This window comes from Eucalyptus grandis, chromosome 9, assembly GCF_016545825.1.
Source record: "Eucalyptus grandis isolate ANBG69807.140 chromosome 9, ASM1654582v1, whole genome shotgun sequence".
In the NCBI taxonomy this organism is placed as follows: Eukaryota; Viridiplantae; Streptophyta; class Magnoliopsida; order Myrtales; family Myrtaceae; genus Eucalyptus; species Eucalyptus grandis.
In genome coordinates this window covers 11251270-11395448 of record NC_052620.1, presented here as the reverse complement: position 1 = coordinate 11395448, position 144179 = coordinate 11251270, and the positions used below count along the sequence as shown (strand labels likewise).

General features: G+C 38.2%; 3 protein-coding genes, 2 long non-coding RNA genes and 1 pseudogene across 17 annotated transcripts; 2 read left to right on the top strand and 4 right to left on the bottom strand.

Moving 5' to 3' along the window:
- The first annotated feature begins 34104 nt into the window (after window positions 1–34104).
- LOC120288389 (probable LRR receptor-like serine/threonine-protein kinase At3g47570) lies at window positions 34105–124637 on the top strand. Its single transcript, XM_039302340.1, has 2 exons — window positions 34105–36793; window positions 123828–124637. Exons 1-2 carry the CDS (start codon window positions 34105–34107, stop codon window positions 124241–124243), a joined length of 3105 nt encoding a protein of 1034 aa, XP_039158274.1. The 3' UTR covers window positions 124244–124637.
- On the top strand, window positions 37398–41676 carry LOC104418287. Its single transcript, XR_720628.3, has 5 exons — window positions 37398–37766; window positions 39014–39113; window positions 39922–40092; window positions 40259–40380; window positions 41158–41676. It is a non-coding gene; the product is annotated as an uncharacterized LOC104418287 (long non-coding RNA).
- LOC120288206 (kinesin-like protein KIN-14B) lies at window positions 43127–48602 on the bottom strand. Of its 8 annotated transcripts, none has more exons than XM_039301725.1 (7): window positions 48525–48602; window positions 47443–47514; window positions 45687–45731; window positions 45379–45607; window positions 44432–44623; window positions 44197–44353; window positions 43127–43595 (listed from the first exon to the last, which is right to left on the bottom strand). In XM_039301725.1, the coding sequence occupies exons 3-6, from the start codon at window positions 45695–45697 to the stop codon at window positions 44201–44203; spliced, it is 585 nt and encodes a 194-aa protein (XP_039157659.1). In that variant the 5' UTR covers window positions 45698–45731; window positions 47443–47514; window positions 48525–48602; the 3' UTR covers window positions 43127–43595; window positions 44197–44200. The 8 variants fall into 8 exon arrangements, 7 of the variants coding, with proteins under 7 accessions (XP_039157659.1, XP_039157664.1, XP_039157660.1 ...); XR_005546520.1 differs by lacking the exon at window positions 43127–43595 and adding an exon at window positions 46285–46435 and having other exon boundaries at window positions 43921–44353; window positions 45379–45598; window positions 48525–48596; XM_039301726.1 differs by lacking the exon at window positions 43127–43595 and adding an exon at window positions 45807–46693 and having other exon boundaries at window positions 43921–44353.
- LOC104418289 (GPI ethanolamine phosphate transferase 2) lies at window positions 50397–54277 on the bottom strand. Of its 5 annotated transcripts, XM_039301720.1 has the most exons (10): window positions 54063–54276; window positions 53825–53918; window positions 53678–53722; window positions 53380–53547; window positions 53216–53300; window positions 52758–52864; window positions 52567–52647; window positions 51765–51817; window positions 51575–51677; window positions 50397–50531 (listed from the first exon to the last, which is right to left on the bottom strand). In XM_039301720.1, the coding sequence occupies exons 1-9, from the start codon at window positions 54191–54193 to the stop codon at window positions 51620–51622; spliced, it is 822 nt and encodes a 273-aa protein (XP_039157654.1). In that variant the 5' UTR covers window positions 54194–54276; the 3' UTR covers window positions 50397–50531; window positions 51575–51619. The 5 variants fall into 5 exon arrangements, with proteins under 5 accessions (XP_039157654.1, XP_039157653.1, XP_039157655.1 ...); XM_039301719.1 differs by lacking the exon at window positions 50397–50531 and having other exon boundaries at window positions 51407–51677; XM_039301721.1 differs by lacking the exon at window positions 50397–50531 and having other exon boundaries at window positions 51407–51677; window positions 52773–52864.
- Window positions 80869–86894, bottom strand: LOC120288207. 2 transcript variants are annotated; one of them, XR_005546523.1, is made up of 4 exons: window positions 86855–86894; window positions 82185–82322; window positions 81529–81578; window positions 80869–81435 (listed from the first exon to the last, which is right to left on the bottom strand). It is a non-coding gene; the product is annotated as an uncharacterized LOC120288207 (long non-coding RNA). The 2 variants fall into 2 exon arrangements; XR_005546522.1 differs by having other exon boundaries at window positions 80869–81578.
- Window positions 124638–125903: 1266 nt separating the features above from the next.
- On the bottom strand, window positions 125904–135176 carry LOC104420265 (annotated as a pseudogene).
- Window positions 135177–144179: the final 9003 nt, after the last annotated feature.

The following is a 144179-nucleotide window of genomic DNA, read 5'->3' as shown; positions in this document are numbered from 1 at the left end:
GAAACTCTAAAATATTTTAGAAAATAAAAAGTGTGATTTCTATGCATCAACGGTTGAGAAAGAATTCAGGTGGTTGTGTCATGTGGTGTGACACATGTCTATGTTGCCATAAAACATATAATCATTAGTGAAATTTCATTTGGCTCAATGCATAAAGATCATCGCAAAACATATGTCATGGAAGACTTAATATTTGCACAATGACTTGGCTGTAATTTGGAGCGTAATTTTTACTTCTCATTTGGGAGTATCAAAGTCGCGACCATTTGACACTCCACTTTATTTTATGGAATATCAAAGTAGTGGCATGGACAAAGCACTAATTGACTTAGAAATCAACGCCCTGACAACCAGGCTTCTCACAAATTTCCGCCCCAAATTAAGGGACATGCTTATGCTGATCATGGCCCACGATGAATCATGCACAATCATAGCCATTGATCATGGAAAAATATATCTCATGCAACAGTTAATTTTCGCACATGGCTTGACTACAATTCGGAGTGTAACTTTTACTTGTCATTTGGAAGTATCAAAGTCGTGACCATTTGAGACTCCATCGATGGTTGGTAGTTTCTCGTTCATTGAATGAATGATACCTATTGTTGTGACTGGTCTGCCAAAAAAAAAAAGGAATGGAAGAAAAGCCCTTCAAGAAATCGTCTAAAAATCGGAACTTTCTTAATAAGTTTCTTCACAGTTTGCAAAGCTAATATTCAAGTCCCCTTTCAATCCTTACTTTCCATTCATAATCATGTCTACCCACTTCTGCTTGGGGCCTTGGACCTTGCAAGCGGTAGTTTTGCTGACTAAATATTATATGTACATGCAGTCTCTTCCTTACACGTTTTGAAAAAGATTTGCAATATATATAAATTCTCTCACTTATCTATGTCATACATAAAGAGGTCATTATATATTAATTATACATATTAAATAATAAGTCCTTACATAATTTTTATCTTAATTAATAATAGAAACTCTAAAATATTTTAGAAAATAAAAAGTGTGATTTCTATGCATCAACGGTTGAGAAAGAATTCAGGTGGTTGTGTCATGTGGTGTCACACATGTCTATGTTGCCTTAAAACATATAATCATTAGTGAAATTTCATTTGGCTCAATGCATAAAGATCATCGCAAAACATATCTCATGGAAGACTTAATATTTGCACAATGACTTGGCTGTAATTTGGAGCGTAATTTTTACTTGTCATTTTGGAGTATCAAAGTCGCGACCATTTGACACTCCACTTTATTTTATGAAATATCAAAGTAGTGGCATGGACAAAGCACTAATTGACTTAGAAATCAACGCCCTGACAACCAGGCTTCTCACAAATTTCCGCCCCAAATTAAGGGACATGCTTATGCTGATCATGGCCCACGATGAATCATGCACAATCATAGCCATTGATCATGGAAAAATATCTCTCATGCAAGAGTTAGTTTTCGCACATGGCTTGACTGCACGGAGTGTAATTTTTACTTGTCATTTGGAAGTATCAAAGTCTTGACCATTTGAGACTCCATCGATGGTTGATGGTTTCTCGTTCATGGAATGAATGATACCTATTGTTGTGACTGGTCTGCCAAAAAAAAAAGGAATGGAAGAAAACCCCTTCAAGAAATCGTCTAAAAAATCGGAACTTTCTTAATAAGTTTCTTCACAGTTCGCAAAGCTAATATTCAAGTCCCCTTTCAATCCTTACTTTCCATTCATAATCATGTCTACCCACTTCTGTTTGGGGCCTTGGACCTTGCAAGCGGTAGTTTTGCTGACAAAATATTATATGTAGATGCAGTCTCTTCTGTGACATCCCGAATTTCGGCCCCGTCCGGAATATATGAAATGGGCATTATTAGAGGAATTTTGGGTCACCAAATTTAAGTAAATGGTGAGGAGATGGTGCAAATTCGTAGGGATGATGGACTACCGCAGTTCGGTCCTCAAATTGACTTCATTTGGGTGGAATTGTGGAGAAATTGGCCCCTTTGAGTGACCCATTGGAAATGTTGGCTGAAAATGGGCATAATTATCTTCAACAAAATGATTTAATTTGGGGTGAAATTGGAGCAAATTCTCCATTGGTTGGGCTAAAGACTTTTATGGTTTGTTAATCATGAATGAGATATTTTGTTTTGACTTGACTCCCTCTCATTCGGCTTCTCCAGCAAGTCTCGCCGACTTCATCTCCACGGCACTTCTCTCGTTCTTATCTCTTCTATTTCTACTTTCCTCTATTCTCTTTCCTTTCCATCGATCCAGACCGAAACAGCTCCGTCCTCTCTCCTCTATCCCTCTACCACCTCGCTGTTTCTTTTACTCGCACTCAACACCACCGAATTCCCCATTCAGCCGACCCACCGAGTTCTCCTCTGCGCACCAACCTGCTCCACTATGCTTGGTTTCCCACAGTCAATCTTCAGTAGAAGTCTTCAAGCGACACCACTTGGTTGACCCGGCAAAGCCACCGAGCGAAGCCCTCACTGATTCGCTCAGCCCACATCCCACGAAGCAGCCGCGCCACTCGTCCGTTCCTCCTCATCTCCAGTCAACGTTCAGCGAAGAGGAAGACCGTGTGCTAGCTGCCGTGCGTCTGTCGCAACTCAGACGAAGCTGCTTCCATCTTCAACGCTCGAAGTCCTCCTCCGAAGCCCAGCTCTCCATCTTGTTGACCGCAGCTCCTTCGCGCGTAGTCCAGCTCTGAAGATCAAAGAAGACCGCTGCAGCTGCCACGTTGAAGCCATCAGCCACCGAAAGAAGCTCCTTCGGTCAACAACCCATGCACGAAGCCCCCATCGTCGACCCACTCAGCTTCTCCGCGCGTCCAGCAGCAAATTCGTGTTCACGTCTTCAGTCCAGCGAATCAACCGAAGAAATCCAGTCCGTTTGCTACCGCTTGATAGCGCCAGCCCACTTCTCGGTCTTCCCCATCTCACGCCAGCAAAGGTGCTTCCCGTTCGTTGATTCCATCTCCGTGCTCAGCTTCTGCGGGACGTCTGCACGCCGGTCAACAAACGAGCCAGCAGAAGCTCCTCTGTTGACTCCGCATCTCCATCCCACGAGCCACCAGCAAGCCCACGCCTCTGCCAGGCATCCCCTCTTCCTGCGTACAGCGCCGAACGAAGCAGCTCCGTTCTTCACCGCGTCTTCTTCAATTCGTGTGAGCAGCCCAGTCACAAGTCCACCGAAACAACTTCGGCCCAGCAGCTGCTTCTCCAGTTCGTGGGCCAGCCGTAGCAGCCCAGCCCACGCGTGACACCAGCTCCAACAGTCTTCGGTCTTCTCCAGCGGCGTGCCCTTAGCCCAACACTTTCAATCATTTGGGCCCAGTAAAGTTCAGTCCAGCTGAGGGCCATTTCAAGCCCAGTCGAATTACTTCAGCTGCAGCCCAGCCCAGTCCACGTGAATTAATTGGCCAAGCCCAATTTCCAGCAAAGCAATTGAAGTCCAGCCCATATCTCGAAGCCTAGTTCAGTTTTGTTTCAAGCCCATCTCAGCCCGAGTGTCGAGTCCAACATCATTTGTATTTCAGCGAGGCCCAGCAAGTTCAGCCCGTCTTGGGCCCGTGAAGCAAGTCAGCCCAAGGCCAGCTTTTGTTGTGGGCTTGCGAGGCTTGTAGGCCCGGCTCGAGTGTCTATCGTCGCCGCCGAAATTTTGGAATTCGGCCGCCGTCGCGGTTTTCGATCTTCGCTTTACCAAGTGAGTTTTACTCACTAATGCTTTATTAGTTTGCTAATTATGTCTTAAGGTTGGTTAGATTTAATTACATGCACTTAGGTGGTTAGATTAGGTTAGAACAATTAAATTAGTGACTTGAGGATGCATGTTAGGTGGTTAGACCTAGCTATTAGCAAGTAGAAATGTTTGGTTATTTATTGAATGTATCTCGGGATTTTTCCCGACCCGTTTCGGCTCCAATCAGGCAATATGGGCCTAAATTGGATTTTTTATGTTTATTTATTTATTTTCGAAATTTATTTATTTAATTAATTATTTTTCCGGAAATTCAACCGGGATGGCCGGTGACCGGAATTTCGTGCCGATTGTCGTGGTGCAGACCGTTTATTTATTTGAGCTCTACGTTGTGTGGAATTGAATTTATTGTGGAATTTTAGGAATTGTCCTAAATTGTTTGTTATTGAATATTTGATTGATGGATGGCTGAGTATGGATATATAGCGCCAGTACGTTGATGGGCTATATAGTAGGGAGAATGGTGAGAGCTAACTGAGAACATTATTGGTTGAGACCAATCAGGTACGATATGATTGGACATACGTGGTTCGGTGATGGGAAGTATCACTGGCGAAAACGGCGCCTTAAAGAACGCACGTGAATGACTTATAGACAAACGTGGTTCGGTGATTATGGGAATATCACTGGTGAAAACGGCGCCTTAAAGAACGCACGATGTTGTCTATAGCCGATGTCACCTTGCGAAACGACGCCCTTGAAAGGACACGTGGTTCGGTGATCAAGGTTATCACCTGGTGAAAACGGCGCCTTAAAGAATGCACGGTGTCGGTGATCGGTATGTCATTGGCGAAAACGACGCCCGAGAAACACATGTGATTTGGTGAATGAGTACACCACTGAGAAAGCGTGGTATGAGTGGGAATGACCTAGAAAGGGTCTGGCTGACATGTAATCGACTTAGTCGATTGATCAATGCTTGATCGGATGTCGTGAATTGTTTGAATATCTCGTGTTTAACCTTGAATTGCAGGTTGGAACCGAGGCTAAGGTAAGTCCTCGACTCGTGTGGTGCTTAGGCAACCGTATGGCGTATTAGTTTATTAATCGAGTCTTAGTGGGTAGGACTCGCTGAGACGTGGTCTCATTGGTTATTGAATAACCATTTCAGGACCCTGAGGAGAAGCTAAGGAAGGGGAACCTGAAGGGGAGAAAGACTTTTGAAGAAGAAGAAGATCCAGAGAGAGATCTTGAATATAACCTGGATGTAGATTGAGATCCCATCCCTTTTGTGAACCCTGTCTTAGTATAGATAGGTGTGAGACAAGTATGTTGTGATTAGTATTGTAAATATACTATGAGTTGTGCTGTTAATGAAAGTGTGGTTGTGAATTTCAATATGAAAATTATGGCCTGCTTTCCTATCCCATTGTTTTATTGTCCGGGATTTATAATCGCTTCCGCATGTGCTTAATAAAAGAAAGGGTCGGCGATACATAGTCCTGGGATATCGCATTATAAAATCGACCAAGTAGAAGGATGTGCGCGCGTCCGAGGATCGGGGCGTGACATCCCCTTTTTGTGGTATCAGAGCGAAGTTGAAGATTGGAGTGATAAGGAGCGATGACCATGGGATAGTTAGTAGGAAAGGCCTTTAAATTCATGCTGGTGCATGTTTGTGTTAGCTGAGTGCTAAAATTGTTTATTGTGTGGGGATCGCTCATCTTCTAATCCAGTGTGGATTTGGAAGATGGGTTGCAGTGTAAAGACTGAACCATGAGCGAGTAGGAGTTGAGAACTCCTAGTGAGAGGACAATGTCCTCTGTGACTCGGGATAATGCACTGACAAAGGTCAGTACCCGAGGTGGTTGTGGTAGAGTGTTGACTCTGGCCAGCTCGAGTGTAAGAGTACCACCGCAAGTTGGTACTAGTGTAGCAGCGTCGAATGATCCTAAGTTCGGTAGGATCGTTCTGATGCTAGTGTTCCTTGGGGACTAGATGAGCCAGTAAGCTCAGGATCAAGCCATTGTTGTTGTTGTCGCTATCGCAACCGTTGTTGTCGCCTTGCCTGCTGAGATCCAGAGTGGAGATGTGATCCGGGAGCGAGTCATTGCATTCGAGCCAAGGTATAGATCCAGTTCAAGCAGAAATGTGAATCGATCAGAGAAAAGACCGAGGTCGAGAGAAAAGGTATTCTATTTCACTCTCGAGGAAGGGTGGGATAGTCAAGTCAGCACTGAGCATAATAGATCAGGTTGTTTTCAGACGTGATGATGGAGATCGGTATTATGTCCTTCATAGGACGCGAAATTGTTTAGAGTATAGCCAACGGGGATATCTGGTTGGGAGTGATCCTAGCAGACTGATGAGGCAACCAGAAAGAGTGCATGCTTTCGCCTAATAGAAGATAGAAGATGCACCAGAAAGGTGTCAGAATTGTAGAAAGAAGTATGGATAAATCCAGTGTCTGAGTATGACGAGAACCTGTTGTGTTGATGACCAACATGGCCATCAGGTGACGGACTGTCAGTGGAAGTCTAAGGTAGCATAGACATTGCTACTGTGGCAAGGAAGGAATGGGAGTAGAATGGACCTTGCATCGATCAGAGAAAGAATGTGTTGGAAGTGATTTTATCAGAGTAGCGTAGCAAAGTTTTGTGCTGAGTTGGTAGAACTTAAATTGTTGACGTAAAAGTGAAAGAGAGGGAATCACTAGCAATAGTCGTGCTTGACTAGTTGCTGAAGTGTGAGTTTGATGCCACATGAATAGTGTGGGCTCATGGAGCATCTAGTGATAATGAATCACGATCATGGAGTAAGCTAGTTTAGTCCATTAGCATGTGAAAGTGTCAAGGTTATTGGGAGTCGAAAAGAATCTTCGATTTCATTAATCTTGCTGGCTGAAGGTAACTTGTTTGTTAGACGGAGGTTACCAAGGTTGCTTGCGCGAGTGTCTTAGGTAAGACTGATTGGAGAACTAGAGATGGAGGGCATCTCAGTGGTCTACAAAATTCTAGATGTGTTGTCACTAGAACTGTCAGACCGTTGCCAGAAAAAGAGATAGAAATTATGATTGAGTTAGCACCAGCATAAAGGCACTCTCGAAGGCTTCTTACCAGGTATTGTTGTTTGAATTGATAGAATCGAAAGTACGGATGTGAAGATTGATGAATGAGGAATTCATACATATTAGTGCATCGCTTTAAGGAACATTAGTTTTGTGGAAAGAGAAATGAAAATGGTTCATTGCAATCATACATCAACCATTGTCAACTTAATTGGGTGACTTGTTATAAAGAATGTTGATGTCTTCAAGGATCGACTTGAGGACAGGTTATCTTCAGTTGAGAACCAGGAAGGAGGTTATACTGAAGACAACACTTCGCACTTGATTTAGCCTTGTTAGAATAATGTAAAGCCATTTGATTCGACGAATGCTTCAGCCGTTGTCATAAATTTGACAAACCGAGTGTTCAAAGAATACCTAAATCAATGGGGATCGTGTGATGTAGCGACGTTCTAGAGTGTTCATTAAGTGATGAGGATCACGAGAGCCCCTAAGAATGGTCATGTGATTACCGGGTAAGGGATCTTCATGGACCCAGCCAAGATCGAATCAGTTGTTTATGGACGGAGATCGACATCAATGTCAGAGATCAAAAGCTGTGGGGATTGGACAGATTACTACAGAAGGTTTGTGAAAGAATTTTCAGCATCAGCATCATCGTGAGGTTGATCTCTTAAGAAAGAGGAGAAATTCATCAGCATAGACAAGTACGAGGATAGTTTCCAAAGCTTAAATAAGAACTGACTATCGTACTTGTGCTAAACTTTTCATTTGGCTCTGGAAAGCATGGAATCTTCAGTGATGTGTCTTGTAGAGGACGGGGTATGCATTGATACAACATGAGAAGATTGTTGTATCACCGTTCCGCTAGTTGAGACCCAATAAGTGGAATACGAAGCGGTGTCGTGAACCAGAATTTTGGTAGAACTATAATAGTGATATTGGATATCACCTTGGAGGAACGAAATGAGTCATTAATGTGTTGAGCCGAGAGTCTTCAATTGTGCATAGACTAGCTGAAGTGTAGACTTTACTTGAAAAGACTTCGAAGCTTGGGTTTTCAAAATTGAGGCAGGCTACCTTTTGAATTTTATAGCCACCCTTAAGATTGAACCAAGTGTTCAAGTTAAAATCGACGCCTAGTTGGCAGTCAAAGATGTTCAGAAGATCTGATAAGAGGATACTGGCAATAAAGAATCTGACTTTAAGATTTATGAGAATGGAAAGTTCAGGTTCCATGAGTGATTGAATACACTTGACAGTGTAACACTCAGGGAAAAGATCTTGTCGGAAGTTCATTATAGTATTGCGTTTTGACTAGATGGTGCAAGTAAATTAGAATCGGCATCGGCTAGATTAGTAAGGCGATATGAAGATAGATATTGCCGAGCGGGTTGCAAGTGTCGAAGTGTCAGTAAGTGGAAGCTCGGTAATGTGAATCGGGAGAGTTTTTTTACCATCACTCGAGAGTCCTAAGTGGGAATTGAAATATATCACAATGGAACATTGTGATGGGCTTACTAAGGATTCAGAAGATTACTGATACCATTTGAGAATAGTGGTTGATCGATAGATGGAGTTGGTCTACTTTGGTACAGTACGAATAGATCTTGTTTTGAGTGTGTGACATCCAGATTTCGGACTCTGATTTCGATTAGATAAATTGGGCATTTCATCGACGCAATTACAGTGTTTTTCTCTGAGTTGGCCACTTATGAGATAACTAGACTAGCTGGGTGAGTTGTTACGGACCTTAAGGCAAATAGACCTGAGAATTCGACCATGGATTGACTTCTCGACCGTGCTCATCTTTAGAGATCATTGCGGCACAGTATAAAATTGATTTGAAATCAGAGATAGGTCAGTTCGACTGAGATGATTGACCGATCGTGGGTGACTCCACTAAATTGGAAAATTCTCATCGACCGACACTAATTTGATGTTTCTATCATTTTGGCGCCCTGTGTCCGTATTTGAATCTTTGAGGTTTTCACGACAATCGAAAGCCGCCAATGGGTCGAGTGGGTTTATTGTGGCTCGAAGAAAATCGACCACGGGTCATTTGTTCTAAAAAGCTCTGAACACTACCCAGTAGCCTAGGTCACACTAAAAGCGTGTCGGAATGAAATTAACCGCTAATCTAAGTTCGATTTCAGAAATTGAAGATTCTATCTTATCAGAGTAGGTATACTGAAGTGTGTGTGCATCAGATAATTCGCCAGCATGGAGTGCCGAGAATGAATTATATTTTGAATATAGATCAGAGATTATAAGTTTGCGTAGTTTTCTGAGGGGTTCTTTCTTAGCGGTGTTATAGCAGAGGGTACAGAATGTCAGTGGTGAAAAGAAAGTGAAGAAGATTTCAGGCCAAAGTCAGATCAGTAGTCAGTGATTGCAGTTGCCAAGATCAGTGCCAAAGTTATATTAGATCTTGACCAGAGGTTCCCAGTTTTAGCAGATCAGTCAGATAGTTTCCTTTTAATCAGTACAGGATAGAGTGTACAAGATTTCAGTCGGTTGGGATGAGATCAGAAATCAGAAAATCGCAAGTCCAAAGTCAGCTCAGAAATCAGTGTTTACAGTTGTCAAATCAATGTCAGAGTAAAGACTGCTTAGAACTGTCAGAAAGCTGGAATCGTTGAGGTTCGAAGGTTCATTAGGGAGTCAAGAAGAAGAGATCAGATGTGAATGATGGAGTGTCATATATGAGAAGCACAATTCAGTTATTGGTTCAGAAAGAGCAGAGTTTGTGTACCAAGATGATCTACTTAGTCAAAGTGGGCAGACAGCACCACAAGACCGAAGGATTAGCGTGGGAAAAAGTGAGACTCGATGAGACGACAATACCCCCACCTTTTGTATAAGGATTGGTAAAGGTTTAAATTTCGAGGACGAAATTTTTATAAGAGGGGAAGAGTTGTGACATCCCGAATTTCGGCCCCGTCCGGAATATATGAAATGGGCATTATTAGAGGAATTTTGGGTCACCAAATTTAAGTAAATGGTGAGGAGATGGTGCAAATTCGTAGGGATGATGGACTACCGCAGTTCGGTCCTCAAATTGACTTCATTTGGTGTGGAATTGTGGAGAAATTGGCCCCTTGAGTGACCCATTGGAAATGTTGGCTGAAAATGGGCATAATTATCTTCAACAAAATGATTTAATTTGGGGTGAAATTGGAGCAAATTCTCCATTGGTTGGGCTAAAGACTTTTATGGTTTGTTAATCATGAATGAGATATTTTGTTTTGACTTGACTCCCTCTCATTCGGCTTCTCCAGCAAGTCTCGCCGACTTCATCTCCACGGCACTTCTCTCGTTCTTATCTCTTCTATTTCTACTTTCCTCTATTCTCTTTCCTTTCCATCGATCCAGACCGAAACAGCTCCGTCCTCTCTCCTCTATCCCTCTACCACCTTGCTGTTTCTTTTACTCGCACTCAACACCACCGAATTCCCCATTCAGCCGACCCACCGAGTTCTCCTCTGCGCACCAACCTGCTCCACTATGCTTGGTTTCCCACAGTCAATCTTCAGTAGAAGTCTTCAAGCGACACCACTTGGTTGACCCGGCAAAGCCACCGAGCGAAGCCCTCACTGATTCGCTCAGCCCACATCCCACGAAGCAGCCGCGCCACTCGTCCGTTCCTCCTCATCTCCAGTCAACGTTCAGCGAAGAGGAAGACCGTGTGCTAGCTGCCGTGCGTCTGTCGCAACTCAGACGAAGCTGCTTCCATCTTCAACGCTCGAAGTCCTCCTCCGAAGCCCAGCTCTCCATCTTGTTGACCGCAGCTCCTTCGCGCGTAGTCCAGCTCTGAAGATCAAAGAAGACCGCTGCAGCTGCCACGTTGAAGCCATCAGCCACCGAAAGAAGCTCCTTCGGTCAACAACCCATGCACGAAGCCCCCATCGTCGACCCACTCAGCTTCTCCGCGCGTCCAGCAGCAAATTCGTGTTCACGTCTTCAGTCCAGCGAATCAACCGAAGAAATCCAGTCCGTTTGCTACCGCTTGATAGCGCCAGCCCACTTCTCGGTCTTCCCCATCTCACGCCAGCAAAGGTGCTTCCCGTTCGTTGATTCCATCTCCGTGCTCAGCTTCTGCGGGACGTCTGCACGCCGGTCAACAAACGAGCCAGCAGAAGCTCCTCTGTTGACTCCGCATCTCCATCCCACGAGCCACCAGCAAGCCCACGCCTCTGCCAGGCATCCCCTCTTCCTGCGTACAGCGCCGAACGAAGCAGCTCCGTTCTTCACCGCGTCTTCTTCAATTCGTGTGAGCAGCCCAGTCACAAGTCCACCGAAACAACTTCGGCCCAGCAGCTGCTTCTCCAGTTCGTGGGCCAGCCGTAGCAGCCCAGCCCACGCGTGACACCAGCTCCAACAGTCTTCGGTCTTCTCCAGCGGCGTGCCCTTAGCCCAACACTTTCAATCATTTGGGCCCAGTAAAGTTCAGTCCAGCTGAGGGCCATTTCAAGCCCAGTCGAATTACTTCAGCTGCAGCCCAGCCCAGTCCACGTGAATTAATTGGCCAAGCCCAATTTCCAGCAAAGCAATTGAAGTCCAGCCCATATCTCGAAGCCTAGTTCAGTTTTGTTTCAAGCCCATCTCAGCCCGAGTGTCGAGTCCAACATCATTTGTATTTCAGCGAGGCCCAGCAAGTTCAGCCCGTCTTGGGCCCGTGAAGCAAGTCAGCCCAAGGCCAGCTTTTGTTGTGGGCTTGCGAGGCTTGTAGGCCCGGCTCGAGTGTCTATCGTCGCCGCCGAAATTTTGGAATTCGGCCGCCGTCGCGGTTTCGATCTTCGCTTTACCAAGTGAGTTTTACTCACTAATGCTTTATTAGTTTGCTAATTATGTCTTAAGGTTGGTTAGATTTAATTACATGCACTTAGGTGGTTAGATTAGGTTAGAACAATTAAATTAGTGACTTGAGGATGCATGTTAGGTGGTTAGACCTAGCTATTAGCAAGTAGAAATGTTTGGTTATTTATTGAATGTATCTCGGGATTTTCCCGACCCGTTTGGCTCCAATCAGGCAATATGGGCCTAAATTGGATTTTTTATGTTTATTTATTTATTTTCGAAATTTATTTATTTAATTAATTATTTTTCCGGAAATTCAACCGGGATGGCCGGTGACCGGAATTTCGTGCCGATTGTCGTGGTACAGACCGTTTATTTATTTGAGCTCTACGTTGTGTGGAATTGAATTTATTGTGGAATTTTAGGAATTGTCCTAAATTGTTTGTTATTGAATATTTGATTGATGGATGGCTGAGTATGGATATATAGCGCCGGACGTTGATGGGCTATATAGTAGGGAGAATGGTGAGAGCTAACTGAGAACATTATTGGTTGAGACCAATCGTTATATGATTGGACATACGTGGTTCGGTGATGGGAAGTATCACCAAAACGGCGCCTTAAAGAACGCACGTGAATGACTTATAGACAAACGTGGTTCGGTGATTATGGGAATATCACTGGTGAAAACGGCGCCTTAAAGAACGCACGATGTTGTCTATAGCCGATGTCACCTTGGCGAAAACGACGCCCTTGAAAGGACACGTGGTTCGGTGATCAAGGTTATCACTGGTGAAAACGGCGCCTTAAAGAATGCACGGTGTCGGTGATCGGTATGTCATTGGCGAAAACGACGCCCGAGAAACACATGTGATTTGGTGAATGAGTACACCACTGAGAAAGCGTGGTATGAGTGGGAATGACCTAGAAAGGGTCTGGCTGACATGTAATCGACTTAGTCGATTGATCAATGCTTGATCGGATGTCGTGAATTGTTTGAATATCTGTGTTTAACCTTGAATTGCAGGTTGGAACTGAGGCTAAGGTAAGTCCTCTGACTCGTGTGGTGCTTAGGCAACCGTATGGCGTATTAGTTTATTAATCGAGTCTTAGTGGGTAGGACTCGCTGAGACGTGGTCTCATTGGTTATTGAATAACCATTTCAGGACCCTGAGGAGAAGCTAAGGAAGGGGAACCTGAAGGGGAGAAAGACTTTTGAAGAAGAAGAAGATCCAGAGAGAGATCTTGAATATAACCTGGATGTAGATTGAGATCCCATCCCTTTTGTGAACCCTGTCTTAGTATAGATAGGTGTGAGACAAGTATGTTGTGATTAGTATTGTAAATATACTATGAGTTGTGCTGTTAATGAAAGTGTGGTTGTGAATTTCAATATGAAAATTATGGCCTGCTTTCCTATCCCATTGTTTTATTGTCTGGGGATTTATAACTGCTTCCGCATGTGCTTAATAAAAAGAAAGGGTCGGCGATACATAGTCCTGGGATATCGCATTATAAAATCGACCAAGTAGAAGGATGTGCGCGCGTCCGAGGATCGGGGCGTGACATCTTCCATACACGTTTTGAAAAAGATTTGCAATATATATAAATTCTCTCACTTATCTATGTCATACATAAAGAGGTCATTATATATTAATTATACATATTAAATAATAAGTACTTACATAATTTTTTATCTTAATTAATAATAGAAACTCTAAAATATTTTAGAAAATAAAAAGTGTGATTTCTATGCATCAACGGTTGAGAAAGAATTCAGGTGGTTGTGTCATGTGGTGTGACACATGTCTATGTTGCCATAAAACATATAATCATTAGTGAAATTTCATTTGGCTCAATGCATAAAGATCATCGCAAAACATATGTCATGGAAGACTTAATATTTGCACAATGACTTGGCTGTAATTTGGAGCGTAATTTTTACTTCTCATTTTGGAGTATCAAAGTCGCGACCATTTGACACTCCACTTTATTTTATGGAATATCAAAGTAGTGGCATGGACAAAGCACTAATTGACTTAGAAATCAACGCCCTGACAACCAGGCTTCTCACAAATTTCCGCCCCAAATTAAGGGACATGCTTATGCTGATCATGGCCCACGATGAATCATGCACAATCATAGCCATTGATCATGGAAAAATATATCTCATGCAAGAGTTAGTTTTCGCACATGGCTTGACTGCAATTCGGAGTGTAATTTTTACTTGTCATTTGGAAGTATCAAAGTCGTTACCATTTGAGACTCCATCAATGGTTGATAGTTTCTCGTTCATTGAATGAATGATAGCTATTGTTGTGACTGGTCTGCCAAAAAAAAAAAGGAATGGAAGAAAAACCCTTCAAGAAATCGTCTAAAAAATCGGAACTTTCTTAATAAGTTTCTTGACAGTTCGCAAAGCTAATATTCAAGTCCCCTTTCAATCCTTACTTTCCATTCATAATCATGTCTACCCACTTCTGTTTGGGGCCTTGAAACCTTGCAAGCGGTAGTTTTGCTGACTAAATATTATATGTACATGCAGTCTCTTCCATACACGTTTTGAAAAAGATTTGCAATATATATAAATTCTCTCACTTATCTATGTCATACATAAAGAGGTCATTATATATTAATTATACATATTAAATAATAAGTACTTACATAATTTTTTATCTTAATTAATAATAGAAACTCTAAAATATTTTAGAAAATAAAAAGTGTGATTTCTTTGCATCAACGGTTGAGAAAGAATTCAGGTGGTTGTGTCATGTGGTGTGACACATGTCTATGTTGCCATAAAACATATAATCATTAGTGAAATTTCATTTGGCTCAATGCATAAAGATCATCGCAAAACATATGTCATGGAAGACTTAATATTTGCACAATGACTTGGCTGTAATTTGGAGCGTAATTTTTACTTCTCATTTCGGAGTATCAAAGTCGCGACCATTTGACACTCCACTTTATTTTATGAAATATCAAAGTAGTGGCATGGACAAAGCACTAATTGACTTAGAAATCAACGCCCTGACAACCAGGCTTCTCACAAATTTCCGCCCCAAATTAAGGGACATGCTTATGCTGATCATGGCCCACGATGAATCATGCACAATCATAGCCATTGATCATGGAAAAATATATCTCATGCAAGAGTTAATTTTCGCACATGGCTTGACTGCAATTCAGAGTGTAATTTTTACTTGTCATTTGGAAGTATCAAAGTCGTGACCATTTGAGACTCCATCGATGGTTGATAGTTTCTCGTTCATTGAATGAATGATACCTATTGTTGTGACTAGTCTGCCAAAAAAAAAAAGGAATGGAAGAAAAGCCCTTCAAGAAATCGTCTAAAAAATCGGAACTTTCTTAATAAGTTTCTTCACAGTTTGCAAAGCTAATATTCAAGTGTCCTTTCTATACTTAGTTTCTATTCATAATCATGTCTACCCACTTCTGGTTGGGGCTTTGGACCTTGCAAGCGGTAGTTTTGCTGACTAAATATTATATGTACATGAAGTCTCTTCCTTACACGTTTTGAAAAGATTTGCAATATATATAAATTCTCTCACTTATCTATGTCATACATAAAGAGGTCATTATATATTAATTATACATATTAAATAATAAGTACTTACATAATTTTTTATCTTAATTAATAATAGAAACTCTAAAATATTTTAGAAAATAAAAAGTGTGATTTCTATGCATCAACGGTTGAGAAAGAATTCAGGTGGTTGTGTCATGTGGTGTCACACATGTCTATGTTGCCTGAAAACATATAATCATTACTGAAATTTCATTTGGCTCAATGCATAAAGATCATCGCAAAACATATCTCATGAAAGACTTAATATTTGCACACTGACTTGGCTATAATTTGGAGCGTAATTTTTACTTCTCATTTCGGAGTATCAAAGTCGCGACCATTTGACAATCCACTTTATTTTTTGGAATATCAAAGTAATGGCATGGACAAAGCACTAATTGACTTAGAAATCAACGCCCGACACCCAAACCTCTCACAAATTTCCGCCCCAAATTAAGGGATATGCTTATGCTGATCATGGCCCACGATGAATCATGCACAATCATAGCCATTGATCATGGAAAAATATATCTCATGCAAGAGTTAGTTTTCGCACATGGCTTGACTGCAATTCGGAGTGTAATTTTTACTTGTCATTTGGAAGTATCAAAGTCGTGACCATTTGAGACTCCATCGATGGTTGATAGTTTCTCGTTCATTGAATGAATGATACCTATTGTTGTGAATAGTCTGCCAAAAAAAAAAGGAATGGAAGAAAAGCCCTTCAAGAAATCGTCTAAAAAATCGGAACTTTCTTAATAAGTTTCTTCACAGTTTGCAAAGCTAATATTCAAGTGTCCTTTCTATTCTTAGTTTCTATTCATAATCATGTCTACCCACTTCTGCTTGGGGCTTTGGACCTTGCAAGCGGTAGTTTTGCTGACTAAATATTATATGTACATGAAGTCTCTTCCTTACACGTTTTGAAAAAGATTTGCAATATATATAAATTCTCTCACTTATCTATCTCATACATAAAGAGGTCATTATATATTAATTATACATATTAAATAATAAGTACTTACATAATTTTTTATCTTAATTAATAATAGAAACTCTAAAATATTTTAGAAAATAAAAAGTGTGATTTCTATGCATCAACGGTTGAGAAAGAATTCAGGTGGTTGTGTCATGTGGTGTCACACATGTCTATGTTGCCATAAAACATATAATCATTAGTGAAATTTCATTTGGCTCAATGCATAAAGATCATCGCAAAACATATCTCATGGAAGACTTAATATTTGCACAATGACTTGGCTGTAATTTGGAGCGTAATTTTTACTTCTCATTTTGGAGTATCAAAGTCGCGACCATTTGACACTCCACTTTATTTTATGAAATATCAAAGTAGTGGCATGGACAAAGCACTAATTGACTTAGAAATCAACGCCCTGACAACCAGGCTTCTCACAAATTTCCGCCCCAAATTAAGGGACATGCTTATGCTGATCATGGCCCACGATGAATCATGCACAATCATAGCCATTGATCATGGAAAAATATATCTCATGCAAGAGTTAATTTTTCGCACATGGCTTGACTACAATTCGGAGTGTAATTTTTACTTGTCATTTGGAAGTATCAAAGTCGTGACCATTTGAGACTCCATCGATGGTTGATAGTTTCTTGTTCATTGAATGAATGATACCTATTGTTGTGACTGGTCTGCCAAAAAAAAAAAAAGGAATGGAAGAAAAGCCATTCAAGAAATCGTCTAAAAAATCGGAACTTTCTTAATAAGTTTCTTCACAGTTCAGCAAAGCTAATATTCAAGTCCCCTTTCAATCCTTACTTTCCATTCATAATCATGTCTACCCACTTCTGCTTGGGGCCTTGGACCTTGCAAGCGGTAGTTTTGCTGACTAAATATTATATGTACATGCAGTCTCTTCCTTACACGTTTTGAAAAAGATTTGCAATATATATAAATTCTCTCACTTATCTATGTCATACATAAAGAGGTCATTATATATTAATTATACATATTAAATAATAAGTCCTTACATAATTTTTTATCTTAATTAATAATAGAAACTCTAAAATATTTTAGAAAATAAAAAGTGTGATTGCTATGCATCAACGGTTGAGAAAGAATTCAGGTGGTTGTGTCATGTGGTGTGACACATGTCTATGTTGCCTTAAAACATATAATCATTACTGAAATTTCATTTGGCTCAATGCATAAAGATCATCGCAAAACATATCTCATGAAAGACTTAATATTTGCAGACTGACTTGGCTATAATTTGGAGCGTAATTTTTACTTCTCATTTTGGAGTATGAAAGTCGCGACCATTTGACAATCCACTTTATTTTTTGGAATATCAAAGTAATGGCATGGACAAAGCACTAATTGACTTAGAAATCAACGCCCTGACACCCAGGCTTCTCACAAATTTCCGCCCCAAATTAAGGGACATGCTTATGCTGATCATGGCCCACGATGAATCATGCACAATCATAGCCATTGATCATGGAAAAATATATCTCATGCAAGAGTTAGTTTTCGCACATGGCTTGACTGCAATTCGGAGTGTAATTTTTACTTGTCATTTGGAAGTATCAAAGTCTTGACCATTTGAGACTCCATCGATGGTTGATAGTTTCTCGTTCATTGAATGAATGATACCTATTGTTGTGACTGGTCTGCCAAAAAAAAAAAAGGAATGGAAGAAAACCACTTCAAGAAATCGTCTAAAAAATCGGAACTTTCTTAATAAGTTTCTTCACAGTTCGCAAAGCTAATATTCAAGTCCCCTTTCAATCCTTACTTTCCATTCATAATCATGTCTACCCACTTCTGTTTGGGGCCTTGAAACCTTGCAAGCGGTAGTTTTGCTGACTAAATATTATATGTACATGCAGTCTCTTCCATACACGTTTTGAAAAAGATTTGCAATATATATAAATTCTCTCACTTATCTATGTCATACATAAAGAGGTCATTATATATTAATTATACATATTAAATAATAAGTACTTCCATAATTTTTTATCTTAATTAATAATAGAAACTCTAAAATATTTTAGAAAATAAAAAGTGTGATTTCTATGCATCAACGGTTGAGAAAGAATTCAGGTGGTTGTGTCATGTGGTGTGACACATGTCTATGTTGCCATAAAACATTTAATCATTAGTGAAATTTCATTTGGCTCAATGCATAAAGATCATCGCAAAACATATCTCATGGAAGACTTAATATTTGCACTATGACTTGGCTGTAATTTGGAGCGTAATTTTTACTTCTCATTTTGGAGTATCAAAGTCGCGACCATTTGACACTCCACTTTATTTTATGAAATATCAAAGTAGTGGCATGGACAAAGCACTAATTGACTTAGAAATCAACGCCCTGACAACCAGGCTTCTCACAAATTTCCGCCCCAAATTAAGGGACATGCTTATGCTGATCATGGCCCACGATGAATCATGCACAATCATAGCCATTGATCATGGAAAAATATATCTCATGCAAGAGTTAATTTTCGCACATGGCTTGACTGCAATTCCGGAGTGTAATCTTTACTTGTCATTTGGAAGTATCAAAGTCGTGACCATTTGAGACTCCATCGATGGTTGATAGTTTCTCGTTCATTGAATGAATGATACCTATTGTTGTGACTGGTCTGCCAAAAAAAAAAGGAATGGAAGAAAACCACTTCAAGAAATCGTCTAAAAAATCGGAACTTTCTTAATAAGTTTCTTCACAGTTCGCAAAGCTAATATTCAAGTCCCCTTTCAATCCTTACTTTCCATTCATAATCATGTCTACCCACTTCTGCTTGGGGCTTTCGACCTTGCAAGCGGTAGTTTTGCTGACTAAATATTATATGTACATGAAGTCTCTTCCTTACACGTTTTGAAAAAGATTTGCAATATATATAAATTCTCTCACTTATCTATGTCATACATAAAGAGGTCATTATAGATTAACTATACATATTAAATAATAAGTACTTACATAATTTTTTATCTTAATTAATAATAGAAACTCTAAAATATTTTAGAAAATAAAAAGTGTGATTTCTATGCATCAACGGTTGAGAAAGAATTCAGGTGGTTGTGTCATGTGGTGTGACACATGTCTATGTTGCCATAAAACATATAATCATTAGTGAAATTTCATTTGGCTCAATGCATAAAGATCATCGCAAAACATATCTCATGGAAGACTTAATATTTGCACACCGACTTGGCTGCAATTTGGAGCGTAATTTTTACTTGTCATTTTGGAGTATCAAAGTCGCGACCATTTGACACTCCACTTTATTTTATGGAATATCAAAGTAGTGGCATGGACAAAGCACTAATTGACTTAGAAATCAACGCCCTGACAACCAGGCTTCTCACAAATTTCCGCCGCAAATTAAGGGACATGCTTATGCTGATCATGGCCCACGATGAATCATGCACAATCATAGCCATTGATCATGGAAAAATATATCTCATGCAAGTGTTAGTTTTCGCACATGGCTTGACTGCAATTCGGAGTGTAATTTTTACTTGTCATTTGGAAGTATCAAAGTCTTGACCATTTGAGACTCCATCGATGGTTGATAGTTTCTCGTTCATTGAATGAATGATACCTATTGTTGTGACTGGTCTGCCAAAAAAAAAAGGAATGGAAGAAAACCCCTTCAAGAAATCGTCTAAAAAATCGGAACTTTCTTAATAAGTTTCTTCACAGTTCGCAAAGCTAATATTCAAGTCCCCTTTCAATCCTTACTTTCCATTCATAATCATGTCTACCCACTTCTGTTTGGGGCTTTGGACCTTGCAAGCGGTAGTTTTGCTGACTAAATATTATATGTACATGAAGTCTCTTCCTTACACGTTTTGAAAAGATTTGCAATATATATAAATTCTCTCACTTATCTATGTCATACATAAAGAGGTCATTATATATTAATTATACATATTAAATAATAAGTACTTACATAAGTTTTTATCTTAATTAATAATAGAAACTCTAAAATATTTTAGAAAATAAAAAGTGTGATTTCTATGCATCAACGGTTGAGAAAAAAATTTAGGTGGTTGTGTCATGTGGTGTGACACATGTCTATGTTGCCATAAAACATATAATCATTAGTGAAATTTCATTTGGCTCAATGCATAAAGATCATCGCAAAACATATCTCATGGAAGACTTAATATTTGCACACCACTTGGCTGCAATTTGGAGCGTAATTTTTACTTGTCATTTGGGAGTATCAAAGTCGCGACCATTTGACACTCCACTTTATTTTATGGAATATCAAAGTAGTGGCATGGACAAAGCACTAATTGACTTAGAAATCAACGCCCTGACAACCAGGCTTCTCACAAATTTCCGCCCCAAATTAAGGGACATGCTTATGCTGATCATGGCCCACGATGAATCATGCACAATCATAGCCATTGATCATGGAAAAATATATCTCATGCAAGAGTTAATTTTCGCACATGGCTTGACTGCAATTCGGAGTGTAATTTTTACTTGTCATTTGGAAGTATCAAAGTCGTGACCATTTGAGACTCCATCGATGGTTGATAGTTTCTCGTTCATTGAATGAATGATACCTATTGTTGTGACTGGTCTGCCAAAAAAAAAAGGAATGGAAGAAAAGCCCTTCAAGAAATCGTCTAAAAAATCGGAACTTTCTTAATAAGTTTCTTCACAGTTTGCAAAGCTAATATTCAAGTCTCCTTTCTATACTTAGTTTCCATTCATAATCATGTCTACCCACTTCTGCTTGGGGCTTTGGACCTTGCAAGCGGTAGTTTTGCTGACTAAATATTATATGTACATGAAGTCTCTTCCTTACACGTTTTGAAAAGATTTGCAATATATATAAATTCTCTCACTTATCTATGTCATACATAAAGAGGTCATTATATATTAATTATACATATTAAATAATAAGTACTTACATAATTTTTATCTAAATTAATAATAGAAACTCTAAAATATTTTAGCAAATAAAAAGTGTGATTTCTATGCATCAACGGTTGAGAAAGAATTCAGGTGGTTGTGTCATGTGGTGTGACACATGTCTATGTTGCCATAAAACATATAATCATTAGTGAAATTTCATTTGGCTCAATGCATAAAGATCATCGCAAAACATATCTCATGGAAGACTTAATATTTGCACACTGACTTGGCTGTAATTTGGAGCGTAATTTTTACTTGTCATTTTGGAGTATCAAAGTCGCGACCATTAGACACTCCACTTTATTTTATGGAATATCAAAGTAGTGGCATGGAGAAAGCACTAATTGACTTAGAAATCAACGCCCTGACAACCAGGCTTCTCACAAATTTCCGCCCCAAATTAAGGGACATGCTTATGCTGATCATGGCCCACGATGAATCATGCACAATCATAGCCATTGATCATGGAAAAATATATCTCATGCAACAGTTAATTTTCGCACATGGCTTGACTGCAATTCGGAGTGTAATTTTTACTTGTCATTTGGAAGTATCAAAGTCGTGACCATTTGAGACTCCATCGATGGTTGATAGTTTCTCGTTCATTGAATGAATGATACCTATTGTTGTCACTGGTCTGCCAAAAAAAAAAAGGAATGGAAGAAAAGCCCTTCAAGAAATCGTCTAAAAAATCGGAACTTTCTAAATAAGTTTCTTCAGAGTTTGCAAAGCTAATATTCAAGTCTCCTTTCTATACTTAGTTTCCATTCATAATCATGTCTACCCACTTCTGCTTGGGGCTTTGGACCCTTGCAAGCGGTAGTTTTGCTGACTAAATATTATATGTACATGAAGTCTCTTCCTTACACGTTTTGAAAAAGATTTGCAATATCTATAAATTCTCTCACTTATCTATGCCATACATAAAGAGGTCATTATATATTAATTATACATATTAAATAATAAGTCCTTACATAATTTTTTATCTTAATTAATAATAGAAACTCTAAAATATTTTAGAAAATAAAAAGTGTGATTTCTATGCATCAACGGTTGAGAAAGAATTCACGTGGTTGTGTCATGTGGTGTGACACCTGTCTCTGTTGCCATCAAACATATAATCATTAGTGAAATTTCATTTGGCTCAATGCATAAAGATCATCGCAAAACATATCTCATGGAAGACTTAATATTTGCACACTGACTTGGCTGTAATTTGGAGCGTAATTTTTACTTGTCATTTTTGAGTATCAAAGTCGCGACCATTTGACACTCCACTTTATTTTATGGAATATCAAAGTAGTGGCATGGACAAAGCACTAATTGACTTAGAAATCAACGCCCTGTCAACCAGGCTTCTCACAAATTTCCGCCCCAAATTAACGGACATGCTTATGCTGATCATGGCCCACGATGAATCATGCACAATCATAGCCATTGATCATGGAAAAATATATCTCATGCAAGAGTTAATTTTCGCACATGGCTTGACTGCAATTGAGTGTAATTTTTACTTGTCATTTGGAAGTATCAAAGTCTTGACCATTTGAGACTCCATCGATGGTTGATAGTTTCTCGTTCATTGAATGAATGATACCTATTGTTGTGACTGGTCTGCCAAAAAAAAAAGGAATGGAAGAAAAGCCCTTCAAGAAATCGTCTAAAAAATCGGAACTTTCTAAATAAGTTTCTTCACAGTTTGCAAAGCTAATATTCAAGTCTCCTTTCTATACTTAGTTTCCATTCATAATCATGTCTACCCACTTCTGCTTGGGGCTTTGGACCTTGCAAGCGGTAGTTTTGCTGACTAAATATTATATGTACATGAAGTCTCTTCCTTACACGTTTTGAAAAAGATTTGCAATATATATAAATTCTCTCACTTATCTATGTCATACATAAAGAGGTCATTATATATTAATTATACATATTAAATAATAAGTACTTACATAATTTTTTATCTAAATTAATAATAGAAACTCTAAAATATTTTAGCAAATAAAAAAGTGTGATTTCTATGCATCAACGGTTGAGAAAGAATTCAGGTGGTTGTGTCATGTGGTGTGACACATGTCTATGTTGCCATAAAACATATAATCATTAGTGAAATTTCATTTGGCTCAATGCATAAAGATCATCGCAAAACATATCTCATGGACGACTTAATATTTGCACACTGACTTGGCTGTAATTTGGAGCGTAATTTTTACTTGTCATTTTGGAGTATCAAAGTCGCGACCATTTGACACTCCACTTTATTTTATGGAATATCAAAGTAGTGGCATGGACAAAGCACTAATTGACTTAGAAATCAACGCCCTGACAACCAGGCTTCTCACAAATTTCCGCCCCAAATTAAGGGACATGCTTATGCTGATCATGGCCCACGATGAATCATGCACAATCATAGCCATTGATCATGGAAAAATATATCTCATGCAAGAGTTAATTTTCGCACATGGCTTGACTGCAATTCGGAGTGTAATTTTTACTTGTCATTTGGAAGTATCAAAGTCGTGACCATTTGAGACTCCATCGATGGTTGATATTTTCTCGTTCATTGAATGAATGATACTTATTGTTGTGACTTGTCTGCCAAAAAAAAAAAAAAACAAAAAGGAATGGAAGAAAAGCCCTTCAAGAAATCGTCTAAAAAATCGGAACTTTCTTAATAAGTTTCTTCACAGTTTGCAAAGCTAATATTAAAGTCTCCGTTCTATACTTAGTTTCCATTCATAATCATGTCTACCCACTTCTGCTAGGGGCTTTGGACCTTGCAAGCGGTAGTTTTGCTGACTAAATATTATATGTACATGAAGTCTCTTCCTTACACGTTTCGAAAAAGATTTGCAATATCTATAAATTCTCTCACTTATCTATGTCATACATAAAGAGGTCATTATATATTAATTATACATATTAAATAATAAGTCCTTACATAATTTTTTATCTTAATTAATAATAGAAACTCTAAAATATTTTAGAAAATAAAAAGTGTGATTTCTAAGCATCAACGGTTGAGAAAGAATTCAGGTGGTTGTGTCATGTGGTGTGACACGTGTCTATGTTGCCATAAAACATATAATCATTAGTGAAATTTCATTTGGCTCAATGCATAAAGATCATCGCAAAACATATCTCATGGAAGACTTAATATTTGCACACTGACTTGGCTGTAATTTGGAGCGTAATTTTTACTTGTCATTTTGGAGTATCAAAGTCGCGACCATTTGACACTCCACTTTATTTTATGGAATATCAAAGTAGTGGCATGGACAAAGCACTAATTGACTTAGAAATCAATGCCCTGACAACCAGGCTTCTCACAAATTTCCGCCCCAAATTAAGGGACATGCTTATGCTGATCATGGCCCACGATGAGTCATGCACAATCATAGCCATTGATCATGGAAAAATATATCTCATGCAAGAGTTAATTTTCGCACATGGCTTGACTGCAATTCGGAGTGTAATTTTTACTTGTCATTTGGAAGTATCAAAGTCGTGACCATTTGAGACTCCATCGATGGTTGATAGTTTCTCGTTCATTGAATGAATCATAGTTATTGTTGTGACTGGTCTGCAAAAAAAAAAAAAAAAAGGAATGGAAGAAAAGCCCTTCAAGAAATCGTCTAAAAATCGGAACTTTCTTAATAAGTTTCTTCACAGTTTGCAAAGCTAAGATTCAAGTCTCCTTTCTATACTTAGTTTCCATTCATAATCATGTCTACCCACTTCTTGGGGCCTTGGACCTTGCAAGCGGTAGTTTGCTGACTAAATATTATATGTACATGAAGTCTCTTCCTTACACGTTTTCAAAAAGATTTGCAATATATATAAATTCTCTCACTTATCTATGCCATACATAAAGAGGTCATTATATATTAATTATACATATTAAATAATAAGTCCTTACAAATTTTTTTTATCTTAATTAATAATAGAAATTCTAAAATATTTTAGAAAATAAAAAGTGTGATTTCTATGCATCAACGGTTGAGAAAGAATTCAGGTGGTTGTGTCATGTGGTGTGACACATGTCTATGTTGCCCTAAAACATATAATCATTAGTTAAATTTCATTTTGCTCAATGCATAAAGATCATCGCAAAACATATCTCATGGAAGACTTAATATTTGCACACTGACTTGGCTGTAATTTGGAGCGTAATTTTTACTTCTCATTTTGGAGTATCAAAGTCGCGACCATTTGACACTCCACTTTATTTTATGGAATATCAAAGTAGTGGCATGGACAAAGCACTAATTGACTGAGAAATCAACGCCCTGACAACCAGGCTTCTCACAAATTTCCTCCCCAAATTAAGGGACATGCTTATGCTGATCATGGCCCACGATGAATCATGCACAATCATAGCCGTTGATCATGGAAAAATATATCTCATGCAACAGTTAGCTTTCGCACATGGCTTGACTGCAATTCGGAGTGTAATTTTTACTTGTCATTTGGAAGTATCAAAGTCGTGACCATTTGAGACTCCATCGATGGTTGATAGTTTCTCGTTCATTGAATGAATGATACCTATAGTTGTGACTGGTCTAGCAAAAAAAAAAAAAGAAATGGAAGAAAAGCCCTTCAAGAAATCGTCTAAAAAATCGGAACTTTCTTAATAAGTTTCTTCACAGTTTGCGAAGCTAATATTCAAGTCCCCTTTCAATCCTTACTTTCCATTCATAATCATGTCTACCCACTTCTGCTTGGGGCCTTGGACCTTGCAAGCGTGTAGTTTTGCTGACTAAATATTATATGCACATGCAGTCTCTTCCTTACACGTTTTGAAAAGATTTGCAATATATATAAATTCTCTCACTTATCTATGTCATACATAAAGAGGTCATTATATATTAATTATACATATTAAATAATAAGTCCTTACATAATTTTTTATCTTAATTAATAATAGAAACTCTAAAATATTTTAGAAAATAAAAAGTGTGATTTCTATGCATCAACGGTTGAGAAAGAATTCAGGTGGTTGTGTCATGTGGTGTGACACATGTCTATGTTGCCATAAAACATATAATCATTAGTGAAATTTCATTTGGCTCAATGCATAAAGATCATCGCAAAACATATCTCATGGAAGACTTAATATTTGCACACTGACTTGGCTGTAATTTGGAGCGTAATTTTTAGTTGTCATTTGGGAGTATCAAAGTCGCGACCATTTGACACTCCACTTTATTTTATGGAATATCAAAGTAGTGGCATGGACAAAGCACTAATTGACTTAGAAATCAACGCCCTCACAACCAGGCTTCTCACAAATTTCTGCCCCAAATTAAGGGACATGCTTATGCTGATCATGTCCCACGATGAATCATGCACAATCATAGCCATTGATCATGGAAATATATATCTCATGCAAGAGTTAATTTTCGCACATGGCTTGACTGCAATTCGGACTGTAATTTTTACTTGTCATTTGGAAGTATCAAAGTCGTGACCATTTGAGACTCCATCGATGGTTGATAGTTTCTCGTTCATTGAATGAATGATACTTATTGTTGTGACTTGTCTGCCAAAAAAAAAAAAAAAAGGAATGGAAGAAAAGTCCTTGAAGAAATCGTCTAAAAAATCGGAACTTTCTTAATAAGTTTCTTCACAGTTTGCATAGCTCATATTCTAGACTCCTTTCTATCCTTACTTTTCATTCATAATCATGTCTACCCACTTATGCTTGGGGCCTTGGACCTTGCAAGCGGTAGTTTTGCTGACTAAATATTATATGTACATGCAGTCTCTTCCTTGCACGTTTTGTAAAAGATTTGCAATATATATAAATTCTCTCACTTATCTATGTCATACTTAAAGAGGTCATTATATATTAATTATACATATTAAATAATAAGTACTTACATAATTTTTTATCTTAATTAATAATAGAAACTCTAAAATATTTTAGAAAATAAAAAGTGTGATTTCTATGCATCAAACGGTTGAGAAAGAATTCAGGTGGTTGTGTCATGTGGTGTGACACATGTCTATGTTGCCATAAAACATATAATCTTTCGTGAAATTTCATTTGGCTCAATGCATAAAGATCATCGCAAAACATATCTCATGGAAGACTTAATATTTGCACACTGACTTGGCTGTAATTTGGAGCGTAATTATTACTTGTCATTTGGGAGTATCAAAGTCACGACCATTTGACACTCCACTTTATTTTATGGAATATCAAAGTAGTGGCATGGACAAAGCACTAATTGACTTAGAAATCAATGCCCCGACAACCAGGCTTCTCACAAATTTCCTCCCCAAATTAAGGGACATGCTTATGCTGATCATGGCCCACAATGAATCATGCACAATCATAGCCATTGATCATGGAAAAATATATCTCATGCAAGAGTTAATTTTCGCACATGGCTTCACCGCAATTCGGAGTGTAATTTTTACTTGTCATTTGGAAGTATCAAAGTCGTGACCATTTGAGACTCCATCGATGGTTGATAGTTTCTCGTTCATTGAATGATTCATACTTATTGTTGTGACTTGTCTGCCAAAAAAAAAAAAAAAGTGGAAGAAAAGTCCTTGAAGAAATCGTCTAAAAAATCGGAACTTTCTTAATAAGTTTCTTCACAGTTTGCAAAGCTATTATTCTAGTCTCCTTTCTATCCTTACTTTCCATTCATAATCATGTCTACCCACTTCTGCTTGGGGTCTTGGACCTTGGAAGCGGTAGTTTTGCTGACTAAATGTTATATATGTATATGGAGTCTCTTCCTTACACATTTTGAAAAAGATTTGCAATATATATAAATTCTCTCACTTATCTATGTCATACATAAAGAGGTCATTATATATTAATTATACATATTAAATAATAAGTACTTACATAATTTTTTTTATCTTAATTAATAATAGAAACTCTAAAATATTTTAGAAAATAAAAAGTGTGATTTCTATGCATCAACAGTTGAGAAAGAATTCAGTTGGTTGTGTCATGTGGTGTGACACATGTCTATGTTGCCATAAAACATATAATCATTAGTGAAATTTCATTTGGCTCAATGCATAAAGATCATCGCAAAACATATCTCATGGAAGACTTAATATTTGCACACCGACTTGGCTGTAATTTGGAGCGTAATTTTTACTTGTCATTTGGGACTATCAAAGTCGTGACCATTTGACACTCCACTTTATTTTATGGAATATCAAGGTAGTGGCATGGACAAAGCACTAATTGACTTAGAAATCAACGCCCTGACAACTAGGCTTCTCACAAATTTCCTCCCCAAATTAAGGGACATGCTTATGCTGATCATGGCCCACAATGAATCATGCACAATCATAGCCATTGATCATGGAAAAATATATCTCATGCAAGAGTTAATTTTCGCACATGGCTTGACTGCAATTCGGAGTGTAATTTTTACTTGTCATTTGGAAGTATCAAAGTCGTGACCATTTGAGACTCCATCGATGGTTGATAGTTTCTCGTTCATTGAATGATTGATACTTATTGTTGTGACTTGTCTGCGAAAAAAAAAAAAAAAAGTGGAAGAAAAGTCCTTGAAGAAATCGTCTAAAAAATCGGAACTTTCTTAATAAGTTTCTTCACAGTTTGCAAAGCTATTATTCTAGTCTCCTTTCTATCCTTACTTTCCATTCATAATCATGTCTACCCACTTCTGCTTGGGGTCTTGGACCTTGGAAGCGGTAGTTTTGCTGACTAAATGTTATATATGTATATGGAGTCTCTTCCTTACACATTTTGAAAAAGATTTGCAATATATATAAATTCTCTCACTTATCTATGTCATACATAAAGAGGTCATTATATATTAATTATACATATTAAATAATAAGTACTTACATAATTTTTTTTATCTTAATTAATAATAGAAACTCTAAAATATTTTAGAAAATAAAAAGTGTGATTTCTATGCATCAACAGTTGAGAAAGAATTCAGTTGGTTGTGTCATGTGGTGTGACACATGTCTATGTTGCCATAAAACATATAATCATTAGTGAAATTTCATTTGGCTCAATGCATAAAGATCATCGCAAAACATATCTCATGGAAGACTTAATATTTGCACACCGACTTGGCTGTAATTTGGAGCGTAATTTTTACTTGTCATTTGGGACTATCAAAGTCGTGACCATTTGACACTCCACTTTATTTTATGGAATATCAAAGTAGTGGCATGGACAAAGCACTAATTGACTTAGAAATCAACGCCCTGACAACTAGGCTTCTCACAAATTTCCTCCCCAAATTAAGGGACATGCTTATGCTGATCATGGCCCACAATGAATCATGCACAATCATAGCCATTGATCATGGAAAAATATATCTCATGCAAGAGTTAATTTTCGCACATGGCTTGACTGCAATTCGGAGTGTAATTTTTACTTGTCATTTGGAAGTATCAAAGTCGTGACCATTTGAGACTCCATCGATGGTTGATAGTTTCTCGTTCATTGAATGATTGATACTTATTGTTGTGACTTGTCTGCGAAAAAAAAAAAAAAAAAAGTGGAAGAAAAGTCCTTGAAGAAATCGTCTAAAAATCGGAACTTTCTTAATAAGTTTCTTCACAGTTTGCAAAGCTATTATTCTAGTCTCCTTTCTATCCTTACTTTCCATTCATAATCATGTCTACCCACTTCTGCTTGGGGTCTTGGACCTTGGAAGCGGTAGTTTTGCTGACTAAATGTTATATATGTATATGGAGTCTCTTCCTTACACATTTTGAAAAAGATTTGCAATATATATAAATTCTCTCACTTATCTATGTCATACATAAAGAGGTCATTATATATTAATTATACATATTAAATAATAAGTACTTACATAATTTTTTTTTTTATCTTAATTAATAATAGAAACTCTAAAATATTTTAGAAAATAAAAAGTGTGATTTCTATGCATCAACAAGCTTGAGAAAGAATTCAGTTGGTTGTGTCATGTGGTGTGACACATGTCTATGTTGCCATAAAACATATAATCATTAGTGAAATTTCATTTGGCTCAATGCATAAAGATCATCGCAAAACATATCTCATGGAAGACTTAATATTTGCACACTGACTTGGCTGTAATTTGGAGCGTAATTTTTACTTGTCATTTGGGACTATCAAAGTCGTGACCATTTGACACTCCACTTTATTTTATGGAATATCAAAGTAGTGGCATGGACAAAGCACTAATTGACTTAGAAATCAACGCCCTGACAACTAGGCTTCTCACAAATTTCCTCCCCAAATTAAGGGACATGCTTATGCTGATCATGGCCCACAATGAATCATGCACAATCATAGCCATTGATCATGGAAAAATATATCTCATGCAAGAGTTAATTTTCGCACATGGCTTGACTGCACGGAGTGTAATTTTTACTTGTCATTTGGAAGTATCAAAGTCTTGACCATTTGAGACTCCATCGATGGTTGATAGTTTCTCGTTCATTGAATGATTGATACTTATTGTTGTGACTTGTCTGCCAAAAAAAAAAAAAAAGGAATGGAAGAAAAGTCCTTGAAGAAATCGTCTAAAAAATCGGAACTTTCTTAATAAGTTTCTTCACAGTTTGCAAAGCTAATATTCTAGTCTCCTTTCTATCCTTACTTTCCATTCATAATCATGTCTACCCACTTCTGCTTGGGGTCTTCAACCTATAAAGCGGTTGTTTTCCTGACTAAATGTTATATATGTATATGGAGTCTCTTCCTTACACATTTTGAAAAAGATTTGCAATATATATAAATTCTCTCACTTATCTATGTCATAAATAAAGAGGTCATTATATATTAATTATACATATTAAATAATAAATACTTACATAATTTTTATCTTAATTAATAATAGAAACTCTAAAATATTTTAGAAAATAAAAAGTGTGATTTCTATGCATCAACGGTTGAGAAAGAATTCAGGTGGTTGTGTCATGTGGTGTGACACATATCTATGTTGCCATAAAACATATAATCATTAATGAAATTTCATTTGGCTCAATGCATAAAGAGCATCGCAAAACATATCTCATGGAAGACTTAGTATTTGCACACTGACTTCACTGTAATTTAGAGCGTAATTTTTACTTGTCATTTGGGAGTTTCAAAGTGACGGCCATTTGACACTCCACTTTATTTTATGGAATATCAAAGTAGTGGCATGGACAAAGCACTAATTGACTGAGAAATCAACGCCCTGACAACCAGGCTTCTTACAAATTTCCACCCCAAATTAAGGGACATGCTTATGCTGATCATGGCCCACGATGAATCATGCACAATCATAGCCATTGATCATGGCAAAACATATCTCATGCAAAAGTTAATTTTCGCACATGGCTTGACTGCAATTCAGAGCATAAATTTTACTTGTCATTTGGAAGTATGAAAGTTGTGACCATTTGAGACTCCATTCATGGTTGATAGTTTCTCGTTCACTGAATGCATGATACTTATTGTTGTGACTTGTCTACCAAAAAGAAAAAGAGGATTTGAAGGAAAGCCTTTCAAGAGATTGTCTAAAAAATTGGAACCTTCTTAATAAGTTTCTTCACAATTTGTAAAGCTAATATTCCAGTCTCCTGTCCATCCTTACTTTCCATTCATAATCATGTCTATCCACTTCTGCTTGGGGTCTTGAACCTACTAAGCAATAGTTTTGTTGACTAAATGTGATATGTATATGAAGTCTCTTCCTTACGCGTTTTGAAAAAGATTTGCAATATATATAAAATCTCTCGCTTATCTTTGTCATACATAAAGAGGTCATTATAAATTAATTATACATATTAAATAATCAGTACTTACATAATATTTTATTTTAACTAATAATAGAAACTCTAAAATCTTTTAGAAAAAATAGAAAAGTGTGATTTCTATGCATCAGCGGTTAAGCAAGAATTCAAGTGGTTGCGTCATGTGGTGCGACACATATGTCTATGCTGCCACAAAATAGATTATCATTAGTGAAATTTCATTGGACTCATTACATAAAGAATATGGTGTAATATATGATTACATTTAAGTATTTTGTGTTATTGCGTCAATTAATTATTAATCATTATGGTATGAAAAATAATCAATCCTATAATACGTGCATTAAATAGAGTTTTTCCAAGAATTATGATTACTGAATGCTTAATGAATATTAGAGGGAAAATGCTAGCTAGGTTTTGTTCATGGCTAAGAATATAGATGCTTGTAGTATCTTACAGACAAAAGAATTCTACACTTCCCTCAAAAATCGCTGAGAGTAAGAGTCCCAATTACAAACCTATTAAATTTCTCGATTCGTTGTCCGTGGATGAAGGGAAACAATTTTATCATTTAACTTTTTTTGTTCTATATATGCTAGAGGAATATATGATGTCACCATTATGATTATCTGAAAAGAAAACGACTGTTATCAAAATGGTTTTGTTCATGAGTCCTTTAAGATACTTATGCTAAAAATGACAAACTTATATTTATGAGGTGTTTAAGAGTGTCCTATAGACAAAATCCTTATTAAAATAGGGCTTGGCCACTGATTGTTGGGAGATCCACGTGGCTCAATAGTGCATAATACGTTTTTCTTTGTATTACTAAATAACTGAATTTTCGTTACTTTTTCCCTGGAATGTGATGAAAGTGAAGATTAAGGCTGAGCTATGTATATTCTATTTCTCAGTTGATTTTCTTGCATAGATATAATGGCGTTTTACTCATTTCAACAAGTGAAAAATGAAATTAACAATTATGAATCACAAAAACTACAATGCCATAATGTTGTAGTTTTCAATCAATGCATATCGGCTTTCTCACGTGCTACCTGTTTAGATCAAATTAATAAGTAGATGGGTGACGGACAACTACGAGTAATTTGGAAAGAACAAGTCAATATTGATCATAATAAGATAATAGAGGTGGATAGAATTGCTTATATGGACAATAGGGACAAACATTTTCTTATGTTAACATCTAGTTAAGTTTTAATTTTCGCATTTGGATCTAATGTCGTTGATGTTATGGAGTAATGCCATCTCATCACTAGTGTCCTTACAGTAAGGTCATTTTTCATAGAATATTGTAGATTACATATGCACCCTCTAACTTACAATTAAATTGAGTTTGTTCCTGCACTTTTATTTTCGTTTTCCCTTAATACATTGATATTGATGGTTGAGGATTAAAGCGACTAGGAACAACATTTGCATTCAAGAGAGAAAATTATATGAATGCAATGTCTTGAGAGAGTAACATTTTGCTCCCAAAAATTATGCGAAATTATACTATAATAATAAAAATCCACCGACCATAACAACAAATATTCATTTTAAGCAATTATATTGAAACCAATTACATCCAAAAGTATTAGATGGGCAAAATTCATTAACTGTATTACTACTTTCTTCCTAAAGGATACATGAACATGGATGAAGGGAGTTTAGATTTCAAAGTGAGTAGCTAACATTAAAATTATTTAAAATAAAAAGGAAAAAAAATGTGCCTCTAGTGCCATTTTAATGGGAAGAATTTTCATTCCCCTATACAAAGAATTTACATTTTCAAGATCATCTTGCAGAGTCTTCATTCTCAAAAAGAAAACCAAGCCAAGCAAAAAGCTGACTCATCACATATCAGAAAAAAGAATATGGCCCTGAAACTCCAGGTCCATTTCTCCCCTTCGTTTAAGTTGCCTCCAATTGAAACATCCATGTCCTCCAACTAAAGTGAGTTTTCATTCCCTTCTTCCATTCACTCCAGCGCCCACGATACGCACAGATGGCCTGGCAAACTCTTCTCCAAAGGCAGAAAAACCCGTCAAAAGAAGAAAAGCACTTCAATGGCTACCTAGTCAAAAAGAAAAAAGAAGAAAAAGGCTTCTAAAAGCTGTCCTGAAAAAATAAAATAAGAATTGACACCTTCCTATAAAAGGATAAGAATAACGCTTCAAAATCGACACCCCACTCTTGTAAAGCTCTTCAAAGTTTCTAGTAGCACTCATCTTGCCCTTTGTTTCTCAAATTTACCCGCTTTTTGGGGCTTCGAGTCATGAAACTCGCGGGCATTAGTTTTGCAGAGTTTCCATCATGCCTCGTGCTTCTCTGTATTGCTCTTGCACTTTGCTTTAACCAAGTCTCTTCCACCACCAATGAAACAGATAAACTCGCACTTCTCGCATTTAAGGCTGGCATAACCGGAGATCCTTTTTGCGTGCTCAACTCATGGAACAATAGCATCAAGTTTTGCCAGTGGTATGGCGTTACATGCGGTCGGAGACACACTAGGGTCACGGTCCTGGACTTACAATCACAAGGACTCTCTGGATCAATCTCTCCTCATATTGGGAATCTTAGCTTCTTGAAGGAAATGCGGCTCCAAAACAACAGTCTCAATCATGCAATCCCTCCGCAAATCGGCCAATTGCGCCGCCTTCGTATCTTACTACTACACAACAATTCATTGGTTGGTGAAATTCCCAAAAACATATCAGGTTGCTTGGACTTGTTTGCACTCTGGATTGGGCGTAATGAGCTAACTGGAGAAATTCCTAGGAAGCTCAATTCATTGACGAAGCTCCGGGTTTTAGTTTTGCAACTTAATAATTTAACCGGGAACTTTCCCTCCTTCATTGGCAATTTATCGTCCCTGGAGATGCTTCATTTAGGAGGGAACAACTTGGGCGGGAGCATTCCCCAAGTTTTAGGCCACCTAACAAACTTGCAATACATTAGCCTTGGAATGAACAGATTGTCAGGTACAATTCCACCTTCCTTATTCAACCTCTCTTCACTAATTGATTTTTGGGTTGGAGAGAACCAAATACAAGGAACTCTTCCAACAAGTATGGGCCTCAAACTCCCAAAACTTGAATCTTTTGATGTAGTTGACAACCAACTTGAGGGGCCGATTCCTCCCTCAATATCGAATTGCACAAAACTAAGTGCGCTTTGCGTTAGTCTTAATGGATTTTCTGGGAAATTACCATCATTTGGAAATTTGTATACTTTTAGTTTGCTTGCAGTGTGGGTAAATCAACTTGGAAATGGACAACCTGAAGACTTGAGCTTCCTTTGCTCATTAACTAACAGCACCGAATTAGTGGAAGTGAATATCGGCGAGAACAAGTTTGGTGGGGTGTTACCTAAATGCCTAGGTAATTTATCCACCACTTTGAAATTATTTCTTACAAACATGAATCAAATATCCGGTGAGATTCCAGAAGAAATTGGGAATCTTGTCAGCTTGGAGGTATTATTTATGAATTCCAACCAACTTTCAGGTGTTATCCCCTTAAATTTAGGGAATCTACAAAATCTAAAGATGTTGCAATTGTGTAGTAACAACCTGAGAGGGACTATCCCATCTTCATTGGGAAATCTAACCAAGATGATACAATTAGATCTTAGTGGGAACAACTTTCATGGGCAAATTCCTTCACGTCTATCAAACTACCGGTCTCTTGATGGACTCGATCTATCTTATAATAATCTTAGTGGTGCCATACCCCCACATCTTTTCCGTCTCTCATCATTAGCCATCCTTTTGTGTTTGTCTCATAACCATCTGACTGGGATTCTACCCACAGAAGTTGGCAACTTGAGAGCTTTGAGTAAGTTGGACATATCTGACAATTTGTTGGTAGGTGAAATCCCAAATAGTTTAGGTGATTGCACTTCGTTGGCATCATTGAGGATGGAAGGCAACTTCTTCCACGGGTCGATTCCACAATCAATCAAATCATTAGGAGGCATCGAAGAACTAGATCTTTCACGCAACAATTTGTCAGGTCAGATTCCAGAATTCTTAGCAGTATTTCAATCCTTAAAACGTTTGAATTTGTCATATAATAAGTTTGAAGGTATGCTACCAAGTGAAGGAATCTTTAAGAATGCTGTTGGTACTTCCATTGTTGGGAACAATGAGCTCTGTGGTGGCTTGCCGAAATTTCATCTCCCCAACTGCATTTCCAAAAGCCACAAAAGCATAAAGATCAATATAGTGATAGTTGTCGTTTCTATCATTTCTGGAGTTGTTGGAATGGCTCTTATTGCAGCTTTTATATATCTTTGTTGGGTGAAGAAGAAAGTAAATGAACCAGTTTCAAGTTCAATGGATGATTCACATTTGAATGTATCTTATGGGACACTCTTAAAAGCAACTGAAGGTTTTTCTTCGGCAAATTTGATCGGTGTTGGAGGCTTTGGTTCTGTTTATAGGGGGATACTCAAGGACAATGGAACGGTTGTTGCCGTGAAGGTGCTTCATTTAGTCCGTCGTGGTGCTCTGAATAGCTTTATAGTTGAGTGTGAGGCATTAAAGAACATCAAACATCGAAATCTTTTGAAGATACTTACAGTTTGCTCTAGTAGTGATTACCAAGGAAATGATTTTAAGGCCCTAGTCTACAAATTCATGGACAATGGAAGCTTGGAACAGTGGCTACACTCATACGCAACATCATCTCATGGGAATATGCTTCCGAATAAGTTGAATTTCATATGGAGGATAAATATTGCAATCGATGTTGCTTCTGCACTAGATTATCTTCATCACCAGTGCCACATTCCCATCATTCATTGTGATTTAAAGCCAAGCAATATCCTCTTAGATGCTGAGATGGTCGCACATGTTGGCGACTTTGGATTGATGAAATTCCTTCATGGATCATCCCTTGATACTGTAGATAATCAGATGAGCTCAATGGGTCTTAGAGGGACAGTGGGTTATGCTCCACCAGGTTCTCTCTCTCTCTCTCTCTCTCTCTCTCTCTCTCTCTCTCTCTCTCTCTCTCTCTCTCTCTCTCTCTCTCTCTCTCTCTCTCTCTCTCTCTCTCATGACAACTATTATAGTCTTATACATATTACACTTTGATTTAATTTGATTTGGACTTGATCAAAATGTGTGGCAGAATATGCGACGGGATGCGAAGTTTCAAGAGAAGGAGATGTCTATAGTTTCGGCATTATGTTATTGGAGATATTCACAGGTTTGACTCCCACTGATGACAAATTCAGAGACAATTTGACTCTTCATAGTTTTGTTGCACAAGCTTTGCCCGAACGAGTGTTAGAAATCACGGACAACTTTCTGCTTCATGAAAGAGAGAGCCATTTAGGCTCCTATAGTCGTCGACATTGGTCTTCCGAAAGGGATAACACATTTCAAGAATGTTTAGTTATGGTGTATAACATTGGAGTTGCTTGTTCGTACCAAGTGCCAGGAATACGGATGAGCATCAATGAAGTTGCAAATCAGTTGCACCGGATAAGGAAGAAACTCTTTGCATTGGGTTTACATGAACGAGATGAACCACCAATAGCTTAGATAGCTATCGTACAGGATGCTAACTCTTCTAACATGAAGAATTGTCCGAAATTGGGCTTAGCCAAGGATCGACCCATCAGCCCAATCATCGATTTCAGTCTCCCAGTTGTGAACCATCATCGTCGAGAGCCACTCCATCCACCCCCACGCACCACCGCCTTAACTTCGATCGCACTCGCCACCACCGAAGTCGCTCACATGTGACCGCCAAGGAACACCGTCCTTTGCACCGTGTCCTCGCACGGTCAAGCCATAGCCTATCCTATTTGACAGGGCCATCCTCGGCCTGACCCATGCTGACGCGGCCGTCCCGCACAATCGTTAAGTTCACTCCAGCTCCTCCGCTCTCCGCGATGGGGCGGTGATTGTACAAAGGACTCAAAACTGTAAGTGCGTGTACACACAATGCTATGGATTGGTTTTACTCGAGTATGCTACGTAATTTGATATACTTTCTGTTGCGTGTGATGATTGACTTACTATAATTATGTGTTCACTTGGTGTTTACATGGGCTAAATGTATGTCTGGTGTTCGGATGTTCTATCTGTGTGCTTTGCGTTAGTGTAAGCAAGTCATGTCTTGTATTGCCAACGAATTTGATTGTTATACTATCGAGGAGCCCTTGTGAATTTGGTGTAATTACTCTCATTACCGCTTCTTTTTTGAATGGTTGGTCTCAATATAAGTGGCTGTCAAGACAATGGAGGATTTTATCATGCATTGGCAGGCTGCATTGATGACTTAGCTGCATCATCTGGTATAAGTGCATTTGCTGGTATAGTTGGGTTACTTCAATTCTTCTTTTGTGTTGTGAAGTAAACCTGACATTTTGAAAGTCGAGTTTTCTAGGTTGTAGCAAATACTGTTGGTTTAGCACATGAATTCCTTCTTATGCAGGTGCGATGTGTTTTGTCATAGTGTACCTAGTGTAATTTTGGTCTTGATGGAAGGAGGAAATATATATATATATATATATATAAAGAAGTCTTAACAGAGTAACTTGTTGTAGTAGGATAGATGCGCCACTTTCATCTTTCTTCTTGAGATATTCTTATTTGGGAAATTAAATGGCGCTGGATATGGATGCACTAGTGCCTTTGGGCCTTAAGAAGGATATACTAGTCTGGTTTGGAAAGACACAATCACAATGTTGATTTGGTCTACGTACCTGGAGAATAAGCAAGAAGAAAGTGTTTGAACCAAGGAGAAGATCAATGTTTAGAAAGTAGAGAAAGAAATCTAGGATTCAGGGTCTCCCTGCTATTAGGTGTCCTCTCTCATATATGAGGGGCTTTTACATGCATCGGGTGCCTATACTTTTCTCTCGCCTAATTGTGAGTTCCAATTGAGTGGGTCCGCCTACCATGTTATCTGCCCTATGGAAAAATCGCGACTTTGCAGTAATTTCTCTTTTGTACTTCTTCTTTCTTTGGAAAACTATAACATCAATGATTGGACAGGTTGGTCACCCTTAGTTTTGCGATATCTGCGTAATGGAGCCAATTGCAGTTCATGCATTAGAAGTTATAATTACTTTTGTCAATCATGGCTTTTCTGAAATGGATTCATTCCTGTTTACATCAGTCTTGCATGATCCTTTGATAAGCTTGATCTTCTATTTTCATTATGAAGTGCATATACAATGATCAAAGGGATTTTTCGGATGGACTTCAGATCCAGGGGCTATCTTATTAGTTCCTTGCAGGAACAAAAATCCCCATCACTAAGAATGGTAAGTAGATTTGTTCCAGAAGTTGGTTCTTATTTTTAAGCTATATTTCACTGGAAAGCTGCTGTTAAAGCTTTTGTTACTCGTTCTTTGAGTGGGATTACATTACATAATGTTGGTCTTCAGCTAGGAACCATGTGCCTCCTTCTGGTTTTAAGATGTAATATCACATTTTATTTGTGTCTTTGACACTAAAAATGTCTGGGAGACTGTACATATAATTGTGATGGTAGACATGTCAAAATTGGTGTTGCCATGGGACATCACATGGTGTTTGTGTACTAAACATCGGATGGTGCATGATAGAGTCTCTACTTTATCCAAATTAAAAGTCTGGGAGAGTTCCATTCTTTCAAAAGAACTGAGTTTCTTGATAGCAGGTTAAGGTTGATGTGTTCTATCATGGTAGAAGGGAGTCTACTGCTTGCCTGACATATAAATAGAAGTAGAGTTGGCGAATCTAAAGATATTGAGACGTGAGACAACTTTACAAGGCTTCACTTTTCAGTCTTGAGAATTCAATTATTATTCTTCTTTACTCACATTGTGTGTTGGAAAGTTGAGATTTCTGAAGTCAAAGATTTCTCTTTTGTTGGCTGACAGAACTGAAGATTCCTCGAGAAAAGTATTTATACAACCATCTTATTGAGATTGTGTTTATAAATTATTTTCTGTAACGCTTTTTCCGAATCTTGATGGTCATAACTATGCACGACAAGAAACTTTGATTTGATGTGTCAAAAGAGAGCAGTCAATTATTAGCTTACGCTTTAGTTGTCGGACTTGCTTACGTCTGTTAATATGACTGCAGGTTCCTTTGTAGTCATTGATGGCAATCAGTGACCAGCAGTGGATTATGTCGTTGTGAACATGGATGGTTCAAGGCATCATCTACCTCTTACCTCATTATGTCACAAACTGCAGCCGATTAATGCTTCTCCTCACACATGCCTTTAGGCACTTATTGGTCATGAACACCCCTGTAAGTATGTGACATGTAAGCTTAATGCATATGGTTAACTGCAATGTTTCTTGCCCCTTGAGATTTTTCTGATTATCTAGACCTTGCGGTTCCTTTAATTTTGTAACGAGGCATTTACTTTGATACAAGTATCTGATTTGACGCTCTTGTTCCTCTATTTTTTAAGGTTGGACTGCTCGATGAGGGAAGAAAATTCTTTCATTAGGAAACTGTGTCCATGCTGTTGACCTTTGCTTTTTCAAAATGAATTCCAGAGATCAGTTTATGCCAAGATTTTCCTTATTTTTTGTGAGTTTTCCTCTCATCTACATTTTAATGGTGATGGATGGACGTTGGATTAGTCTTGATGCTTGCTTGAGGAGATTCTTTTTCCAATTGTGGACTATTATTGCCCATGTACACTATTTTCTTTTACTATAAATCGACATGTGTACAAATTTATTCACTATAATTTTGATCATGATTTATAGTAGGATGTGAATATGTAGTGAATTGCCTATTTGGAAGTCTGTTTTTGCATTTCGCATGACATGGAGAGTTCCCCTGTTGTGTGATTTCATGAATTTTTGGGTGATCGGCACAACCTCCTATTATTTTAGTATTTGTCCCCCTTCCTGTCAAAAGATATTGTGGCTCCTCTCCCTTTGATGCTTGTCATTTGTCTATGTGATGATCTGTAAACAAACAGTCTGCTTCACGTTACTCAAGTTGTTAAGAATCAACCATCTCATATTTCATTCTAGGATAGTTGACATGATTATGCTTTAGGGTCTACTACTTAGATCTTGGGTAGGCAGCCCTTTTTTGACAGTACTCGTCTATTATCGAATGGACTGATATGACATTTTCTAGTATCGAGTTGACAAAAGATCAGATGGTCATTGATCTTGCTTGCCGGACAAAGATACTCTTCTGGATTAGTATTTATCTTGGAAAGGTGTCAATTGGTATCCTTGGATTTGCTAAACTTGTAACCATATTGTGTATCCTGTTGAATTCAAGACATTATAATCTTTGACTTTACTGGGCTTATGCAAAATCTTCATTCCTCATAAAATGAAACAGATGGAAAATGTGGAGGTAGCACAGACGGGATGAGCAGCAGCAGCAGAGCCATGCTGCAGTTTACAAGCCCAACACAAATGCAATGGATGATTGGGAGATGTACCAGATGGACATTTTCTTGTAATTTGTCTAATGAGGAGGGGGAGATCCACTTTTGTTCCATGCGGCCATCTTGTGTGTCATCAGCGATGTGCATTATCCATGGAATGGGAGGTTTCACCAAAATGCTCTGTTGTAGGCTACCGATCTCTAATTCAGTCCGAATTCTTGAGTATAATAGTGGTTTTGTTTCTGTTAGTCCGAGGGTGGAAAGTCGAAATTGTTAGCTTTTCTTCCTTAATATATCCTCGGAAAAGAGCATGCCCATCCTTTAATGGAGAGTCCACAATGGACTAGTGATTATTTCGTGTCAATAACGATGCTTCGTAGGTCTCTCCAACTGTGAAAACTGTGTTGTTTGATAAATTGAGCCTTGTTGTTGAGTTTGTCAGCTCGAGCTAGCTTTTATTTTTGGTATTACAATCAAACGTAAGTGCTGCTCATCTTTGCTTTGAAATTATAAGTTCCTTTTTTGTCTTTAGACAGTGACAGATTAGTTTTTTTTTCCTTGGTCGAAATAACCACTTTTAGTTATGAAATGGATAGCATGGCATCATATTTATAAAAAGGAAAAAAAGAGATTTGGAGCATGTTCATTGCATAATTTGGATAGAGCATTTATTACCCAAGTTTGTGAATTGATTAATTGTGAAATAACTTGAGAAATGCTTAATGAAAAGAAGTGTAAAAGATTATAGGTCGAGGGTAGGTGAGCCTAGTACAACCTTTGACTATCCAGATCTCGCTCAATAGACTTGCACTAGTCGACCCTTGACAACCATCAACTTTGGGTTTACATCGACCAAAATTGGGGTGGTGATGAGTGTGTTTGGTTCAAAGAGAGATGATGAACAATAGGATGAGAGCAAATTAAGTATACAAAAGTGTAAGTGAGGGTAAAGTTGGAGGAAAAAAAAAAAAAGGTACTTTAAAAATGTTAAATTTGGTTCAAGGCTTTTGGGACCTTAGCATTGGCACAAGGGTCCTCGAGGCCCGTGATTCTTTGGAAGAGCAGATTGAAACACACCACCTTGCCCAGTGAAGCTCACTAGTCATATAGGACTACCAATGGGGACCCCTTAAACCTTATGCACAAACAGCAAAAGTAAACATGAAAAAGCAAATCACTTCGATAGTACTCTCAAGATTGGCATAGTTGCCCCAATTTCGTATTTACAAAAAGATTTTGCATACATGGAAAGGAAAATTATTGCAACAGTAATCACAAGATAATATAGCCAACGTCTAGCAAATTTTATGTCTATATTTTCTCGTCCCTAACATAATTACAGGACATTAACAATACTCCCACCCTGACAATAGGAATGTACCATAATATTGTGATGTTGAGCGTGCTCTAAAGATCCTAAAAGTAAAAATCGATTTAAATAATATAAAGTTCTAGGTAATTTATTCACGTTGCCCAATCTAAAATTACCCACTGTGCTTTTCTACCTTTACTCTGTTTCGGTCTTATATACATAATCTTTGGAAAATGTACCCATGCTAAAACCAAACAAAATTGAAATGGCTTAAAAATTCAAGGAACCACAAGATTTAAAATGTGGCGTCACTCAAAAGTAACTCAATATAATTGTTTGATATTTTGCTATAAAAGAAAAGTTAGAAGATGTTTTGTCCATCCAGCAAGTATTCACCTCATTTTACAATGAACACATTTCTCGCGATAGGAGATAGCTCTCCCGATGTCAATTGAAAGATTCGTAATTTTTTCCATTTGGCATGTGGCTGGCTCATTTCACAAATTGTCAAACTTGTGTTTCCTCATAGAAAAGAGCTCTTTGCAAGTAGAAAGAAAATTTCTCATGTGAAAATATCAATTCAAAATAATCAGATAAGAATCACCCTATAATCAAAATCCCGCCATTCTCCTTCAAACCCTACATCATAATCAGTTCTAAAGATCCATATGTATCGCACGGATTTTATCATAACCTAATTATCAATTTCAGTCTCCCAGTATGAAGCATCATTGTCTAGAGTTAGATACTTAAATAGTCGCGGCACATCTTTTTGCATAGCTAAGAACCACTCCCTCCGCCCCCACGTGCCACTGCCTTAACTCTGATTGCACTCGCCACTGCCGACTCCGCTTACATGTGACCACCAAGGAACACAACCCCATGCGAAGAACTATTAATAGGCTAAATGCTAATTTTCCTCGTAGAAAGGTACTATTTGCAAATTTCACCATAATGAATTACAACTCGCACTCAATCTAGGCCTCGACAGTGAAAGCCCGTCACTCCTGCTCGAGAATCTACCCCAACCAAACATTTCTTCAAGCTTCACTGATGGTTTGACAAATCCTCGTTAGTCTTCAAAAAGACAAAAGTTGTCTAGATTAAAAGCAGAAATTAACTCTAGAAAATGGAGTGGTTAAGCTCATCAAATGACATAGGTAACAATATGGAGATAATCCTGAGAAATGCACTTTTAGTGGTTCCACTAATATCTTAGCAAGCTCTCGTCAGCATCTAGAATCCATAGAACATAGCCTACTTAAAGAACTAATAGTATATTAAAGAACTAATAGTATATTGACTCATCAAACGTACCAATTCGAGAAAATTGGATATAATTCTAACAGCTCTGATGAAGACCAGTGACTCCATCCCCTAGGATTTGATTGAAGATCACACATGAAGCTAAATTATTAGTCTTTATTGATTCTATGTTGTAAAAAGTGTGCTTGTATAATTATTTTACCAAAAAGAAAAAAAGTGTGCTTGTATAATTGGCCATTGCAATATAGTAGTAGTCACTAATCACTACCGTAGCAGTAGTGTAATAGCTACTATTCACTACTATAGCACTGTATCAAAAGAAAAATTGTGTTATAAGTCTATCAATGTAAAAGACAAGAACATGTAAAGTTATTGCATTGTTGGTTAGGAGTCTTTGGATGAAAGGCAGTACTTTACTAGAGCGTGGTCCCTAAAGCAACTTGGAGGCTCCTCCAGAAATTTGATGTGAATCGTGGGTCTCGATTCGATGTTATAGTTAGAGGGACACCATGCAGTCGTACTATTTGTTTAACATATAGCGCAGCATACTTCTCCAGCGAATAATCTACCTGTATAGCCATAACATGCATATTATTAAATGCTGACAGCAGAAATTGAAGCCTAAAGGAGATATCTGAAATTGTTACCTTGATAGACTGCAGCTCTGGTGATCTAGCAAGCAAAGACTGAATATACAATATCCTGACACGTGAGACAAGCATGGTATCCATAACTCTCTTCGGTTCCATTTTACGAATAAACGTGAAAACAGCATCTCTAATTTCCGCAAGAATCTCATGCTCTCTGGAAGCACCTGCCTTGATGACAGCAGCCAAAACCTGCACTACCATAATATTGGCAATTAACTATCATATATTTTAAGAAGTTCACCATTATCAACAGAAATAACGAAATTATGCAGCATGGAGTAAATACTAAATTAGACGAATAACATGTCCTAAACGACTGCAGTATTTTTCTATTTTTGAAACATCCATTCACCAGCATGCTGTAATTCTTCCTAAAATAGGAAAAAAAAAATTATCATTCAGGCCCAATTATGTGGAGACCAGAAATTGTATATTCATGAAACATACTGTACTTGCAATTACTTCTTTTAGCTCTTAGCTCGTGCTTCTGTTTCTAGCACTTGAACGTTGAGTTTTCTTTGACATTGAACATGTCAAATGTTTAAAGACATAAAATTAGCATGTAGATTCACTAGAAGTCATGTAGAATCATTTAAAAATTACAAAAACGAACTGTTAAGAAGTAAAAACCAAAACCTGCCTTTTGGTCTTTCACAAAATGAATGAAACACACTCAATAAGAAGTGCAAATGAACAATTTTGAGATAAAAATTACAAGACAAAGTAACAAACTATCGCCAATCACTATTGTTCTTTACCAAAGACAAAGCACACTGGTTGATAGCGATTCGATCATGAAACTACTGCCCACAAAAAGATAAAACTTTATACGTGTTGAATGACAAACCAGTGATGAAACAATCATCAGAATGTTTTTCTTTTCCACTTAATGAACACCCCTTATTATTTTTCAAATGCGCATGAATATCATTAAGTAAGCATACCAACATCAAGAGTTTGTTTGCTCCATCAGAAATGGCAGCAAGAATGTCATACTGATCCAGATCAAAGTCATTCAATGCTGCAGTCAAATATTGTCCCACTGGTGTAGTTTTAACTTTCCCAGAACTTGATTTGACCAGAGCAACTGAACCGGCAGACTTTTCAGCACTTAATGGCGAAGGAACAACATCCAGAGTAAGTCCAACATTGTCATTACTTGTCCTGGAAAAACCGACAATGGAAGAATGGACAACGTGAAACATGGTGTAGGCTAGAATCACAAAAAGCAAGTTTCATCTCAGAAATGTACCGAGATGGCATGTTTGCAGTTCCTTTTGATAATGGACTTGATTATCTAAAAAGAATAACAAGCATGTCAGAAATCCGAGAAAGTAATCTTACCAGAAGAAAGAAGTAAACTGAAGAGCACCTTGCATAATCACCCAAAAATATAAAAAAAAACTTAGCCAATGGAGTAGAAGCCTCCAAATATGAAAAGCCAATACAGCCCATGAAAACAATAGAGGACTCGACGGGTGTGTTCTCGGTTGCCTCGGCTTGGGAGACCATAAGGCGGATAAAGGAGAGAGTCAGCTGTCATCGGTTCATCTCGAGCAATGCTATCCTGCCTCGATACCAACTTAACCTTTGGCTCATCACCAAGTGAAGGCTGCCTACACAGTCTCTTCTCATGTCCCATGGTAGGATTGACGCTGCTTCCTGCCCTTTTTGCAACAAGGTGCTTGATTCTATCAATCACCTCTTTTTTGTGTGTCGCATTACTTCGAGTATTGCTTTCTTTTGGGGCTACCAGGTGCAATTTTTCCCTGGCCCAATAGGACTTGGGAGGAGACTCTTAGTTGGGCTATCTCTCTGCTCTCGGGGAAGGAGTTCTACAAAAGTATCGCCTGTTTTTCCTTTGGTGCGCTTTGTCACATCATTTGGAAGAACAGGAACAATATTCTTTTCAGGGGGAGCCGCTTTCTCTCCAGCCATGAAGAGGCATCTCCTCAAGGTCGTTAAAGATAAGGCTGCTACCTTCAAAGACGTCGAGGACTCCTACAGAAACAGGAGGATTCAGTGCTTGTGAGAGTTAGATTCCTGTATCTTCTCTTCCGCTGATTGTGGGCCGACTGGCTAGGCGTCTTGTTCTAGGTCATTTTGGGTGTCGGTCTGCTTTTCGCTTTTTGGCCGTTCTCAGTTGCCTCTTGGTTTTTTCCTCAACTTCCTTCCACTCATAATGGGCATGTCCATCTTGAGTGAAGTTTTTGAAGCCGATTGGTTGTACAGTTTGACCTTTTCCCAATATATCACTTACTTTCACCAAAAAAAAAAAAAAAAAAAAACAATAGAGGAAGCAGACAAGTCAAATGCCTTTCACTTCAGCCCACGAGTAAAAAGAGGCCGAGTTGATTCTTAGTAAGCATGGATCACCTCAAATGAAATTTACTGCAAGTTCAAAGGTTTAATCTAAACGAATTTTAATTTCCCTAAACATATTATTTGCCAAATTCATTGTCAGTGCAGCTCTAACCTAAGGATGACCCAAATTATACTCCCCCAACTCATATAAATTGGACCGTGTAAAATTCAGCACCCATGAGAACTCTACAACTTACAAACAAGTCACAACCGAGTTACTAACATAGAACTCATCTCACCACAATGAAATGCTGCTGATAGCAGAAGAGTTGAGTAAAGGTTCACCAATATCTTTGCAGAACAATGACTATAAGCAAACCTACAGACTTGCAATGGAAATGATAGACTGATAACTAAGGCAGATTAGGCACAACTGTGCTACTCCAATCCAAAGTCTGAACAATTGTGGATCCACTCAAGCCCCAGGTGGGACCTCGCAGTTGTCTACAGATGCTATGCGACCCAAGAGCCATTGCAGATCTCAAAAAAAGTCAAGGAAGAGGATAATGAGACCAATAGCTCTAGACATGAACTGAATACAGCAGTCAAAGAAACTGAGGTACTAGCAAAGTCCATCCGCAGTTTTCCCCTGCATCATGGCACTGCCAGGTAAAATTATAGTATTAACATGAAAAAGACTTTACCTGGGGTGAACTGGTCAATGAAGCTTTTTCCGTGAGTCTGTCAAATAATTTCTCATTCTCCTCATGCAATCTCTGCAAGAGTAATTCATTATTACAAAAATCAAGTCTTATTGACATCTAGATAGAGACTGCATATACACCATTTTATAAGAAATTAACTACTCTCTAAATTCGCCTGCTATGAAACTACAGTTTTTCCAATATATTGCCCACATAAAATTTTGCATGTTGAAAACAAAGAAGCCCATTGTTTGGCAAACAATCACAGCTATCATACTACACAAGCATATAAAAAAGAAATAGAACATGTCAAAAATATGATTATCACCTCAAGCCAAAGGATCCACAAGATCAACTTATGTTTTTATGTTAGTTTCCAACATTCACAACTGATCTGCCTAGTTGACAAAAAAATTGTTCCATATAGAATAGTTACAGCTGCTCCTTTTGCTGAAGAAAATATAATCATGATATTCCATGCTTTTATAAAGTAATTTGGATTCGCTACACTCACAAACACTGGAAGCCACTGGCCCTAGTTCTGATTTCAAATTCTATTGGTTGTTAGCATCTTCCGTGTCAATTATATGAGCAACACAAGCGTAATGCCCAATTTTTACCAGCTCACGATGCATCCATCTCCACCGAAATAAATCACAACAAAAACACAGAGAGTGCAAATGAAAGAGAAGAAAGATAAACAACATAACTCTTTCAATGACTCTACCTGACACGTCACGGCAGAGGAAACCACCAACTGAACAGGTTGACGACCTTTAACCAAACAAGAGAAGGCAAAATACCAAACATATCCTTTTCTGGTAGGATAATTTTCTCATGGAAAATAATTGAAAGAATTACAGGATCAGCATAAAGCAAATAGGCTATAGACGCACTGACTCTAGTAATTGTTACATGCATCAAAAGAAAGTAACACCTAAGAGTGGAAAAGAGACCTCGGATCTTTCTATTTTCTCATGTGCACTCAAGGGAAGGAGAACGAGTATTTGGAGAAGGGGGAAACAAGCAGCAAGACATTTAGAATTGATCATACAACAAGATACCCATGTGAATGAACATACCTCAATTAATGCATCACGTTTTTTTCGCTCTTCTTCAAGTTTCTTGGTCACTATGGAAGAATCCATTGTATCACTAATAGCTTTCGGAAGTGATTATACTTCAAGGCCTGAATCTACATCTGATTTTGACTTAGTTTCACTTGAATGAAGGGCTTCATTAAGCTCATGCTCAAGACTTCTAATCTTGGCCTGCATTATGAAAATAAGGGCAAGAGAAAAACTTCATTACAGGGTTGCATTTGAAGCTAGAAGCAGAAGATGTCATATCACATATCTGACTTTCTGGTATCGCATGACCATAAACCCAAAGCATTATCACAGATGAGACTTGCACCATGCACATATTTCTTTATCGCATGCATATATTTCTACATCTAAGTGAAGTCATGTACTAATTAAACCAAAAAGGAGGGAAAACAATTCATGGCAGGACAAGGAGATGCAAAGACTAGCTTCCAAATGACTTGACTGCACTATGCCTTGTTAAATCAATAACTAAGTGACCAGATAACCTGAAGCACAGGTAGGGCATACAGATCATGACATAAGAATGAAAAGCAATCAACACACTTAACAGATAAAATTTGTCTAACGCGTTCCCATTATATGTTATTGCAGCAGAACTATGTGTACCAAATTGAGGTACATACGAACACCCCCATGCAGTTTTGTGGATGTTGAGACGGCATCTGCAAGCCCACGGACACATACACCAATGAGAAAGCACGGGCACACAAGCATATGTTCCTACTTAAAGGCACACAAAGACCACATGCAGACACCAACATCTCTGTACTTCAACAAAACTTTGGAGACATATCAATTGTCTCCCATCATGTACAAACTAAAATTACATCAACTTTTTTCAGTAATATTTGGTGGTTTATTTCACACAAATAGGACCATCATCAAAACTTTCTAGGAGCAACTATAACCATAAAGCATGTTTCAAGAGTTCTAAGAGTCAAATTCCAAGAATCCAAGATCCATAAAAGAACGGCAAAGCATATGATCAACTCAGTGGTGAAATAAATGATAAAGCATAGGCTGAAAAGCATTAAGTTTCAAATAAGACGAACTTGCAAAGACTGAATAGTTAAATCTTGCTGCTGTATCTGCAGCTTCTGAGCCTGCTCCAACTGTGCCAGTTGAGCAAATTGATTTTTGAGCTGCGCATTCTGCTCCTTCTCCATCTTATGCTTATCTGCCAGCATTATGTTCTCAGGCTGCATTAGAAAAAAGTTATGATTTCAGTAAATAATCCTAATGAAAACCACAGATGGAAATCATTTCGAAATTAAAACATGACATTTTCCTGGATTTATGTTGAACTGCTTCTGCACATACTACAGACAAGGAAGAAGTTAATTATGGGTGTTAACATCATTAAATATTCCCCAGAAACTTCATCATAACTACAAATTTTATAAAAATTTCACACTACAACACTCGTTAAAAACCAAATGCAACACTGCAAGGGAATCCATCATCAAGAATGTATTTCACAGAGGATAAAAGATGTAGATAGAGAACAATGTGTCTATCAACCATTAGCATTCATTGAACTAATGTTCCAAGAAAAAGTTTTCTTTGGAGAATAGTATTTAATTCGCTTGGGAAAAGGCGGTCATTTGGAGGACAACTACATGGAAATCTTGCCCCAGAAAAAGTCATTTGTTCAAAGAGGTTGCTCAAATAAATCTGGGATACATTTTTCCTCAGAGAAGCCAGCATTAATCAGGAGTGCAAATGACATAACTATCAACTGAAGTAATTGATCATCATACAAGTTCCACGCAAAACTTGGAGAAATGCCACTGTGAAGTTGCCCACCTTCAAATCTGACTGCAGAGTATAGGAGACCTTCCATGCCTTCTGAACTTCATTGAAAAGGAGGACACATTGATCATTTGCATCTTTCAACGCTTGTTTTAGCCCCAAAACCTCTTGTTTAACATCTTGTAATTCTTTCTCTTTATCATACAAATCCTTCCTCGCATCATTGGCCTAAATAAGATAAAGACACCCCCTGCAAAAATTCAGTGCTTTTTCCTCTTTTTGATGACAAACAATAGAAATATTCGATCTTACCAAAAAAAAAAAAAAAAAAAAAAAAAAAAAAAAAAAAACAATAGAAATATTCGCAGAGGCCAGAAATTCTGTATCAAAGTGCTTTATCATTCTTTCATAATGACAAAAATATTGAACATGTCACATCACAGGGGACAAGCTGAAAAGAGTATGCTCATGATAACTAGCAATTTAAAAAAAATTGACAAGACAATTATTCAGGCAACAGGCGACCAAAAGGTGAAGTTAGCAATGGACACCTTCTCACATACATTAAAATCAAAAAGCTTTAAGGGGAGAAACAAACAATATTCTCTAATGTGGATTCGTCCCATAGACTATCGACACTAGTTCAACCAAAAATCCCAACTAAGGTTCAGTCTACTAGGGAATACAGAACATACAACGTCCTGCCATTTCTTTACCGTATCTCTGTTTCCAAGGCTTAGCATAGCATTTCGTGCTCTGGAAGCAAAATTAAGGGATGATAATGTCTCAGATACATTTGATGCATCAGGAGACACATTAACAATCAGCACAGTCTTGGATGCAATTGTCGGTGCATTCAGCAGTAATTCTTTATGAGTTAATCTAATCTTAGTAAGCACCAACACGACAATGGAGATGCAAAGGGATCAAGGGCCATGTATGTGCTCACGGATTACCCTGTTTTGCCTCCTTATGTATATCAACATATACCTATACAAAGAATATCTTTCACTAAATTATTAAATTAGTGGACTGTTTGGTTTTTAGTAGACATGTATCAGTCTGTCAATCCTCAGATATAATCATGTGCCTAGATCATCAAATGAAAAAGTAATCTCTTACTCAAACATTTATGAGTTGCTTCATTTTGCCACTATTATAATGCATGTCCAGCGGGCAAAAGCAAACATCCTGTACAACTATATCAACTAGAATTTTGTAATTTAAGAAAATAATACACAACAAAGGAGAATGGAAAAATTTAGCCTAACCAAAAGAGTCCCTGTCTGATGATTCTTTTTATCCCTAATGCTGCTTCAATGAATCATCTCAATTACTTCATCCATCTCCTTGAGTTTTGGGCCCATTAAGAAACTGATGCAATCAAATTCAAGCAGTAAGGTGTATTCAGAATAAGCAGATATGCAAAAACATTAAGTATGGCAATGGAGCAGAGTGTACCTATCCCTTCCACCAATATGACCAACATGATCCAGACCTAAATAATGGAGAATCTGAAAGATAAAGTCAGTAAGTAGCAGTAGCAATCAGCATTTAGCAGCATCGTGAAGGGAAATGGACTGAGCAATTTATCTTTTGAAGATAGAGAGATTCCTAAAACAGGAAAGTCAACCCCCCCCCCCAATCAGCTAGAGATGGAATAATATAGCTGCCAGTAGATAAAGCCATAAACAGAGAGACTTCTCAGAACAACAGAATCAAACTCATAAGTCAAGACTCAATGGATCATTAACCTGATAAAGTTATAAACAAACCAATATGGTTGGGTCCCTATGGTCAATCTCTTAACATCATTATGTCATCCATAATAAACATGGAAGCAGATGAAAATGGAGCCCTTCTCTTGACTCCAGATTTTTTAAATAATTTTGCTCGGTTAGCATTACTTAAATCACTAAGTCATACTGAACTTTTCTGTACATTAAGATGCCATCTCCTAACCCAGGGAAGGGGGCACCAAAATTCAGGATTTTCCGCTGCACAGATCTCCTGGGAAACAATAGTAAGTATGGATTAAAGGGCTAGCCATCTACTGGTCAAACTGATCCATTTACTTTATTTTGACTATGAGATAATTATCACCTATTGTGTCAACCACTGTTCTTCAACATAGAAGGGTAATCAAATAGGCAGGTTTACATCAAGTGTGTGTGAACAAGAGTAGAGATTTGACTTCAAATGATGACCACTGAAGGTGAACATATGTAAAAGTTAAGGGGTAAAAAATCCAAAAACAACTGACCAGAAGATCCCAGTCATCTCTGCAAAGCTCTTCATCTAAATGTTGTGAAACGTTTTGGTCTACTTGAACAGTATCTTTAACCTGTAATCAAATAACACTCTAATTGAATACCAGAAGACACTATTCAAATTAACCCAAAGAACATATACCCAAAACCATATGAAGAACACTTGTCGGTGAAAACCACTCACAAAAAAACTACTCACTCCATCGTGCCTAATAAATGATCCTGGAAATAACTTAAGCCATGTGTCATCACCATGCATGACCATCTTCCTACCAGTCCGAAAGAATTGACCTACCATACAAGAAGTATACAAGTGACGTGTGTTATAAATTCTAAATAATAAAACTTGCCATCATCTTACAGCTTAAACTTTTACAATAGTTGGCAGTGCTCTCAAAAAATTTTACAAGGTATCAAGGTAGAGGGTAATAAATTAAAAATTATATATTTCCATTCTTAGATCTAATGGCAAAGCCCAACCTATGCATGGGTGGGAATACAACAACACTTATATATTAAACCATGTCATTGTTTGATAGTTAAACTAATCACAACAGTTGAAATGATCCACCAAATTTCACAATGTGTACAGATCCACAAGATCATTTTATATAATAAGTATGGCAATCCAACTTGACCTACCAATAATATTATCATCTTGCAAAGCTTGTGTATTAAAGTCGAATGCCACATCCAAAAATCCTCCAATTACCCCAGAGACCATAGCCTGGAACCACAGAAACTTAAAGCGTTAATAAGAAGAGGAAACATCAAACTAAAACATAGAAGTAGTCCAAAGTAACAACCTTCAAGCACGGCATTGTAACAGTAGGAGGTGCAACCTTTGCATGGTATCCAACTGCAAATCCATTCGCTAGTAACGACTGAGTATAAGGCATGGCTTCCACAAAAGCATCTCTTGGAGGCTTGTCGTCCCTTCTGAGCACAAATTCTGCTGGAAGACCATCAACAACCTAAACTGACATGGTTGCAGTGGGCAGCTAGTACTTACTATCGAGTCACATTCATTATGCAAAATAAAGAACCCGATGCCAAGAGCATCTTCAATCGGCACAAATCTCAAGCACGAGCAAGATTACATACCATTAGAATTAGCCGATCGAACGGAGGGCTGATCTCAGATAATTCCTAAAACAGCAAATGCATCATCAAAATCAAGAAAATCCAGCCGCCCCTATGCAGAGGACTCGCAATTCACCATCTCAAAACAGGGGTAAGCAAATACGGAACCTGATACAACCGCTTGAGCTCTTCAGGAGGCAATGCCGCCGCCGAATCATTTCCAACGCCGTTGGGCCACGGCGCACGGAAGCTCTCCAGTCCACTGACGACGGCGACGGCGAGACCCAGAAGGCAAAACAGAAAAAAGTTCAGAAATTGCAAAATGGGTCGACGCATCCGGATCATCTTCAACCTCGAACCGAGCGCGTAGCAATTACTGGCGAATTTTCGGTCTCTAGGAACGCACCTGACGCCAGAGAGAGCCGGCTTGGTGGGGAAGAAGCCGAAGATGAAGAGGGAGAGGCCGAGGGACTGGAGGAGAAGTGCAGCTGCGGCGATTATGGCGAATCTGGAGCACGTAATCGAAGAAGGGGACATTCCCGCTCTCTCTCTCTCTCTCTCTCTACAGAGACAGAGGAGGAGGAAGGAAGATGACCAATCCTCCTCCGCTGGTGAGAGTTTAGGAATATATTTATCATTAAATTTATTTTCTCGAGTTTGAGAAAGACCTTTAATTTGATTCGTTTATCATTATAAAGAACAAAGCCTTATATGGACATAAAATAATAACCAAAAAGACCTCTAATTTCAATTCTCATCCAAATTCTACTTTTTGTGTCATAAAAACCTCTAATTTTAGGTTATGTCTCAATTCTATCCTAAATTATTTTGTCTCATAAAAAGCTTTAACTTTAAGTCCATTCTTAATTCTATCCTAAATATTTTTGTATAATAAAAACTCTCAACTTTAGATCCAATACCAATTTTGTCCTAAAATTATTTTGTTTCATAAAAAAAATTAGCTTTAAATGTCGTTTTAATTTCACTATAATTTTTTTGTCTCATAAGACCACTAACTTTTACTTAAGTCTCACAAATCTGCTCTTCATTAACCAGCTGTCAATATCCCCCTTAGGGATTTTGTACTTGTCGATATCTCATGATTGGGAATGTTCCAACCCTTGTAATCGAAGAGCTCATGCTTAGAACGCTCGAACAACTCGTTCTTGGAAGTTTTCCATTTCTCAATTGTCAATGAGAAATCTGGGATGAGGTTAATGCAGGCAAATTTGTGATTCAAGCAAAAGTTGTGGTTTTTTTATAAGACTAAAATATTTTGGGTAAAATTGGGATTGGACAATAAAATTAGGACAATACCTAAAATTGGCAGTTTTTCCTAGAACAAAAAAAAAATTATGGTAAAATTGAGACGAGACTTAAAATTTAGGGTTTTTTATATGAGACAAAAAAAAGTTCATGGTCGGCAAGGGCGGTGACCTCCGCTGGCCAACACTGAGGCTTGACGAGACTTAAAATTGAGGGTTTTCAATACAAGGATTCCGCCTTTGCCTCTTATTCTCCCATTTTTCTTTTCTTTTGTGCGCTATCAATGGAGCATGGAGTTTTATTGGCAAAATATATCTCATGCAAGAGTTAATTTTTGCACATGACTTGGCTGTAATTTGGAGCATAATTCTTACTTGTCATTTGGGAGTATCAAAGTCATGACCATTTGAGACCCCACTTTATTTTAGGGAGTACTAAAGTAGTGGTGTGGGCAAAGAACTGATTGACTTGGAAATAAATGTCCCGACAACCAGATTTCTCTCAAATTTCCACCTCAAATTAAGGGACATGCTTATATTGATCATGGCCCATGATGAATCACACACAATCATAGCCATTGATCATGGAAAACTTATCTCATGCAAGAGTTAATTTTTGTAGAAGACTTGATTGCAATTTGGAGCGTAAATCTTACTTGTCATTGGGGAGTATCAAAGTTATGACGATTTAACACTCCACTTTATTTTATGGAGTACTAAAATAGTAGTGTGGGCAAACCACTGATTGACTAAGAAATAAACGTCTGCCAAGCTTCTCTCAAATTTTGAAAAATGTGCAAACATTATTTAAGAGTCTATCTATATAAAACAAATCAATCATAATCTATTCCAAAAATTATCTAAAAGTGCAATCCTAAAAAATGCAATCCTAATTTATTAAACCAACACACTCCGCTGCAAGATTTGATTTTTGATTTTTTTATATATTTTTTTAGTGCTTTTCAAGACAAGCAATTATCAGATAAACATTATATCTAAACTAATCAAGATATTCATCAAATAAATGATTAAAATAATGAAAAAATAATCCATTGTCTCACGAGTTAAATTAACGATTATTTTAACCCCGAATATCACAACATATAAGAAAATTCAAAATAATTAAAAATTTTGATCCGAAATCTTATGGATCAAATTAATAATTATAATGATTTAATAAGTTAAAATACTATCAAAATGCCCAAAAAATTAATATAATTAAAAAAAATGATCCGACATCTTACAGATCAAATTAATAATTACAGTAATTTTGAGCAAAATCCTATGGATAATGCCTAGAATATTCATAAAACAAAAATCACCTTTCAATGTTCCAATTTGTACAATAATAACGGAACTTAAAAAAATAAAAATCTACCTTGACTTTCTTTTTTCTTTTTTTCTTAAAAAAAAAAAAAAAGACCGTCACGAGGCGATCGACAATTTGGCTAGGGTCGAGCCGTGGCTACTAGGATAGGGGGCGACCGGCGCCGAGCTCCGTCAACGGTTGGCGAGCAACGGCAGAAGAGGTTGCTATGGTGGTGGTGTGACAATGCTGCAACGACGAGGGCACTACGAGGTTGACAAGAGGGGTGGTGCAGGCTAAGGCATGGCGGGAGTTGGTCGCCGATGAAAGGGAGGAGTCCGACGCACGAGCGTCAGTGATGGGTGCGGTCGTGGGGGACGGCCTTGCTAGAGAAGAAGACTCTTTTTCTTTCTTCCTTTTCTTTTTTCTCACGTTCACTCTCTCCCTCTGTACTTTGCTATTGCTGGTCTCTTTCTTCTCTGCAATTTGTCAAAGAAAAGAAAAGACTTCTTTTTAACTTGTATGGACAAGAAAGAGAAATTATTTTTTTTCCACTCCTTTTCATGCTCTCTCTTTGCATGAATTATCTTGCCCCTTTCTCTCCCTTTTGCATGAATTTTTCTCTCGAATTTTTTGTCTCTCCCCCATTGTTGTACGCGCACAACACCTTATATAGGAGAGGGAATTAGATTTTGGTGGAATATTTTACTTCCAATTTTGCTTGTGCATAATCCCCCTGAATATATCATTGAAATATATGCACCCCACGCAATATTCTCTTTTGTATTTTTCAAATATTTCATCTGAAAATTTCCTTTCTGCTAAAAAATATGTCCCTCGGTGTATATTATCTGAATATGTGAAGATCTCACTTAAATATGTGAAAAATCTCACGTCATATTAATGCTCACCGTCGGTCCAATGCAAAAATGGAATAAAATAAAATAGATGCTCCTAAAACTATATGTTGCAATTTTTATTTTTTTGGGGTAAAATTAACCCATTTTTTCGGTAAAAATTTAGGTGTCAACAACTACCCCTCTTTGAAGGTGAGCCCGTAGAGATTGCTTTCAAAGATAAATTAAGATCTAAATTTTGGTCATGCACATGCATTGAATGATTTTTTTTGTTGAAAAATAAATTCCATTTTTTAATGCAATTTATATGATGCATGGAAATGCTAATGCAAATGATAAAGGAACCTACCTCAATAACTTACCTTCAAGGAGGGTAGAGCAATTCAAGGTAGTTGGTGTTACATGTCCAGGACCTGTACCTTTCTACGGTTGCCTTAATAGCAATGAGGCTTTGTAAGGAGACTGCTTTTCTTGGACCCGTACCTTTTTACGGTCGCCCAGTATGGCAGTACTTGATTGTCTAGGACCCGAACCTTTTTTCGATTGCCTTGACGAAAAAGAATGTTCTTTTAGGACCTGTACCTTTCTATAGTTGCTTGTTAGAGCAACAAATATTGTCTAGGACCCGTACCATTCTACGGTCGCCTAAACAGGAGATTCACTTTCCAAGACCCATACATTTCTACGGTCGCCCGAATAGGAAATGGCTTTTCCAGGACCCGTACCTTTTTACGGTCGCCTAGACTGAGGTTTTGCTTGACTAGGACCCGAACCTTTCTTCAGCCGCCTAGCATTGCGGCATGAATCATCTAACCAAGACCCGAACCTTTCTTCGGTTGCCTTAATGAGATTGAATTTGGAGAAAAATCTTCAAGGGATAGCTCGACCGAGTCGAGTGTCAATGCACTCGAGAGAGAAAACCAGATCGATGGAAAGAAACTCTAGGCTACGAAAGCACACCATGTCGATGAAAGAGGTCCCGAGCTACTGAAGCACATTATGTCGGTTAATAGGAACTTCGGGCTACAGAAGCACGCTGATTTGATAGGGAGACTCTGGGTTATAGAAGCACGCCATGTCAATGAAAAGGACTTTGGGCTATGGAAGCACGCCAGGTCAGAAATTTTGAGCTATGAGAGCACGCCGTATTAATTAAGAGAGACATCGGGCTATGAAAGCACGCCGAGTCAATGAAAGGGACTCTAAGCTACAAAAGCATGCCATGTCAATATAAAAGAACACCGGGCTATGAAAGCACGCCGGGTCAATAGAGAAGAGCATCGGGCTATGAAAGCACGCCGAGTCAATGAAAAGGACTCCGGGCTACAAAAGCACGATGAGTTAATATAAAAAGAAATCCGGGCTACGGAAGCACGCCTATTCAATAAAAGGGACTCTGGGCTATGAAAGCATGCCAGGTCAATATAAAGGGACATTGGGCTATGAAAGCACATTGGGTCGACAAAGAGGGACATCGGGCTATAAAACCACGCCGAGTTGATGAAAAGGATACCGGGCTACAAAAGCACGCCAGGTTGATGAAAAAGACACCAAGCTACGGAAGCACATCAGGTCAGTGAAAAGGGCTTCGGGCTATGAAAGCACGCCGAATCTCAAGGCTTCAAGGGGCAACTTGAACTTCAAGTATTACTCGGTCTTCAAGGAAATATTACTTGTCAAACATGATTAGAGCAAAAACTAATATGCATTCATTAAAGACGTAGACAATTTTGAGCTACTCTAGAATGCACATTCAATGAGGTTTTCATTAATTCAATCAAGGTTTAAGCATAATGACTTTACCATATATGCATCACCCAAATTTCCACAAGAGAGAATTGTTGTTCAAGACAATGGCATGGATTTCTTAAGAATATTAAATGAGAGACTTTCAGTTAGAAAGGACTTTCACCTACTCTCATTTAGAAGGGCTATTTTATAAGAATCACTCCATCTCACCATCATCATATTGACAATGGTCCAAGTATTCTCGCAAGCGGTGCGACCTTACCAATCTGAGAGGTCTTTAAGAGGGACCATAATGTGGGCTTGGTCAACGGCTTAACAAAGGGACTCTTTGAGTCAAGGGAATTTAAAGAACAATTCTATAATCATCTCTAGGTTTACAAGTCGAGAATCCTGCAAAATGAGAAAAAAATAATCTTGCTCGCACTTCTTTGAGCGATGCTTAAGACATGTGAACCCCTACGTTAATTCAAGTGCCTTAATCAAAAAAGACTTTGCAAGGGACGTAACATATGCTAGATTTATGGGTTGAGAAATGAAAGATTGTTAGGTTCAGAATATGTGTAAAGGGTGAGAGTTGATGATCATCTTGGCATTGTCGCCGGTCTTTTCCTTCACTAGGAATTGTCATTATAAATGCACTATCAATTTTGACTCTTTGAGTACTGCTCCATTGGGATACAATTTTTGCAATTGATAGTAATCTATTTGGCACTTTTTTTCATCTATGGGCATCGGCATTGTTTTTACCTGGCACACCACTTTTCATGCCCCTAGTTAGTTCTCATTCATTTTATGGGCATTGGCCTTGCCCTTACCAGGCACACCGCTTTTTCATGCCCTTTGGTTCTATTTTGAATGACCATATGGTGCTTTTAACATTGGGACCTTTGGGAGGTCTTCGTCTTCTGTCAGCACTCTAGACCATACTATTTGAACAATTACTTTTTGCCTTACCCCAGTGTGAGGGATGATCACCAACTGGGTTTAAAGAAGTGAAATTGCAGGCTCAAGTGGGCTGTGCAAATGATATAAGTATGTAGGATAGAGAAAGAAATAATCTTCGCCATCTTAAGGCATTTAAATTACCACATGAATTCAATATAATAGCACGATTTGAAGATTAATGCAAGTGAGAGCAATAAATTTTTTTCATTTTCCTCATGATGCCAACTTACCTCCCATTTGCCCTGGTGTGGGGTGGTTCTTGACAGAGGTAATTTCAAAAATTTTCACAAATGTATAAGGCTCAAAGGGGTTAAGCAATTGATCACTTGTAGTATTTGGGATAGAGAAATAACTGCCCCTCGTCACTTTGGCTATCGTACATTTCGCAAGAAAAATCTTTACCTTGGGGATATGGAACTCCATACACTCATCTCACAAGTGTATAAGTAGGGAACTGTGTATAAGGTAGGGCTTGCCTCTCATCATCTCGACTCATCTCATTTAGTATGCTCAATCAATTCCACATCATTCATTAGTCCATCTTGATGTTCTTTAGTGGAATTGGTGGACTAAACATGTAAGAATCACCATGCAAAATCCTTTTTAAAGGAGCTCAGTAGCATGAAAAATTGCAAACTTCAGAACAAACAATTTATGACACTAAAAAAAAAAAAAAAAAAAAAAAAAGGCTTTCGTAAGTATGAAAAACATGAGTGTTCATTCAATGAATTGTCCCGCGAAGGGATTGACTCAGTGTGACACCCCAAATTTCTGATTCTGCTTTCAAAATGAGATGGACTTTTCATTGACGCGCTTATAGTTCAATTCTCCGAGGATGATCACTCATGAGATAACTAGTCTATCAAGTGAAGCCGTTAAGGAAATTAAATGCAATAGGCTCGAGAATCTGACCATGAATCGGCTGCTCGACCGTATTAATCTGCAAGGATTATTACGACACTGTCAGAATCGAATAGAGATCCGTACTAGGTCGATTCGACTGAGATATGTGATTAGAATGTGGGTGATTCCACCTGATTTCAATATCCCCGTTGACCGACACTAAACCGATTCTTCTGTCATTTTGGGTACCCCGTGTCCGTAATTGAAACCTCGAGATTTTTACAACAATCAAGAGTCGCCAATGTGTCGAAGATTATGTCGTGGCTTGAAAAATCAACCACGGGTCAATTGCATTGAAAATTCCTAAAAGCTACCCGGTAAATTAGGATGCGCTCAAATTGCGCCAAATTGAAATTAACCGTGATTTTAAACCTCAATTCAAAATTGAAAGCTCTGTCATGTCACGGTTCATTTTAGGAACATCGACTCATCTTCAGAAGATTTTTCATGCAAACCGAGTTTTTCGGCAAAATAATCAAAGTATGGTTAATTTGGTTCGGGAAATTAGTAGGCCCGCTTTTGGTCGTGCTTTTGAGACTCAAGAAGGTTCTATGGACAAGAGAAGATGTGAATTAAAGTGTGGTGACATTGGATTAATTTTATGAACTTCAATTTGGTTCAATTACAAGAGAATTGAATGAAATTGATATACAAGATTTCATGCCACGTCAGAAAAAGAAATTGCAACCATTGGAATAAGGTTGTGGGAGATTGGAGATAGTGGAGTGTGACGTCATCAAGTGATGTCATGGTGGGGCTTGAGTGTCTAGGGTTTTGACAAGTGGAGGGTGGATATTGGCTCTCAAAAAGGTGGGACATCACTTCACCAATCAACTCCATCTTCAACCTTGGATTTGTTTTTGAATTTGAAGGGGAGAGAGAGGGAACCGACCGGACCAGCCAGCCAGCCTTGACGCGCCCCTTCGCCCGCTCGGTCGCCCGCTCATCATCGTAGCCGTCGCAGTCGTTGTCCGTCGCACGCGAAGGCCCACGCGCGCCTCGCCGACCAGCTCGCGAGCCGCTCCGCCTCTCCCCCCCGTAGCAGCGCCCCCCCCCCGTCCCTCCGTCATCTACTCGTCCAGGCCACTATCCAGCCTTGTTAGCTGCCGTTAAAGCCAACTCGCCACCATTCGGTCCTCGGAGCAGCCGAGGTCACCGTTGCTCATCGTAACGCGCTCGTTCGCGCAAGTCGTCCCAACCGCGAGCTCCTGCCGTTCTGCCTCTGTCCCGCCATCCAGGAGCTTTGTCCGTCGCTACCCTGGCCATGCCACCACTGTGAGCAGCCGCCTCAACCCGCCCGAGCCACTGTCGCCCCTAGCTACCCTCCTCCTTCGCCGTTAAGCTTCAACCGCCGTCGGTTCCAACTGGTTTTGTCCAAGATCAGCAACCTCCGACTAGCAAGCCCGTGAGGCTTCGAGGAGTGTTTTCGGGCTCTTCCTGGCCTCTGTTGGTGTCGCCGCTTCGAGGATTATTGACCGCCTTAGCGTCGGGGTCGCCGTGAACTCACTGGCACGCAAAACCGATGAGTTTACCTTCTAATCCTTGCTTAGCGAGTTAATTATACTTAAGGGGTATTTAGATTAGTCTAAATAGGTTTAGGTGGTTAGATTATATTATTTAAATGTTAATTATTTTAGATGTATGATTAGTTTAGTGGATGTTTAATTAGGGCTAATTGTATGTTTAAATTAGTGTAATCTAGTTTAAGCCATAAGTTAATTATTTTAGTTAATTAATTATTTCAAATTTATAAATATTATTTTATTAAATTATATTAATATAATATATTATTTAATTATTTAATTTTCGGAATTAAATTTAATTATTTAATAATTTCAAAATTTTGTCGAGATGGCCGCTTTAGAATTTCGCACTAATAGCAACAAAGGTGCCGCTTGTGCTAATTGTATGTGTAATTGTAGAATTGAGTGAAAATGATGATTATGAATAATAATTCCAAAGGTGTAGAATTGAGTGAAATTGGAGAAGTTTTGGTATTTAACTTGAAAATACCCGGTGTTGGCTATTGGCACTGTAATTGGTTGGTAGGACTAGTTTGAATCTACCGATTGATTGGATTGAGGAATGGATTGGGTTATTATTGAATTGATAGCTTTGGTGAGAAAATATTATATACTTATATGCTACTGACTTTTGAGAGCTATTATATCAGCTACAGCTTTGGTGAGCTATCTATCTGCTACAGCTTTGGTGAGCTATCTATCTATACAGCTTGAGCAAGCTACCGTCCATATATTACAGCTTTGGAGAGCATATGTCGTATTAACGACTGGTTTGATAGGCGGTATTGAATGAAAGATAGTAATGGAAGATAGATAGTATGATTGAATTGAATCGTTGGATCAATTGTTTGATTTGATAATTGAATTGTACTAACTTGCAGGAAGGGACTAAGGCAAGGTAAGTCCTCTATTTGTTTTGTGTGGCTAGAGTGCCCTGGGGCATATTGTCTTTCTAATCGAATCTCAGAGGGTAGGACTCGCTGAGACATTGTCTCACCTCGTTGTGGGATAATATTTTCAGGTCCTTAGATGGCGGTTCCCCCGGAACGGTTTGGTTGGCCAAAGAGTGTTAATGAGCATGTCATTGATGTCCCTACTCCCGGGGGCCAAGGAGCCTGGATCTATGAACTTGTGAGAACCATTGTCTGGGTCGATACAAGTTTACCTCAGAGAGTACCCCATCGATTCAAGGCATGGTATCATAGTAGGTATAATGGACCCAGGGAGGGTCCTCTTCAGGATGTTGAGGTCCCAGCATTGGTGTCCGAGGTTGCTTTTGGCGAGGGTACTGCTGACTCTCTTGATGGTGCGGTGGTGAACCTAAGTCCAAGTCTTCAAGGAACTCTGGAGGTCTTCAGTTGAGGGTCCGATCATTTAGTGGACTGTAGCCCTTCTATTTTTGCAGACCCTTGTGAATAGACTAGTAATGTAAATGATCTAGTAAGTTATGTATAAAGTGTGTGTGGTTTGGTTTTGAAAATGTGATCCTGCTTTTCTATCCCAATTTAGTTTTGTCTGGGGATTATTTATCCGCTTCCGCATGTGTAATTAATTGAATGGGTTGGTGATGTGTCCTGGGAAGTCGCATTTCTATGGACCGCAGTGGGATGTGCACGTGCTCGAGGTTCGGGACATGACACTTAGTAATGGGTGTTCTTGGGTTGCCCCTATTGAAAGGGAACAAACACACAAATTGATCAATCAAGACTGAAAATCCAATCTTCAGTTTAATAGACGCTCCTTTTCCTTTGCTTTTGCTCCAAAATATGCCATGCCCCCAATCTGATGTGTCTTTTTCAAATGCTTTCTCATCAAGCCAAGAGAGTAATATTCTAAAACATGAAGTAAATGAGTCAGAAAATTAAGCAGGGCTAACCTAATGCATGCTTTTGGAAATGGCCTGAAAAATGATTATTTTTTTTTTTGGAATTTTTTGGATGAGGAAGCATGAAGGAGCTTAGTTGTGACATCCCTGAATTTCAGTCCCGTTTTCAATTTAATAAATGGGCCTTTCATCGATATGCCTATAGTGCTATTCTCTGAGTTGATCACTCCTGATATAACTAGACTATCTAGGGAAGTCATTAAGGCTGCATTTGGTCGACCGGATAAAAACTAGGATAGGATATGTTTTATCATATCCCGTGTTTGGTAGCTGTCTAGGATAAGATAATGTCGGATATAGACAAGATATAAATTGGATAAAAAAATCCGAGGTGGGGGGGATAAGGTCGGATAGGATTTCTTTTATCCAAAACATAAAACCCTACGCTTTTTTTCTTTTTCCGTCGTTCACCCACAGACAACTCTCTGTTTCCACAAAGATCGATGTTGAAGCCTTCTCCTCAATAGCTCTCCGATTCTCATCGAAATTTTACGAAAGCCTTCTTTCTCCGCCAAGGTAAGACCCCCCCATCCGCCGGCGATCACCCGCCGGTCGCCCTCCCGATCGATTCCCCCCACTGCAATGTTTTCCCCACTTCGATTGCGCCCTAGCCGCCGAGGTCGCTGGCGCCCCGATCGTCCCCGTCACGCCACCGGGTCTGGGCGATCGCAGCCCGTTTTGGCACGGTGGGGATGTGGGGAAAATACGTGAATTCTTCTGTTGTTGTGTTTTTGACTCTTTTTTTTGGTTCGTACTATGTTCGTTGATTGGTGGACCCTTTTTTGGTTAGACATGTTTTCTCTATGGTCGAATTCTGATCTAGATTATCTCTTGGTTTGTTTTTTAATGCTGTAAATGATGGCGACTATGTTCTTGATAGAGTTCTTAAGGAATTTTGGATTGACAAATTCATGAAGATCAGAATTCTTTAGCGGCTATGCTGATTTTTAACGACACGTGGAGAATGATAGTATTAGCAGTTGAAAGAATTGAATGGCTTTTGGAGGGTCTTGTAATCTACTCCAAGTTCTAGTTGTTAGATAGATTATGTAAGTGAGAGGAGAATGAGTATATTTAAAAACTTTTCATATGGTCATCTAGATGTCTGGTAATTGTAAATCTGCATGTAATTTTTAAAGAAGCAAAAATCATTTATATAGATGGAATGGAGGTATAGAAGCTGTTAAATATCCTAACATTGTTCTGGTATGTGATGGCTCATGCTTAATGATGAATTAGCAAGTCTACCGAGAACTGTTTTTCAGATTGCTTTATTATGCATTTGGTGTTATCTCTTTCAATAATTTAAGAGAATCCAGAATGAGCGAGTGAGTTAGAGGGAGTAGTATGTGATATATAATTTGAAGGACTCATATGGATTCTCAGGAAGCATATATTTAGGAATGAAGTCTACCATGAGGATGGTTATTTTGATGTTGTTTTGGTGGTATTGCAGTGAGTCTAAGTGTGCTTTGGGATTGTTGGTACCATTCATCTGTATTTATCGTCAAGGCTAGTTTAAGATGCTTGAATACACTTTTTGAGTTGTGAGATAGCATTCAACAAGTGGAAGAGAAGTACTTGGTACGTAGGAAGTGTATGAAAGAATGTAGAGAGAGAATGTCAAACTGCTCAAGCAAATAGAAGAGTCAGGAAGAAAAAAAAGGTAAGACGTACAAAGTTGTTATATCCACCATTCTACAAAATAAAGTTAACAGTTTTGCAAGTGGCTCTTCCTGGCCTTCGAATATCCTGCTCTTTCCATCTATGGTCTCCCTGACGTGCTTAAAACAAGAGCACTTCAAAAGTTTACCACAAACACTTCTTTTCCATGTCCAGGCTTCCAGCCATAAAGTAGGTTGTTTACACTTGTTGCATGGTTCTCCTACATGATTCAGCTTATACAAACTGGGAAATTATTTCTAGTTCTATTAATGCGATTGATATCCTGCAATTTCAAGTGTGTTCTGTTATTTTTTCTAACTTTAGAATGGTAATTTCATTTGTGTTCACCTCGAATTAGTTTTCTGAAGGAGATGACATGTGTTGCTTTCCTCTATAAGGTGGTGGCTATATGGTGTGTCTTACCTGGATCATGTAATTTTGCAAATCGTGAACAATTGGATTGTATTAGTGCTGACAATGCTTAATATTATTCTTCTTAATTGCAGGTTACATTCGCAACTCAGCTCTTTTCTATGAGCTGATTGTGTTATTGGATAGTGGTTCAATCGACATATATGCTAAGTTAGTTTTCTGTTTCTCTATCTCTATCATTAAATTTTCTCTACCAGGTTATCTTCCATCATTAAATTTTCTGAAATTGCAATGAGATGTTTAAGAATGGAAGGTAGCGATTTCAGTCAAACTCAAGGAAGGGGAACAAAGAGAGACCGACGTATATGGACAATAGATGAAGAAAATACACTTCTAGATGGTCTTGAAGAATTAGTTACACGAGGAAAGCCAATAATGGCTTCAAGAGTGGTTACATCATTATGTTAGAGAAGTGGTTTGAAGAAAAGTTCCATTGTTCTGGCATCAAGGGTAATCCTCACATAGAATCGAAAATGAAAAGCTTGAAAAAGTTGTATAATCAGATATATGACTTGAGGAATCAAAGTGGCTTTGGATGGGACCATGAAAAACATTGTGTTGATATACATTATGAGGATAGTTGGCAAAAATATTGCAAGGTTTGTATCACTTCTTCTCATTTTTCTTCTTTATCAATTGTTTTATTTTTAACAAAATAATATAATTTTCTTTGTAGACCTATCCAAGAGTTGCTTCTTTGAGAGGAAAGTCCTTCCCTCCTAGCAACCATATTTGGAAAAGACCGTGCCAAAGGAAATCTCAGTGAAGACCCTTCAGAAGCTCATGCGGTTGTAGATCATGAGGAAGGTGAAAATCATGATAATGTGGCAACCAACGGTGTAAGTCACAACTCACCGCCACTATCATCTTCTCAGGCACAAAATGTTTCTGATTCTTCAAGAAGAAAAAGGGCTAAAGCAAGTGACAAATGGGCTGCTGGGTTGGTTGAGATAGTAGGAACTTTTGGCTCATTCTTGGAAAAAGCTAATGAGAGAATAGAGATGATCGCTAGCCGCATGGACATGCCAAGGATTTGGATAATGACAAACGAAAAATCAATGGGGAGCTTCTTCAAATGTCTTTAGGTACTATGGATAGAATAAAATTATGTAGAAAAATTGTGAAGAATCCTGAGAATATTCATCTATTTTTGCAATTTCAAGGAGATGATAGGAAAGCATTTGTGGAATTAATTCTCCAAGAGATGAGAGAAGAGAATGAGTGATGATTGGACATCTGTCTTAGACTCTTATTTTTGGTGTTTATGATTTTAGTTATATTGAGTTGTTTCTGAGTTTGTAGGATATATGTTTTCTCTCCATACTTTTCTTTTTTTCTTCTTTTTTTTTAAAGGGTTTTTGGGGCTAGTTATAAGCTTTAATGTTATCTTTTTGGACCTTTCGGTTGTAGCCATGACTTGAAAAGAGGTGGATATGGCTTGAAACTTTATCTCTATGTTCATTGCCAAGAAAACCATTCTCTATAATATTCTTTGCCTCTATCTTTTATTTTCATAAATAGTTTCTCTGTCTCTTTGGCAAAAAACCTAGCCATGAACTTAAAAGAAGCCTTAAGTCAAGCTAGTTTGCATCTACTACTTCAGATGGACGTGAACATGAGTTTACTTTGGTCAAAATGCAGTTGGCCAATACTCAACAAATGTAATGTACTTTATAAATTGCGAATTGTTTAGAGATCGTTCATTAACGTAATTAACTATCATTGCATCCTTGTGATAGCTGGGAAAAAAAACGAATGAACTTTGGACTTTATGCTTTGTTCTAATTGGGCATTTGTTTGATTTGGTATTGGACCCGTAACAAAATGGAAACAGACGAAAAACTTGTAAGAGAGAAAATAATTCATGTTTCAAAGTAAATATATTGAAATTGAGGTTATTCTAAAAACGTTTGATGTTGAAGGGGGTATCCAAAAGATTATTTCAAAGGAATGGAAAAGATTATTATGATGTGTTATCATTAAATTCAATGAGAATCTGTTAATTTGAAATAGATATATTGTTTTGGATGATTTTGTGAATATTAAACCTGCAAATTTGTACTTGCCTAATGTCATTGTTTTTAAAATATCCGAATTTAAATCAATAGTTCACCAAATGATAGATTGGATAAAATATAAGGATATCTGACTTTAAATCCGTAGTTCACTAAACAGTAGATTGGATAGGATATGAGGATATCCGACTTTAAATCCGTAGTTCACCAAACAGTTGATGGGATATGAAGAAATCCATGGATTTCTTATCCTATCATATCCAATCTTATCCCATTTAGAAATCCAAACGACCAAACGCAGCCTAAGGGATTTTAATGCAATAGACTTGAGAATTTGACCGGGAAGCGACTACTTGACCATGCTTATCTACAGAGATCATTACGGCACAGTAAAGATCGATTAGAGATCAAAGATAGGTCGGTTAGATAAAGATGTGTAACTAAACGTGGGTGATTCCACCAAATTGCAAAATTCTCGTTGATCGGTACTAGACTGATTTCTTCTGTCGTTTTGGTACCTTGTGTCCATATTTGAAACCTCGAGAGTAACCAATGTGTCGAAGATGTACATTGTGACTCGAAACAAATTGATCACGAGTCAATTGCACCAAAAATTTATAAAAGCTACCCGGTATGCTAAGTCACGCTAAAATCGCGCTAGATTGAAATTAATCGCGAATTTGAATCCGATTTCAGAAATTGAAAATTCTGTCATGTCACGAGTCATTTTAGGAACGTCGACTCATCCTCTAGGGATTTTTCTACAAACCGAGATTTTTGGCAAAAAGTCAATATAGGGCTGTTTTTGTCCAAAAAATTCAAGGGACCGTTTTTTATGGCGTTTTTGGGATGCAAGTTGGTTCTATAAGTGAGGAAAAATGTCAATTTGATTGAGGACACATCGATGGAATTTATGGGAACCAAATTGATTTAATTCAAGTGGGAATTGAAGTGAAATTGGGAGAAACCAAATGCAAATTCGTAGCCCCCCATGTCCTCAACCTTTGGACCATCTCATTAGCTTCTAAGGGAAGCTTTGAGGGCTGGAAAATTGCTAAGGAAGCCAGCTAGCCATGGTGGGACCATTTCAAGGGGACAACGGGGTAGGATTGAAGCATTGGAGGGACTCTCTTGACTTGTTGTCCCCCCCTTCTTCTCCATTCGGTTGACCCTCTATTTCCAGCAAGCTTAAAGCCTCCAAAAACCATAAAACTGAGCAAAGCAGCCCCCTCCTCTATCGCACACCCGTCCGTTCATCGGAGCCATCGCCTTGTGCCACCCGAGCCCGCTCGTCTGCCAACCGCTACTCGCTCGCGCCTGCACGCTATCTTGCATCCTGCGCCGTCTAGCAACTACTCACCGTCCACCAAGCCATCGTCGGAGCCTCCACCATCGCCATACGTCGCCGTCTAGCCACCGGAAGTCCCGCTGCTACAACTGTTGCCCGTTCCTCGCTGTTTCGGCCCCAACCAGCCGCTTAGCCTCATCCTCGCCCACCATCTAGAACCGAAACCCAACAAGGGTCTTGAAGTTTCAAGGCCCATTTCCAAGCCCTTCCGGACCTTGTATTGCAGCGCCACTTCAGAGTTTATCAATCATCTCCGATTTGTTGTCCTCGTGAACTCATCAAAATTCAAAACCAGTGAGTTTACTCACTAATCTCTGCTTATGGAGTTAATTATGCTTAAGGGTTGATTAGTTTAGGTTAAGTATGGATTATGTGGTTAATTATAACGGATTAGCAATTTAATTAATCGTTATTGCATGTTAGGTGGTTAGAGTAGTTAGAGACTAGATAAGCTGTAGTATTTATTAGGTTAGGTTCAGAATTTTTCCGGGCTCGTTTCGGTATTTAATTAGGCTTTTCTAGCCTAAGTTGCATTTATTGGTATTTATTAATTAATTTTGGTAATTATTTAATTAATTATTATATTTCGAAAATTAGATCGGGATAGCCAGTGACCGAAATATCGTGCCGATTGCAATGGTATGATTGGTTTATTTTATTGAGTGCCGGTTTGTGCAAATTAAGTGTGAATTGTAATTTTGGGGTATTTATCCTAAAATTTAATAATTTCGGTATTTAATTAGAACATATCGGGCGTCAGTTTACAATGCCAAAAATGTGTTTATGAACTATTGGAATTAGTGGAATTTTCAAAAGGGAAAATATTGTATTTTGGCTAAGGCCGACCGTGTACCCACATACGATTATTTTTATCAGGAATTATAAAAATGGTGAAATTCTCAATTGGTGAGAACATTATACTATATCAGCCTACGAGCCTTGATATGTCAGCTTAGTGTGAGCAGTATACTATTTATCAGCTTAGAGTGAGCATCATAGGTATACTATATCAGCCTAAGGGCTTTGATATATTAGCTTAGTAGGAGCAGCATACCTTAGCAACTTTTGGTGAGCATTGTCAATATACTATATCAGCCTGAGGGCCTTGATATATCAGCTTAGAGTAAGCAATATACTTTATCAGCTTAGAGTGAGCTATACTATTTATCAGCTTAGAGTGAGCATGATCAGTATACTATATCAACCTGAGGGCCTTAATATATCAGCTTAGAGTGAGCGGTATACTATACCAGCTTCGATGAGCTATACTATCTATCTTCAGCTTAGGGTTAGTAGTCCTTAATGTGATCGGACTTTATAGATAGTATTGAGTGGGTTGACCGAGAGATGGTCTTGATGACATAAAATCGATTGGATCGATTGATCAATGGCTCAATCTGATCTGATCGATGTTGATCTGAATAGAAATGATTCGATGATTTTATAAATCGTACTGACTTGTAGGAAGGAACTGAGGCAAAGGTAAGTCCTTTGACTTGTGCTTGTGTTTAGGCAGTCATTGGGGCGTATTTCCTTCCCAGTTGGAGTTTAGGGGGCGAACTTGTTGAAACATCGTCTCACCCCGTTGTGGGATATCATTTATAGGTCCTAAGATGGTAGCTCCTCCAGAGCATTTTGGTCAGCTAAAGAAGGTCACCGAGCAAGTAATTTATATTCCGCTTCATGGGAACCCAAAAGGATGGGTCTATGAACTCATGAGGTCCGTGGTTTGGGTCGATGTGGGTTTACCTCACAAGATACCCCATCAATACAAGTCATGATATCGTCATGAGTGGAATGAACAGAGAGAGGGTCCCATGCCGGAATATGAGGTCCCTATGTCGGTGATGGAGGTTGCTTTTGGAAAGGGTACAGCCGACCTTCTAAGTGGTTCAGTGGTGGACTCGGACTTGTTGGATCCAGGGTCATCAGAGTATTCAGTTGAAGACTCGAATGCTTAGAGGATCTGTAGCCCTCTACCCCCCCCCCTTTTGTAGACCTTATATATATCGGCTAGTATTGCATATGACTAGGTTTGATATGTATAAATGTGTGATTTGTGGTTTGAAAAATTGTGGCCCTACTTTTCTATCCCATCTTGTTGTCATTTGGGGATTAATTATTTGCTTCCACATGCGCATTAAAATGAATGGGTTGGTGACGCGTCCTGAGACGTCGCTATTTAATCGACCATCGAGGGATGGGCACGCGCTCGAAGGATTGGGGCTTGACACCAGCCCTCAAAATTTCTCCATGGATGATATTTTATTTTCATTGTTGGATATCGTCACCAAGCTGGTTTAGTATACCCCATCATGCCCTCAAAATTGGAAATAAACTTGTAATTTCATTGAATATAATCAAATGAATTACATTATTTGAATGGAAAATGCAAACAAGCAAACCCTAGAGATGAAAGCAATAATTGAAACTTCAAAAAGCAGGAAATCCTAAAAAATCTTGAAATCCTAGAAAGCATAAAAAAAAAAAAAAAAAAAAAGACCCCTTCGTAGAGGAGTGTGAAGATCAGAGCTTCTTCACTCAGTGACAGCATTTGCGCCTCCGTCATGGTTGGGCAGAAGATTTTTCTAATTACTGCTGAAAGAGAACGCCTTTTTGTCTAAGAGGTCTTAGACCCTATGCTTCAAAACATAGCCATCATTAGTGGTGTGACCAACCTCTCCCATGTGATAGTCACACTTCTCGGAGGGATTATATGCAAGATAATGCTCAGGATTTGGTCGCTTCGACTTATAGAGAGTAATTCCTTCTTTTGGAGGATAGGCAAAACTTTGGATAGGGGTCCAAGAAGAGGTGTGAACTATCTTCTAACATTATGTCGTCGACTAGAGAGCTGATGTCCTCCATTTTGTTGCTCAGTAGAAATATTAATAGTTGGAGTGCGATTGGATGTATCACGTTTCGGTTGAGAATAGGTCACATTAATCTCAGCTTCAAGGTCCTTCTCCTTCTTGGTATAAAATCTCTTGTTAGATGGCTTAGTAAACCACCATTCTCTTATCCCCATCTCAATTTGTTCTCCCACGGGAACAAGTTGGTTGAAGTTTTCGACGTATGTGCTAGCCATCTAGTTACGGAACTCAAACGAAAGAGTCTTGATGAACAACTTCATCAATTCTTTATCAATAGGCTCAAGAGTGATTTGAGCTGCCAGATTTCGCCATCTCATGGCATACTCCTTAAATGATTCGCTCCTCTTCTTCTCCATCCTCTCAAGATCTTTTTGGGAAGATGCAATGTCCATATTGAACTTATACTGCTTGAGAAATGCGTCAGCCACTTCATTCTAGGTGTCGAGAAGATTGACATTCTTCATCACGTACCAGTTTAGTGCGAGTCCGGTCAAACTTACATGGAATGATTGGATCATGAGGGGTTCATTCTTGATATGTTGGGCCATGCGTATATGGTACATCTACAAATGAGCCTTTGGGCAAGAAGTGCCATCTTATTTCTCGATCTCCAACATTTTAAACTTTTTTGGCATCTTGATCTTCTCATAAACTAACAAGTCAAATGGGAGTGAACTCTGCGACTCTTGTAATTGCTTCACTTTCTCTTCAAGCTTTGTGAAGCATTCACCTTGCTCCGTCTTAGGGACGTTGTCAAGCTTAGCCTTTTCGGCAGTGACCAACAGTGGGTCATTTTCCAGCTCGGGCATGTTGTCATCACCCATTTGGGCCTTGTTTGCCTGCTTCGGAACTACTATCTTGGGGAGAGCAGGTGCAGGAATCGGATTCGCTTGGAGGGATTGGATTTGAGCTGTCATAAGTTGCATAGAGGTGAGCAACTGTTGGAGTTGGTCTTCCATTATGAAGATATGATCACACATTTCAGTTTGGTCAACCATTTTAGCTCTTGATCGTGTAATAATGGGCGGACGTGGAGGATCCGTTATCACCTAATTCAAATGAATGAAAATATGTAAGCATGGGGTGTAAATAGAGAGTCAATCCATGACAATGATCTAATCGATTTTTCATTTTTTTTATTTATTCATGAAAAAATCGTACAAGAAGGGAATTTCCTAAAAGAGCTAGAAAAATAGACACCTTAGCAAGACCAAATTTCCTAGACATGAATTGAAAATAAATTCTCCAAAGTTTTTGTTATTTTCCAAATGATTCATTGCGTGGCAGTTTCCTCATTTAATTTCTGATTGACAAAGGAATTAAATCAAAGATTGACCTAGATTATCATGGACGGACCAAAAATATAACAAAATAAGTAAATTGCATGGTATATTAATAGAAGACTTACTTCACCAAGAAAAATCGACGGCAACCACATAGACAAGCACATGAAATGTGAGGTTCGATTTCTATCTAGATGGCTTAACGAAGTTGAGCTAAGAGGATGATCTGATTGTCGCAATCTCTCATTCAACGTGTCGTCCTATTAACTCCGGCCTAGTCAAATGGAATGCCCAATAGTCACACAATCTCGCGGATATGGACAAACACATTCGACACCATGAAAAACTTTCGAGGAAGAGAAGGTCAATCTCTATATAGCAATCTCGCTTTCGAGGAAGTATCATTCTCAACACCATCCTAAAAATCCTATCGCAGTCCAAGTCCGATAGCAGGTTGTGTGTGCAATAGTGTAGTGTAAATGCAAGGCATGAACAACAGTTTACATCAAACAATTGACATGCACCTAATATTTTTGTTTTTTAAATTAAAATTTGTAATTAAAAACTAATTAAACTATCTAAAAAAGAATAATTTTCTAATATGTTTTAGGGGTTAAATTGACTTAAACCCTATCCTATCTTAGAAAACTATTTTTTCAAGAAAAAGAGATTATCAAAATGTGCAAATATTATTTAAGAGTCTATATATATATATATATATATATATATATATATATATATATATATATATATATATATATAATAATCAATCCTAATCTATTCCAAAAATTATCTAAAAGTGCAATCCTAAAAAATACAATCCTAATTTACTAAACCAACACACTCCGCTGCAAGATTTGATTTTTGATTTTTTTTATTCTTTTAGTGTTTTTTCAAGACAAGCAATTATCAAATAAAAATTATAACTAAACTAATGAAGATATTCATCAAATAAATGATTAAAATGATTGAAAAAATAATCCATTATCTCACAGTTAAATTAATGATTATTTTAACCCTAAATATCACAACATATAAGAAAACTCAAAATAATTAAAAATTTGATCCGAAATCTTACGGATCAAATTAATAATTATAATGATTTAATAAGTTAAAATACTATCAAAATGCCCAAAAAATTAATATAATTAAAAAAATGATCCGACATCTTACGGATCAAATTTATAAATTATAGTAATTTTGAGCAAAATCCCGCAGATAAAGCCTAGAATATTCATAAAACGAAAATCACCTTCCAATGTTCCAATTTGTACATTAATAACAGAACTTAAAAAATATAAAAATCTACCTTGACTTTCTTTTTTTCTCTTTTAAAAAAAAAAAAAAAGATCATTGCATGGCGACCGACAATTTGGCCGGCGTTGGGCTGTGGCTGCTGGGACAGGGGGTGACTGGCGTCGGAGCTCCGGCGTCAGCTGGCGGGTGGTGACGACTAGCAGGCGACGACGGGAAGGGGTTGCTGTGGTGGTGGTGTGACGGCTGCAACAACGAGGGGCACTGCGAGGTCGACGGCAAAGGCAGCGCGGGCTGAGGTGTGACGGGTGCTAGTTGCCGATGAAAGGGAGGAGTCCGGCGCATGGGCATCAATGATGGGTGCAGTCGTGGGGGACGGCCTTGTTGGAGAAGAAGACTCGTTTTCTTTCTTCCTTTTCTTTTTTCTCACATTCACTCTCTCCCTCTGTACTTTGTCGCTGCTAGTCTCTTTCTTCTCTGCAATTTGTTAGAGAAAAGAAAAGACTTCTTTTTGACTTGTATGGAGAAGAGAGAGAAATTATTTTTTACTCTCCTTTTCACGCTCTCTCTGCACGAATTCTCTTGCCCCTTTCTCTCCCTTTTGCACGAATTTTTGTCTCGAATTTTTGTCTCCCGCCCATTGTCGTACGCACACAACACCTTATATAGGAGAGGGAATCAGATTTTGGTGGAATATTTTATTTCCAATTTTGCTTGTGTGTAATCCCCCTGAATATATCATTGAAATATATGCACCCCGCGCAATATTCTCTTTTGTATTTTTGAAATATTCCATCCGAAAATTTCCTTTCTCCCCAAAAATCTATCCCTTGGTGTATATTACCTGAATATGTGAAAATCTCACGTCGTATCAACGCTCACCGTCAGTCCAATGCAAAAATGGAATAAAATAAAATAGATGCTCCTAAAACTATATGTTGCAATTTTATTTTTATTTTTTTGGGTTAAAATTAACCCATTTTTTTTGCAAAATTTAGGTGTCAACAATAAAAGAACCAAAAGAAAAGAAGAAGAGAAAGAAGAAAGGAAAAAAAATTGTAATTGGACGAAAATGCCCCTGGCCTAAAATAAGATTTGGCCAGCCCATAAAATTGGGTCTTTATTTGAGACTAAATTGGCCACTTCAAAGACAACGTTCACTTTAGACCTTTTCTTAAGAAAAAATCTTTACTTCATGTCTTTATTTGAAAATTTCCCTTTTCATTTTGTTGTTCAAAGCTATAGATGATGACAAGGATGTCTAAGGAGAACAAACACTAGAGCATCAACAAAATTCCCACCAAAACCCATTATGTTTGGTCAATTACTCTACCTTGCCTTTTTGTTCTCTTTCAAACTTGATAAGCAGGGTGGTGTGACTGCACAGAGAATGGTAGCGAAAAATTCTATACAATGTTCTTGTAGAATAAACACGACAAGCAAGACTAATGAGTCATACACCTGCTACTGGTGTAAAAGGAAATAATTACCAAAAATGTCCTAAACCTATTACAATTGTACCAATTCATTTATAAACTTTTTTTTTTTTGTTAATTGAGTCCTAAACATTTCGCAATTGTGTCAATTTAGTACTTTCTGCCAAAATTGACCAATCGATACTAACATGGCCGCCAACTAGTGTTGGCGACAATTTTTTAAATAATATTTTTTTTGGAATTATTTTATTAGTTTATTTTTTTTTTCCTTTTTCTTCTCTCTCTTTTTTTTTTCCTCCCTCCTCCTCCTCCTCCCCGCCTCCTTTTTCTTTGGCTTCGGGACTAACCCGAGGGAGGGCGCGCCGCCGAACTGAGGCGACCGGGTGAGCTTGCCTCGCCAATGGCTAGGTAATGGGAGTTCTCCCCTAGTGACGAGGAGGTGAGCCCTCACCAAATCCGATGGGGGCTCACCTCGCTAGTGGTTGGGCGAGCTCGCCCGGCTACCTCAGTTCGAGGATAGGCCAGCCTTCCCCTTTGGCCGGTCGCTAGAGCTAATGGAAGGAGGAGGGAGAAGGAGGGAGGAGAAGGGAGGAGAAAAAGGAAAAAAAGATTAAAAAATTCAAAAATAATTCAAAAATAAAATATTATTAAAAAATTATCGCCGGCGGCCACGTCGCTGCCAACCATCCAATTTTGCTCGGAAGAACTAAACTTGTACAATTACAAAAGGTTTTTTTTTTTTTTTTTGGTAAAGGTAAGATATATATTGACTTTAAACCAAGAAAGTTATACAACAAAAGACTCGGCACCAAAAAGGCACCAAAAAAACTTGCACTTAAGAAGACAAACAAGTCAAACCAAGTGGAAGGGTGCCGAGAAAAGAAAAGAGAGAAAGACCAAACAGCGGCAACCCTCAAATGAAACCCAAGGGAGGACCCGACACCCTAAAAGCTACATGTCTTCCATAAGAAACGGGGAAAGCAGCAACAACATCAACAAGCCCAAAATTACAGGGAAATATCCGACATCAAAGGAGAGAAAATGGATGGGTCAATTCCCTAACTGCATTGTATCCTCCTATTTCTTGAAGTGTCCACAACATTACTGAAAGTCAAGGCTTTGTCCTTGACGACTTTGATGAGGTGGTTCTTCAAGGCCGGTATAACCAAAGCTTGGTTCTCAAAAACAATACTATTCTACGTTTTCCAGATCACATGGCAAAGGGCTCCAAAAGAGAAACGAGCAATGCATTGATAAAATTCATTGCCTGAGAGAAACTTCAAAGCCCACTGGAGGTTGTCCGGCCAAGACCTGTTCCGCCAAGGAATGTTGCATCTAGCAACCCAAAAAGACGCAAGACCGCAGTAATGCGACATCCAAAAAATAAATGATCAATAGAATCCAGCCTAGAATTGCAAAAGGCATAGAAGACGTCCTCAATTCTACCATAGGCAAGTAAAAGAACCCGGGTAGGAAGCCGGTTCTTAACAATGAGCCACAGGTTGAATTGATACCGCGGTGTGAGCGAGTTGCACCAAATCAACGAGAACCATGGGACTAAGGTTCTCTTTGGCCGAATGGTTTCCCATGCAGATGCTACTAAGAAGGTGCCTGAGGAGCTCTCAGTCCAACAGAATCGGTGCGGGTTTTGAGAAAGAACGGGGAGGGGAAACTCCCACGACTCCAAAATGGCCTTGATCGCCTGGCCCGCTACAGAGAAAAGATCCTCAACCGAAGCCTACCTAGATATACCCGACTGGTAGATGAAAGTGTCTGAGAACAATAAATTAAGGGGGCCTCGAGGATGCCAATGATCGAACCGAAGAGACATAGAGCGGCCCTCCCTGATACTCCATTGGAAGGACTGGCGGAAATCTCTCCTAAGATGAAGTATCTTCTTCCAGGCCCAAGAACAAACGGTTGGCTTGTTAGCAATCCAGAAATTTTTCCTTTTCAAATATGTAGAGTGAATCCACTTACACCACAAGGATTCATTGTCGGTAAAAATGATCCAATTGTGTTTAAGCATGGCTGCCGTGTTACAATCACACAGCTTATGTATGCCAAGTCCTCCCCTTCTTTTGGAAGGCATACATCTTCCTAGGAAACTTTTGCACCTCCTCTTCCAAGGCCCGAGCCTCTCCAGAGAAACTGTCTTAGAATTTGTTCGATGCGGTCCAACACAACTCTAGGTAGCATAAAAACACTAGCTCAATAGGCTTGTATTGAGTGAATGACAGACCTTATAAGCTGTAGTCAGCCCGCGAACGATAGGAAGCGTTGAGTCCATGATTGCACCCTTGCGGTTATATGGTTGACAAGAGAGCTACAATCTACCTTGCCAATTCTCGCGGTATAATTCCAAAAGGTTTAGGTCTCAATTAGCCAAAAAAAGTTTATGACTAAATTGGCACAATTGCAATAGATTTATGACTTTTTTAGTAATTTTTCCGGTGTAAAAGGCTACTGGAATTGCTAAGATATCGCAAGGATGGACTAGAAACTGCCGTATCAACGACTAAATGCGATAGAACCAAATTTCAATGATAGCCTCACCATGAACTTTTCCTTCAAATCAAGGACTAAACTGCTTGGTGGAAGGCGCACCAGCATCGACAAATCAAGGACTAGCTCTCGCCTCGGAGAAACACTGTTCGTGTCATCTGCACATTCTATGGGGTCAAATTTATACCAATTTTGTTCACTTTGGCAAAATAACTCTTATAAAATTATCAGTCTTCATCATCTTCCACTCCTCGCTCACTTGCTAGTCGCTATATAATGGTCACTCAGTTAATTCTGGTCGTGTTGGCGACCTGGTGACTAGCAGGGGAGGTGAGCAATGCGATGAGTCCAGAGAGAGAGAGAGAGAGTGAAGTGATGAGAGAGCTTTGGATTTTTGTTAAGCAACATGGGACAATGGACTGCATTAACAACTTTCTAATATATTGCTAAATTTCTTGCTGTTTGGTTTTCGGGCTCTCGTTCTATTGTTTTGCTCCCCTAGCAAATATACGAAGGCATCCTCTAGTGAGATTCTCGCCTTAATTCGTTTCATGGCGAAATGAGTTCTCTTACCCATTAGTTTTATGGACCTATCCGCCGCATATCAAATCATGCTACTCTATCTATATATCAATCCAGACAAAGCTTCTTGCTCTTTCAAGACCAAATACTTGAGAGAGACGACCCAGACGTATTAATAATAGCTTGCTTGTCTTGAACTAAATATTGCATCGAGGAAATTGAGCGTACCCTTCACTGGAGAACTACCCTTGGGGCCAACAAGTTGGGCACTTGCCAAGCACACATTGCTTCAGTACTGGCGTAATGAACACTTCTTTGAGAATTTTAATGATTGATTGAATGTGGGAGATATATGTCCGAATTGTTTCAGAGGTGGCAGGGGCATACGTACGTGGGACCAGTGATTCCATAAATGGGGATTTGCTGGGATAAGTGTATGGATGAGTTGTATTGAGATGGCATGGAATATGAAGATTGACCACCAAAGCATAAAGGCACAAGCCACCAGCAAAAGGATAAAGAATTCAAATAATGGCAACTCACCACCGAACCATAAAGGATTGCTCCACCAGTGAATGATAAAGTACTGTTTGATTCACCACCAACGACGTTGAATAAACAATCGAATAATATTCACTCAAATAGATGAATGCTTATATATTCATCAACTCCGTGTTACATTTGAGAATTATCCTCTATTTATAGAGGAACTAATACATAGGGAATAGGCTAAGCATTAAAGATGTGGGAACTACCCAAACATTAAAGACATTGGAACTAGAAAATACTATAAGTCCTAAAAATTAGAAAATGCATTAAAACACATGGAAACTAGAACTTTGATTTTCAAAACCTATAACGCACACAAGACTTAAAAAACTACGATTTTAAATTCGTTCACCAGCCTTGACAAGAAAGTAATCATCTTGGAAGATCATCAAATATAAAAGGAAATTGCTCAAAATAGCCTCTCATTAATATGTTTTTGAGACGGCAACTATCCTGGTTAATCAGTAACTTGATACTTGATCCGTAAGGAAGAATCAACAACCCCTTAATCGATAGCTTGGCCTATAGCATTGATGACTTCACTCTTGACTCATTGAAGCAAGTTATGACCAAAATTTATCTTGATTTGATAGAACATCGATTGTGCTGGATTACTCGATGTAATAAGTTGGAACTTATGAATTGTTCCGTAGAAATGGATGCTACGAGAAATCTTTGCCAAAATGGTTGGTTTTTGGCCATATTTAAGATGAATGCATGACGCAGACATAGTAATTTTGGTTTCAGAGTAGAATTCGGGAATCTTTGTGGACCATGGCACATGGCACGAGAGAGAGAGAGAGAGAGAGAGAGAGAGAGAGGAGAGGAGGAAGAAGAAGACGAGTTATTAGCAGTTTCTGATGATGGACAAGTTTTGTTCTGACAATCTTTCACCATATTCTGTAATTGGCTCAATCATGGTCGCGTCCAATATAGTTTGTTCCAGACTTCAGGGACTCAAGTGATCATGACACCCAATCCACTGCGGGATGCCCTGGAGTTCCTCAATGCTAGCTTCTAGGTCGTTGGTAGTCTTAGCAGAGTCAAACTAAAATGGGTGACCTAGCCATTGAACAACGAGGGTTTCATCAGTTTGATGCGGGAAACTTTCAACATGTCTTATATAAAGAAGTCAGACAGACAATGAGCTGGCAGTCCTTTAGCAGATGAGTGGGGAACAGATGCCTGTCGAAAAAACCCAAGAAGATGCTAATGTTATTGAGTTGCTAGAGAGATAGTGCTTGTAGGACGAGTAGTGTCGTAGCTCATTCCTGAGCAATATCAGTTCCAGCTTAATTCCTGTCAACTTTCAGTTGATATCAAAGTTGCTGCTGCTGCAGGTGTCCTCATTACTGGTGCCGCATTAGAGCCCCCTGTTGAGATAAGATCTTTCATGGCCATCACTGTCATGATGACGCGAAGTTGATTCCTTGTGCCCCTCATTGACTTAAGAATGCTTGATGACTTCCCTTGTCATGACAAGAAGAAGGCACTAGATATCTATGAGATACTTTAGAGTAAGCTTAGTTGATAGATTGCAATTGAAGTTTTACTTACCATACATTAGAGAATGATCATCAACCAAATGGAGGCACTGCTTCAGCTGCCTGTAGATTTTGGGCACTAGCGTCATGAGTTATCTTCATATGAGATTGCATTCTGACCTAATGATAACTTTGAAATGTGTGCGCTTATATTGCGATACGTGCAGTTTTCCATTTTTATGTGACAAATATGTTGCAGAAGGTTGCCATTGATATTCTCTAGAAGTTGATTCACTAGTTAATTGCATCAGACTTCCTTTGTATCATAAATGAAAGTCACCATGTGGATTGAGTTTTTCGGTGAACATGATGAATGTGATTCTTCAATTTTTTACCCACGGACGTGCTTTCCATAACCTAGCATACTGTTCTCTTATGCCCTAGATAATATCAATGTAAACAAAAAGCATAAAAATGCTTAACAATGGGACATCATGTTAAAAATGAAATTTCTTATTTGCATTATTTTGATTGTCAAAAGTGTTAGGTGTCATATCCATAGCGAAAGTCAGTATGATTATATGGATCTCACGTCTTACTTTATTTTTCTGCAGTCGTCCAAACGGTATCATTAAATTATGTCTCGAGTCTGAACCATTTACGCAACACAACCCAATTGAATAAATATCCAAGTTTGACAGCACAATAAAATTGAAGAGTTGGACTCACCTTTGCCGAAGGTTGGAAGAATGAGAGGAAAGGAGTCCTCTGCCACTGCAAGACAAATTGGGTTCCTCATTGTGTGAATGGCCGCTAGTGGCTTCTTTCTTTGAAGAGCGTGGAGTGGGTTCCTTTAGCAAAGTGTAGCTGCACGAGAAGAAAGAGAGTCCAATGGTCACACCGTGATTTCCTAGGTAACCCCACACGAAGGACAAAAGGAAGAATCAGAGAGTGCGGCGCTCTTTGCTTGGCCGTGAACAGGAGCTATACACACTGTGGATTTGTGCTGTAAGTATTATATCCGTTTGAGTTGTTTATTTACAAACACTTTAGACTTGGGTTTAATCTAGATGTAGGGAACATTCAAGCGTGTAAACAATTATAAACTTAGATTTCCTAATTATTAGTGAATTATTTAATGTCGGCTCTCTCTGTGAATGTAGGTACCGACACTCAGTACCGAACCACATAAATCTTTGAGTCTTTTATTGTTTCTCGTTTATTTCTCTTATAATTTCGCATTAATTTCCTGATAGCTTATGCGATAATATGTTACAACAAGTATCATTGCAATGGATGTGGCATTTGTTGGTGTGGCCACCATCAGAAGTAAAACTCAACAATGTCAAAGCAATTATCCATGCGAATAATGAGAGTGTTAGTATTTGTAAGAAGATAAGAAACACTCATGAACACTTGACACAAGGTGATTGGTCAAAGCAATTATGCATGCGATTAATGAAAAGTTCTTTGCTGCCTCAGTGCACAACATTCACTCTTGAGTGGGTTCAATAATTAGGGTGTGTAGAGATGCTCACGAGCTCTCGTGGACGGCTTCAACAAGAAAATCCATGTTCCGACAGCCCTTGTACCTGAAACCCTAGCAGTGAGAGAAGGCTTGGCCCTCCCATTGAAGATAGGGTGGAACTGATCTGTGGAGGAAAAATAGCAATCTGCAGTAGGGGTGAGCATGGTTCTCGGGTAGAACTAGGAATCGGAGAACTGAACTGGAGGGTCCAGTTCGGTTCCCGGTTCTAAAGAGACCAGTTCCGATTCCGGTTCCCTTTTTTTGGGAACCGGAACCGAACCCGTCAAAAATTTTTTTAAAAAAAACCCTAGCCCCTCACTTCCCAACGTGATTTCCCCCTTTCGCCGTTTTTCCCTTCCCTTTTCTTTTCTCTCTCTCTCTCTCTTTCTTTTCTCTTTTTTCCTCCTCATGTCACTTCCTCCCCCCCCAACCTTTTTCTTTTCTTCTCTCTCTCACTCCTCTTTCCCCCACTTTCTACCGAACCCCCTTCTTCTTCTCCTCTTCTTCTTCTTCTTCTTCCTTCCTCTTGTTGGCTTCGCTTCACCCACCACCACATCGCCGCCCCATGCCCTACTCACCACCACCTCTTGGCCACCGAACCACCACCACCCACCGCTCGTCCGACGAGCCATCTCGCCGTTGAGCCCGACGAGCCGTCGTGCCGTCGCGCGCCCTTGATGCTTCTCGGCCCCTCGACGCCTGCTTGGCCCCCTCGACACCCGCTTGGCCCCCTCAACACCCATGACGCCGCTCGACGCCTCTCGACCCCTCGACGCCCCCTCAACGCCGCTCGGCCCCTTGACGCCGCACGGCCCCCTCGATGCTCGCTTGACCCCCTCGACACCGCCCGATATCCCTTGATACCACTCGCTGCCCTCAACATCGAAGAAACTCGCCTCCTCGAGCTTCAATCGCAGTCTAATCTCTTGTTGTTTCGCTCTTAACTCATAGATCTAATCTAACATTTTAGCCGTTTATTTGGTCGATTTCGAGATGTGAGTGTCATGCTTGTGTGCCCTAATCCAAGTACATACATAGTGAGGGAAGGGAATTTGTGGGGTTGTGTCACGTAGGTTCTTCCGCATCCCAAAATAAGACCAAGATGGCTGTTCTGGGATCTTCATCTTGCTGTTTAGTGGCTATTGTTGGGGCTGTTCTTGTTCTGGTTTTAAATGGGGCTAATTTGTGCAATGGAGGGAAGACCAGCACTTTTGTCCGTAAAGTAGAGAAAACTGTGGACATGCCTCTAAATAGCGATGTTTTCCGAGTGCCTCCTGGCCATAATGCCCCTCAACAGGTCTCAACTAAGCTTGTCTTCTTGCTTTTTCTTTCAGTATAGCACAAGCTTTTCCTTATGTTCATTTGTGACTTGTGAAATGGTTGACATCTATGTGTAGACACACTAGGATGAGCTAGAGTCGCATTAATTCGGTTTCGGATTCGATGTGAATTAATGTTAAAGGTCACTGTTGTTAATTTTGTTCTATTCGTTGTGGTTTTTGATTTGGTTTTGATTTTGGCATGAGTCTTTAGGTACATATTACCCAATGAGATCGTGTGGGAAAAGGAGTGATTGTGTCATGGGTGACTCCGATGAACTTGGGTCCAAGCAAGTGCGTTCTCGAGTGAAAAACAGCACAAGAAAAAGTCAAAGGGCAAAGTTAATCATTATAAGTTCTACAATTATACTTGTGGCTACATCCACCATTGCACCCTCAAAAACTTGATGGTAAATTTCTAAATTCCTCCAGAAATATTAATTTTTTGGTGCCTGGTCTGCAAAATTTGGTAAATGTCACGCCCCGATCCTCGGGCACGCACACATCCTTCTACCTTGGTCGATTTTATAATGCGATATCCTGCGACAATGTATCGCCGACCCTTTCTTTTATTAAGCACATGCTGAAGCGATTAAAATCCCTAGACAATAAAATGATAGGATAGAAAAGCGGGGTCATATTTTTCATATTGAAATTTATAACCAAACTTTTATACAAAACACAAACCACTTCAAAACTATTCACATCAAAATGGAGGTCTCAAAAGAAGACAGAGACTTAGACGAACTGGGCCGTACTCAAGGTCCCTCTCAGGATTGCTTTCTTCCTCCAAAAAATCTTTCTCCTTAAGATTCGCCTCCGAGTCCTCCTTCTCGGATTCCTCCTTCTCAGCTCTTCAGCGAGGTCCCGAAATGGTTTTCCCAAACCGGGATGAGACTACGTCTCGCCAGAGTTCTACCCCACTAAGCCCGATTAGTAAACCAATATACTAAAGGCTGCCTAAACACGTACGGGGCGAGGGACTTACCTTGGCCTCGATCCCACCTGCAAGTCAATACATTTCATAATAGGTACCCAAGCAATCATATCACCGATTGAAGCATCGATCAAATCGACCTAGTCGATTATATGACCACTCACGGTCATTTCCATTCAGTCAATCAATTCACAACATCAATCAAAGCATCGACCTAGTCGATTAGATGTCAAACAAATCACTCTCCACGGAGGAGTATCTAAAAGCGAGGCCACGTGCATTCTCTAGGACGACATTCCAAGTCTCCGAGTCCACGTGCCTCGAACCTCGCCCACGTGCATTCTCTCGCGCGACCTTTCGCGAAAGTGATACATCAAGTCACCGAGCCCACGTGCCCTTTTAGATGCCCTGGGCCCACGTGCATTCTCTTAGGTGCTATCTCACCAAAGTGATGCATCAATTCACCGAGCCCACGTGCCCTTTTTACGATGCCCGGCCCACGTGCATTCTCTTAGGTGCTATCTCACCAAAGTGATGCATCAATTCACCGAGCCCACGTGCCCTTTTAGATGCTTGGGCCCAAGTGCATTCTCTTAGGTGCTATCTCACCAAAGTGATGCATCAATTCACCGAGCCAAACTCTGTCACCGAGCCACGTGCATTCTCCAGGACGACATACCGAGTCTCCGAGCCACGTGCATTCTCTCAGGCGACCTTTTCGCCAAGGTGACATATTCAACCACTGAACTCACGTGCATTTTCTAGGTGACATTCCAATTCACCGAGTCCACGTGTCCTCTTTCAAGTGGTTACCAATCTTCTTTCAATACCGACAACCAATGCCCAACAATTTCTCAATCAAATAATTAAATCAACTCAACAAAGCATTATAAATGCTGAATAAACATACTTGGCCATTCACCAATCAATACTCAATCAAATAATTAAATTAACTCAGCAAAGCATTATAAATGCTGAATAAACATACTTGGCCATTCACCAATCGATAATTCAATCTCAATCGATTCCAATCAATTTATGGTAAATCCCTAAAATATCACAATTTATTCAATTCCATACAACGTGGAGCTCAAATAAATAAACGGACTGTGCCACGACGATCAGCACGAGATTTCGGTCGTCGGCCATCAACATCTTAATTTCTGAAAAATAATTAATTAAATAATAAATTTCGAAAATTAAATAATTAATATTAAAAATTCAATTTAGCTCAAAATAAAGCCTGATTAAATAAACGGACTTCACCACGGTCATCAGCACAATATTCCGGTTCCAATATTCAGTTGAATTTTCGGAAAATAAATAATTATTTAATTTAATTCCGAAAATTAATATTTAAATACTAAAAAAATCCACTTAGGCCCGAAAAGCCTAATTGGAGCCCACTAAGGGTCGGGAAAAATCCCGAGGCACTTCCAATAATTAGTAGACCACGTCTACTTGCTAATTGCTCAATCAATTTATCTAAATCGCATCACAATTGACTAATAATTGCTAATTTATTCTAATCTAACAACCTAAACATAATTAATTAAATCTAAACCAACCTTAAGCATAATTAGCCAACTAATCCAAGATTAGTGAGATTACTCACCAAATCGCCCGCAAATCGGATCAATCCGACGGCGGCGACGTGAGGAACGATTGTTCCCAAAGCACGGCTCAGGTTCGGGGCCGGGAAACGGCCCAAATCGGCCTTGAACAGTGCTGGAAACCCATTTTTCCAGCCACTGTTCTTGGCTGGACGAAGCTCGTCCGGCGGCTAGGGCGGCAAGGGGAGGCCGGCGGAGGGCGAGGGGGACGCCGGGGGAAGTCCGGCGGGGCTAGGCGGTGGCCGGAGGTGGCTGGTCGGAGCAGAACCGAGCTGGACAGCAGCTGAAATCGCACGGGGAGGACTGGGCGCGAGGGGATGGACGCGGGGCGAAGCGCGGACGGCGGGGCGACGGCCTGGCGGCGAGCTGCGGCGGTGCGTGGGCGGCGACGGCGGCTGGCTGCTGTCTCGGCGAGCTACTGTCTTCACCTCAGCTTCTCCTTCAGTTCGCTGGTTCCACGAAGAAGAAAAGGAGAAGAAGAAAGAGGGAGGTGGGTTCGGTCACGTGGGGTGGGGAGAAGAGAGAGAAGAGAGAGAGAAGGAAGAGATAAGGGGGTTTGACTGGTCAAAAAAAGAAAAAGAAGAGAGAGTAGGCGTGGGGAAGGGGTGTCCGCACGAAGGGGAGGGGAGAGGAGAGAGAAGAGAGAGAGAGGAAAGAGAGAAGAGGGAGAGAGAAAAAGAATTAAAATAATAACATTATCTTATTTTCTTTTCTCTTTCCCTTTCCCTTTTCATTTTCTTTGGTCTTCGATTTTTCCTCCGATAATTTCTTTTCAAATTTCTGGACTCTAAGAATAAATCGATGACGATGACGGCACGGTCCCTAAAATGAATCATGACACGTCCGAATATTCGATTCCCAAAACCAAATTAAATTTCATGATTAAAATCGACCTGACGCGATTTTACCCAATCCAACCAATTAGGTAGCTTTTAGGGATTTTAACCCTATTATATCCCTTAACGGTTTCACCCAATTGGTTAGCTAACCTCAAAGTGATCAGCCGTAAAAATGGACCATGTGGCACGTCGACGAAATGCACATTTCATTTTATCGAAATAGGATCGAATTTCGGATGTCACAAGAATGTAGTTGATGTTTATTCCGTTTACTTGCAAGTACAACACTAAATACTATTATGAGGTTGGAATTGGACACACGGTTCAACAGTTATGGTTCATTACTCTTCTAGAGGTTGGCCCTAATGTTCCATATACTTTCGGTCTCATAGGTAAAGTAAATCATATTGTCATGCATAGATAGTCAATGACTCAAAGTAGCTTCAAAAGCTCATTCCTGTGTATGTACTATGAGTCTTTGCAGAATCATTTAGTTTTGATAATCATTTTCATTAGTAAGTCGCAGTAAATTTAGTTCTGCCGATAATTTACATGCATCCACGGTTCTACTTCTTTCTGTGCTCAGCATGCCAATGACCATTGCAGGGGATCTTGGTCAGACTTTTCGCCCATTATGAGCATAATCCGCAGAAAGGACAGACTCTATTGTATGTTGGAGACTTGTCATACGCGGATGATTATCCCGACCACGACAATGTGAGGTGGGATACATGGGGAAGGTTTGTCGAAAGAAGTGTAGGTTGTCTCATATTCACTGCATTGTTGACAGTTACCTTCTGATAATAATTTGCAGAAGGTGGGAGACAACCATTGGACTAGGCATCACGGGTGAAGATTTCTCTAGGAGTGGTTAAAGGCATTGCTCACATCCATTTGGCGAGAGGCGAAAGGTTTATGGCAACAAACCTTGAAGGTTGCGTCTCAGAGTTTGGCCTGACTCCTCTAATCTACACTCCTACAGTGCCTCCTAGAACTAGAAGTGCAAGTTATTGGGCTCCCGAAGTCATGAAAACTCGGAAACCCACACAAAAATTAGACATTTACAGTTTTGGAGTACTGCTCCTTGAAGGATTGTCAAGGTGTCAGACCCGTTATGGTGAGTTCAAGCTATTTTTCTGTGTTAATCATGATTTGAAGGATAAGCTCAAAAAAAGAGTGAGGATTAAGAGGTATAAGATTGTTTATTATTGCTGCGTTCATTTTCATTTTTTTAAATTGAAAATGAAAAAAAAGAACCTGTTGGAATTGAACCGATCCCTAACCTATGACAGGGTAGGTTCCTGTGTTCCAAAAAAATGAGGAACCCGTACTGAGGTAGTTTACGGTGTTCCAGTGCGAAACCGAACGGGAATCGGGAACCGCTCACCCCTAATCTGCAATTGAGGATGGAAAGTGATTGCTTATCTACAACTTTCCTTATCTCGGGCCAAGTCGAAAGCCCATGGGTAGTCCAGTCCATTGTTGAGGACTGTCAGCATCTTATGGATTTGACCATATCCTATTTATTGTTTGATAATCGCAATAATAAAATCGGATATATTCATACAATATCGTATACATTATTTGGTATAAACAATATATCATGTAAACGAACCTAAAAGTTCATAAATAGAGATGGAAAAAATCTCTCGCGACTACCTATTTTATTTTTATTTGCCTTTTATTTTATTTTTCTTCTTTTTATAAATTATTTCTTTTTTTCCCCTTCCATTATTCTCTAATAAAATTTTATTAAATAGCAAACTGTACTAACATACCTAAAATATGTAATAAATATAAATATATTTATATTATATATATTGAATTTGTATTATAAGATAGAATTGGATTGAAATATATAAGTAAAAATAAGATTAAATTAAAAAAATATTATGAAATACATGAATGAATATTCATTATATTCATCATATCTAATATACCTATTATAGTACATTTGTATCCTCATTTTAAGTACATCTTCCTATCCGATATATGTATTATTCAATATATTGATATTAATGATAAGTGCATCATTGTTTTTTCTTGTGAATAGAAACTTAGTTTTTGTCATAGTAGTGATAGAGTGAAGAAGAGGAAAATGAAATAGTGAAAATAAAATTTCTTCTTTGGCTTTTTCTACGATCTCTGGTGTTTGGCTTTTTCTACTATTTTTTGTGTTTATTTGCTTTCTCTACTTAATATTTCTCCATTATCTCTATTATATATTTGTAACGCAATATTTTACAACACGTTATTAGCACGAAGATCTACCAACTGAGTAAATAATCTTTGCAAGGTAAGTGTTCTCTTTGTTTTTATTAATCAACTTATTCTTCATCTTCTCCTATCAATTCTTCATTGTTTTTTCTTGGCCTGAAACCAATTTCACATCTAAAAGTATCATTCTGCTCCTGAAGTGGCAATGGATATTTGGAAATCTTTTTAATTAATTTAAGGATTCATTTTTGCAAGAATTATGACAAATATTGTAAAAACCAAATTCCACATCCTATAAGTGAGTGGAAATAATTATCTATTTTAGTGTCTTGACATGGAAATGCACCTCCAAGGGTAAGGTCTCGCTAATGTAATTATAGAAGACAGAACCTCAAATGTAAAAGATAAAGCAAATGCATTTATTTTTATTTGTCGTCATTTTCATGAGAGCTTGCAAACTCAATATTTATACATTCGAGACTCTCAAACCTTGTGGAAGAGGTTGAAAAATAGGTGTGATCATACCAAGACTATTATCCTCCCTTAAGCATAATATGACTGACAAAATCTCGGACTACAAGATTTTTAAATTAGTGTCTGACTATAACTCCACTTTATTTGATATTGTTTTTCGGCTTGAGTTATGCGGTATCAAGCTCACTGATGTGGAACTATTAGAGAAAACTTTCTCCACCTTCAAATATTGTATTGCAACAGTAATACCAACAGCGTCAATTTGTCACATACTCTAAATTAATTTTTATGCTCCTCACTATTGAGCAAACTGAAGAATTGCTGCTCAAAAATCATGATCTTAGATCTATCAGCTCAAAAGCATTGCCTAAAGAACAAGCTAATTCTGAGAAAAATACTTGCCGTCTTAAGGGCTATAAGCGCAGGCAAGAACGTAATCTTAGAAGTGATGGCAGAAAATTTAACTACCCTAAGAAATCTAACTTTGGCCTGAATCATGATAAAGAAAAGAAGCCAAAGAATGTGACCGATGAAAGAATTTGCCATGGTCACGTACTTGTTGTACACTAAAGTACTTTGTTGATCTATTCCAGCTATCTTTAAAAAATACGGGCAAGCGTGGTGAATCCCACACCATTGAAATTAATCCTACTGCCATAACCACTGTTGAGGCCAACAATATCCATGTTGGTGGGACTCCTCTTGCTCTTGAAGTAGCAAATCTCTGATTTCTTTGAGAACCTCTAATTATTTTGATGAGGCATCAAACTGGTGGATGACAACTTAAGCTTCGAATTTTATGATTCTAATAATTTCTTTTTTGGTTGCTTTTCTTTAAATGCATTACATTTTTATTGTTCTTTAATATGGTTATGTAATGAAATGTTTATGAACCTTATATAATATTTATTATTTTGAAATTTTATTTGACTTTATAATTAAAATGCAAATTTTATGATACTTGACACCTGAAGTTGTCAACATAAATGCAAATAGAAAATACCAAGAAAATGGAAGATGTTTGTTTACTTGATAATACATCAACACATACCATATTTCGTAGTAAGATACTTTTTCTCAAGTATGATATTGTGTAAGGCATATATCCATATAATATCATGTCATGTTCTGATTATTGATGGTTTCGGGAATGCCACAATTGTTTTGCCAAATAGCACCATCATGCATATTGATGATGTGTTTCTACACAGTAGATCAAAAGGGAATCTACTTAGCTTCAAAGATGTATGCCGTAATAAGTACCATATCGAGACTATTTATAAGTAAGATAAGGAATATATTAGCATTTTCTTTTATAAATATGGGCCTGAAGACCATCCATGAGAAGCTAGAAACTTCTTCTATGAGTTTGTATTGTGTCATGATTAAGACCGTTGAAACCTACGTTACCATATCCAAGAGATTGGTAAACCCTAATAAGTTTGGACTGTGGCATGATCGCCTTGGTCACCTTGACACTTCGATGATACATAGAATAATTCAGAATACAAAATGGCACCCTTTAAAGGATACAAATGTATTGTTGTCCAAAAATTATAATTGTGAAGCTTATTCACAAGGAAAACTCATTACCAAACCTTCAATAACAAAGGTAATCTTGAATCCCCTTTTATTCTTGCAAAGAATTCAAGTTGATATTTGTGGACCAATACAACCACCAAGTGGACCGTTTCGATATTTTATGGTACTAGTGGACGCATCCTTTAGATAGTCCCATGTTTGCCTATTATCTATGCACAATGTCACCTTTGCATGTTTACTTGCACAGATTATAAAGCTTTGGGCACAATTTCCTGATTATCCAATTAAAAGTATAAGGATGGATAATGTTGGTGAATTTACATAAGAAGTTTTGATACCTATTGTGTTTCATTGGGAATCGAGGTTGAGCATTTGATCGCATATGTTCATACTCAAAATGGATTAGTAGAATCCTTAATTAAACATATCTACATCATTGTCCACACTCTATTATTAAGAACGAATCTCAACGATACATTATGGAATCATGCAGTTTTGCATGTGGCAGCCCTAATAAAATTGCGTCCCACTGCTAGTCTTTTACAATCTCCCATTCAAATGGTTCTTGGTTATGAACCTAATAATTAGTCCAGTACAGGTGCCTGTAGCATTGCCAAAAAGAACAAAAATGGATCCCCAACGCCGTTTGGACATTTATGTATTCACCGTCTATATTAGGTTCTTGAAACCAACTACTAATGATCTTTTTACTGTCAAATTTGTAAATTGTCATTTCGATAAAATTATGTTTCCATCAATTGGGACACCTACAACTTTCATGATTGTAAAGCAGAAACCAGTTAAGGTTTTCTCTTTGAATAGGAAAATTTTATCTTAATTAGACCTAATAACTCCTGAGTGCAAAAACAAGGTGCAATGCATAATCCATTTATAGGCTATGACCAATAGATTTCCTGATGCATTTAATGATGCTACCAAGGTAACAAAGTCTCATGTTCCAGCTACAAATGCTCCAACTAGGATAGTTGTTCCTGAAGAACAAGCTAAAATAGACCAAAATTCCCCACACTTGAAGTTTAGTAGACCAATAGGATCAAAAGACACTGTTTCTCAAAAACAAATGGGAAAGAATCAGGAATCTGCTCCAAAAAGTGTTGTGCTTGCTCCCAAAGAACTTATTTCCCTTGAAGAGACGCAAACTCACAAAAAGAACACCAACCCTGGGCTAAGAATTCATTACATATTGTAATGAGATTTAGGATCGAAATGAAATTATCATTGATGATGCTTTTACATTCTCAATTGCTCTTAAAATTATGGATGATGATTGTGAACCATAATCTATTATTGAATACCGTCAAAGGCAAGATTGGTCTAAGTGGGATGAAGAAATTAAGGCTAAATTAGCTTCCCTAACTAAACAAGAGGTTTTTGGACTCATAACTTGAATCCCCAATAATGTAAACCTCGTTGAATAAAAATAGGTATTTGTCCAGAAACAAAATGAGAAAAACGAGGTTGTCAGGTATAAAGCTTGACTCGTTGTCCAAGATTGATTATGATAAGATATATTCACCTATGATTGATATGATTACATTTCATTTTCTCATTAGTTTTGTACTATCTGAAAGATTGGAAATGCGTCTTATGGATGTTGTGACGATATATCCATATGGCTCATTAGACTCTGATATTTATATGAAAATTCTTGAGGGATTCAAAATGCCTAATGCATGCACTCCCCACACTTATTCTCAATAAAATTGCAAAGATCTTTGTATGGGTTAAAACAATTCGATCGCATGTGGTATCAACGCCTAAGTGAATACCTAATTAAAGAAAGGTACAAGAATGATCCTATCTATCAATGTGTATTTATTAAGAAATTGGAAACTGAATTTGTTATTGTAACAGTTTATGTTGATGATATAAATTTAATTGGAACATAAGAGTTAGCTAAAACTGCTGAGTATTTGAAAAAGAAGTTTGAAGTTAAAGATTTGGGTAAAACCAAACTTTGTCTTGGTCTAAAGCTTGAGCATAAAGTAAATGGAATAATCGTCCATCAATCAGTATACATTGAAAGATTACTTAAATGCTTTAACATGGACAACCCTTATGGTTGTAAGTTCTCTAGATCCCAAAAAAAGATCTATTTCGTCCTAGAAAATCTGATGAAAAAATACTTAGTCCTAAAGTACCATATCTCAATGCAATTGGGGCTTTGATGTACTTGGCACAATGCATGAGATCAAATATCGCTTTTGCGGTAAATTTATTAACATGTTTTAGTTCTGAGCCAACTCGAAGACACTAAAATAAAGTTAAACATATTTTTCGTTATCTGCGATGAATCATAAATTTGGAATTATATTATTCCAAGGATTCCACTACCTCTAGTTTAGTTAGATATGTTGATGCTGAATATAGATCTAGTCCACATAACACTTGCTCTCAAATCAATTATTTATTTTGTTATAACAACACGTTATATTTTGACGTTCTACGGAGTAATTGCTAGTAGCTACATCTGATATTGCTAGTATGAGTACCTAGAGGGGGGTGAATAGGTGTCTAAACAATTTATCGATATACGGAAGCGATTCTTAACCTATGATAGAAAGTAAATTCTCTCTTAATTAACAAAATGAAATACGATTGAGGTAGAGAGAGTGAGGAAGAGAAAATTGAACACAGGATTTATAGTGGTTCGGCTTATTCCAAGCCTACGTCCACTCTTCCGCACCGACAGCCCCACCGGCTGGATTTCACTATGATCAAAAGAGAAGTTACAGCACAGCTTTGCCTTGATTCCACAAAGTGTAGATGTTTTACCACACCTCCTCAAGGTCTCTCACAAATATAGACTCTTTTGTATACAAGTATTCGCTCAAAGGATTTATCTAAACAAATAGGAGCTTCGTACTTTGGAATTCTTCTATCTCGCACACCTCGAACAACTAAGAACGTCTTCCTTATATACTCCTTTATGCCATCATACCCGTTGGCACTTACCAAAGGAATTCCTCCAATCTACCCGTTGGACGGAATCAATTAGGAAGATTGTTCGAGCTATTAAAGGAACGTGTTGATAGCCCATCAATCATGTTCGCCCATACAATCAGATCTCGGTTTCCATAAGTAGAACCTTCCAATAATATTTAGACAATCATCGAATCTTCAGTCATTGAATCAATCTTGATCAATCAAAGGATTCTAATACGTCTTCTCCAGCCACGAAATCTTCTCCAGATGATAAGGTTAAATCCCCGAACAAAACATCCAGCTTCGGGATAACCTTTCTTCAACGGATTAGAGACTCACAATGAGGATAGACTTTGAGTCTTGAGTCTCGGCTGTCCGGAAGTCTTCGACTTTAACTACCGTAGTCCGCAGACCTTCGACTAGACTCGATGGAAATGTTTTGTCAACTTCAAAACACTTTATGAAGATTTCTCCAACAATCTCCCCATTTTTGATGGTGACAAAACCTTCCTGCAGATTTGGATAATTTTGACCTGCAAAACATTTCTCAAACACATATGCATATCTTATAGAGATGAATGGCTAAAAGATTAACACTAGAATCTGCAACCACATAAAATAGGTTAGTCTAGAATATAATAAAACCATCCATAAGATATCAATACTTGTTAATAGAAGCAGTCAAGTCCAAGTCTAGTTCAGTTCTCATCCAGACACAAAACAAAGTCAAAGTCTGTCAAAAACAGTTAAACAACAACACAATCCAACAAACATTAAAAATGATAAAGTTTTTGATCAAATCATGCATCTCTCCCCTTTTTGTCATCATTAAAAAGGATGAGATGAAGTTTTGGGAATGCGGACAAGCTGGAAATCTTCCATAGATCGAACAATGCCTTCCAAATTTTTAAAGTCTTCCTTCAACCGTACAACCTCCTCACTCTTGGCATTGGCCTGATTCCCGAATAGAGAGGGCTTGCATCTTTTCATTCAATGAACAGAAGAAGCTTGACTTTCATTCTTCAAACTTTGAACTTCGCATCCCAAGGCATAAATCTGACCTTTCATCTCCAAGAGAATATCCATGATTCTCGCGAAAATCTGCTCCATTGTCGGGCCCGAGTACTTGCTTCGGCTCGATCTGCAGAAGATGGTAGATCTGCATAATCTTGCAGATTTGGCGATGACACTTCATGACCTTCCTCTGGAAATTGAGATGCATAAACATCTTCTGGGTCTGCAGGCGAGCGACTGACTCCTTCACTTGCATCAGGATATGAAGACGTCACTCCTTTCTCCTGATCTCCCCCTCGTTTCCATGCCTACAGGTGGAGAAGAGATTTCCTCGTTTCTCCTTCTTCTCTTCTTTCTTCTTCAGGTCTTTCTTCCTCTCGCTTCTTGCTCGCTTCTCTTTCTTCTTCTTCCTTCTCCTCTCGCTTCTTTCGTCTTTTGTTCCGATTCTTTCTGGAACAGACGACCTAAATTCTTCAAAGCCATTGCAGAGATGGTGATGTCTTCGTCATCATCTTCATCCTCAACGAGGAGAGCTCTTCTTCTCTTTGATGAAGCAGCCATGGGCTCCTTCCTTTTCTCTTAGCAGCAGAAGAGAATTGATGAGATTTGGTAGAGTCTTCTCCTTGAATTTCTCCAATTCCTTGCTCGGTTCCTTCGACGCATTTTAGTCACCATTTTCAGTCCTACCACCATATGATCGCATGATCGAACACAAAAGATTTGCGGAGGCTGAATATTCGATGTCTAAATAACTTCGTAACAAGGCTTGGGTAAGGGAGTTGACCTCTCCCTTCATCACCGCTCTATACATGTGAAACATAACAAGTATGAGGGAGAGAAAACTTACCACATAGGATGGCATACATCAACTTTGCCTCGTAGCTTGAAACATCGCTTTTGGAAGTTGATTTCGGCCGAAAGCAATTGATCACAATCTTGTGAAGCAATATGTTGAATGCATTCATCCGTGAGTAGGTGATCTTCTCATCTCGTTCTCATGTCCTTCACCAGCCTCAAGTGTGGCCTCAAAGAATGGAAACTTTGATTGGTTGATATCCGCCTCTCAACTTCTAACACATCTCGCCAAAGATATTCATATCCACAACATAGTCTTGTTCTTTAACACTCAAGGAGAATTTATTCGCATCCAAAAGCTAAGATTTGAATAGAAATATGCAAATAATTCAAGATAAGCCTCGCTTGAGTCGAGCAAAACTTTTCAAGTTGAAGATAACCAACTTTTCCCTCAAGTTCACTTTCACAAAGATCTAGAAAATCAAAGTCCACACTCCTAGGGTTTATTACCCCACGCTTCAAAGAAATTTTGAGTACGATCCTTTTGTTCCTTTGATCTCAACAAATCTCCCATTTTTCCTTGAATTTCAGCCGCAATACCCATTTTCGGTTGAAATAGACTGAACAGATTGTCATCGTCATTCCCATCTACAGATTCGGTCCCTCAAACGAGGATCACTTGGGATATTCGCAAGGGTTTCCTCAGCCACCCCTTTACGAGCGATTCCCAAACTTTCCATTTTTCGCAGAAGATATATTCGTTCCTATATCCTTTGTCTCTAAGAAACTCATCAACATAGTTCAAAGGAGTACGAATTCCTTTTAAGGCACGATATAGCTTGTAAATAAAAGCGGGCTTTTGAACTCTTACGGGTCCGCATCCTCGATGATTTCTTCTTGATTCGATGAACAACGCCTTGAGGACTAGATGGTGGAGAATGACGCCGCCGAGAATGTTGTGGGCTCGGTTGCGATCCGGAGTAACTTCATCTTCGCAAGATCTAAGTGCGTAGGCCCTCACTCATTCTCTCGTGGTCCCCGCTTGCGATTCTTGAGGACTTTCGCGAAGATGACATCTTTCTCGGTGTTTGGAAGATTCCTTGCTTGACTTTCCTTAAAAGATGACAACTTTTTGAAGATTGAAACGGGAGTGGAGGATCGATGCTTTCTAGGGTTTTTGAGAGAAAAGTGAATAGAAAAGTGAAGAGAAATCGACGTGCTCGTTCGGTTAAAAAGAAGAGTAAACGAACCGTCACAAAGGAAATAAAAATATGCCTTTTCAAAATAACTCGTCTTTATCCGCAAAAATAGCTATTTCAAAAATAACTTCCTTTTGAAAATGAATCGATGCAATATTTACGTTAATTAAATATAGCAACAATTTAAACACAACTCGATGATCGTACCTTTTCAAGATAAGATTGAGAGAGAAAGACTTACATACCAAAGTCGAGCCAAGATCAGATAAAGTCTTGTAAGCTCCGAGTCCGAAAGTCTTTAGACTTTGATATCCTCATACCTCAAAATGTTGAGTTTGGGACCGTATAGACTCAAATTGATTTTTCTCCAAAGGCTTTGTGAGTATATCAGCCAGCTTGATTCTTTGAGTCAACAAATTGAATTGAAACATCTCCATTTTGAACATGATCTCTAATAAAGTGATGTCGAATCTCTATATGCTTTGCTCTTGAGTGGAGAATTGGATTTTTGGTGAGGTCGATAGCGCTGGTGTTGTCGCAATTAATCTCCGTGCATGAGTCTTCAATTTCAAAGTCTCTTAGCTGTTGTTTTATCCATAGAATTCGCGAACAGCAGCTTCCCAGAGCTACATACTTTGCTTCTATTGTTGAAAGAGACACAAAGGTTTGTTTCCTTGAAAACCAAGACACCGTCCCCGCTTCCAAGCAACCGGCAAGTTCCCGAAGTGCTCTTTCTATCAACTCGCAACCGGCCAGATTCTGCGTCTAAATATCCTTAAGATTAAAGTCTCCTTCTTAGGATACCAAAGACCGATGCTTGATGATGAAGCGACGTATTTAATGATGCGTTTCGCAGACCGAGATGAGATTCTCTAGGATCCGATTGAAACCTAGCACAGATGCAAACACTCAACAAAATATCAGGTCTAGAGGTAGTAAGATAAAGAAGTGATCCAATAATGCTCCCGTCTGATGCTTTTGATCAACTTTCTTCCCTTCTTCATCTTTGTCTATCTTTAAAGAACTTGACATTGGAATGTCGACCTTTTGCACTTTTCCAGCCCAAACCTTTTGACAAGATCATTAACATATTTTTCTTGATAAATAAAAGTTCCTTCCTTCAATTGTTTTACTTGAAGACCAAAAAAGAATGTTAACTCTCCCATCATACTCATTTCAAACTCATCCTGCATAGACTTTGAAAATTTCTTGCAAAGACTTTCATTAGAGGATCCAAAAATAATATCATCCACATATATTTGAACAAGCAAGAAACTTTTGTTTTCCTTCTTGATAAATAAAGTCGTATCTACTTTACCTTTGACAAAACCATTTTGTATTAGGAACTTACTTAACATGTCGTACCAAGCCCGAGGTGCTTGCTTTAAGCCATACAAAGCCTTTTTCAGTCTGAATACTGAGTCTGGCTTCTTTGGGTCTTCAAACCCTGGTGGTTGTTCCACATAAACTTCCTCATGGATAAATCCATTTAGGAAGGCGCTTTTGACGTCCATTTGGAATAACCTGAAATTCTTATAACAAGCAAACGCAAGTAATAGTCGAATAGCTTCTAACCTTGCCACCGGAGCGTTAGTCTCATCATAGTCTATTCCTTCTTCTTGCGTATATCCCTTGGCCACGAGTCTTGCTTTATTTCGTACGACTTTTCCTTTCTCATTCATCTTGTTTCAAAACCCATTTAGCTCCAATAACAGCTTTTACCTTTTGGTTTGGATGTCAATTCCCGACATCATTTATGCTGAACTGTTCGAGTCTTCTTGCATAGCTTCAATCCAGCTTTCATCGATAAAGCTTCTTCTATGCTCTTTGGTTCAATTTCAGAAACGAGTGCCACAAAGACTAGACTCTTCTCGCCTTTTGGATCTCGTGCGAATTCCTTCATTAATTTCGCCGATTATAAGATCTTTGGGATGACCGGACTTATGCTTCCAGCTACTCGTTGATTTGTCTCGGTTGATGATCTCTTTCTTTGTTTGGATCTTCACGAACATCTTGAAGCTGGTTTTCCGTAGTCCGAGATGCTTCTTGAGTTGTAGACTTTGGAGGGTCTCGGAGCAGGTTCGACTCTTCTTGATGAGTCTCGACTTGATTCATCTTGTGTTGAGTCTTGAAATTTGACATTCATTGACTCCTCCACACCCGGCTCTTCTTGTTATAGACTCGTAGGCTTTGCTTGATGTGGAATATCCAAGGAAGATACCTTCATCCGATCTTTCTTCAAACTTACCAACTCGATCTTTTGCATTTTTCAATATAAAACATTTGCAACCGAATACATGAAAGTATGAAACAATAGGCTTCTTTTCTTTGAATAACTCATAAGGGGTTTTCTCAAGAATAGATCTTAAGAAGACTCTATTGATGATATAGCATGCTGTTGAAACAGCTTTTCAGCCAAAATCGAGAAGAAATTTTACTTTCAATTAAAAGAGTTCTAGCCATTTCTTGAAGAGATCTGTTCTTTCTTTCCACAACTCCATTTTGCCGAGGAGTATATGGAGAGGAAAACACATGCTTACAAACCAGATTCATCACAGAATTTTGTAAAATCTTGATTTTCAAATTCACCTCCATGACTTGTTCTTATACTAGAGATAACACATCCTTTTTCATTTTGAATCATTTTAGCAAATTTTTCAAAATACGAAAAGGTTTCGGACTTACTTGCAAGGAAATATACCCAAGTAAAATGGGAGTAATCATCAACAATTACTAGGCAATATTTCTTACCCCAATACTTTGAGTTCTGGTTGGTCCGAAGAGATCCATATGCAGCAACCGTAGTACATAATTAGTAGAGACATAATTAATTGGCTTAAAAGAATTTCTTACTTGCTTTCCCAGAATACATGGAGTGCATGAATCAGTCTTTTGGTATGGCAACTGGGTAGTCCTCGAACAAGCTGTTTTGAAGAGATTTTGGCTAATTGCTTCATGTTGACATGACCAAGTTTTTGTGCCATAAGCTTGCTTCGTCTTGAATTGAGATAAGGCATTGCGATTCATTTGGTTTCACATCCGAAGATAGATATTTCCATGTCTTCGACCCATGAAAGACGAGTAGAGTCTTTACGATTCCAGAACATGTTCCTTCTTGAAAGAAGATCTTGAAACCAAGATCACACAATTGACTAATGCTGAGAAGATTGTAATTGAGTCCTTCCACTAAGGAAACATTGCTTATTGTGAGAGTTCCAATTTTCACGGCTCCAAATCCCACAATACTTCATTTGCTGTTTCCTCCAAATGAAACTTTTCCACCATTTACTTGAGCAATCTTTATAAAGCAATTTGAGTCTCCCGTCATGTGTCTTGAGCATCCGCCGTCAAGATACCACTTTACCTGTTTCTTGACGGAGACCTGCATTTAAAATAAAGTCTCAAGCTTTCTTTGGTACCCAAATTTTCTTGGGTCCTTTGGTGTTAGTAAGATAAACAAGATAGCCTATACTTTCTTAACAGGTTTCCATACCATAGGACACTCTTTTTCAAAGTGATCCGGACTGTTGCACTTAGAACATCCGAGAGCATTTCTACCTACAAGTTTTTACAAAAACTTTCTTGAAGTGATTTTTGTAAACCTCACTCGAGAGTCTTTTCTTAATTCTTTCTTTTACTTTAGGAAAATCAATCAAGGGGATTGTTTCTTCACATACCTAGACCAGACTTATTGAAGTAAGGTCTTTGTGCTGAAAGAATTTTCTCAAGTTTTTCAGACCCTATAGAAAATTTCTTTGATATATTTGATAAGTCTGTTTTTAAAAAGCATTTTCTTTTAAAAGATTATCTTCATTTTCTTTAAGATTGGAAACAGACAAGTCTAGACTTTTAACTCTTTATGCTAAAACAGTTTCCTTTTGTTTTAGAGCTGAGTTTTCTTTTTTTCAGTTCGGAAATTCTTTTGAGAGAAGTCTTAAGACTAAAGCATAGTTCATCAATATATTTAGAAACTTTGACAGAATTTTAAAATCACTTGCCTCAAATTCACTGTCCGAGTCTCGATCCCGAGTCCGATCCCGTCCGATCCAGTCTAGTCCGATTGTGCCATCGACATAGATTGGCATATTCATTATCACTTTCTTCACACTCGATCACTCCAGTGCTTTGGCTTTGAGAGCTTTTCGAAATTTTTCAGCTTTTCCTCTCTTCTTCTTCGAAGAGGACAAGTTGGTCCGATGTGTCCCTTTTTCTTGCATTCAAAGCAGACTACATCTTTATTTGGTTCCTCATCATCAACATACTTGGTCTGCTGTCTTTGAAAGCTTTGTTTCTTTGAGTTGAACCTTCTTCCTTTTCTATTTAGTTTTCTGAATCTTCTTATCATGAGAGCAAGCTCCTCATCGTCCATATCATCTTCGAATCAGATCATCGAATCATCATTTGATTTTAATGCAATGGATTGCTTACCTTTTGGATCTTCATCTTCATTGATCCTTTCCACTTCATAGGACCAAGAGTTCCAATCAGCTCGTCGACGATAGTGGCATGATTCTCTGCGTCTCTCTTATCGAAGTCTTTATGTGATTCCAATCCTGGAGAGTCCACGCAGTAGCTTGTTTACCTTCATGGGATCGGAAGTTGGTTGACCTTGATTTTCAAGACCATTCACAATATCTGTAAAATGACTAAACATGTCGATATTGATTCTCCTGGTTTCATTCTCAAGGCTTCATATTGACCGAGAAGAATGTTGATTCTGTTTCCTTCACTGACTGTTCCTTCATAGGTGATATGCAATCTGTCCCAAACTTCTTTTGCTGTACCACAAGAAGATATTCTATTATATTCAGTTGGTGATAAAGCACAATATAAGGAGTAAATTGCTTTTGCATCGAGTGTTTGTCTCTTGATTATTTCTTCTTGAGACATTCCGCTGGTTTCTTCAGCTTCTTTTCCTCTTTCGAGACCGATGCAAAGGGTAGGAGTAATTCCTTTTCTACAACGTCCCATTCCGGAGGATCCTTTGATCGTAGAAAAGCTTTCATCTTGTTCTTCCGTATGTTGTAATCCTTTCCATCAAAGTAGGGTGGTCTCGGTATTGCTTTGCCCTTCCATTAGCCCCGGTGCTAGCATACTAGCCATGGATCTTTAACTCAAGTAAAACACTTCAAACAAAGTGAGTACACGGGCTCGATACCAATTGATATTGCTAGTATGAGTACCTAGAGGGGGTGAATAGGTGTCTAAACAATTTATCGATATACGGAAGCGATTCTTAACCTATGATAGAAAGTAAATTCTCCTTAATTAACAAAATGAAATACGATTGAGGTAGAGAGAGTGAGGAAGAGAAAATTGAACACATAATTTATAGTGGTTCGGCTTATTCCAAGCCTACGTCCACTCTTCCGCACCGACACCCCACCGGCTGGATTTCACTATGATCAAAAGAGAAGTTATAGCACAGCCTTTGCCTTGATTCCACAAAGGTAGATGTTTTACCACACCTCCTCAAGGTCTCTCACAAATATAGACTCTCTTTTTGTATACAAGTATTCGCTCAAAGGATTTATCTAAACAAATAGGAGCTTCGTACTTTGGAATTCTTCTATCTCGCACACCTCGAACAACTAAGAACGTCTTCCTTATATACTCCTTTATGCCATCATACCCGTTGGCACTTACCAAAGGAATTCCTCCAATCTACCCGTTGGACGGAATCAATTAGGAAGATTGTTCGAGCTATTAAAGGAACGTGTTGATAGCCCATCAATCTGTTCGCCCATACAATCAGATCTCGGTTTCCATAAGTAGAACCTTCCAATAATATTTAGACAATCATCGAATCTTCAGTCATTGAATCAATCTTGATCAATCAAAGGATTCTGATACGTCTTCTCCAGCCACGAAATCTTCTCCAGATGATAAGGTTAAATCCCCGAACAAAACATCCAGTTCGGATAACCTTTCTTCAACGGATTAGAGACTGTCAATGAGGATAGACTTTGAGTCTTGAGTCTCGGCTGTCCGAAGTCTTCGACTTTAACTAACAGAGTCTCAGACCTTCGACTAGACTGATGGAAACGTTTTGTCAACTTCAAAACACTTTATGAAGATTTCTCCAACAACATCTTCTAACCACTCTAAGATTATTATTTTATATGAAGCTAGAAGAGAGTGTGTTTGGTTAAGATCCATTATAACGCATGTGCACAATTCTTGTTGTTTAATACTGGTTACAAATTCTCCAATTATAATTTATGAAGATAATGATGCTTGTGTTACACAAGTTAGAGGGGGATATATCAAAGGTGATAGGATCAAGCATATTTCACCAAAATTTTTCTATGCTCATGAATTGCAAGAAAGTTGACAAATTGATGTTAAACAAATTCAAAATAAATTATCTTGCATATATTTTTACCAAATCATTGCTAACGTCAACTTTTGAGAAATTAGTATATGGCATTGGTATGCGGCGTGTTCACAAGATGTAAGATTGACTAGCCCTAGCAGTAGCTATATGGCTTAATCGAGAGGGAGATATTATGAATCATGCATTGCACTCTTTTTTCTTTCTATCCATTTTTTTCTCACGAGGTTTTTCCAGCTTAAAGTTTTTAACGAGACAATTAATGTATCCATAAAATGGAGAAATCATAAAATTTGTGTTTTGTACTCTTTTTCCTTTTTGTCCAGTTTTTGTCCCACTAGGATTTTTCCAACTTAAGGTTTTTAATAAGGTAGTATCATTCAATGCGCATTCATAATATAATGAATATAATGAATATTTAAGGGAGAGTGTTATAAAATACATGAATGAATATTTATTGTATTCATCTTATCTAATGTACCAATTATGGTACATTTTTATCCTACATTTTAAGTATATCTCTCTATCCAATATATGTATTATTCAATACATTGACATTTATGATAAGTGCATCTTTGTTTTTCTTATAAATGGGAGCTTAGTTTTTGTTATAATAGTGATAGAGTGAAGAAAATGAAAATGAAATAATGAAAATAAAATTTCTCCTCTAGTTTTCTCTACAATCTTTGATGCCTGGCTTTCTACTATCTTTAGTGTTTATCTGTTTTCTCTACTTAATATCTCTATATTCTCTCTATTACATATTTACAACGCAATATTTTACAACAAAAACTAAATTGTTATTTTTTTATATTAAATTTCTTATATTAGAATTCAAATATAAGTTATATTGAGATATAATTTCAATTTTGTTAATTTAAGAAGTTTGTTATTCGAGAAAAATAATTTTCCAATTATGGATATTTGAAATATTATTTACCTTTATCCTACCTTTCTCATGGGATAATTTTATCCGGCTTATATCTCTATTATATCTGATTTTATCCTGTCTTTAATCAAACACAAAACATAAGATATAATAAATTTTATCTTATTATGAATTCTATTCGATTGCCGAACGCAGACTTAAAAATTATTATTTTAAAAGTTATTTTAAAATATACTTTGACACGTGTAAAAATTATTATTTTGGCTGGGCCTGTCAAGAGTGGCACGTGTGAAGTCGGCCAAGAGCGATCAAGCCAAAAAAAAAAAAAGGGGGGATTAATTTTCTCAGAAGGAGACTAGGACGGTGGGAAAATTTATAGAGATATTATAAATTAAAATTTCGGTCTCCACATAATATAATATCCACTGAAACTGGATTTGACAATCAGATTACGAGCGGAAGGATTACGTGCATTATTTCGTGTTCAATACAATCTTTTGTCATTTTGATGGCAGATTTTTTGTGCTCGCCAAAAAAAAAGAAAAAAAGAAAAGAAAAGAAGACTCGCAAGTTCAGGTTACGGGATGAGAAATTGCCACTAAACAAGGGACCTTATCGTAGTGACTTTCACAAATATCATTGTGATAAACTAATTATGAAGTCATGTACAATATAAGTTTGGCTTCTCATATTTTTCTCCTCGTGAATATATTAGAAATTCGGCATTGCATAATAAATTTATGGAAAAATTACACAAAATTGCTCCAAACTTCGGGGTAATACATGTTTGACATGAACTTTCGACTATTACACATTACTTCTTGAACTTTTATTTGGTTATAGCTGTTAACATTTGACTATATTCTCCATTCACATGTGCAATGTAGATGACTTTAAAGGGGTAAACTTGTTCTTCATCTCATTTTTCTTGAAAGAAGTCTGCCTTTGACCGTTGATTTCTGTAAAAAAACTAGTAAAAATACAGAAAATGAAGAAAAACAAATTAACTAAATTATCAGTACCATAAAAAATGACTATCAATAATAAAATTTGGTAGAAAATTGATGGACATGTTAATGGAACTAGTAGGTATTTGAAGAAAAAGAAACGCAATTAAGTAGAAAGGATAAATGCCCCAAACAACAAAAAAATCAAATAACAAAAATTTAACGCTCATTTTGTTTTGTTAAATGGTTAATTAATGTAAGATAAAATTGATCAATAAAAATATTTTTTTTACAAAATCACCTTAGATTTTGATTCATCTTTGTCTTTTATGAGTTAAGGACATCATTTTCCCCTTTTAATTTAATTTGTGTTTCTTAAGTTGAGTTATTACACTTACTTTTTTCTTTTTTTAACTTTTGTAAATCATCCCATTCATCCCTTCGTCAGGTTGCATTGTTGATCTCAATGATTGGCATTAAAGATTGCATTGCTTGTACTTTGAAGTATTGTTTACTTTTGATTAAAAAGATCCTACTCTATGGCTACCAACCTTAGTCCAGTTGTTTATGAGGCTTAATCCACCACCAGACTTCCATACTTTGACAGAACCAATTATGGTCACAGGAAAACAGGATGAGAGTATTTATCCAATCAACAGACTTGGCAATGTGGACGTTGACACCCAAATTTTTGCCGGCAATATCGGACTTAAGCAAAACGTCACGGTTCCTCCTCATCGGCCGCCACTCGGTTCCCTCCCGTTGTTACAATTCCAGCGCTGTCCAATCGTGTTTCCGACCATGCTCTGTTCTGACCGTGAAGATGCTATTGCTACTGATTTGTTAGAGAGCAGTACTTCCCGTACAAAAAAATGTCTCGACTCATTCTTGAGCAATAGTAGTTCAAGCTTTGTCCTTCTCAACTTTCAGTTAATATCAAAGTTTTTGCTGCTGCTCCGTCGAAGGTGCTGCATTAGAGCCCCCGGTCGCAACAACATTTTTTATTGCCTTCATTGTCATGATGATGCAAAGGTGATTCCTTGTGCCCCTCATAGACTTAAGTGTGCTTGAGAACTTCCTTTTGTTATGACATGAAGAACGCACTAGATATCTACAAGATACTTTCGTGCAAGCTCAGTTGATAGACTGCAATTAAGTTTTTACTTGCCATATGTTAGAGGATGATTGTCAACCAAAATAAAGGCACTGCTTCAGCTGCCTCTTAATTTTTGGCGCTTGTGACATGAGTTATCTTAAGATGAGATTGCGTTCTGAGCTGTTGCTAACTTTGTAGTGTGTGCTCTAATATTTTGGCATGTGCAGTTTGCCATTACTGCATGACGGATATGTGCAGAAGTTGCCATGTCATTTCAGTTAGGATGAGTAGTCCACAGTTTGGTGATTATGTCAAATATTCGATTCTTCAATCTTCAACCTGTGGACATGCTTTTCATAAGAAGACATACCACTCTCTTATGGCCAGAATAACATATCAATGTAAACAAAAGTAGGGCATTGACTCGCCTTGCTATCAAGTTCAGTGGATGGATGCTATCAAATTTCTAGCATGTTTATAGACCGACTAATTACTTGATGTTCCTACTTACCTACATGTTTTGTTTCAGGTTGTAAGTTCAATCTGTGATAGTGCTCAAGAGGTAATTTTAAACATTCTATCCTTCATTACCTACTTTGATCGCACTAAAGAGCTTTTCCAAGGAGGGTAAAAAAATGTGAAGTTGTTTAAAAAGACTGGCCAAAAATAAACTACAGTGCAGATGTTGATTCTCAACCTTTGGTTTCCATGTTCACAGGTGGTGTTTGCATGGGGAAGTACTTTTGTTGGACTCGTTAGTTTTTGGATGATGATGTGCGTCAAATCTTTCTCATCTCGCTGCTCAATTTCTTTCATGTGTCTTGGACAGTGGCATTGGTCGAGTCTCTCTCTGTCAGAAGTAGTCTCTGTCCGCCCTATCCCCCTAGCAAATATTTCAAAACCCTGAGCATAAAATGCTGCATGACGTACAAACATGTGAAAGAAAAAAGTTCGTTAATTGCATTTTACATACTCTCAAAAGTGTTAGGTGTTGTATCCTGCAGTTGAAGACGATATGATCACATGGACCTAACATCTTTATTTTTTCTACAGACATCCAAGAAGCAGAATCGCTGCCATGGATGTGGCATTTGCAGGTATGGCTACCATTAGCAGTGATATGCAATAGTGTCAAAGCAATTATGAAAACGTCATTCTTCAAGAGTACCCAAAACTTTTTCACAAATAATGGCTAGATGATTAGATATAGTATGAGTCTAACCCAAGCTAATAGTTTGAGGATGTTAGATAAAATTCCTAGATGCATCCCATTTTCTGTCAATCATCACCCTTGGAGAAGATTATCGGTTTCCTTTTAGGTATTTATATTTCAATTTATACAGAGTTCCCCGCTTCTGGATGTTGCTTTCATCATTTCTTAGTCGTTAATGATGTTGCACGTTTGATACATGTCCAACTGTATTTTCTTTCTCTGAATTGTGGGGCGAGAGAATGCGGTAAGCTTCAGTTATCCGGTACTTAGGCCAGCATAAATAGTGATGGAAAGAACTGAAGTTAATCTCCTTCACTTATTGTCATGCTGTACGGGTTGCTGCTATTCAATCTTGCTGAAAAACAGCCATTGCATGGAAGGAGCGACGCGTCATGACTCTCCTTTTTGCTTTGAGGTAAAGCTCTGACATTGAACGGTTATTATGCGTGCTGTGCAGAGTGTATAAATTGAAGGCTGCGGAAATGGCGATATGCAGTTTCTATTTGATTCGAGAAATGACGTGACAGTCTTGCCTTGCCAACAAAAATTCGTGAGAGAACATTCGCCGGTGAGAGTTGTTTGCTGAAAGATGTTTGCTGTTCTACAGGTTTGGATCCACTGCGGGAAAACATCACCAGTTTTCCATGCGGCTAGGACTAAATTGTGATTTTCATGAATGTCCTTACTCAAGGCTGTGAAGTCAGGTGTCCATCAATTTTTGTCGGGCCACAAATTGTAATGGGCTCACACTAATAATGGACCTTACATTATGTGGTTCCTTGGTGACTTTGATGGAAAAGTTGAGATGTTTAGTTAGAATAGAAGTTTGGCTTCTCATATTTCTACACTCAATATTCCATGACATCTGCGTGGTTCATTATAATAGCATGTTTGATCTTTGATTGAGGTGGTGAATTGCTTATTGATCCGGTGATCTACTTAGTTTAGTAATGAAGCTGACTCACTTAGAGTGCTTTGATATTAATCAAATCCAGTAGTGTAAGGTGGTTGTCTGAAATCCTACCATAAGAGTGTGAAGCATAAAATGAAAATTGAGGCACGATCCCAATAGGTACGGACGCGTCAAAGCATTGATATCGTAAATTTGATGAATAACTCCACTAGAATATGAGTTCATACGTTTAATTAATGGATCGGATGCTTTTGGTTGCTTTTTGATGCGTATAACAATTGAATAAGAAATATAAGACAAAGGACTGTCTAAGAAGGAAAGATATAATACAAGCCCAAACTCAAAAAAGCAAGCACATGGGACCAGCAAAATAGCACAGGTTACTGTTTAAGATAATTCGGTGATGGTAGCTTTCTCAAAGAAAGATATGCCTCATTACACAATATGGCGGGGACCTAAAAACTAGTGTATGAGCCAAAACTGAAGCGAATTTCATGTGCCATTGCATCTGAGGAGGTTCCAATTTGAAAACTTATCTAAAAACCAAAATGATCTAGAAAATTTCAAATAATTATCGATGCAAAGGGCGTTTTTATTCAATATGCTAGAAGCTCTTCTTGGAGGATTGGCTCTTAAAGGGATAGATTTGGCAAGGGATTGATCGCTCTCCTTGTAAATATTTTCGTTAATCAATCATTATTATGGTCATTTACCCCTTAAACATACATAGTGATTAATCAATTTTTGTTATTTGATCTTTTTTAGTTATTGATGCCTTTTACCCTTTCTAATAAATTTGTATTTATTTTTTAAAATATCTTATTTAGTTATATTAAGGTGGCTATATTTATTTAATTTTGAAAATTTCTCATCATTCAATATAATTATCGATATTTATTATTTTGATTATTGGTATTTCATTCTTTTACATTAATTAAGGGTAAAAAAGAGGCTTCCTTAAAAAAGAATGAGATAAAATTATACTTTTGCCCCTTAAAATTCACAAGCATTGTGCATGCTAATAAGAAGATGATAGAGTTAATTGCTTGAACAAAATAAAAGTTCGGAGGTTATTGTATAACAAATGAAAAATTGGAGGCAAACTTGAGTTACCCAAAATTCAGAAAAGTTGTGCATAATTTACCCTTGTATAGTGGAAGGGGTCGAACCATCTTTATTTACACAAGTGGGCCTTAGACTAAACTCAATTGGTGTTCATCGATATTCCTTAGTCTTCAACAATGTTGAGCACTGTTGATGCCTTGCCTTAGTATAATTTTAGAGAACCTAAAAAGAAAAGTTTTAAAAGGGGAAAATGAAATGGGAAATTACTCATGTGGAGATCATCATGCTTGCTGGCCATGATTGTATAATGTTGCTGATTTTCCACGGACAATTTGACTTCAAGATCAGAGTTAATGTTCTTAATTCTCCATCAAATTCTAGAATTTCCTCTCTTTTTTCTCTTTGTTTATTTTCTAATGAAGTACTTCACATCACGTATTCTTTATTCATTACCAAGACCATAACTTTAGTCTTTGTACTACACCGGCAATTGCACATCGAAAATTCCCCTACTTTCACAAAATCTGAATTTAACTCTTTATACTCATGCATTATTTTTCAAACTCTTTAGTTTCAAAAGGCCAAAATTTGCAAAAGGCTTGAATTTCAGCATTTTGCTTTTCCTAATATGTATATTAATAAACCCCTATCCAAACATGGTAATTGAGTGGTGCCGGTCCACACGAGCCAGCCCTCTTAGTCTTGGGCTTGAGCTCGGCACAAGGGGTCGTCCCAGGCCTGGGCAATAACAGGCTGTGCCAATATTTGGGCTCTAGCCTATGAATTGTAATCGGAACAAGAGTGATAGGATCTAAGTGGCAAATTTTTATAAAATTTAACTTTGAAAAGAAACTGCCGACCAAAAAAAAAAAAAAACTTTGAAAAGAAACTCTTTGCACGGGAAAAGATAGGGCAAAGGAGCAATGATGAAAAATTTGTAGCCCCCACAAAGCATTGCCATGGTTTTTTCCTTGAGGGCTCCGTAAGGGAATCTTTCGACTAAAATCTTGCCGACAACACAAAACGCACGCTAAAAAGCACCGGGACTTCTTTTCCACATCGGGATGACCCACCCACCATCTTTTTCTTTGCTTTTTCGCAGAATTTTCCTCGGATTCTCTCGTGCCAGTTTCGCCGTGAACGACAAGTCGAGGTCCCCAGGAAATGGTTTTATGCTGTCATCAAACCGGTCCTGTGATAGAATCGACTATTTTGGATCAATAGGACCTAAGATACAAACTTTTTGGAGCAAAAATTGATTTTAACTTTGTAAAATTTATCAATATTAATGGAAATCCGTTATTTCATTACTTAATGCAGTGTTATTATTTAGAATACTAGATTTGATAGAAATTTCAAGTTAGAGGTTTTGAGAAGAAAGGAAATATCGATCCTTAGGTACCGGTTTGTTCTACAAGAGACTAGTCCGATCACCAGTTTCAAATTGCTGAATTCGTAATGGGCCAGAAAATGGTCTTGTCTCCGCTTTAAAAACCGGATCACTCACCGATTTGCAAGGCACGCTTCTAGAATCAAGTGGCGTTTGTCTAAGGTTTTCACTATACGCTCCTATCAATTACCTTATGTTGTACCGACATGTCTCGGGTGGAAAAATCCCAGGTCGGCCTCTAGAAACACGGCCAGTTTCCCATTAGGAGGTTGAGACGTAAATTCTTCGCCCATTGATACTTTAGGTCAATCAATTGACCCACCGATGACAACGAACCTTGTATCATTTAAATCCTAAAATATACTTACAAAAAGAAAATTAAACGAAAAGATAAATTTCCACAGCGGGATACGCCCGATTGAAAAAGCGAGGAAATCTAACGTGGAGGGAAGCACGACATTTTGGGGCGAAGCTTCCCCACTCAGCTTCTATGCGAAGGCAGGAAAATCCTCTCCTCTTATATTTTTTTTCCAACGCAGTCCGAGACGCTCAATGTGGTTAATTAATTTGATATTTTGCTTGATAAATTATTCTTCTGGCCACAATTTGACAGATGATTCTCTTTAGAGTCAATGCCACAAAAAACGTCCAATTAATATATTTATAATAAATTTATCTTAAATTAATTTTTTAATCATAAAAATCATAAACTGATATATTTGTGACAAATTTACCACAAATTAATTTATTGACAAAAAAACCCCCAAATTGGTATTCTTGTGACAAATTTATCATTCATTAATTTTCATTAAATTGGATTAATACTACAAAAATCATAAATCAACACACATATGATAAACGAAAGGTAAAACCCTAAACTCGTATATTCGTTAACTGCCGCGTGTTATCTCACTTAGTAATTTGATGATAAAATTTAACGGATGATAAGTTTGTCACAAGTATATCAATTTTGGATTTTTTGTGATCAAAAAATTAGTTTGGAGTAAATTTATCACACATATATCAGTTTAGAGTTTTTCGTGATGTTAACCATTTTCTTTATTGGCCAGCAGCATTTGATAAATGATTCAAGACCACAATTTCAATATTTTCCATGGATCGTCAATGGGAATTTGTAAGATGATGTGCTTTCACCGATTCATGTAAAGTATTCTAATTAATGGTGTTTTTTGTATTAAAATTGCTAGCAATATGTGGATTTTTCTTTTTCAATTCTGTTAAAAGAAATATAAAAGATGGAAAATTCTATGCAGTAAGAATGCACTCTTTATCATTTGAAGTTTGACAAAAAAAAAGTTATGGTTTATTTACGAGTAACATTAATAAGTATACTAAAATCGATCTTAAGTAATATGACCAAATCATAATTTAACATTTAGCCAGTGCATAAATAGATTTGTGAACATAAATATTATACAAGCATAGAAATCTAGACAATTCTCATTTTCTTTAAAAAAATAATTTTTTGGAAAAATGAATCTTCCAATTCTCTTTAGCCTAATCTTATAGAGAATCTTGAACTTTCCACTTATTATTAAAAATGTCATGAACTTTCAACTTTATCATGTGGAATATAATCTTTCATTTTTGTATTAAAATATCAAGAAATCTTAATTTTTCGGAAAGGGTCCTCAACTTTCAACTTTATCAAGTTAATTTAGATATCACGGGATGATGTCCATGTATAGATTTGATGAGCGAGCACGGTAGATCAATTCATATCCAAAGACTTTAGATGCAAACCCCTCAAACTAAGACCTAAGACTTATAAAACTACTATTTCTGATTTAGACGAAGACTTGCAAGAAGATACATTTCGGCAGCATTTATGGGCATAACTTACCATGTATTTTACCATAACAAAAGAAAATCTTACCATATCTACAAAATGGCACTACATAATAGTTTCATTGCTGTTTGGTGTGTTTAAGAATAAAGTAGGAGCAAAAGAGAGAAGACACTGTTGGGATATAATACGCAAAAACGATAGGATTTTGCAATTTACGTCAATGCGAAATATCTAGAGAAATAAACGAGAAAAATAAATACACCAGAAATTTATGTGATTCGGTCCGAGTATTAGTACCTATATTTACGGGGAAAGCCAGCAGCAAATAATCAACTATAATCGAAGAATCAGAGTTTATAATCACTCACACGCTCAAGTGTTTTCCACACCTAAATTTAACCACAAATCCAAAGTGTTTATAAATAACAACTCATTTTGGTATAAACTCATGGTACAAAATTACTGTATGTTCAAACTCGAAATACAATGCTCTATGTATGCCTGGTTCGCGTACATACAAAATCGCGTATCTCTTCAAGCTTCTCGCGGATGTGGCTTCAATGATCGTTGAACGTGCGGCTACGTACGTAGGGTTTTATCTTCCCTTTTATACGTGTGCCCTCAAAAGTCAAATTCTTGACTTGGGCCCCACGAGCTGGTTTCCTTCTTGGGTGGTGACGTCTGGATGCTGCAACTTCCGTCGTAGCTTTTTCATGTGTGCCTTTTACGTGGAATATGTGTGTGCGTTTGGACCCCACGAAGCTAACGTCTTCGGCTTCTTCGGCCTCCTCTGCAACCGCGTAAAATAAAAACTTTGCTTCCCTATTTTATTTCCTCTTTTGTGCAGTTTTAAAAGTCCAACTAATCACGTTTTTGTAAATATTCAAACTCGAGTCATAATTTAATAGACACTTTGATTTCCTTCAGAGATTTGAAGGGGAAACTAAGGGAAGAACTTAAACAAAGAACATCTTTCCATAAAACAAAATAAGCAATAATGTGTTATTAAAAATCCCAAATTATATCTACTGTGACACCAACACCCTCCTGGGCTTGAGTTTGGCACAACCCCCATAGTTAGGTGTTGTGCCAAGCTAGCAATAATGAGTTGTGCCAATGTTTGAGTTCTAACTTAGGTTCATTCATTATTTGTATTTGGGTTAATGTCACAAAAAATTCTGAAATTAGTACACATGTGACAAATTTACCTCAAATTAATTTTTTAATCACAAAAAATCCAAATCAGTATACTTATGATAAATTTACTTCGAATTAATTTTTTGATCACCAAAAACCCCAAATTTATAAATTTGTGACAAATATACTCTTCATTAAATTGGATTAATACAATGAAAAATCACAAAATTGGTACACCTATGACAAATGGAAGACAAAACCTCAAATTGGTACATCTATCAATAGATGATTCAATAATTTGATAGCAAAATTTCGAAAAGATAAATATGTCACAAATATACCAGTGTGAAATTTTTAGTGGTTAAAAAATTAGTTTTGGATATGTGTTTTAGTTTGAAGTTTTCGTGGTAAAAAATTAGTTTAAAATAAAATTATCATAAATTTTTCTAGTTTCGAATTTTTCATAATAAAAAAAAGTTAATTTATAGTAATATTTATTATATTTATTTTAATTTAAAGATTTTTGTGGTAGTAACTCTTCTTATTTTTAAGGAGTGATTGAATTGTAATCGGAACAAGAGCGTTAGGATTAACAAGGCATAGAAAAAGAAGGGGCACAAGAGCAATAATGAATAATTTCTTGTCATGATTTTTTGCTTGAGGGAATTTTTGACTAAAATATTGGCGACAGCACAAAAGCACGCTCAAAAGCATTGGCAGGCCTTTTTTCCACAATAAGAGGACCCACCCTTTTTTTTCTTTGTTTTTTTAGCTTTTATTTCCCTTTCATTATCACTTTGCTTCTTCACAGGGTTTTGGTCGGATTCCCCCGGGCCGCTTTGCCGTAAATGACGGGTCGAGGTCCACAAGAAATGGCTTTTTGCTACTAGTCATCAAACCGGTGGGTAAATTATCATGACAGCTTGCTTTATGAATGATTCTTCTGGCCACCATTTTATGAATGATTTGCTTGATAGGATCTGAGCGACAATTTTTTCATAAAATTTGACTTTGAAAAGAAACTCTTTGTGGTACGGGAAAAGACGGGGCAAAGGAGCAATGTTGAAAAATTTGTACCCACCACAAAGCATTGTCGTGATCTTTTCCCTGGGGAATCTTTTGACTAACATCTTGCCGACAACACAAAAAGCACGCTAAAAAGCAATGGCGGGACTACTTGTCCACGTTAGGATGCCCCCATCCTCCTTCGTTTCATATTTCCTTTTCATTATCACTTTTGCTTTTTCACAAAATTTTCCACGGATTCTCTCGGACCAGTTTTGCCGTGAACGATGGGTCAAGATCCCCCAAGAAATGGTTTTATGCTGTCATCAAACTGGTTCTGTGATAGAATCGACTATTTTGGAATAAGAGAATTTAAGACACAAACTTTTTTTAGCAAAAATTGATTTGACTTTGTAAAATTTATCAATATTAATAGAAATAGGATTTTTCATTATTTGGGTTTGATAAAAATTTCAAGTTAGAAGTTTCAAGAAAAAATAAAAGATCGATCCTTAGGTACCGGTTCTTTCTATAACAGACTAGTCTAATAACCTGTTCTGAACTCCTAAAATCTGTCATTGGCCCGAAAAGGGTCTCGTCTCCGCTTTAGAAACCGGATCACTTGCCAATTCGCCAGCCACAGCGCTTGGAGTCAAGTGGCATTTCTCTAAAGTTTTCACTGTACACTCCTATCGATTACATTATGCCACGTCTATCATGTCTTGTGGAAAGATCTCAGGTCGGCCTCTAGAAACATGGCCAGTTTTAGGGGGGGCGAAGGCGATTGTGCCCCTCCTCGACACCGCCCGTTCTAGGATACTTCTTTGCAGTTTCCCATTAGGAGGTTGAGACGTAAATTCTTCGCGCATGGGTTGACAGTAGGTCAATCATTGCCCCAACCTTGACAACGAACTGTGTACTATTGAAATCCTAAAATATATTCACAAAAATAATTTAAACAAAAAGACAAATTTCCAATGTGGGACGGACGGCATTTTGGCACGAAGCTTCGTTGAAGCTTCATCTCCCACCCAGCTTCCATGCAAAAGCAAGAAAATCCTCTCATCTTTTTTACACCAGCAACGGCACCGGCACGGCACTGAAAGAATAAAGACTGCACGGCACCAGAATAGCACCGGTAGCACACCAGCAACGACACCAGCAACGCACCAGCGGAAAAGATCACAGGGCCCCCTTCGACCCATCTTCTTCGTCCCTCCTCCGCCCTCGCCTTCGATTTTTCCCCGCAACAATTTCAATCTCTCTCGCTCACCTGGTCGAGCAACTACAATGGTGGCTGAGCGACGGTGGTCGAGCAGCGACAGTGGCCGAGCAACAGCGGGCGAACGACGGTGGCCGAGCAACAGCGGGCGAACAACGGTGGCCGAGCGGCGGAAACCCTAATTTTTCCCCATGTGAGCTAAACGGTGTCAAGTTTCCATGAAGCCATCCATGTAGGACGGCAAACGACGTCATTTTCTTAAGGAGGACCGAAAATGACGTCATTTAAAGGCCTATCGATTTTTTATTTATTTAAAAAATCATTTTGGCCGGAATCTTTCACTGGTGGTCGGAATCTTTCGCCGGTGGCACCAAAGTGAGCGTTTTTCCTCCGATTTGGCATTTAAGTGATCCGACGGAAATTTTTGGCACCAAAGTGAAGACCGCATAACTTATGGCACCATTAGTGTACTTATCCCATTTTTCTTGACTTTTTAATTCAGTTGAAGACACTCGATGTCATTAGTTATTTAAAAAATTCCAAATAATGATCTAAAATGTTATTATTTTCTCAAATAAGAGTCTGAAATAGATCTTATGTCAAATAAGAGTTTGAGTGGTTATGGTTGTTTCAAATAAAGGTCTTAAGTGACTAAGGTTGTTTTAAATAAGGATTTAAACTTACTGGTTACCAGTTGGATAAATATTCCAACTAGTTAAAGGGCGTTTTCATCCAAATACAATTTTTTTATTCTTTTCTTTTCTTTTTTTATTCTTTTTTTCTTTCCAACGAGGGCCAAAAATTATTGCAAGGGCCAGCAAGGGCTCAACAACCCTTGCCCGATCTGTGTTAGACATATTAAATAATAAGTACTTACATAATTTTTTATGTTAACTAATAATAGAAACTCTAAAATCTTTTAGAAAAAATAAAAAAAAGTGTGATTTCCATGCATCAACGGTTGAGCAAGAATTCAGGTGGTTGCGTCGTGTGGTGTGACACATATGTCTATGTTGCCACAAAACAGATGATCATTAGTGAAATTTCATTTGGCTCATTACATAAAGATCATGGCAAAATATATCTCATGAAAGAGTTATTTTTTGCACACTGACTTGACTGCAATTCGGAGTGTAATTTTTACTTGTCATTTGGGAGTATTAAAGTCGTGACCATTGAGACTCCACTTTATTTTATGGAGTATCAAGGTAGTGGCATGGACAAAGCGCTAATTGACTTAGAAATCAACGCCCCAACAACCAAGCTTCTCGAAAATTTCCACCCCAAATTATGGGACATGCTTATACTGATCATGGCCCACGATGAATCATGCACAATCATAGCCATTGATCATGGCAAAACATATCTCATGCAAGAGTTTTTTTTGCACATGGTTTGACTGCAATTCAGAGCGTAATTTTTACTTGTCATTTGGAAGTATCAAAGTTGTGACCATTTGAGACTCCATGGATGGTTGATAGTTTCTCGTTCACTGAATGAATGATACTTATTGTCGTGACTTGTCTGCTCAAAAAAAAAAAAAAAAAGGAATGGAAGGAAAGCCCTTCAAGAGATCGTCTAAAAAATCGGAACCTTCTTAATAAGTTTCTTCACAGTTTGCAAAGCTAATATTACAGTCTCTTGTCTATCCTTACTTTCCATTCATAATCATGTCTACCCACTTCTGCTTGGGGTCTTGAACCTGGCAAGCGGTAGTTTTGCTAACTAAATGTTATATGTATATGAAGTCTCTTCCTTACACCTTTGGAAAAAGATTTGCAATATATATAAATTCTCTCGCTTATCTATGTCATACATAAAGAGGTCATTATAAATTAATTATATAAATATTAAATAATAAGTACTTACATAATTTTTTATGTTAACTAATAATAGAAAATCTAAAATCTTTTAGAAAAAAAAAGTGCGATTTCTATGCATCAACGGTTAAGCAAGAATTCAGGCGGTTGCATCATGTGGTGTGATACATATGTCTATGTTGCCACAAAACAGATGATCATTAGTGAAATTTCATTTGGCTCATTACATAAAGAATATGGTGTAATATATGATTACATATAGGTATTTTGTGTTATTGCTTCAATTAATTATTAATCATTATGGTATGAAAAAATAATCAATTCTATAATACGTGCATTAAATAGAGTTTTGCCAATAAATATGATTACTGAATGCTTAATGAATATTAGAGGGAAAATGCTAGCTAGGTTTTGTCCATGGCTAAGAATATAAATGCTTGTAGTATCTTACAGCCACAAGAATTCTACACCTCCCTCAAAAATCGTTGAGAGTAAAAGTCCCAATTACAAACCTATTAAATTTCTCAATTCATTGTCTGTGGATGAAGGGAAACAATTTTATCAGTTAACTTTTTTTGTTCTATATATGCTAGAGGAATATATAATCTCGCCATTATGATTATCTGAAAAGAAAACAACCGTTATCAAATTGGTTTTGTTCACATGTGCTTTAAGATACTTATGCTAAATGACAAACTTATATTTATGAGGTGTTTAAGAGTGTCCTATAGACAAAATCCTTCTTAAAATAGGGCTTGGCCCCTGATTGTTGGGAGATCCACATGGCTCATTAGTGCATAATACATTTTTTTGATACTTGCTAAATAACTGAATTTTCGTTACTTTTTTCCTGGAATGTGATGAAAGTGAAGATTAAGGCTGAGCTATGTATATTCTGTGTTTAAGTTGATTTTCTTGCCTAGATATTATGGCGTTTTACTCATTTCAACAAGTGAAAAATGAAATTAACAATTAAGAATGACAAATACTACAATGCCATAACGTTGTAGTTTTCAATCAATGCACATTGGCTTTCTCACGTGCTACCTATTTAGATCGAATTAATTAGCAGATGGGTGATAGACAACTGAGAGTAATTTGGAAAGAACAAGTCAATGTTGATCATAATAAGATAATAGAGGTGGATAGAATTGCTTATATGGACATGGACAAACATATTTCTTATCTTAACATCTCCTTAAGTTTTAATTTTCGCATTTGGATCTAATGCCGTTGATGTTATGGAGTAGTGCCATCTCATCACTAGTGTCCTTACAGTAAGGTCATCCTTCATAGAATATTGTAGATTACATATGCACCCTCTAATTTACAATTAAATTGAGTTTGTTCCTGCACCTTCAATTTCGTTTTCCCTTAATACATTGATATTGATGGTTGAGGATTAAAGCGACTAGGAACAACATTTGCATCTGAGAGAGAAAATTATATGAATGCAATGTCTTGAGAGAGTAACATTTTGCTCCCAAAAATTACGCAAAATTATACTATAATAATAAAAATCCACTGTCCATAACAACAAATATTCATTTCTAGCAATTATATTGAAACCAATTACATCCAAAAGTATTAGATGGGCAAAATTCGTTAACTGTACTTACTACTTTCTTCCTAAAGGATAAATGAGCATGGATGAAGTGAGTTTAGATTTCAAAGTGAGTAGCTAACATTAAAATTATTTTAAATAAAAAGGAAAAAAATGTGCCTCTAGTGCCATTTCAATGGGAAGAATTTTCATTCCCCCATACAAAGAATTTACATTTTCAAGATCATCTTGCAGAGTCTTCATTCTCAAAGAGAAAACCAAGCCAAGCAAAAAGTTGACTCATCACATATCAGAAAAAAGAATATGGCCCCGAAACTCGCAGTCCATTTTTCCCCTTCATTTAAGTCGCCTCCAATTGCCACGTCCACGTCCTCCAACTAAATTGACTTTTCATTCCCTTCTTCCATTCACTCCAGCCCCCACGATACGCATAGATGGCCAAGCAAACTCTTCTCCAAAGGCAGAAAAACCCGTCAAAAAGAAGAAAAGCGCTTTAATGGCTACCGAGTCAAAAAGAAAAAAGAAGAAAAATGCTACTAAAAGCTGTCCCGAAAAAAATAAAAAGAAGAATCGACACCTTCCTATAAAAGGATAAGAATAACGTTTCAAAATCGACACCCCACTCTTGTAAAGCTCTTCAAAGTTTCCAGTAGCACCCATTCCACCCTTTGTTTCTCAAATTTACCCACTTTTTGGGGCTTCGAGTCATGAAACTCGCGGGCATTCGTTTTGCAGAGTTTCCATCATGCCCCGTGCTTCTCTGTATTGCTCTTGCACTTTGCTTTAACCAAGTCTCTTCCACTACCAATGAAACAGATAAACTCGCACTTCTTGCATTTAAGGCTGGTATAACCAAAGATCCTTTCTACGTGCTCAACTCATGGAACGATAGCATTGAGTTTTGCCAGTGGTATGGCATTACATGCGGCCGGAGACATAGGAGGGTCATGGTCCTGGACTTACAATCACAAGGACTCTCCGGATCAATCTCTCCTCATATTGGGAATCTTAGCTTCTTGAAAGAAATGCGGCTCCAAAACAACAGTCTCGATCATGCAATCCCTCCGCAAATCGGCCAGTTGCGCCGCCTTCGTATCTTAAAACTACACAACAATTCATTGGTCGGTGAAATTCCCAAAAACATATCAGGTTGCTTGGACTTGTTCGCACTTGAGGTTGGGCATAATGAGCTAACTGGAGAAATTCCTAGGAAGCTCAGTTCATTGACGAAGCTCCGGGATTTCCGTTTGCAGAATAATAATTTAACTGGGAATGTGCCCTCCTTCATTGGCAATTTATCTTCCCTAGAGAGGCTTTATTTACAGTATAACAACTTGTGCGGGAGCATTCCCCAAGTTCTAGGCCACCTAACACACTTGCAATACATTGCCCTTGGATTTAACAAATTGTCAGGTACAATTACACCTTCCTTATTCAACCTCTCTTCACTAAATACATTTTGGGTTGGATACAACCGGATACAGGGGACTCTTCCACCAGGTATGGGCCTCAAACTGCCGAAACTTGAATTTTTTAGTGTTTCTCACAACCAACTTGAGGGGCCAATTCCTCCCTCGATATCGAATTGCACAAAACTCAGTGCGCTTTCCATTACTACTAACGGATTTTCTGGGAAATTACCATCATTGGGAAATTTGTATAAGCTTAGTTGGCTTCAAATGTTTCAAAATCAAGTTGGAAGTGGAAAACTTGAAGACTTGAGCTTTCTTTGCTCATTAACTAATAGCACTGAATTAGTGGAAGTAAATATCAGCGAGAACAAGTTTGGTGGGGTGTTACCTAAATGCCTAGGTAATTTATCCACCACTTTGAAAGAATTTGATACAACCATGAATCAAATATCTGGTGAGATTCCAGAAGAAATTGGGAATCTTGTCAACTTGGAGGTATTATTTCTGAATATGAACCAATTTTCAGGTGTTATCCCCTCAAATTTGGGGAATCTACAAAATCTAAAGTTGTTGCAGTTGGGTCAAAACAACCTTAGAGGGACTATCCCATCTTCATTGGGAAATCTAACCAAGATGATACAGTTATATCTTAATAGGAACGACTTTCATGGGCAAATTCCTTCACATCTATCAAACTGCCGGTCTCTTGTTGCACTTGATCTATCTCATAATAATCTTAATGGTGCCATACCCCCACAACTTGTCGGTCTCTCATCATTAGCCATCTTTTTGGTTTTGTCTCATAACTATCTGACTGGGATTCTACCCACAGAAGTTGGAAACTTGAGAGCTTTGTTCGCGTTGGACATCTCTGACAATTTGTTGGTAGGTGAAATCCCAAATAGTCTAGGTGATTGCACTTCGTTGGTTTTATTGAGGATGGAAGGCAACTTCTTCCACGGGTCGATTCCACAATCAATCAAATCATTAGGAGGCATTGAAGAACTAGATCTTTCCCGCAACAATTTGTCAGGTCAGATTCCAGAATTCTTAGTAGTATTTCGATCCTTAAAGCATCTAAATTTGTCATACAATAAGTTTGAAGGTATGCTACCATGTGAAGGAGTCTTTAAGGATGCTACTAGTACTTCCATTGTTGGGAACAATGAGCTCTGCGGCGGATTGCCGGAATTTCATCTCCCCAATTGCATTTCCAAAAGCCACAAAAGCAGAAAGATCGATGTAGTGATAGTTGTCGCTTCTATCATTTCTGGAGTTGTTGGAATGGCTCTTATTGCAGCTTATATATATCTTTGTTGGGTGAAGAAGAAACTAAATGAACCAGTTTCAAGTTCAATGGATGATTCACATTTGAATGTATCTTACGGGACACTCTTAAAAGCAACTGAAGGTTTTTCTTCAGCAAATTTGATCGGTGTTGGAGGCTTTGGTTCTGTTTATAGGGGGATACTCAAAGATGATGGAACGGTTGTTGCCGTGAAGGTGCTTCATTTAGTCCGTCGTGGTGCTCTGAATAGCTTTATAGTTGAGTGTGAGGCATTAAAGAACATCAAACATCGAAATCTTTTGAAAATACTTACAGTTTGCTCTGGTAGTGATTACCAAGGAAATGATTTTAAGGCCCTAGTCTACGAATTCATGGACAATGGAAGCTTGGAACAATGGCTACACTCATATGCAACATCATCTCATGGGAATATGCTTTCAAAAAAGTTGAATTTCATATGGAGGATAAATATTGCAATTGATGTTGCTTCTGCACTAGATTATCTTCATCACCAGTGCCACATTCCCATCGTTCATTGTGATTTAAAGCCAAGCAACATCCTCTTAGATGCTGAGATGGTCGCACATGTTGGCGACTTTGGATTGGTAAAATTCCTTCATGAATCATCCCTTGATACCGTAGATAATCGATGAGCTCAATGGGTCATAGAGGGACAAAGGGGTTATGCTCCACCGTTCTCTCTCTCTCTCTCTCTCTCTCTCTCTCTCTCTCTCTCTCTCTCTCTCTCTCTCTCTCTCTCTCTCTCTCATGACAACTCTTATAGTCTTACACATGTTACACTTTAATTTGATTTGATTTGGATTGTGATCAAAATGTGTGGCAGAATATGCGACGGGATGCAAAGTTTCAAGAGAAGGAGATGTCTATAGTTTCGGCATTCTGTTAATGGAGATATTCACAGGTTTGAGTCCCACTGATAACAAATTTAGAGACAATTTGACTCTTCATAATTTTGTTGCAGAAGCTTTGCCTGAACGAGTGTTAGAAGTCACGGACAGCTTTCTGCTTCAAGAAAGAGAGAGCCATTTAGGCTCCTATAGTCGTCAGCACTGGTCTTCCGAAAGGGATAACATATTTCAAGAATGTTTGGTTATGGTGTATAAGATTGGAGTTGCTTGTTCGTACCAAGTGCCGGGTATACGGATGAGCATCAATGAAGCTGCAAATCAGTTGCACCAGATAAGGAAGAAACTCTTTGCATTGGGTTTACATGAACGAGATGAACCATCGATAGCTTAAATAGCTATCGTACAGGACGCAACTCTTCTAACGTGAAGAACTGTCCGAAATTGGGCTTAGCCCAGGATCGGCCCATCAACCCAATTATCGGTTTCAGTCTCCCAGTTGTGAATCGTCACCGTCAAGAGCCACTCCATCCGCCCCCACGCCACCACCACCTTAACTCCTATTCAACAGAGCAGTGATTATTTTGTGTCAATAACGATGCTTCGTAGGTCTCTCCAACTGTGAAAATTGTGTTGTTTAGTAAATTGAGCCTCGTTGTTGAGTTCATTAGCTCGAAGTAGCTTTTATTGTTGGTATTACAATCAAACGTGAGTGCTGCTCATCTTTTCTTTGAATTTGTAAGTTCCTTTTTTGTCTTTAGACAGTGACAGATTAGTTTTTTTCTTTTCTTTGGTCGAAATATCCACTATTAGTTATGAAATGCATAGCATGGCATCATATTTATAAAAAGGAAAAAAGAGATATGGAGCATATTCATTGCATAAATTTGGATAGAGCATTTATTGCCCAAGTTTGTGAATTGATTAATTGTGAAATAACTTGAGAAATGCTTAATGAAAAGAAGTGTAAAAGCTTATAGGTCAAGGGTAGGTGAGCCTCGTGCAACCTTTGACTCTCCAAATCTTGCTCAATAGACTTGCAATAGTCGACGACCATCAACTTTGGGTTTGCATCAACCAAAATTGGGGTGGTGATGAGTGTGTTTGGTTCAAAGAGAGATGATGAACAATAGGATGAGAGCAAAATAAGTATACAAAAAAGTATAAGTGAGGGTAAAGTTGGAGGAAAAAAAATCATTAAGCTAAGGGACTTTAAAAATGTTAAATTTGGTTCAAGGCTTTTGGGACCTCAAGGTTGGCACAAGGGTCCTCGAGGCCTGAGATTCTTTGGAAGAGCAAATTGAAACGCACCACCTTGCCCAGCGAAGCTCACTAGTCATATAGGACTACCAACGGGGACCCCTTAAACTTTATGCACTTTCGACCAAAAAAGAAAAAAAAAAAACTTTATGCACAAACAGCAAAAGTAAACATGACAAAGCAAATCACTTCGATTCACTTCAATAGTACTCTCAAGATTAGCATAGTTGCCCCAATTTCGTATTTACAAAAAGATTTCGCAAACATGGAAAGGAAAATTATTGCAGCAGTAATCACAAGATAATATAGCCAACGTCTAACATAATTACAGGACATTAACAAAACTCCCACCCTAACAATAGTAGTGTACCATAATATTATGATGTTGAGCGCACTCTAAAGATCCAAAAAGTAAAAATCGATTTAAATTATATAAAGTTTTAGGTAATTTATTCACGTTGCCCTATCTAAAATTACCCATTGTGCTTTTCTACCTTTACTCTATTTCGTTCTTATATACGTAATCTTTGGAAAATGTACCCATGCTAAAACCAAACAAAATTGAAATGGGTTAAAAATTCAAGGAACCACAAGATTAAAATGTGTCGTCGTTAAAAAATAACTCAATATAATTGTTTGATATTTTGCTGTAAAAGAAAAGTTAGAAGATGTTTTGTCCTTCCCACAAGTATTCACATCATTTTGCAAAGAACACATTCCTCGCGACAGGAGATAGCTCTCCTGATGTCATTTGAAAGATACGTCATTTTTCCATTTGGCATGTGGCTGGCTCATTTCACAAACTGACAAACTTGTGTTTCCTCATATTGTGTTATAAGTCTATCAATGTAAAAAACAAGAACACGTAAAGATTATTGGTCATTGTTGGTCAGGAGTCTTTGGGTGAAAGGCAGTACTTTACTAGAGCGTGGTCCCTAAAGCAACTTGGAGGCTCCTCCAGAAATTCGATGTGAATCGTGGGTCTCAGTCCGATGTTATAGTTATGGGGACACCATGCAGTCGTACTATTTGTTTAACATATAGTGCGGCATACTTCTCCAGCGAATAATCTACCTGTATAGCCATAACATGCGTATTATTAAATGCTGACAGCAGAAATTGAAGCCTAAAGGAGATATCCGAAATTGTTACCTTGATAGACTGCAGCTCTGGTGATCTAGCAAGCAAAGACCGAATATACAATATCCTGACACGTGTGACAAGCATGGTATCCATAACTCTCTTCGGTTCCATTTTACGAATAAACGTAAAAACAGCATCTCTAATTTCCGCAAGAATCTCATGCTCTCTGGAAGCACCTGCCTTGATGACAGCGGCCAAAACATGCACAACAATAATATTGGCAATTAACAATGATATATTTTAAGAAGTTCACAATTATCAACAGAAATAACGAAATTATGCAGAATGGAGTAAATACTAAATTAGATGAATAACATGTCATAAACAACTGCAGTATTTTTCTATTTTTGAAACATCCATTCACCAAAATGCTGTAATTCTTTCGAAAATAGGAAAAAACATATTGTACTTGCAGTTACTTCTTTTTAGCTCTTTGCTCGTGCTTCTGTTTCTAGCACTTGAACGTTGAGTTTTCTTTGACATTGAACATGTCAAATGTTTAAAGACAAAATTAGCATGTAGATTCATTAGAAGTCATGTAGAATCATTTCAAAATTACAAAAACGAACTGTTCAGAAGAGAAACCAAAAGCTGCTTTTTGGTCTTTCACAAAATGAATGAAACACACCCAATGAGAAGTGCAAATGAACAATTTTGAGATAAAAATTACAAGACGAAGTAACAAACTATCGCCAATCACTATTGTTCTTTACTAAAGACAAAGCACACCGATTGATAGCGATTGGATCATGAAACTACTACCCACAAAAAGATAAAACTTTATACATGTTGAATGACAAACCAGTGATGAAACATTCATCAGATTTTTTTTTTCTTTTCCACTTAATGAACACCCCTCATTATTTTTCAAATGCATGTGAATATCTTTAAGTGAGCATACCAACATCAAGAGTTTGTTTGCTCCACCAGAAATGGCAGCAAGACTGTCATACTGATCCAGATCGAAGTCATTCAATGCTGCAGTCAGGTATTCTCCCACTGGTGTAGTTCTAACTTTCTCAGAACTTGCTTTGACCAGAGCAACTGAACCGGCAGACTTTTCAGCACTTAATGGTGAAGGAACAACATCCAGAGTACGTCCAACATTGTCATTACTTGTCCTGGAAAAACTGACAATGGAAGAATGGACAACATGAAACATGGTGTAGGCTAGAATCACAAAAAGCAAGTTTCATCTCAGAAATGTACCGAGATGGCATGTTTGCAGTTCCTTTTGATTACCTAAACAGAATAACAAGCATGTCAGAAATCTGAGAAAGTAATCTTACCAGAAGAAAGAGGTAAACTGAAGAGCACCTTGCATAATCACCCAAAAATATAAAAAAACTTAGTCAATGGAGTAGAAGCCTCCAAATATGAAAAGCCAATACAGCCCATGAAAACAATAGAGGAAGCAGACAAGTCAAATGCCTTTCACTTTAGCCCACGAGTAAAAAGAGGCCGAGTTGATTCTTAGTAAGCATGGATGACCTCAAATGAAATTTACTGCAAGTTCAAAGGTTTAATCTAAACGAATTTTAATTTCCCTAAACATATTATTTGCCAAATTCATTGTCAGTGCAGCTCTAACCTAAGGATGACCCAAATTACATTCCCTTTATGACCCAAATTATACTCCCCCATCTCATATAAATTGGACTGTGTCAAATTCAGCACCCATGAGATCTCTACAACTTACAAACAAGTCACAACCGAGTTACTAACATAGAACTCATCTCACCAAAATGAAATGCTGCTGATAGCAGAAGAGTCGAGTAAAGGTTCACCAATATCTTTGCAGAACAATGACTATAAGCAAACGTACAGACTTGCACTGGAAATGATAGACTGATAACTGAGGCTGTGCAGATTAGGCACGACTGTGCTACTCCAATCCAAAGTCTGAACAACTGTGGATCCACTCAAGCCCCAGGTGGGACCTCACAGTTGTCTACAGATGCTACGCGACCCGAGAGCCATTGCAGCTCTCAAAAAAAGTCAAGGAAGAGGATAATGAGACCAATAGCTCTAGACATGAACTAAATACAGCAGCCAAAGAAACTGAGGTACTAGCAAAGTCCATCCGCAGTTTTTCCCCTGCATCATGGCACTGCCAGGTAAAATTATAGTATTAACAGGAAAAAGACTTTACCTGGGGTGAACTGGTCAATGAAGCTTTTTCTGTGAGTCTGTCAAATAATTTCTCATTCTCCTCATGCAATCTCTGCAAGAGCAATTCATTATTACAGGCATCAAGTCTTATTAACATCCAGATAGAGACTGCATATACACCATTTTATAAGAAATTAACTCCTGTCTAAATTCGCCTGCTATGAAACTACAATTTTTCCAATATATTGCCCACATAAAATTTAGACATGTTGAAAACAAAGAAGCCCATTGTTTGGCAAACAATCACAGCTATCATACTACACAAGCATATAAAAAAGAAACAGAACATGTCAAAAATATGATTATCACCTCAAGCCAAAGGATCCACAAGATCAACTTATGTTTTTATGTTAGTTTCCAACATTCACAACTGATCTGCCTAGCTGACAAAAAAATTGTTCAATATAGAATAGTTACAGCTGCTCCTTTTGCTGAAGAAAATATAATCATGATATTCCATGCTTTTATAAAGTAATTTGGATTCGCTACACTCACAAACACTGGAAGCCACTGACCCTGGTTCTGATTTCAAATTCTGTTGGTTGTTAGCATCTTCCTTGTCAATTATGTGAGCAACACAAGCGTAATGCCCAATTTTTACCCTCTCACGACGCATCCATCTCCACCGAAATAAATCACAACAAAAATGCAGAGAGTGCAAATGAAAGAGAAGAAAGATAAACAACATAACTCTTTCAATGACTCTACCTGACACATCGTGGCAGAGGAAACCACCGACTGAACAGGTTGACAACCTTTAACCAAAAAAAGAGAAGGCAAAATACCAAACATATCCTTTTCTGGTGGGATAATTTTCTCATGGAAAATAATTGATAGAATTACAGGATCAGCATAAAGCAATTAGGCTATAGACGCACCGACTCTAGTAATTGTTACTTGCATCAAAAGAAAGTAACACCTAAGAGCGGAAAAGAGACTGCGGATTTTTCTATTTTCTCATGTGCACTCAAGGGAAGGAGAACGAGTATTTGGAGAAGGGGAAAACAAGCAGCAAGGCATATAGAATTGATCATACAACAAAATACCCACGTGAATGAACATACCTCAATTAATGCATCACGTTTTTTTAGCTCTTTTTCAAGTTTCTTGGTCACTATGGAAGAATCCATTGTATTACTAATAGCTTTCGGAAGTGATTGTACTTCAAGGCCTGAATCTATATCTGATTTTGACTTAGTTTCACTTGAATGAAGGGCTTCATTAAGCTCATGCTCAAGACTTCTAATCTTGGTCTGCATTATGAAAATAAGGGCAAGAGAAAAACTTCATTACAGAGTTGCATTTGAAGCTAGAAGCAGAAGATGTCATATCACATATCTGACTTTCTAGTATCGGATGACCATAAACCCAAAGCATTATCACAGACAAGACTTGCACCATGCACATATTTCTTTATCGCATGCATATATTTCTACATCTAAGTGAAGTCACGTACTAATTAAACCAAAAAGGAGGGAAAACAATTCATGGCAGGACAAGGAGATGCAAAGACTAGCTTCCAAATGACTTGACTGCACTATGCCTTGTTAAATCAGTAACTAAGTGACCAGATAACCTGAAACACAGGTAGGGCGTACAGATCATGACATAAGAATGAAAAGCAATCAACACACTAAACAGATACGAATTGTCTAATGCGTTCTCATCATATGTTATTGCAGCAGAACTATGTGTACCAAAGTGAGGTACATAGGAATGCCCCCATGCAGTTTTGTGGATGTTGAGACGGCATCTGCGAGCCCACGGACACATACACCAATGAGAGAGCATAGGCACACAAGCATATGCTCCTACTTAAAGGCACACAAAGACCACATGCAGGCACCAACATCTCTCTACTTCAAGAAAACTTTGGAGCCATATCAATTGTCTCCCATCATGTACAAACTAAAATTACATCAACTTTTTTCAGTAATACTTGGTGGTTTATTTCACACAAATAGGACCATCATCAAAACTTTTTAGGAGCAACTATAACCATAAAAAGCATGCTTCAAGAGTTCAAAGAGTCAAATTCCAAGAATCCAAGATCCATAAAAGAACGGAAAAGCATATGATCAACTTAGTGGTGAAGTAGATGATAAAGCACAGGCTGAAAAGCATTAAGTTTCAAATAGGACGAACTTGCAAAGACTGAATAGTTGAATCTTGCTGCTGTAACTACAGCTTCTGAGCCTGCTCCAGCTGTGCCAGTTGAGCAAGTTGATTTCTGAGCCGCACATTCTGCTCCTTCTCAATCTTATGCTTATCTGCCAGCATTATGTTCTCAAACTGCTCAGAAAAAGTTATGATTTCAGTAAATAATCCTAATGAAAACCACAGATGGAAATCATTTCGAAATTAAAACACAACATTTTCCTCGATTTATATTGAACTGCTTATGCACATACTACAGACAAGGAAGAAGTTAATTATGGGTGTTAACATCATTAAATATTTCCCAGAAACTTCATCATAACTACGAATTTGATAAAAATTTCACACTACAACACTCATTAAAAACCAAATGCAACACTGCACGGGAATCCATCATCAAAAATGTATTTCACAGAGGATAGAAGATGTAGATAGAGAACAATGTGTCTATCAACTATTAGCATCCATTGAACTAATGTTACAAGAAAAAGTTTTCTTTGGAGAATAGTATTTAATTCGCTGGGAAAAGGCGGTCATTTGGAGGACAACCACATGGAAATCTTGCCCCAGACAAAGTCATTTCTTCAAAGAGGTTGCTCAAATAAATCTGGGACACATTTTTCCTCAGAGAAGCCAGCATTAATCAGGAGTGCAAATGACATAACTATCAACTGAAGTAATTGATCATCATACAAGTTCCACGCAAAACTTGGAGAAATGCCACTACGAAGTTGCGCACCTATAAATCTGACTGCAGAGTAAAGGAGACCTTCCATGCCTTCTGAACTTCATTAAAAAGAAGAACACATTGATCATTTGCATCTTTCAACGATTGTTTTAGCCCTAAAACCTCTTGTTTAACATCTTGTAATTCTTTCTCTTTATCATACAAATCCTTCCTCGCATCATTGGCCTAAATAAGATAAAGACACCCCCCTGCAAAATTCAGTGCTTTTTCCCGTTTTTGATGACAAACAATAGAAATATTCGCAAAGGCCAGAAATTCTGTATCAAAGTGCTTTAACATTCTTTCATGATGACAAAAATATTGAACATATCACATCACAGGGAACAAGCTGAAAAGAGTATGCTCATGATAACTAGCAATTAAAAAAATTGACAAGACAATTATTCAAGCAACAGGCGACCAAAAGGTGAAGTCAGCAATGGACACCTTCTCACATCCATTAAAATCAAAAAGCTTTAAGGGGAGAAACAAACAATATTCTCTAATGTGGGTTCGTGCCCATAGACTATCGACACTAGTTCAACCAAAAATCCCAACTAAGGTTCAGTCTAACAGGGAATACAGAACATACAACGTCCCGCCATTTCTTTATCATATCTCTGTTTCCGAGGCTTAGCATAGCATTTCGTGCTCTGGAAGCAAAATTAAGGGATGATAATGTCTCAGATACGTTTGATGCATCAGGAGACACATTAACAATCAGCAGAGTCTTGGATGCAATTGTCGGTGCAATCAGCAGTAATTCTTTATGATTTAATCTAATCTTAGTAAGCACCAACACAACAATGGAGATGCAAACTTTGCAAAGGGATTGAGGGCCATGTATGTGCTCATGGATTACCCTGTTTTGCCTCCTCATGTATATTAATATATAACTATAAAGAGAATATCTTTCACTAAATTATTAAATTAGTGGACTCTTTGGTTTTTAGTAGACATGTATCAGTTTGTCAATCCTCAGATATAATCATGTGCCTAGATCATCAAATGAAAAGGTAATCTCTTACTCAAACATTTATGAGTTGCTTCATTTTGCCACTATTATAATGCATGTCCAGCGGGGCAAAAGCAAACATCCTGTACAACTATATCAACTAGAATTTTGTAATTTAAGAAAATAATACACAAAAAAGGAGAATGGAAAAATTTAGCCTAACCAAAAGAGTCCCTGTCTGATAATTCTTTTTATCCCTAAGGCTGCATTGATGAATCATCTCAATTACTTCATCCATCTCCTTGAGTTTTGGGCCCATTAAGAAACTAATGCAATCAAATTCAAGCAGTAAGATGTATTCAGAATAAGCAGATATGCAAAAACATTAAGTATCGCCATGGAGCAGAGTGTACCTGTTCCTTCCACCAAGATGCCCAACACGATCCAGACCTAAATAATGGAGAATCTGAAGATAAAGTCAGTAAGTAGAAGTAACAATCAGAATTAGCAGTGTCGTGAAGGGAAATGGACTGAGTGATTTATCTCTCAAAGATAGAAAGTCAACCCCCCCATCAGCTAGAGATGGAATAATATAGCTGCCAGTAGATAAAGCCATAAACAGAGAGACTTCTCAGAACAATAGAATCAAACTCATAAGTCAAGACTCAATGGATCATTAACCTGATAAAAGTTATAAACAAACCAATATGGTTGGGTCCCTATGGTCAATCTCTTAAGATCATTATGTCATCCATAATAAACATGAAAGCAGATGAAAATGGAGCCCTTCTCTTGACTCCAGATTTTCTTAATAATTTTGCTCAGTTAGCATTACTTAAATCACTAAGTCATGTTGAACTTTTCTATACATTAAGATGCCGTCTCCTACCCCAGGAAAGGGGGCACGAAAATTCAGGATCTTCCGCTGTACGGATGTCCTGGAAAACGACAGTAAGTATGGATTAAAGGGCTAGCCATCTACTGGTCCAACTGATCAATTTACTTTATTTTGACTATGAGATAATTATCACCTATTGCGTCAACCACTGTTCTTCGGCATAGAAGGGTAATCAAATAGGCAGGTTTACATCAAGTGTGTGTAAACAAGAGTAGAGATGTGACTTCAAATGATGACTGAAGGTGAACATAGGTAAAAGTTAAGGGGTAAAAAATCCAAAAACAACTGACCAGAAGATCCCAGTCATCTCTGCGAAGCTCTTCGTCTAAATGTCGTGAAACGTTTTGGTCTACTTGAACAGTATCTTTAACCTGTAATCAAATAACACTCTAATTGAATAGCAGAAGACACTATTCAAATTAACCCAAAGAACATATACCTAAAACCATATGAAGAACACTTGTCGGTGAAAACCACTCACAAAAAAACTGCTCACTCCATCGTGCCTAATAAATGATCCTGGAAATAACTTAAGCCATGTGTCATCACCATGCATGACCATCTTCCTACCAGTCTGAAAGAATTGACCTACCATACAAGAAGCATACAAGTGATGCGTGTTATAAATTCTAAATAGTAAAACTTACTGTCATCTAATAGCTTAAACTTTTACAATAGTTAGCAGTGCTCCCACAAAATTTTACAAGGTATCAAGGTAGAGGGTAATAAATTCCCAATTATATATTTCCATTCTTAGATCTAATGGCAAAGCCCAACCTATGCATGGGTGGGACTACTACAACATTTATATATTAAACCATGTCATCATTTAGTAGTTTAACTGATCACAACAGTTGAAATGATCCACCAAATTTCACAATGTGTACAGATCCACAAGATCATTTTATATAATAAGTATGGCAATCCAACTTGACCTACTGATAATGTTATCATCTTGCAAAGCTTGTGTATTAAAGTTGAGTGCCACGTCCAGAAATCCTCCAATTGCCCCAGAAACCATAGCCTGGAACCACAGAAACTTAGACCGTTAATAAGAAGAGGAAACATCAACCTAAAACATAGAAGTAGCCCAAAGTAACAACTTTTAAGCACGGCATTGTAACAGTCGGAGGTGCAGCCCTTGCATGGTACCCAACTGCAGATCCATTCGCTAGTAACGACTGAGTATAAGGCATGGCTTCAACAAAAGCCTCTCTTGGAGGCTTGTCGTCCCTTCCGAGCACAAATTCTGCTGGAAGACCATCAACAACCTAAACTGACATGGGTGCAGTGGGCAGCTAGTACTTACTATCGAGTTACATTCATAATGCAAAATAAAGAGCTGGTGCCAAGAGCATCTTCAATCGGCACATATCTCAAGCATGAGAAAGATCACATACCATTAGAATTAGCCGATCGAACGGAGGGCTGATCTCAGATAATTCCTAAAATAGCAAATGGATCATCAAAATCAAGAAAATCCAGCCGCCCCTAAGCAGAGGACTCGCAATTCACCATCTCAAAACAGGGGTAAGCAAATACCGAACCTGATACAACCGCTTGAGCTCTTCAGGAGGCAATGCCGCCGCCGAATCATTTCCAACGCCGTTGGGCCACGGCGCACGGAAGCTCTCCGGTCCACTGACGACGGCGACGGCGAGACCCAGAAGGCAAAACAGAAAACAGTTCAGAAATTGCAAAATGGGTCGACGCATCCGGATCATCTTCAACTTCGAACCGAGCGCGTAGCAATTACTGGCGAATTTTCGGTGTATAGGAACGCACCTGACGCCAGAGAGAGCAGGCTTGGTGGGGAAGAAGCCGAAGATGAAGAGGTAGAGGCCGAGGGACTGGAGGAGAACTGCAGCTGCGGCGATTATGGCGAATCTGGAGCACGTAATCGAAGAAGGAGACATTCCCGCGTGCTCTCTCTCTCTCTCAAGCGGGTCGAATCCGCGCAAGCATTCCTCGTACAGGTACAGAGGAGGGAGATGACCAACCCTGGTCCGCTTGTGAGAGTTCAGGGGTGGCTTTGGGAAAATATTTCTCATTAAAATTATTTTCTCTTGAGATTGAGAAAGACCTTAATTTGATTTGTCTATAATTATGAACAAAATATCTTATATTATGTATGGAGTTTACAATTCATTATCTTAATCTCGCTAGCCCTTATTTTTACTTTTTTCGGCATAGCCTAATAAAAACCTTAAGTTTTAATTTTCATTTCAAATTCTATTTTTTGTCTCATAAAAAATCTCTAACTTTAGCCTATGTTCCAATCCTAACCTAATTTTTTTTCCCTATTAAAAATCCCAAACTTTAAGTCTAGTATCAATTCTACCCTAAACCTTTTTTATATCATAAAAACCCTCAACTTTATATCAAGTATCAATTTTACCCTTTTTTTTGTCTCATGAAAAAATATCAGCTTTAAGTGCAGTTTTGACTTTACTCTAAATTTCTTGTTTCATAAAATATCATTAACTTTTTACTTGAGCCCCAAATCTACTTTTCATTAACCAACTGTCAAAATCTCCCTTAAGGATTGTGCACTCGTCCATTTCTCATACTTGGGAATGTTCCGTTTCTCATAGTCAGAGAGCTTGCCCTTAGAGCGCTCAAACAAGTCATGCCTGGAAGTTTTTCATCTCTGAGTTGTCAACGATAAATTTGAACAAAGGTTAATGTAGGCAGATTTGTGACTAAAGTAAAAATTTGTGGTGTTTTATAAGATTATAAAAATTTCAGGGTAAAATTGGGACAAGACTTAAAGTTTCAGATTTTTCATAGGAAAAGAAGTTTATAATAGAATTTTGAGACGACTTAAAGTTGATGATTTTTATAAAACAAAAGAAAAATTAATGATAGAATTGTCACTGGACCTAAAGTATGAGGGGTTTTTTTTTTATGAAATAAAAGGTAAAATTGGGACAAAAGCTAAAGTTGAAGGGTTTTTAAGGTATTAGGCTGCATGATATGCTTGGTCCTTTTTTCTTTTTTTTAATACCTATATGCTGTGATATCCTAAATTTTGACCCCGCCTCGAATATATGAAATGGGCATTTCATCGATGCACCTATGGTCCTTTTTCTTGGAGCCGATCACTCTCGAGTTAATTGATCTATTAGGTGAAGTCGTTAAAGGATATAAATGCGACAAACTTGAGAATTTGATTAGAAATCGACTGCTCGACCGTGCTAATCGGCAATAGTCAATACGGCATCGTTATAATCGATTAGAGATCGGAGATAGGTAGATTCGACAGAGGCATGTAATTAAGTTGTGGGTGATTTCACTTAATTGCAAAATTCGCGTCAAATAACACTAAACTGATTTTTTTTTGTCGATTCTGTACCTGGTGCCCGTAATTGAAACGTTGAAATTTTTACGACAATCGAGAGTCGCCAATGAGTCGAAGATGCACAAACATGGATTGAAAATTATCGACCACGGGTCAAACGTGATAAAATCCCTAAAAGCTAATGGTAAGTTGGGTCACGCTAAAATCGCATCCGATCGATTTTAACAACGGAATTGAATTCGGCTTTGGGAATTGGATATTCGAGCATGTCACGATTCATTTATAGGATGTCATCTCATCTTTTGAAGAAATTCCATCGAGCCAGAATTTTGCGGAAAAATCAGTTTTCAACAATTTGGAATAAGAAGTGGAAATACGGATGGGAGGTGAAGTGGGCTATTTTGCTACCCAAAAATCATTAATTTTGGGAAATTAGGCTCAATAAAGTAATTTGGGGACATAGAGGATTGGAATGAAGACTTTGGGGTTTAGGCAATCATGGCTTAGATATTTAATCTTGAATTTCTTTACCCCTCCCTTTCTCTCTCCCTTTCCCCACTCTCACGCGTGAACTCATCCCCATCTCTCTGCCGCCCACCTTCTTCTTTCCTTCCTCCCCCTCTCTTCCTTCTTCACCCCCTTCCTCCCCTCATGCCCCATTCTTCTTCCTTTTGTTGACCTCATGACTCCACGCCTCATTCCATTTCTTTTTTTTATTTTGCCACCACCATCTCACGCCTGCTGCTCCATTTTCATGCACGCCACCTAGCCACCACCCCTTCCACTTCACTGATCGCCACCAACCCCTTCTTCCTTTAATGGTTGTTGTGGCTACCCCATCTAGCCCTTACATCAACTCACCCACCACTTCAACAACCCATAGCCACAGCCCCTCTGTCTAGTGCAACTCCAGCAAACCACGGCCATCAAGACCAGCCCAAGCCAAGCTTGACCAGCCTCTCGATCCAGCCTCTCTAGCTCCAAAGCAGAACCGAGTTTCAATTAAGGGAGAAACTTGTAGGGCCGTTTTTAGCGTCTTTCGAGCCTCCCTTAGAGCCGTCGTAGGCATAAGATCTCACCGCTGTCGTGCCACCGTCACTGTGAACTCGTTTACTCACTAATCTGGTGAATTAATTCCCTAATCCTTGATTAAATTGTTAATTGCACTTAGTTAGGTGGATTAGTGATAATTAGATTGATTAGATTAGTATTAAGTGAGATTAGTCTTAAGATAGATTAGTGTTAATCTAGTATGGTTAAATTAGCCTTAAGATTGGTTAGTGTTAATCTAATTTGTGAAATTAACACTAATGATGAGGGATTAGTCCAATTCAGTGGATTTTCCTCAAATCTAGTTTCTGGACCCTCACATTTGCCATTTTTATGGATCAAATTGTGCTGAGATTTTGAGGTTGATTCCTTATTGAAAAATATTTTAGACATCTTCCGCTATAACATATATTTTTCTCAAGATTTTATGGATTTAAAAGAGTATGATTTCAACTTCGTCAAAAACAAAACAGAGCCCCTATTTTTATTGGAATTGGTGACCTTTTAGGATTCAATAGATTTTATCAACTCATAGGGTTTGAATTTCAAAAGAGTTCATTCACAAAAGTTGTTTGTCACATTTTGTAGTTTAACATAATCAAATTTTAGATCAAATGGATAAGTTTTAGATCTCGAACTAAGCTGATTTCGGAAAACAGACTTTTTGGAAACAAACATAGTTTTTGTACTAGATTGAGCGATTTACTAGGCTTAATATAGAAAGATCTGGGTTAAGGTGTCTCATGAAAAATGTTCATTTTTGTGTCCTTTATAACATATTCTAATTTGGGAATTTTACGAACTCGTTTGATTAGAATTCTGGATTTAAACTTGGAGACATGCGAGTGGACCATTTTTGCAGATTAGGGCCAGTTATGGTTTTGTGGTGTTCTTGGTGCAATGCTTGCTGGTTTGCGCATACTTAATGATATGGTTGGTTTATGATATGCTTGGAACTTGTGCATGATGATGTGTGAAGGATTGTGCCATGGCGATGGTGTGTGGTCATGTCGAAAGATGGCTGTTGAAGGGCGATATGTGAATATGTATATATGTGATTATGTGAGGACTATTGAAAGATGAGGTGATATGCTGACGCAATCACATGTGTTGTGTCGAGGAAATCAAATGGGTGGTGAGTTTGTTTGGTTCGGCTTTTCCAATGGGCTTTGGGCCCCCAAAGCCCATTGGGGAAAATATTTGGTGTTTGGGAGACATTTTTAAAAGCTCATTTGCCAAATGTGAGCATTCCAAATGCTGAAAGATGAATGCTAGGGAGGGGCTGCTTTCGGCTTTGGTATTTTGGAGATGTAATTTTCACTGTTCATGGCGACACTATTCATATTCTTCTTCCCCGCCTGAAAGTCGTGCTTCTTCGATAGTCACCACCGCCGCTTGGGGTCGCGCGTCCTCGGTGACCACCGCTTGGGGTGGAGCAACTCGCAACCCAGGCGGCGTCGTGCGACCTCGGACGGTGTCGGGATCACGCAGACCTCCGGCGACACCGCCCAAGGTCGCGCGAACCTCCGGTGGCGTCACCTGGGTCGCGTGGACCTTAGGCGACGTCACGAGCAGCCAGATCTGGTCGCCGGGGGGCTAGATCTGGCTACTCGGAAGCCTCGCCTGAGGTCGTGTGACCTAAGGTGAGGTGGCTTGAGGTTGGGCGACGACCGAGGCGACACCGCCTAAGGTCGCCAACCTCAAGCGAGCCGCCTCCCCACCACAACCAATAACACCGCCACCGCCACCAGTTGCTCCCCCACGATTTTCCTCTCTTCGGTTGCATGTCTTCCTCCCTTTTCTTTTCTTTTTCTTTTTATTTTAAAGCTACTTTGCAAAATATACACTACCAAACATACTTGCTTTTACAAAATGCCTCTTCACTCAAAGATACTTGGGGAAATGCAGCATTTCCCCAAAGTTGAACCAAATGGGCCCAACATGATAACGTAATCTCGTGTGAGCCACCTCTAGAATCTTGTACTATTGCTTATTGTAGTCAAGGGCTAAGTTCTATATGGTGAACTAAGTCACGTGGGAGCCACCTTTAGAGCTTTGCCGTGATATCTTGATTTTCAACCCTATTTTCGATTGAATGAATTTGGCTTTTCATTAACGCGCCTATAGTTCTTTTTATGAACTGATCACTCATAGGATAACTAATCTATCAGGTAAAGCCATTAAGAAATCTAAACGCAACTGACTTGAGAATTCGACTAGAAATCGATTACTCGACCGTGCTAATTTGCAAGGGTCATTGCAGCACTGTTAAAATCGATTAGATACCGGAGATAGATCATTTCGACATAGGCATATGATTAGAGTGTGGGTGATTCTACCTGATTGCAAAATTCTTATTGAATAGCACTAGACCAATTTTTTTTTATCCTTTCTGTACCCTGTACCCGTATTTGAAGTCTCGAGATTTTCACAACAATCGAGAGTCGTCAATGAGTCGAAGATGCACAATGTGGCTCGAAAATAATCGACCACGGGTCAAATGCGCTAAAAATTCCTAAAAGTTATCCGGTAGATTATGTCACGCTAAAATTCTGTTTGGCTAAAATTAAATATAAAATTGAACTCGGTTTCAAAAATTGAAAGTTCTGGCGTGTTACAATTTATTTTAGGAATGTTCGAAGTTTTTTTTAGCAATTTCAGATTTTTAGCAAAAAATCAAAGTTTAGCTATTTTGGACCGGGAAATTCGGATGACCTTTTTTGGGTGGATTTTTAGAGTTCAAGATGGACCAATTGGCAAGTTAAATTTTGGAATTGAAATGGGCACCTACCTTGGCAAGTTGGCCACTTAATTGGATGGAAGTGGAGTGAAATTGGATTGGAATTGAAGAGGAAATGTTGCAAATTCGTAGCTAGGGGGTTGCAACATTTCAATACCCTTGGAGAGTTCTTGGAGAAGATTGGTGAGGGAAAAAAAGCTGTGGGTGAAATTGAAGACTTTGGGGCAGCCACTTGAGTATTCTTGATATTTTGTGAAGACTTTTGAGCTCATTGTTCCCCCTCCAGCAGTAGCAGCCTCTCCTTCTTCTTTCTTGCCTCATCCTCCTCCATTGTTGGTGTTTCAAGAGCAAAAAACCCAAGGAGAACCAGCCAACACCCCCTGCAATCAAGCCAGCCACCGCCGAGCAAATCGAGCACCGTCCAAGCAGCTGCTGCCATTGCGCTGTCCCCGCACCTGTGCTCGTCACTCGCGTGTCCAGGCCGTCGTTCACCATCTGCTAGGCTTCTGCCCAACTAGTCAAGACGTCGTCACCATTCCAACCGTTTGAAGCCACTGCCGTCAGCCCCCTGCTCACGCTGCCGTCTGCCTTGCCATTTCCAACCGCCATAGTCGCTCGGTCCAACTCCTTCAACCCTTGGACAAAGCCAAACTCACAACCCAAGCTATGAGCTTCGTAGGCTGTTTCGAGCCCCTCCTAAACCTCCTTTAACATCGTCGTTGCGTCGCCATCGCTGTGGATACTCACCAGCTCGCAAATGCAGTGAATATACTTGTTAAACCTTGCTTAGGGGGTTAATTATGCTTAGGGAATAATTGAATTAGCTTAAGCTTGATTTTTTTTATCGGAAGCTTAAGCTTGATTTAGGTGCTTAGTTTAGTTTAATTAGTGATTTAGTTGGTTAATTAAGCTTATTAGGTGGTTAGATTAGTGTAGTTATAGATTAATTAGATTGTAGGATTTATTTAGATTAGTGCATTATTTTTCTAAGTTCAATTAGGTGGCTAGATTAGTGTATCTAGCTTAATTAGGCATTTATCTAATTATTTTGCATTATTTAATTAATTTTGTAATTTATTTAATTATTTAATAATTTTCGAAAATTATACTGGAATAGCCGGTCATCAGAATTTCGTGTTGATTGTCGTGGTGTGGTCAGTTTATGCAATTGAATGCTAAATTGTGCAATTGAGTGATGATTGTTAATTTTGAGTTATTATTTCAAAATTTTGGATTTTTTGTATTTAATCGAAAATACTAAGCGTCGGTTTTTAATGCCAAAATATTTTTAAGTACTATATTAAATAGTGGGATTTTTAAAAGTGAGGATGTAGCATTTTATGGTTCAAACTGACCATGTACCCACACACAATTATTTTACCAGGTATTTCAATATGAAGAAAATATGCAAAGTACATTATTTTAATTGAGGCATTTGAGTACAAAGCACAATGTCCTTAACCGGGATTAGATATGCATGGAATCATTATCGGAACTAGTCATGAGCTTTTAAGCCAGATGATGCTTCTTTGGGAATGCCCCAAGTCAATGGATGCCGGTCGTAATGGAGGTTGGACCAATACTCCTTTGTGGAATACCGTTTAGATGTAGACGTTGCCGTGCTCGATGGTGCGAAACGACGCTCGGCTATGCTGGAAAACCGCTGATTGTTGAGTTAGCCGTGGCCGTTGGGTCATAATTAATTGAGACGCCTAAATGATTGAAATTGACGCGCCTGATTATGGGACAAAATTATGTGGCACAGAATGAGACGTGTCATAACGATTTGACCTTATAATTGAGACTCTTGTGATTGTTTGGGATATGAGTTGTGGCGTTCCAATTGTTGAGTGTTATTACTGCACATATCTATTATATGAACTGGACTGACGTGCGGGAAGGAACTGAGACGAGGTGAGTCTCATTGGTTGTGTGTGTAGATTGCCTCTAGGCGTATTTTTTTTCCTAATTAGGATTTAGGGAGTAGACTTACTGAGACATTGTCTCAACCTATCGTGAGTTTAACATTTTCAGGTCTTTAGATGAAGGAGCGCTAAATGCGGTACGAGGTCCCGTAGACAATGGATTTTGAGTTCACCTACATCCCCATTCCCGGGACGACCCTGACTCGGGAGCTAGTCAAGTCCGTGGTATGGGTTGATGAGGGACTACTTCAGTTAGTACCTCACCGATTCATAGCATGGTTCATTAGCTTTTGACAAGGGGTTGGGAGAGTCCCCTGTTAGGTTTCGACGAGCCTCCCGTTGGGACCGGGCAATGGGAAGCAGCTCACTTGATGGATCTCAACACTCCCGATGGTGTCGTGGTGGACTTTAAGTCCCCTAAGCCCATGGACGAGGAGTTTAGTGCCTAGATGGCTTAGCAGCTCTTCTTTTTTAGTAGGCCCGGTTGATAGACTAGCTTTGTATATAAACCTGGTGTGTTTATAAAAGCGTGTTTGTTTGTGAAATTGTTATCATGCTTTTCTATCCCATGTTGATTGTTGTCTGGGGATTATTTTATTACGCTTCCGTATGTGCATGAATCGTTTGGGTCAACGATGCGTCCTGGGAACGTCGCAATTTATACCACCGAGGGATGTGCGCGTGCTCGAGGTTCGGGGCGTGACATTTACACTACTATTTTGCATAGTCGATGGCAAAGTGCTACACGATAGCGTGATTTCATGGGAGCCACCTCTAGAACCTTATACTATTGCTATATGTGAAAAAGGACTAAGTGCTACACGACAAGGAAACTCCGTGTGTCACCACTAGAGCCTTAAGTTATTTCTTTGTGTGGTTAAGGGCTAAGTGCTACACGATAGCGTGACTTTGTGGGAGCCACCTCTAGAACCTTGTACTGTTGCTGATTGTGGTCAGGGACTAAGTGCCACACGATAACGGAACTTCATGGGAGTCACCTCTAGAACCTTTGAAAGTGCAAGTACGTGCACCTAGAAGGGGGTGAATAGGTGTGAAAACAAATTTTGCAAAATATAATGTAGAATTTTACTTTTAACTTGAGTCTGGTTAATAGTAGACTTTGAAGAGGAAATTGGACTCTAACAATTAAATAGAGTTACGAACAAAGTAAAATAGTTCAGGGAAGAGAATAAGAACACAAGATTTATAGTGATTTGGCTTAATCCAAGCCTATGTCAACTCTCCCGCACTGACAGCCTACCGGTTGGATTTCACTATGAATCAAAAGAGTCGTTACAGCATCACGTCTTTGATTTTACAGTGTAGAGACTCTGCTACACTTTCTCAAGGCCTTACAAATGTATAAACTCTCTTTTGAGTATAAATTTACGCTCAACAATTGAATCAGCAAAGGGCAAGGAGTTTTAAACTTTGGAATTTATTTATCACGCACACACTCGAATAACTAGAGCGTCTTCCTTATATACTCCTCCATGCCTTCATAACTGTTGGCACCTTCCAAAGAAGTTATTCCAATCTATCTGTTGGACATAATCAATTAAGGAGATCTTGAGTTACTTAAGGAATGTAATAATAGCCTACCAATTCTGCTTGCCCATACAATCAAGATCTAGATTTCCATAAGTAGAACCTTCCAAGTATATTTCGCCAATCAACGGATCCAAATTAATCGAATAAATTTCAAAACGAATAATAGATCTTGAGATGCTATCTTTAGCCGTGAGATCTTCTTTAGCCGCTCGAATCAAAACTTTAAAGAAATACTCATTTTGGATATGTCTTCTTCGACGGTCTAGAAACTATCAATGAGGGCAGGCTTTAAATCTTGAGTCTGGCGGTCTTCAGACTTTGACGATAGAGTCTGCAAGTCTTCATACTAGACCGATGGAAACGTTTTGTCAGCTTCAAAACAAATAAAGAAGTTTTCTCCAACAATCTCCTTATTTTTTATGGTGATAAAACTTTCCTGTAGATTTGGATA

What these genes read in the sequence shown, in the direction of transcription:
- LOC120288389 (XM_039302340.1), top strand. Translation starts at nt 34,105, where the DNA reads ATGAAACTCGCGGGCATTAGTTTTGCAGAGTTTCCATCATGCCTCGTG. An exon ending in AGTGGGTTATGCTCCACCAG is followed by an intron (nt 36,794 to 123,827) that starts GTTCTCTCTCTC and finishes AATGTGTGGCAG; the next exon opens with AATATGCGACGGGATGCAAA.
- LOC120288206 (XM_039301725.1), bottom strand. An exon ending in CAAACAAACTCTTGATGTTG is followed by an intron (nt 44,624 to 45,378) that starts GTATGCTTACTT and finishes ATGGTAGTGCAG; the next exon opens with GTTTTGGCTGCTGTCATCAA. An exon ending in CAGAGCTGCAGTCTATCAAG is followed by an intron (nt 44,354 to 44,431) that starts GTAACAATTTCA and finishes ATGGCTATACAG; the next exon opens with GTAGATTATTCGCTGGAGAA.
- LOC104418289 (XM_039301720.1), bottom strand. Translation starts at nt 54,193, where the DNA reads ATGTCCCCTTCTTCGATTACGTGCTCCAGATTCGCCATAATCGCCGCA. An exon ending in AGCTCAAGCGGTTGTATCAG is followed by an intron (nt 53,723 to 53,824) that starts GTTCCGTATTTG and finishes TTGCTGTTTTAG; the next exon opens with GAATTATCTGAGATCAGCCC. An exon ending in CATATTGGTGGAAGGGATAG is followed by an intron (nt 51,678 to 51,764) that starts GTACACTCTGCT and finishes TGATTGCATCAG; the next exon opens with TTTCTTAATGGGCCCAAAAC.